At 34.9% G+C, this 144,179-nt stretch overlaps 1 protein-coding gene across 1 annotated transcript; it reads right to left on the reverse strand.

Annotated features, from left to right (window-relative positions):
- Positions 1-52,013: 52,013 nt before the first annotated feature.
- On the reverse strand, positions 52,014-113,208 carry LOC149537517 (Ribosomal protein L22p/L17e family protein). Its single transcript, XM_089798930.1, has 6 exons — positions 112,870-113,208; positions 112,468-112,553; positions 71,755-71,919; positions 52,909-53,019; positions 52,700-52,766; positions 52,014-52,557 (listed from the first exon to the last, which is right to left on the reverse strand). The coding sequence occupies exons 1-6, from the start codon at positions 112,955-112,957 to the stop codon at positions 52,283-52,285; spliced, it is 792 nt and encodes a 263-aa protein (XP_089655056.1). The 5' UTR covers positions 112,958-113,208; the 3' UTR covers positions 52,014-52,282.
- Between the last annotated feature and the right edge of the window lie 30,971 nt (positions 113,209-144,179).

Consider the following 144,179-nt stretch of genomic DNA (forward strand, 5'->3'; position numbering starts at 1 on the left):
TGCAATCTACACTATATTCTTCTTTAGAGTTACTCCCACTTATCGCTTCTTCTATTGTACTATCTAATCCACTTTGTTGTTTAATTTTAGATGTATCTTACTGCTTCAAGAATTATCCATTCCAATATTTTTGTCAATTTAAAATGCATAATGTTGCTCCAATTTTGGTTTGCAATGCATCTTCCCCCTCTCACTTAAAGTAACATCCATTGAGGAGAGAACTTTCAAGGTTTTCATAATCCAAAACTTGTAGCCTTTGACATTCTTACCATTACCAACAAAAGAACATCTTTTGGCTTTGAGATCCAACTTGGACTACCACCTTTAGGCACATGTACATTTCTACACTTTTATATTCAGACCCATACACAAGTAAATGATATTGACTTGTAACTATATCTGTCCTTTTTTGTTTATCCATTTTACTAATTATTTCTAATCGATGTCGGAGCATATTGTATGTAGTTTTCCTTCTTCCTCCTATTTTTTTCTAAAAGCCAATACGTCAATGTTGCAAAGTATGGTATGGGGAGTGTTGACATAGGAACCTGTAGTAAAGAATAAATGGCTAAAGGAGATAAACTATCTAGGTAGAGAAATTAATGACTAGAGGATCATAGTGATTTTTATTTAACAACTTGTCATTTATTTTGGCATTATTATCGATATCATTTGTTAAGTGCTCCTAGAAGAATATCAATTTCCCTATGTATACACACACAAAGCCCATAGAATTCTTTGGACTAGAGTATGTCAGATCTAGATTAGAAAATTATAATATAGCATCAATAGTAAATCTGTTAAGATTGTCATATCAATGTACCGTATTCTTTAAATAACTCATTAAATTAAAAGAAAATAAATATGCTAGTTCAAATACATAATTAAATTTGTAAATAAGCCCTACCAGCAAAGGAACCAAAATAACAAGAACTTGTAAGAAGTTGTGGATATTTCCTCTAACAAATACAAAGTAGATACCTGCTTAGTGTCCTTTAGAACTACTTGAACTTTTCTCTTGTGTGCAGCTTCACTCTATGCTTCAGCATTTCCACTTGTAAGGATTGGAATTTGTGACAATGGAGAAGGGATAGGTTGCACATTGTACTCTGTTGCTAATAGATATTATCTTAATGTTGAAATTCCTTGAATGAAAATTTGAAGTTTATCAAACCAATGAACTTGTTGCACTTACAAAAAGTACTTTCAACATTTTTAGTTTTCTTTCATTACATCATTGCATGGAATAGACAAATAGCTACACATAACTCTTCAAATAGCTTGACTATAATATGACAAAACCTAGGTCCCACCGCAAATGAGTAACAAGTGCTTGAAAGCTTTGATAGCATGAGCAGTGGAAGCAAACAAGGGCCGGTTAGATTGGAAATGGCAGAGATCTTGCGATAAAATTTTAAAACAAATGAGGAATAGGAGGAACTAACAAAAAATAGCAAAAACTTAAGAAAGTTTTAGAAATGATATTGGTAACTTTAGGGTGTCAATTAATGATATTGAAGACTATTGAGGACCTCCTATATGACATGGAAAACTAAACTCCATTTCAAAGGGAGAACTTGTAATTCACTGAAAACAAATAGAATTTGTTGGAAGTTTCTAGGATAACAAAATATTTCAAAGACCTAGAAATGCCTTCTAGCCAGCTAGAAAGGTATCCAATATTCAACGATAAAAGAATGAATGCACTTAAGAGTGTTATGGATGATACTACTACTACTTTCAATACAAAAATAGGACCATGCAAATTGTATTGCAGCTATGGAAAATAATACAAATATAACTTCAAGTAGAAAAGTCGGTGTGCTATTGGAAATTATAATGGAGCTATGGAAAACATAGAACTTAAAGTAGAAAAATTTGGTGTACAATTTAGTTAGCTGAAGAGTTGATGCAAGGTGAATTACAAGTTTTCTTTGCTTTCTTAACATTTTTCACATAGCATCCTTACATGATTTTTTATAATATGATTTTTCTATAACCTAATTGTTTGTAAAACTTGTGCAGTTAGCATGACTGAGTACCAAAAATGAGGGCTAACATAATGATTCCTTAGGTTCAATTCCCCCTGGGAACCATTGGGCTTACTTTGGTTATGTCAATGCATCTTTGAAATGTATTCTCATTGCTCTTGTAGGCATGCTTCCTCTTTGCCTAAGTTCTAAGCCCACTTGGGTGGTGCTCCCTCCAAGTCTTCTCCTCTCCATGCTACTTGGATTGTCGGCCCATCATTCATTCTCTAGCATATCTAGCTAGATAGGAATCATCAAATCTTCCAAGATGTTCAGATTAGTGTTTTGCATCTCACATTCTCTTCAGGAAACTATTCAAGTGAAGTGTGCACTAGATGGGGGTATGAATCCAGTTGATCTTGCTAATGCAATTGCCTCAATTTTCATCTTCGGGATGGGGTTGCAACTCAATGGTATCAAAGAGTGCCTAGGTAGCCTCAACAATAGAGGAAAGGACAAGTGAATCAGGATGGGCATTGGACTCATCCTCACCTTGGAGTTCTGGAAATTAACACTAATGGTTCTTCCTAGGAGAATCAAGGCCCTACTAATATTGGGGGAGTGGCTCATTGTAGTTTTGGTGACCTTAAATTCTTTTTCATAGTGCGTAAGGGTGATTACACTAACAATCTCATGGAGGCTTAGTTCATTTTATATGTTGTGTAACAATGTTGTTTGTGGAACAGTGTTGTTTGTGGGGATGGCATAAGATTATCTAAGAGTTAGACTCCCAAGTGGTGGTGAACTTGCTTTCCTCGCAAGAGCTTGAGGATGTTAGTTGGTAGCAGGCCATTGTTGCTAATCAAACTCTTCTCTTTTGTACCTCTCTTGAGTTCATTAGGTTTACTTGCATTCATCATCAATGGAATAGAGTTGCTGATTGTTTAGCCAAATAGGCTTTTGGTCATGCTTTAGGCTAGAATACTATGGATAGCAGGCAACTTCCCCTTGAGATGGTGCAAGAATTTGATGAACTTTTTGCTTAAGATAGAGCTCCTTATTGAGCTCTCCTTATTGTAATCCTTTCTATCTTAATAAATTTTTACCCCTCTTATTCCAAAAAAAATAAAATGTCTACAAAGCTTCCTATTTTGTGTCTACCAATTTCAAAAGTGCTTGTAAACATTTACAGCCAAAGATCCCTAAAAACTCTCAACAACATTGGCTATTGAAATTTAGGAAGTGCCCCTCCATGAAACCACAAAGTTTCCCTAGATAAGAAATTCCCTCAAACATTAGAATCAATAGGGATTTCAAACCACCACAATCTACAATTATTGAACAGGAAGAAGAGAGATGAAGTTGTATTAACATCCATAGATGACTAGAAGTAGATCAATGGGACTCCAAAGTACAATAGTTATAAATAGGTGGTTCTAGGAAGAGAAACCTAGAGAAGCCCCACAATAGGGCAAAACAAAACCAAGGAAATACAGAACAGTGGTCAACAAGGTGAATCAAAAAGTAGTGTAAGTGGCCAAGAAGGGCAACAGGAACTCCGAAGGCAAAAACATAAGCTCTAAAATACTAGAGAGATAGGAAAGTCTTCAATTATCACTGTCTAAACCAAAATTATTGAACTCACTGGCATCATTGTCAATCACAGGGACCAATACAAGATTTGATAATGCTCATCAAGGAGTACAAAACACCAATAGGATTAGGCATGTTGAAATTATGATTAGTTTGCATAAACAAATAACATAATTATTATACATGCAAGAAAAAGATGGAGTAATGGAGAATATCCTATGATTGATTCTTGATAAAAGCCTATTAATGCATGACAACTGTCTACACAACCTCCATATGGGAAAGTAACTCCCACTCGACTATTAATATTAATTTATTCTCTAACAATCTATCAAAATACTAACATCTTAATTAATACTTACCTAACACATATACTAAGATGTTATATTTCCAACTAAGTTACCAGTTTTATTAAAATATTTTTAGTATCCTAGGTTATTGCTATTTTTGGCTCGATATTTGAAAATGTTAGTTATGGTCATTTAGGCTTTATTTGTAGTTTTCTTAATTTGGTCTATTTTTAGATATCTTATTTAGATGATTTTCCTTGTTACTTAATGCTTTCTATAGTGTTTATTAACTCTATTTAAGAGTGTGTATTGTTAATACAAATCAATTCTGCTCTTTAAAGTTTCATAGTATTAGAACAGGAGCTGATTAGACTATGACTCCCTTATGCAAGGAGGATTTTTAATTTTCAAGAAAACAAATTATCTATTAGATTTTAATAATTTTCCCTCAAAAATTATCTATAGCAGGTTTTAATAATAATTTTCCTCAAAAATTATGTGGTGATTACTTGCGAGTTTTCTTAATTTTTTCCTTCAAAAAATTTTTATAGGGTTTAATATTTTTTCTTATTAAAAAAATATTTTGTGGGTTTTAATAATAAAAATTCATAAAAATGATTTCAGGTTTTGTAGTAATTTTTTTTGGTATAAAACCCGAAATCTGTAAATTGGATTTCAAGTTGTAGGTATTCTAGGATTTACAATTTATCCCTGTTAAAAATTACTTTTTAGGTATATTTTCTTTCCCTAAAAATTATAGGTTTGCTTCTATGTACCTTGGTTAGTATTCTTGTAGTTTGAGAAGACTCCAAATTTTGTTGGGTTTTATCATTTTTCCTTCAAAATAATGTTTTGCATGGTAATCATGTCTCAAATTTTGTTTCAACTATCTGTTTGGTTTTGATCAATTTTTCACCTCAAAAATCATGTCAAAATATTCTCATCAAACATCATTTCTACTTTGTGTAATATATTCTATCAAAGATTTCTGATTTAAGGTTTTAACCCTTTTTTTTCCCAAAAATGCTGCTTTGTAATCTTCAAATCATGGTATCCTACAATCGATTTTGGGGGCATCGTGCTCATCTGTAATAGTTTGGAAGGTTTGCCAATTTTTTCTCCAAATCGTGATAGCTGATCTCAATGTGCATGTTTTCACAGAAGGACAATTCAATTATCCAATATCAAGTTGGATATTTTGTGATGTTTTTTAGCTAGAATTTTTGAAAATTCTAGGAGGGTTAGTGACAAGCTCTTATCTCTTGTTGCAGACCATTATGAAGAAGGGAACAACTTCACTATTTTAATTTTTTTGGCTACAACAGATCCAGGGAGTGTCCCAATAGCAACGTAATATTCCAAAGGATTTATGACCACAAGAGTTGTAGACCTTTCGTAGGGTAGCTGATAGAATGACCATTAATGGAGGGTATTAGAAGATTTTTAGTATCGTAGGTTCTTGCTAAATTTGGCTCATTATTTTAGAACCTTCATTAATGATCATTCAAGCCTTATTTTTGGTTTTCTTAATTTGGTCTATTTTTAGGTGTCATCTTAATTTAGACAATTTTATTTTCTACTTAATGCATTTATTAAACTTATAAACTCTAATTTAAGAGAGTTTATTGTTAATACAATCAATTTCATTTTTTTAAGTTTAAGATCTAGGTTCGAATTCAGGTTGGTACTACAAAATTTTGAAATATGGTTTGAGTTGTTTGGAAAAAAACATGTTAAAACTATACATGCATACACATTTATGCAACCTACAACCATGAGCTAAGATTAGAATGTCACAGCATCATGAAAATAACAAATGCCATAAACTTGTAATCATAGCATCATATCAACATCAACTGTATATAGAAAAATTCATCACAAGAAATCTTGAAGGCTAGTTTAATTTGATGTAATAAATATTTGAATTTTAGTAAATTTTGTTTTGTAATGTTAAAGATCTTATTCAAATTTTCTAATAATTGTTTCTTGCACTAAACAATAGAATGTATCTTAGTGGAAAGGTATTTGGTTCACATGACCTACCCTAGTTTGACTTGGGTTTGAACTCTAAGAAGACCCACAAGTGAACCATACTCAACTCTTCACCCATTTCAAACCAAACCAATACCAAGGTCCAATGTAGTAGAACCAAACTTCCTAGATTTCCAACATCATAAATATCTAAACTTCAGAAAATTTTGTTTTGTAATGTTAAAGATCTTATTCAAATTCTATAATAATTGTTTCATGCACTAAACAATAGAATGTATCTCAATGGAAAGGTATCTAGTTTGCATGAACTGCCTTGGTTTGACTTGGTTTCAAACCCTAAGAAAACCCACAAGTGAACCATATTCGACCCTAGACCCAATTCAAACCAAACCAATACCAAGGTCCAAGATAGGAGAACCAAACTTCCTAGATTTCCAACATCACCCCCTCCCCTCCACCCCTCATTATATGAATCTGAACAAAAAATTGAACACTATATGGACTAAAGACAACAAATCATTTGGTAATATAATGAAACACCTCCACCAAATATTCTCACTCGCCCAAGACACATTGAACTAATTCCACCCACAAATGTCTTGATTATCAAACCTAAAAATTGTCTATAGCACATCTGACAACATATCTCAACCTTCATACACAATAAGAGAACTTCTTAGCTCTGAGGGTCCACCCTCCTCAAAGTGTATCATAAACTCCTCTCCAATGCCTACAAATTAGAGAACAACTCTCGTCTAAGAGTCCACTTTCCTCCAAAAGTGTCAATATCCCTCATCTAGTGTTATGGGAACCAAATTCCTCTACCTATGTACAACAAGAACCAAAAAAATACAAATATGATTGCCCTCGCCTATTTCAAAGGTTACATCATTCATGAAATTAATGTTTCAATACATTAACCCCGACATTTTTTTAAGGTTACACTTTCACCAAGTATTGTCATCTACCCCCCAGCTCAACTCTGTTACTATTAAACCATAGATAGAAATAACAATTACATGCAAATATAACCAATATCAAAAAATAATAGATAACACAAAAAAGAACACAAGACACCAAGATTTAACATAGTTCACCCAATCCTTGGGCTACGTCTACCAAACAGCAAGTCTGATATTATTACAATCTAGTGATTACAACCTGACTACAATCTATAATCCCTTACAGTACTTTCTTGATTTGTCACCAAAATGTAACAATCTCCCACTTGGGGACTAATCAGGCTCCACACTAAAGAACAATCTCCCACTTGGAGACTGATCTTGTAGCTAGGCCGCTACTCCATGAGATGCCCACTGGATCAAACCACCATGGACTCTATTGTTCTTTTATTCATGTTCATTTTAGAAGATCAACCAAAGCTGAAGAGGAGTTTAGCTTCTCCCTTGTTACTACCTTTGTTGATGTAGGATCATCCTAAGCGTCCTTGTAGCCTTGCACTTTTGTTTATTTTTCCAGTTGTTGTTGAGTTTCCAGTTACTGCTGAGTGCCAATTTCCAGTTGTTATCGAGTGTTAATTTCCAGTTGTTATCGAGTGTTAGTTTCCAGTTATTGCTGAGTTCCATTTCTCAATGTGTGCCAAGTTCCAGTGTGTGCTGAGTTGTCCAGTGTGTGCTGAGTTATCCAATATGTGCTAAGTTATCCAGTGTGTATCGAGTTACCTAGTGTGTGTCAAGTTACCCTTCATGTGCCAAGTTACCCAGTGTATACTGAGTGACCCTTCATATGCCGAGTTACCCAATGTATGCTGAGTGTCAGCATTTGGATGTGATTTCTATGAGCTAACTTTTGGGACTTATTTCAATCGCGATATTTATGTTAAGATCTTTTCTTGGGATGTGTCCTGACCATTGTTGGGTTGGCGTTCCTATTTTGTATGTTCTAGAATGTTCGGTCAGCCATTTTGGCAAGTATAAATAAGGGTCTTGTTGAGTCTTTTGGCAGTGAAGTTTTTGGGGAAGAAGTAGATGAAAATTTTGAAGAGCTAGAGCTACAACTTAGGAACTAGAGGATCTCTTAGTGGACCTATGGGTACAAGTGTAGATTCTTCTTGGTGTTCTTATCTAGTTGTATATCTGGACTAGCTGGAATTGGGTTTGTAAATTGAATCTTGTTAGATCTTGCAAAACTGATTGTTTGTAATTGCTATTTGTATTTGGCCCTAACCAAGAAGGCCTTACAGTTAGGCATATTGCATGTAATCAGTTATATCTATGAATAATGAGTTGTGATTTGGTATCAAATATTACATTATTCTTGCTTCTCGTTGTTGTGTTTTCATTATGTGGTTATATTGTCAGGGCTAGGAAATCTCCTTTGGGGATTCTCCTACCTTGCACTAATTCAAGTGGTATTAGAGTGAAGGTTGTTCCTGAGTGTGTAGATAGAGCACCGAAGCTGAGGCAGTTTGCACCAGTACTTGGGTTGACAAAGGTTGATCTTGTAGCTGATTGATCTTTTGGTTGGTGGATTTTTTGCTTAGGGTTTGCTAAAATTTTGGAAGATGCCTCCAAAAAGATTGGACCCTAGGTCAATTATTGATCTTACTGATACTATAGAAGAAATAATCTTAGAGAAGATGAGAGCATAATTCAGATTTGAGATTGCATTGATGAAGAGTGACATGATTGCTTAAATTGTAAGTGCTTTAGGTGGTGTACCTAGACATGTGGGTACTAAAGATGGTTATGAGGAAGTTTTTGAAGACTTTGAATTTTTTGAATCAAGTGGTGAGGCCAGAACTGATCGTATGGAGAGACCTATGAGAAATAGGGCTAGTCAGTTTTCTAGACTTGGATCTTAGTTGAAGCTTAAGCAAAAGATGGAGGTTTCTAATTTCTCAGATACTTTGAATCCTAAAGACTTGATTTATTGTATTGGTGAATTGGAAGACTACTTTGAGCTTGAGGATATTGAGGATCCACTAAGAGTAAGGTTGGCACAAATGAAGTTGAAGGGTCATGCTTCTCTTTGGTGAAAGGAACTACAAAGAGACAGAGAAGAGGAAGGTGAAATAAAGATCACTAGATGGAAATTGATGGTGACTAAGTTGAAGGCTAAGTTCATTCCTATTGATTATGAATGTGAGTTGTTTAAGAGGTTACAAAATCTGAAATAGAAGGATATGACTGTGAAATATTATACAGAGGAGTTCTAAAAATTGACTATTCAGTCTGGGCATAGAGAATTTTCAAAAGAGAAGGTAGCACGATATATTAATGGTTTTAGATTCAATATTTAGGATAAGATTAGTATGTTGAATATTTCTTCAATTGAGGATGCTTATTAGTATACTTTGAGAGTAGAGGAGAAGCTAAAGAGGAAGAATCAAGGTAGTTCCCGAGGGAAGGAGAAGTAGCATAGTTTAGCAAAAGCTCAAATGAAAGTAGAAGGTGAACCAAAACCTGTTGAATATAAAAGAAGGGCAGGTGGAGGTAGGTTCAGAGGTAATTGTTTCAAGTGTGGTCAACAAGGGCATAGATCTTTTGAATGTCCAATTGGTAGGACAGCTACTACTGTAAATGAGGTTGAAGTCCAAGACAGTCAGCCTGAGCAAGGAGAAATTTTGTTAGCTCAATGAGTACTGGTTGGTGAGAGGGCATTGGATCCTTGTCAGAGGATTAGTTTGTTCAGGACTCATTGTAAGTCAGGTGGTAAAGTCTGTAAGGTGATTTTGGATGGTGGTAGTACTGATAACCTTTTTGCTAAGGAGATGGTTCAGAAACTTGGTTTGAAGAGATTAAGACATCCTTATCCTTATAGGATTAGTTGGTTACAAGGTGAACATGCTTTGGTAGTGAGGGAGCAATGCCTTGTTGATTTCCAAATTGGGCAGTATAAGGATCAAGTGTTGTGTGATACTGTGGACATGAATAGTTGTCATGTGTTGCTTGGTAGACCTTGGCAGTATGATTGCAAGGTTGTACATGATTGTGTCAAGAATTTTTTTACTATTGAGAAAGGTGGCAGGAAGTTTTCCCTAATTCCTTTGCAGAATGAAGAGCTCGGTAGGAGGAACTTGAGTATTGGTAGCTGAGTTGAGTTGGTAGACCTTGAGAAGGTTGGAGATCAGTATGGAAAGTAGACCTGTAGCACACCTCAATTGGATGTGAAGAACTAGAAGAAGAATAAGGGAAAGAGTGTACAAGTTGTAGATTTGGAGGATATGTATGTGAAGAACTTGTTTCGGATTTATGTGTTGAATCCCAGAAGATGTTCTTCCAGCTATTAGAACATCTTTGTGAACCTAGGGTGTCTGATGCAAAAGCATCCTAGGCTTCCTTGTAGTCCTACACTTTTGTTCATTCTACTAGTTGTTGTCGAGTTTCTAGTTACTACCAAGTGCCAGTTTCCAGTTGTTGTTGAGTGCCAGTTTCTAGGTATTGTCGAGTGCCAGTTTCTAGTGTGTGTCAAGTTCTAGTGTGTGCCAAGTTTTCCAATGTGTGCTGAGTTACCTAGTGTGTGCTAAGTTACCCAGTGTGTGCCAAGTTACCCATTATATATTGAGTGACCCTTCATATGCCGAGTTACCCAATGTATGTTGAGTGTCAGCATTTGGATGTGATTTCTATGAGCTGACTTTTGGGACTTATTTTAATCGTGATATTTATGTTAAGATCTTTTCTTGGGATGTGTCCTGACCATTGTTGGGTTGGCCTTCCTATTTTGTATGTTTTAGAATGTTCGGTCAGCCATTTTGGCAAGTATAATAAGGGTCTTGTTGAGTCTTTTGGCAGTGAAGTTTTTGGGTAAGAAGTAGATGAAAATTTTGAAGAGCTAGAGCTATAGCTTAGGAACTAGAGGATCTCTTGGTGAACCTATGAGTGCAAGTGTGGATTCTTCTTGGTGTTCTTATCTAGTTGTGTATCTAGACTAGCTAGGATTAGGTTTGTAAATTGGATCTTGTTGGATCTTGTAGAACTGATTGCTTGTAATTGCTATTTGTATTTTTCCCCAACCTAGAAGGCCTTACAGCCGGGCATATTGCATGTAATTAGTTATATCTATGAATAACGAGTTGTGATTTGGTATGAGATCTTGCATTATTCTTGCTTCTCATTGTTGTGTTTCCGCTGCGAGGGCATTGGATCCTTGTTAGAGGATTAGTTTGTTCAGGACTCATTGTAAGTTAGGTGGTAAAGTCTGTAAGGTGATTGTGGATGGTGGTAGTACTGATAACCTTGTTGCTGAGGAGATGGTTCAGAAACTTGGTTTGAAGAGATTAAGACATCCTTATCCTTATAGGATTGGTTGGTTACAATGTGAACATGCTTTGGTAGTGAGGGAGCAATGCCTTGTTGATTTCCAAATTGGGCAGTATAAGGATCAAGTGTTGTGTGATGTTGTGGACATGAATAGTTGTCATGTGTTGCTTGGTAGACCTTGGTAGTATGATTGCAAGGTTATTCATGATTGTGTCAAGAATTTGTTTACTATTGAGAAAGGTGGCAAGAAGTTTTCCCTAATTCCTTTGTAGAATGAAGAGCTCGGTAGGAGGAACTTGAGTATTTGTAGCTGAGTTGAGTTGGCAAACCCTGAGAAGGTTGGAGATCAGTATGGAAAGTAGACCTATAGCACACCTCAAATGGATGTGAAGAACTAGAAGAAGAATAAGGGAAAGAGTGTACAAGTTGTAGATTTGGAGGATATGTATGTGAAGAACTTGTTTTGGATTTATATGTTGAATCCCAAAAGATGTTCTTCTAGCTATTAGAACATCTTTGTGAACCTGGGGTGTCTGATGCAAAAGCATCCTAGGCTTCCTTGTAGTCCTGCACTTTTTTTCATTTTGCTAGTTGTTGTCGAGTTTCTAGTTACTACCAAGTGCCAGTTTCTAGTTGTTTTTGAGTGCCAATTTCTAGTTATTATCGAGTGCCAGTTTCTAGAGTGTGTCAAGTTCTAGTGTGTGCCAAGTTGTCTAGTATGTGCTGAGTTACCCAGTGTGTGCTAAGTTACCTAGTGTGTGCCGAGTTACCCAATGTATACTGAGTGACCCTTCATATGTCGAGTTACCCAATGTATGTTGAGTGTCAACATTTGACGTGATTTCTATGAGCTGACTTTTGGGACTTGTTTCAATCATGATATTTATGTTAAGATCTTTTCTTGGGATGTGTCCTGACCATTGTTGGGTTGGCCTTCCTATTTTGTATGTTCTAGAATGTTCGGTCAGCCATTTTGGCAAGTATAACAAGGGTCTTGTTGAGTCTTTTGGCAGTGAAGTTTTTGGGGAAGAAGTAGATGCAAATTTTGAAGAGCTAGAGCTACAACTTAGGAAATAGAGGATCTCTTGGTGAACCTACGAGTGCAAGTGTGGATTCTTCTTGGTGTTCTTATCTAGTTGTGTATCTGGACTAGCAGGGATTAGGTTTGTAAATTGGATCTTGTTGGATCTTGTAGAACTGATTGCTTGTAATTGCTATTTGTATTTGGCCCTAACCTGGAAGGCCTTACAATCGGGCATATTGCATGTAATTAGTTATATCTATGAATAATGAGTTGTGATTTGGTATGAGATCTTGCATTATTCTTGCTTCTCGTTGTTGTGTTTTTGCTGCGTGGTCATATTGCTAGGGGGTAGGATATTTCCTTTGGGGTTTCTCCTACCTTGCACTGCATCATTTGTAAACATATCTGCTAGATTTTCATCTATATGTATCTTGTCTAGCTTTAATTGTCCATCGTCCAAAATTGACCGAATGAAATGGTACCGCAACTGTATGTGTTTGGTCTTTGACTACAAAGTTGAATTCTTCGCAAGATGAATGGAACTTTTACTATCTGTAAATAAATAATTATCCTTCTAAGGGTGTCCCAATTCTTCCAAAAGGAACTAGAGCCATATCATCTCCTTGGTTGCCTCTGTAGTAGCTACATACTCTGCCTCTGTAGTGGATAAAGTATTAACCTTTTATAACCTAGAAACCTAGCTCACAGCTGCCTGACCAACAGTAAAGACATAACCTATAGTACTCCACCTGGTATCAATATCCCCTACCGAATCTGAGTCAACATAGCCCTATAAATCAATAATAGAGCCCCCAAAGTGTAAACACTTATTAGATGTTCCTCTCAGATATTTGAGAATCTATTTAATTGCATTTCAATGCTCAATTCCTGGATGACTCATATGTCTGCTAACGACTCCCAATACATGTGTAATATTTGGCCTTGTACATACCATAGCATACATCAAGTTTCTTACAGCTGAAGCATAGGGTACCTTGGACATCTTATCCTCATCTTCTTGTGTCTTGGGACACATCTCTTTAGTCAACTTTAAATGACCAGGTAAAGGTGTGTTGACAGCTTTAGCATTCTCCATAGGGAAATGTTGCAACACCTTCTCAACATAATCAACCTGAGATAGAGTCAATTTCCTATTCTTCCTATCTCTACAAATCTTCATACCAAGGATTTGTTTTGCTGCCCCCAACTCCTTCATAGCAAAGGCATGTGTTAACTAGCATTTTAGCCCCTTAATATGATCCATGTTAGACCCAGCTACAAGCATATCATCAATATATAAACATAAAATAATGTAGCTATCATCATCCAACCTCTTAAAATAAACACAATGATCTAAATGACACCTATTGTATCCATGCTCATGCATAAAACTATCAAATTTTAGATACCATTGCCGAGGGGCTCGCTTTAAGCCATATAAACTTTTCTTTAATTTGCACACTAAGTTCTCCTTGCCTTTGACTTCAAATCCCCATGGTTGAGCCATATATCTCTTCATCCAAATCACCATGAAGAAAGGTTGTTTTAACATCAAGCTACTCTAAATGAAAATCTTCAATAGCCACAATACTTAAAACAATACGGATAGAAGTCATTTTAACAATAGAAGAAAATATCTCATCAAAATCAATACCCTTTTTCCATGCAAATCCTTTTGCAACTAACCTGGCTTTAAATCTTTTCTTACCTCCATCCTCTTCTTTTAACCTGTAAACCCACTTATTGTGTAAAGTTCTTTTACTGGCAGGAAACTTGCATAAATCTCATGTCTTATTCTTTAGCAAAGAGTCCATTTCATCTTTCATTGCAGACTCCCACTGAATCTTAGTATCTAGCTGCACTGTTTCATCATAACATTCAGGTTCACCAGCATTGGTAAGTAAAATTGAATACAAAGAGGGAGAAAATCTCTTTGGAGGTCCAATTTTCCTTGTGACCATCTAACATTCACTGGTGTGTGTGGTATTTGTTATTGCGGTTATTGTGCATCATGAGGAATTGTTGGAACATCATCTTTTGGAGTATCATCCAGCACTACATAATCATCTTCTTTCTTCTCATGTTGCTGCAACAAATCTTTATACAACACTTTCTCATTGAATATGACATCCTTGCTTCTTAGAATTTTATGATTGTCAAAATCCAAAAGCCTATAACCAAATTTATTAATGTCATATCCAACAAATACACATTTCTTTGACTTGGCTTCCATCTTGGTTCTATTTTCAGAATCTATGTGAGCAAATGCCTCACAGCCAAAGGTTTTGAGAAAAGAATAACTCACCTTCTTAACAATCCATGCTTCCTCTAGAATACCACAAACCAAAGGAGTAGAGGGACCTCTATTAATCAAATATATATTAGTATTGATAACCTATGCCCACATGTGTAAGGGCAACCTAGCATGCAACCTCATGCTCCTTGCATGCTCCATTATAGTTTTGTTCATGCGTTCAGCCACTCTATTTTCCTGTGGAGTTCTTGGAATAGTTTTATGTCTATGAATACCATTAGTGGAGCAATAATCTTCAAATTCATGACTGCAATACTTACTACCATTATCAAATCTGAGACATTTTAATTTCTTACCAGTCTCATTTTCAACCAAGCATTTCCATTTCTTAAAAGTTTGAAATACATCAAATTTTTATCTAAGGAAATAAACCCATACTTTTCTAGTTGTGTCATCAATAAATGTAACATAATAATGAAATCCACCAAGGGAAGATACCGGATCCGGTCCCCATACATCTATATGCACAAGCTCTAATTTCTCCTTTTTATTTTCCTTCCCAGTCTTCACAAAACTCGCTCTCTTTTGTTTTCCATACACATAACTTTCATAGAAATCCATATTAACACATTTCAAACCTGGTAGAACTTTCTTCGACTGAAGTACTTTCATACCTTTATCACTCATGTGCCCAAGTCTTTTGTGCCACAGCACTGTATCAAAATGTACAGCAGCTATTTGTTCTCCCTGCTCAACTGTAGCAATTGTTCCTGAACATTCATATTTCTCTGAAATAATTAAAGTAGGTGGAATAATATGACCTATACAAAGATATAAGGTTCCTACTTTCACACCTTTTGCTATTACAAGGGAACCTTTTGTAACCTTCCAATTTTTATCATTAAAAGTAACTACACAACCCTCATCACCGAATTGCCCTGCTGAAATTAAATTCCTACTCAGCCTAGCAACCTGTCTTACCTCATGTAGTAGTCAATGATTCCTATTTTGCAACTTAATCTTAACTTTTCCCTTTTGAACAATTTGACAGGGTTCATTATCCCCCAAATAAATAAGTCAAAAATCCCCTTGGACATAATCAATGAAATAACCTCTATGAAGTGTAGCATGAAATGAAGCAACAAAATCTAAAACCCATGAATCATCGACACTTTCTACAGATAGAAGCAAAGCATCCTCTTAAAATTTGTTACTTACCACATTTACCTCCTTGTCTCCATCTAGTTTATCTCCTTCATTTTTCTTTCAATTCCAACAATCTTTCTTTTTATGCTCCAGTTTCCCACAGTACCAGTAGTCATTTGATCCTCTCGATTGAGAACTCCTCCCCTTTGACTTTCCTCTTGATTTCCCATGATTTCTAGAATTACTTCCTCTCTCAATCATTTTTCCTCTGCTTTGTGCATTCAAAGCACTTCTTGATGTAGATCCACCTAAGCTTTTCCTATGATTTTCCTCATTCAAAACAACACCGGTCAAATCATCATATTTTAGGGTACTAGATCTAGGAACAGAATTACTCATAGCCATTACCAAGCCATTCCAAATTTCAAGTAAAGAACACAAAATCAAGAGAGACCTAATTTCTTAATCAAAATTGATACCCACTGAAGATGACCAACTAGTAAAAGTATTAAACTCATTTAAATGATCTACAATAGATCCACCTTTTTCCATTTTCATATTAAATAAATGCTTCATGAGAAATACCTTGTCTAAAGCGGAGGGCTTTTCATACAATTTCACTAGGGTTTGCATCAACTCTTTTGTTGTCTTCTCTTTTTTAATATTAAATGCCACCGATGGTGCCAAGCATAATAGAATGCTTCCAAGTGCCTTTCTATCCAAAAGATCTCATTCATCATTTGACATAGATCCTTGATTCTTGCTTTTGCCTTCCAAAGGCTTCCATAAATCCTTCTGATAAAGATAGTCTTCCATTTGCATATTCTATAACTTGAAGTTCTACCCATTAAACCTGTCAATCCTCAGCTTACCCTCATCTGCCATCGCTCCCACTCAATCGTGAGACTTTCCTACAGAGGATAACTAAAAAATAACCTCTCTCTTACACCACTTGTTAGGATTAAACCACGGACAGAAATAACAATTACATGCAAATATAACCAATATTAGATAATAATAGAACACATTACACCAATATTTAACGTGGTTCACCCAATCCCTAGGCTATGTTCACTAAATAGCAAGTTTGATATTATTACAATCCAGTGATTACAATCTGATTACAATTTGTAATCCCTTACAACTCAATATTGCCACAAGAAGAAATTTTTCATCACAACTATCAAACAATCCCTAACCCTAAGCACTTTTATACAAGTATTTTTACTGCTTTAGGGTTATAATTAATAAATACATGTCAGCCCAAAATCTTGATAAAATAGCGCCCAAAAAAAAAATTAGGGTGATGCCCCTGGCCCCAAAGAATTTATGAAGTATGTACAGTACTTTCCTGATTAGTCACCAAAATCTAACAATCTCCCACTTGGGGACTAATCAAGTTCCACTCTAAACAAAAAACTCCTACTCATATCAATGAAGGGAGAAAAATGTGGTGTTTTTCAAAAAAAAAAACCATCTCAATGTAGATACAAAACTACAAATCCATCCTCTTGTTTACAAAAAGAAAAAAACCAATGTAGGTACAACTACCCTTACTATTTCAAAGTTTATACTATTCACAAAAGTAAAGTATTCATACACTAACCCCACCCTATTAAACTATTTGAAAGTTTACACTATCAAAAAATACTACCATGTGCCCCCATCTCAACCCCTCCCTTAGATCCATGAAGCGAGGGAAAATACAGTGATATTTTACAAAAAGATATTCTCCTACTACCACTATCTATTTCACAAGTTACACTTCAGAAACTTAAAGTGTTGAAACAACCCCACCCTATATCAAAGGTTACACTATGAATAAAAAATTACCATGAGACCCCACTGTATGTAATGTTATGAAGTTGTGTTCTTCCACCAAAGACTTTGTAATCTTCTTGAGGCAACCCCTTATGATGAAACTGGGTAATTAATCTTACACACGGCAAGAAGTACAGTGATGTTGGTTAGTCTGCATGGTAGATGAGGGTCTTGTGGTGCAAACCATACAGTAAGCAACAATGCAACTTAAGTGTAATCCATATGGTGTAGGTCATACAGTAGGAGATTTTTGTACCATAAGAGTGGGATAGATAGCCATATGGAGAGGTGGGATGTGAATATGTAACGTGTGGAATGCTAGTGAGAGAAAGATCTGTACGGTACAACAGGACAGTGAGTAAGTTGTACGGTATGGTAGGTATGTTGTACACAAAATGTGGTTTGTGGCTAGACTATCCTTCTTTAGCAAAATTGAAATATATAATTTGTATAGCTAAGTGAGTTTTCCAATGATAGAGAATATGTGATGTAATTTGGTGACAACAACACGTAGTGATATATTGAACATAGACAACCTAGTACATAAGAGAGAGAGAGAGAGAGAGATCCTCAATATGTGCAATCAATATCTGAATAGTAATTATATTTGCAAAAAAAGATGGTGCACAAATTTTCTAGATTCGAGCTAGTAATGCAAAGACAAAAAAGGGTGAGGGTTGAATCCCACCAAAATTGAAATAACCAAGTAGAGAAGATCTTTCACTTCCAGAATGGAAAACAATAGAGAATCCCAACTAGAATCTATAGTATAAGAAAACATAATCCAAATCACATACCAACTACTACCTACATGTCATGCTTAAATACCCTTCAGAGGAATTCCCAAGGATTTACAAAGATAATCGTCGACAACATCTACAAAAATAATTAAAATAAAAATAGGTTTGAGATATACTAAATCAATTGGAACCACAAATATAAATATTATTAACATGGGCCCCATATTAATTAATTAAAGTAACTAATTAAAGGTCCTTTTGTTATATTATTTAAATTTTGGGACCAATTAATTATTTTATTTTATTTAATTATTACATTAAAATTTGGGGACACGACACTTTAGCCTACTACGAAGTAATTGGTAAAATACTTACTTGTTATTAATAGAGACCGAAAGGTCATTATATACAAAAGAATAATAGAAGTTCAATAGATGTTTATAGTTTATAGTATCTTATGGATCATGATCTATTATATTATGTGTTCTTCTACAGGATTTTGTGACACCTACGAGATCGCGTGATCAACATGGTGAGAGTTGTAGCACACAACCTTCATGTAAGTAACACTTTCTCTTTACAACATTACTAAAAATTACAATATTATTACACCGTTGAGTTTATTTAAGGCAGATTCAATTATGACTGAGTGTTATTCCATACTTGGGTCTCTGTTTGAACTAGTTTAGGTTGTGCTTGATGATGAAAGGTGAGAGTGTTATGACCACCGAGTCCAACTAAGAGCTTATTTACTATCAATAGATCCATTTGTAATTTGTAGATTGTATCAGGTATAAGATTTATAGTTTGAAATGTGGCTTCACATTCTATGATCAAAATTTAAAACTAAATGTGGCTTTTATGTGATATACGATTCCATATTAGAATTACCCCATAACCCACAAGTCCCAAGATCAAAACTTGGCTCTAATACTTGATTGTTATCAACAAAAGATTCTATAATTCTATTATGCTTTTTAAGGTTTTCTTTATCCTATTTTTCCAGTAGAACCATATTGATGCCTAAGCTATATTTTTCCATGTGGTCCTAGTTATTTGCTTACAATTATTTGCTGCACTTAAAGCAACTTCATTCACATCAACATTTTAGGCAATAGCTAACATAATTAAGTTTTTAAATATGTTTAATTACTTAGAAAACATATGTACCCTTTTATATTTTTAAAAGGTGTTTAATTACTTACCCCTTGCAACATTTTAAGGGGCATCTATTGTGTTCCATATGGTTGTACCTAATTCATCCATCAATAGTTTTGATCTTCATTATGGTGTGTAATGTCCCATGTTAGAATAATTATTATTTGGTGATAATTATCTTGAAAAATTTTACTTCAAGAGATTTCCTTCTATTCATTATTATATAATGATGAAGGGTAACTTCTAAACATTCAAGTTTGATAAGTTAAATAACAATATTATAAAAGGGGCAATGTATATGGACCTAATTTTGTAGTCAAATATATGCCAACTTGGTATATATATTTAATCTATATATTCAACATTATTGAAAAATACAATATTATTACACTCTCTTTAATAAATACTTTCTCATATTCCTATGAGAAGAAATAATGTAGCAGTCATACATATTGTGAAACAATATGAGCAATAACCGAAGATTGTGGCCCTACTAGTGCAACATTGTTTGTTTTCATCAACATTATAACACATAGCTTTTATTTTTGGATGCTTCTATCTAGTATCCCATTTGATCTTTATCCTTTGAAAATGTCTTTGCTAACAATGTATTCTTCAGATCATGATGAAGTGTGGATGCCTTCTTTGGTCGTCATGTTGATATTTTTGAGTGCATTTTTTGCAACAAGGAGCTTGCAAACATCTTCAATTATGCCAAGTACAACTGGTAAAACCTTGTTTTGCTATATTTTGTAATGTACTAATCATGCATTATTTTTTTTGTTGGGTGGATTTTATACTCATGGACCTATTTTTTACACTAATAGATAGACCTTCAGTTGATAGAACGACGACGACCAATACTACTAAAGCTAAACCATTTCCTAGAGTAGCCTATGTGACTAGTATTGGTTCATTTATGGGGACATTATTGCTAAATAAGAAAACTATGTTTCTGTTAAAATTCCAAAAGCTTCTAGGTGCTTTAAAATTATTATTATTATTTATAGTGTAATGGTAGTTTACTTATACATAACTCATTTTGGATTGATAATCCTATGATGTTTTTGTAGGAAATAATGTTTTCTTTGATAATCTTTATGATATGACATTGAAGCTATTTGGAGCCACCATATGTAAAAGGTGCATTGTTCCATATCATTGCTACAATATTTTTCTTTTCTTCCATTTATTATACTATATTAAATTTATTGATCTAACAATTTTAATCATTTTTAAAAGGTGGAATGAATAGGGTCTTGAATTAAAAAATTAGTTCATTATTGTGTTGGATACAATTGTTCAAATTATGTGTTGTCTTTGTAGTCACAAAAATGTCATATCAGTCATCAAATAGAATCTACCAAGCTTAGAAGGTTAGCAAGGCAAAGGACAGTGTCTACCAAGCTCAAAAGGTCAACAACGCAAAGGGCAGTGTCTACCGAGCTCAAAAGGTTACCAAGGCAAAGGACAGTGTCTACCGAGCTTAGAAGGTCAGCAGGGCAAAAGACAGTGTTTACCGAGCATAAAAGGTCAACAAGGAAAAAGACAGTGTTTACCGAGCTTAGATGGTTAGCGAGGCAAAAGAACAGAATCTACCAAGCTCACTCGGTCATCAAAGGGAATGTGGAAAAAGCAGTTCTTACCAAGCTCTCATGAAGGAATTCAATTCTTACCGAGTAAACTCGGCAGCCAAAGGATTTTACAGATATTGCGATATTAACCGAGTCAAGAAGGTTAACTCAAGAAATTTCTGGAAGCAATATTTACTAAGCAGGGTTAGCCAGTAAAGGATTTCATTGTTTTATGAAATAACGTTTATTTATTTAGAGTAATATCTGTAGTCGACTGATGTATGGTTTATTGGTAAATGTAACATGTAAATGGGCCGACTTGACAATCTGAATGGTATAAGTAAGAGGTCAAGTTGTGAATTCTAAGTGTGTGGAAGTGTGTGGAATTAATGTGATATGAAGACTGATTATTGTGGAAGCAAATTTGAAGGATGATCAGAGATCATTGAGGAGTAGCAGAGCCATATTTGATCAAGGAGGATCTAATGATGTTGAACAGAGACCTGTACCTAGCAAATTTAGTTGCATCTTGTTCCGGTCAATTCATTGTTGCTTTCTAACCATTGTAGCAGTGATTTCAAATCTCTTAACAAAGTTGGTTTAGCAGCCATTTTATAAATCCTCTAACAAGGTGACAGTTCAGTTGAATTGTTCTAAAGACCTCTAGCAAGGCCACTCCTAATAGGGTGATTAAATCCTCTAACAGGGTCACACCTAACAATATGTATTGTAACCTTTAACAGGGTTGGCTCCTAACAAGGCTCACTTCATAAGAGTGAAAAATTGGTGACTAGTTACTTGGTGGTTTTTTCTATATTGGGTTTCCATGTTAAAATTGGTGTCTCTTGTGTTCATTCTATTTTCAATTGCATGCATGAATGCTTGAAGATAAATAATAGTTTAATTTACTGAGTTACAGCATTTGTTTACCGAGTATCAGTAGTAACTAGATCTTTAAGACATCTAAGGGATCTATGGATTAATTTTTGTGAGTAATTGATTCACCCCCCCTCTCAGTTACTCTACCTTTAATTCCAACATTGGTATCACAGCTTTTGGTGCTTACTGGAAAATATTTCAAGGATCTAAGATAAAGATTAGGATGTCTTACAAAAGGAAAATTCCAAGACTTAATAGGGACAACTTCTCAGCATGGCAAAGATTAATGAGGCTTCATCTAGCTTCTATTGGTGATACAGGGCTTAAGTACCTTGATGAAAAATATGAAGAACCTTCTGGTACATTATCTGTCAATGATATTGCTGAAAAGAAGACTCACAATAACATGATGATAGATATAGCATATTCTCTGAGTTATGAAGAATTTGATGACATCAAGGATTGCAAAATTGCCTTTGAAATGTGGAACAAGCTGACAAAGATCTATGAAGGAGATGATAATGTAAAAAGAGCCAAAGCAGAAAGTTTGAGAGGACAATTTGATCAAATGAGGATGAGAGAGGATGAAAACATTGCAAAGTATGTTGAAAGAGTTAAAGCATGTGTTAGTGCAATCAAAGCATCTGGAGGAGACATCAATGAGGAGATAGTTATAAGTAAAGTTCTTAGAATTCTACTTCCCATTTATGCAATCAGAGTCTCTGCAATTCAAGAAAGAAGATGTGAGGCAAATCATAAAATAAATTAGAGGCCATAGTTGGAAGATTTACTACATTTGAGCTAGACAACTATGACAATTATGTTCCAGCTGCCAAGAATGTTGAATCAACATTTGAAGCCAAGCTTTCACTCAAAGAAAAAGGGAAAAAGATGAAGGATCCACAATCAAACAATAATGAAGAATCAGAACAAAGTTCAGACACTGATCTTGAAGTGGTTGAAGCTCTACTAGCAAGAAAATATTCAAGAGGCAAAGGGAAATACAAAGGTAAGGTTCCTCTAATCTTCTTTTCTTGTGAAGAAATTGGACACATTACAGCTAGGTGCCCAAATAAGAAAAACAAAGATGAGAAGAAAGGTCACAAGTACAATGGCAAGAAATACTTCAAATCATTCAAGGATAAAGGTAAGAAAACATGTTTTATGGCTAAAGATTCTAATGATTCTGATGATGAAGAAGAAGATGAAATTGTCTACATTACTATGAAAGATGAGTCTGATAATGATGAGGAAATGGCACTTATTTCTCATATGAGAAGAAATGATACATGGATCATAGACAATGGTTGTTGTCATCACATGACTAGTGATAAAACTAAGTTTGAATACTTTAAAGACTATGATGGTGGCAGTGTAAGATTTGGTAACAATGAACCTTGTTGTATAAGAGGAAAAGGAAGAATCTCACTAACCAAGGAACTTGTATGTGATAATGCATATTGGGTAGAAGGACTAAAGCATAATTTTTTGAGTGTGGCATAGCTACTCAATAATGGATTCAAAGTAGAATTTATGCATGGAAAAGTAAGATTTCTAGATGGCAAAGGAAAGCTGATTGGATCAGGCACTCTAACAAAAGGTAACTTATTTTATCTTGAACTTGGTGAATGTTCATGTTTCATTGCACAAATCGAAGAAAGTTGGTTGTGGCATAGGAGGTTATGTCATGTAAACTTTGACAACTTAATAAATATTAGTAAATTTAGGAAAGTAAGAGGTATTCCTAACATAAAGAAACCTAAGGTTGGTCTATGCAAGAATTGTCAAATTGGTAAAATGGGAAAGACTAGTTTTAAAAGCAAGAACTTTCAGACTGAAGAAGTTCTAGAAATTGTGCATACTGATTTGTGTGGACCTATTGGCATTGAAATTTATATGGGTAAAAAAATATTTATTTTGTTTGTTGATGATTATTCAAGAATGATTACTATCATGTACCTCGGAGAGAAATCGAAAGCATTTGAAAAGTTCAAATGGTATTTGGCCAGAGTAGAAAAGAAAATAGGCAAAAGACTGAAATGCTTAAGATCTGACAGAGGTGGTGAGTTCATTTTACATGAGTTCAATAACTTTTGCATTGAAAGGGGAATCAAAAGATAGGTTTCAGCACCTGGAACTCTAGAACAAAATGGAATAGTAGAAAGAAGGAATAGATCTATCATGGATTGTGCAAGAACTTTAATTATTGAGAAAGGCATTGCTATCAAATACTGGAAGGAAGCTATCAGCACTATAGTTCATACCTTGAACCGATTATAGCTGAAAAATGACTCATTCAAAACACCCTATGAGTTGTGGTATGGCTACAAACCCAATGTAAGTTATCTAAAAGTATTTGGAAGAAAATGTTACATTTTGAAAGAATCTAGAAAAGGTAAATTTGATGTAAAAAGTGATGAAGGAATATTTTTGGGATATTCTTGCAAAAGCAAAGCATATAGAAGAAAACTAAAAGGTACATGTTTACTTGTTGAATTTGAACCTAGAAGTGTTAAAGATGCATTGGAAAATGAAAGTTGGATTGAGGCTATGAATGAAGAAATAGAACAAATAGAAAAGAATAAAACTTGGACTCTTGTTCCTAGGCCCAAAGATAAGAATGTGATTGGTACAAAATGGGTATTCAGAAATAAGCTTAATGAAGATGGAAAAGTGTCAAGAAACAAAGAAAGATTAGTATGTAAAGACTATTATCAAGAAGAAGGTATTGATTACAGTGAAACTTTTTCCCCTGTTGCAAGATTAGAAGGTGTTAGGACTTTACTGGCTTATGCGGCTCACAAAGGATTCAAAGTATATCAGATGGATGCTAAATCTACATTCTTGAATGGAATTATTGATGAGGAAGTCTACATTGAATAGCCATAAGGTTTTTTTGATCCTAACAAAAGGGACATGGTCTACAAATTACACAAAGGCCTATATGGTCTAAAACAAGCTCTTAGAGCCTGGTATGAAAGATTACATAACTATTTAATATAGATTAGTTTTCAAAGAACAAATGATAATAGTAACCTGTATATCAAGGAAGGACCAGATAAGAAGATTGTGTTGGCAGAAATATTTGTGGATGATACTATATTCACAAGAAATGATGACTTATGAGAAGCATTTTCAGAACAAATGAATAAAGAATTTGAAATGTCCATGTTTGGTAAATAAAATTCTTTGTTGGATTGGAGATATAGCAGACCAGAAATGGTATCTATATCACTCAATCTAAGTATATCAAAGAGATACTCAAGAAATTTTAAATGGAAGATTCAAAATTAGTTGGAACCTCCATCTGCACTGGACTTAAGCTTACCAAAGATGATGACTCCAAAGAAGTAGATCAGACCTTATAAAGATCAATGATTGGGAAATTATAGTATGTAATACATACAAGGCCTGGTATTGCCTTAGCAGTTGGGATAGTGGTAAGATTCTCAACAAAACTCAGAGAAAACCACATGATGGAAATAAACAGAATCTTGAGATATCTTAAAGGTACTAAAGACTATGGCTTATGGTACAAACTTGGAAGCAAACTTGACCTAAAAGTATTTACTAATGTCAATTGGGTAGGAAATCTTGATGACATAAAAAGCACTAGCAGTGGAGCATTCTTTCTTGGTAAAAGGCTAGTATCTTGGACAAGCAAGAAGCAAAATTGCACATCTCAATCCATAAAGGAAGTAGAATATGTAGCAGCAATAATGAATTGCTCTAACATTATTTGGTTCAAATAGTTGTTGGAAGGAATAAGGTTGAAATTAAAGATCCAATAGTCATGTATTGTGATAACACCAGTGCAATCAACATATCAAAGTTGGGTAGGTTGAGGATGTTTTGGAAGAAACTAGGGATCTGATGGATGCTCAGAACCAGGACCAGGAGGAAGTGAACAACCAAAAGATCAATGAAGCTACAGAGACTTTGTAGGTTCTAAATAGGGAGAACTAATAGTTAGTGCTTCCTTTTTGTATCATCTTTTACTAGTTTTTCTAGTTTTTCTTTTTCTAGTGTAGCTAGTTTTTTGTATCCTGGCCACGGGCCTGTCGTTTGGGTTTGGCTTTTGATAAGCACATGCATTGTAGCTGGACTTTTCTTTATATTTCTATTTTAGATATGTTGTAAAAGCTTTTGGGTTTCAGGATCCCTGTAAAACTTATTTTACTTAATCAAAAACATATCAAAAATCCAGTGATGCATTCCAAAACAAAGCACGTTGCTATAAAATATCACTTTGTAAGAGAATTAGTATAGGACAAAGAAATTAGATTGGAATATGCGCATACAAAAGAACGAATTGAAAATATATTCACCAAGCCATTACCTAAGGATGCATTTTTGTATCTAAGAGGTAAGCTAGGGTTCATTCCCCTATCTAAATCTCACTAAATAAAGTTTAGTGATGCATCAATAGGAACTAGATTGAAGATCAATCAGTTGATGTAGTATTGACAAGGACATATTGTAGATGAATTTGTACTCAAGGTACATTGACACTAATCAAAATTGTCTTTGGCATGTGTTTTCAAAGAGAGATAAGCTTACTATCATATCATTCTGAAATTTTGTAATTCACAGAGGGAGAATACTATAGGATAAGTTTTCGATATAAAATCAAAGAGGGAGAAACTTTTTGATAGAGGGAGTCTTGTTCTCAAAACTTCATTGTGCTATGACATGTTGTGTTCCCATCAATGCCAAAGAGGGAGATTGTTGGATAGAATTGATTAATTATGTGTTGTCTTTGATGCTACAAAAATGTCATATTAGTTGACAGTCAATGCATGCCGAGCTCGCTTGGTCAATGAAGATAGTTTTCCTAGTCTACAAGTGTTCCTAAGTTTACTCTATACAGAAGGCAATATCTACCAATCTCACTTAGGCGTTGAAGGAAGTTATGCAAAAAAGAGTGTTAACCGAGCTCACTCAGTTAATGAAGGGAAAGTTGAACAAAGTTAGTATTAACTAACTTAACTTGGTTACCAAAGGGATTTTGTAAGTTCACAGTGTCAACCAAGCTTCCATTGGTTAACATAGGAAATCGCTTTAGAATCAATTTCTACTGAGCTTGGTTGGCTACCAAAGGATTTTCTTATTTTGGCATGTAAAGCTTAATTATTTTACCTATTGTTTCTTGCTGACTATGGTAATGAATATTGGTTAATCTAATTTGTATTTGAGCTAACTTGACAATTTGGAAGGTATAAGTAAAAGGTCAAGTTGTGATTTCAAAGTATGTGATATGAAAGTTGAAGGAATTAGAAGAGATAAGAAGAGAGGAAGCGAACTTCAAGGATAAGCAGGTATCCTTGTGGAACAAAAAAGTGTTAATCGATCAGGAAGGATCAAGTATGAATCAGAACAGGGATCTATAATCAGCAATTTAGTTGCATCACAATTAGGTCATTTCATTGCTACTCTCTAACCATTGTAGCAATGATCTAAAATCTCTTAAAAGAATTGGTTTAACAGCCATTTGTAAATCCTCTAACAAGGTGGCAATTCCATTGAATTGTTTCAAGACCTCTTGCAAGGCCACTCCTATCAGGGTGATTAAATCCTTTAACAGAGTCACACCTAATAGTGTCTTTTGTAACCCTTAACAGGGTTGGATCCTAATAGGGATCACTTCAGAAGAGTGAAAAATAGTAACTAGTTGTATTTGGTGATTTTTCCCAAATTGGGTTTCCACATTAAATCCTAGTGTCATATGTATTCATGTTATTTCTTTCATGCTTACAAGTAAATTACTGATAATATCTTAAGATCTGCTAAATAATATACACTCTACATTTATCGAGTTATAGCAATTTATGTATTCTTACTGAGTATCAGCAGCAATTAGTTTTATCAGTCTAAATTTTATTTGACATCCAAGGGATCTAGGATTTATTTTAGTAGTAACTGATTCACCTCTCCCCTCTTAGTTACTCCTCTTATATTTCCAACAATTACATCTGTTGAGGACCTTTTTGGAAAAACCATTTTTGACAATACCCTACTTCTCAAAAGAGCATCCAAACATATAAAGACTGTGATTGACCAATATAAAAGGGGTCTAAAGGATAACCCAAAGTACAACTATCCTCCTATGATTCCACTGATGGAGTGAACTGGAATAATAGAATATGCAAAAGAGATAAGGCTATGTGATAAATGAAATAAACCAGAAAAGGGGAAAAAAAAGTATGTCATAATAGTATTAAGTAGAATGTAATCATGCACTAATTAGTGATCTTTGTAAATATATAATCTAATATGTTTCAAACATTTCATAGACTACAAGACACATCAAAGGCTACAAAAGTAAGACAACAAAAAGTTGGCCAACACAAACTTGGCTCTAGTGGCTATATGAATTTTTAGTCTTGACTTATAAGTAGCAGCAATGGAATTTCATATTTTAAAAATTTATATGATGTTGCAAACAATTTTGTTGAATCAAATCATACATGCAAAACTAACGATATTAAGAAAAAAATATAGGGCACAGAATTCAATGAAGAGCCCACGGATGAAGATGAAAAAAATGCCTTGAAGGAAGTAAATAAAGTTGTGGTTGTATGCCTACTTCAAAAATCTGAAAGTCATATCCAAGAATCTAGTGCACCAAATGGGAGACAAGTAAATTGGTCAAATAAAAAGTAAATCAATTGAATAGTTGAGAGATTTATTTTTTGGTGTTAGTTTCCAACATGAATTGACTGCATAACAATGTGTATAACATTTCACTATAGCCTTCATATCCTATCACAAAACCTATGTTTGATGAAGGCCATAATGTGCACCATAGTGGTGGAGGTATTAATTTTCTATTGGAAATTAAATATGCAATTATGAATATAATTTAACATCTTCAATTGTAATTTGACATGTAACCTTTTTTTGAATATTTTAGAGCATGTTGAACATCATGGTGAAGGAGTGTAGCATGTTCCAAGTGTTCAGCATGTTGAGGTGGCAACAAAACAAAATGTTATTTTACATGATGTGGCATTGTCAGGTAAGAAAAATGCATTTTATGTTCTACTGGTTAACTAAATTTGTAACAATTTTTTTTTTTTTTAAGTATGCCAATTTAACTCATTTACTTGTTATTGCAACAGAGCCCCCTTTAGTGTAGTAGTCTTTTGCTCCTCAAAACAAGAGGAGGCATCATAATTTAGCATTACATGTGCCACAAGAGGAGAAGAATGAGGAAAATATTGATGCTTCTATCAGCTTTCACCTTAATAAATCTAAGAAAAATAAAAAGAAGAAATAATTGTTTAAAAATGCTCTTTAGCAAACCTTGTTTGATAAACTTTGTTGGATAATGAAAGAACATTGTTTTAATTAATTATCTATGAATATTGCGTATTAATATTGATTTTTATGTCATGTTAGTGAATATTGCTATGTGTTAATGAATTCTTGATTAGTATTGTGTATTAATGAATTTTATATCATATTAATGAATGTTATGTGATTGTATTGATTGAATGTTATGGTTCATAAATGGACGAATGAAAGAATGAAGTATGTAATTAGATGATAATGGGGAATTTAGATTGATGTTAGGGGGAGGGGGGGTGAGGCCAGATGAGCTTCCACCTTCATCTGGTTGGCTTTGTTAAGTAGAGAATGTTAAAGTATTCTCAAAACCAAGTGAAGCTCAAACTAACATACCAAGGATATCTTCCTAACCAGCTAATAGTTTCTTTTCTATGAGATAGAGTTCTATGTCTATTCCTTTATCAATCACTACTCTTTTAGGCTCCTTAATTTCCTACTCTATCCTTTCTTTTTCTTCAAAACTATTACCACAGTTTTTCTTGTTCCAAAGTAGCAATTATCATCTTTAGCTTAGTTACCAAGCAATATAATCTTGATCTCGATACCTCTGCTTCCTTCAACTAGTATTCTTTTGTATTCATTAGGTTTTCATCCCTCGACCACATTTTTTCAAATTTGAAAGGACAATTTTTTGGGAGTGGATCTTCCATGATATTTAGCTGAACTACAAAGTGGTTTGAAGTAGAATGAGAGAGGAAATGGTCCAAGACAATATATTGAAAGTTTTCCTAGCTCCCTCTAACGAAAAATCTATCTAATTTTTTAGCAATATTGTTGAATTGTTGCCTTCTATTGTTCAACATGTATGTTTCCTTCTCCTTATTGATTTCTTGCATATTATTTCTATTAACCCAATCATTAAAATCAATTGTTATTGAGATTCTTTGGTGATTCTTCACTATTTTTCTCTAGGATTCATTATAGCATTGAATTCACCACCTATAATACAAATTTGATCTTGTATACTTTGTAGATACTGCTCTATTTCTTTCCACATGGATCTCTTCCCCTTGTTTTGTATGGCCCATATAAACATCAATATAAATTGTAGATTACTCCTTGTACTTATGACCAATCCAAACATCCAAGCTCTACTACCAATTCTTTAGTGAAAATAATTGATTTGAAGTCCTAGATTATTGCTAGGCCACTAAAGGCTCCAATAATTGGAGCACCATCCATCTTTATAATCCCTGACTTCTTTCTCATAACTATGACATCCTCCTGGTTTGGTTTCTTGTATGATTGTGATATCGACTTTTGTGGTTGAGATGCAACATTTAGGGATCCACTACTTTTTAGGGACATTTAGGCCCCTACCATTCCATGTAGTGATTTTCATGGTTCAAGGGAAAGGACCTTTCCCTTCCCAACCCCAGAAAAAGTTGTAATCATAGTCTAATCTTTTGCAGACCTATCCTTTACCCTTAGTTCTGAAAGGGATTTATTTCCCCTTTTCTTGTTACTCTTTGCACAATCAAGAGTTTCCTTGCTTAATTTAGTTTGTTTTGTCTATACCCAAGATGCTCCAATTCAACAATTGTCTCTTCATCCCTTACTTGAGTCATTTCTTCCTCTTCAAGTTCTATAATTTGTGCAATGAGAAATTATTTCTCTAAATCCACCTATTCCTCACTCAGTAGCTATTCTACAAACCTTTCAAGTAGACCACTCAATACTTCATTGCGAAGGCATTCAACAGATGGATAAATATTGTTACTTATAGCTCCCTTAATATTGGTTTTTATCTTTTCCTCCTCATATATCCCCATGTCTTTACAACCAGCAACTTTTGGATTAGATTGTATGCTTATTTTTAACATCAATGTTTTAGATCACACCCAGTGATCCATCATTAGGATGCATATAAGCAAGGTTGATTACATTATGTGTGGACCCCCATGCCATTAGAGATTACTTCTTGCTTAGCAGAATTTGTCTTAACCCCATTTTCTACTATCTCTCCATCATCTACTTCCACAATTCTAGGTTCCTCTCTATTCTAATGAGCCTTAGAGGGATTAATATTACTATTCATTTTTCCAAGGTCATCCACTTGATCCTTAAGGAAAATATTTTTAGTTAGAGATTGCAGCACAGATTTTTTACTTTTGCTAATGCTTATTGGGCCATAGATGTCATTTCTTATTCTCAGATGAGTATGATCACTTACAGTTCTTGATCTGTTAGGAGATTAGCAGGTGATTTATCCGATCTCTTATTACTAATAATATCCTAAATGCATAGCTATATGCTATCATCACGTGGCCTACATTGTGATATTTTCTTGTTGTTTGTCAACATGGTATTAGATTAATATGTTCATTTTATCTTTTTTATCTTCTGAAGATCTCTTTACCACTACTTCTTTTAATTGATTAAATATTGCAGACATGGAAATTAAACCAAAAGGATCTGCAAATTGCTACTAGAATATCATGGTCATTTTTCAATCATCTTTCAAGAACCTTGGATATAATTAGAGATGCTCATAGTAAGGTGTGCATTATATCTCAGGTGTACATCAAAATTGTCTTAATGTTTTGAGCCTTGAAATTGTACAAAAAGTTATCACATGTAATTCCAAATCTATTTTGGTGTTGTTACTGACAATTATCTTGGTATCTACTTATAATTGGAAGTTTGTATATTAATAAACATATGCAAATGAATGTTTATTTCTTATTAGAATTAATTGGAATGAATGTCAAAACTTGTATCTTTTGGGCCAATGTAACATAGAAATTTTCCCAAAAATGTCCTTTGACTTTGATGGCTTCATGAATTGATGCATCATTAAGGGATTCCCTACCACCACCATTGTGAAGGAAGAGAAAGTAATGTCATCCCTATCTTTGAAGATGCTTAAAATACTTCATGGTCATTTAAATTCTTTAAAATAGCATCCTCACACTTAAGGATGAGTGAAGATGATGATTTTGACCCTAATGGCAATAGTCAACCAAGGTAGATGCAGGCTTTAACTGAAGTAAGCCATAGAATCTTTTTTACCTTTTGCATATCTCCTAATAATATGGCTAAATATCCTTCTCTTTCAAAACATTGAAGTTAGCAACAAATTTTCACTTTGCAACATGTAGGGTATCAAGGAAGGGTGGTATGATGGTGGAAGTATAGCTTTTGTTGTTATTCTTGTAATTTTTGTCACGGGTAAGATTTCATTCTCCATATTGTAGCTTTTTCTTTTGCCAAAAATATTTGGAATGCTCTTTGTTCATCTATGTGCTTGCTACTTTTCATATGTAGAAAATCTTTCTCAAAAAATCAAGATCTTGTGAATTGATTTAGAAGTCAAAATTGAGGTCTTGAATTTTATATAGGGTATAGAGAAAATTTTGTTACCTAATGCTATAGTTTTGCTTTAACAAAGTTTTATTTTCTAACATTATCTCCAATTACTTATGTTATGTGGAAAACCATTTTCAAGAACTAGTATTCACATGAGAATTTCTTTTTTTGAGCATTGTGTTGTATTTTACAAACTATTATGTGCCTTGTCTTTTTTTTTTGCAGCAATTAGCGACTATCGACAGTCTCTAAAATTACAAAATCTAAATGAAGAAAAAAGGAACATTCAACTGCAAGTATATATGTTGTTGTTATTTTCCTCAATCTTGTATTTCACCAATAGACAAGTTCTTTTTTCTCTCTTTTTCTTCTACTATCAGTTGCTTTGATTTGACAATATTTTTCATTACATGTTCAGGTTATACGAGCAAGGAGAAGATTTAAAGTTTCCATTTTTTATCTTCTTGTTGGTGATGTTCTACCTCTAAATATTGGTGATCAGGTATATACGTAAACTTCCTAACATTATTATCTTGTACATTCTTTTATTAGCCTATTTTGGAAATGAATTATTGCTTTCTTAGGCATTTATCATTTCTTTTTAGGTCCTTGTAGATGGCATTTAATTGAAGGACATTCCTTGTCAATTGATCAATCCAGCAAGACTGGGGAAAGCAAATTTGTATGAAAATCTCTCTTATGTTGTGTTAATGGCATGTTTTCGAGGTGATAGATATCTTATAAGGTCTGATGCCAACTGTTGGGATATTGTTATCAGCGTAACTCCCTATTTTGGCTATAGGTTCACAAAGATCAAAAAAGCCATTTTTGATGTCTGGATGTAACGTGGCATATGGCTATGGAAAAATACCGGTAAGTATTTATCTTAAAGCAATAGTGTTATCCTTTCTGATTATTTTTAATCAATTGACATATTTTGCTAGCTTATCATAAGTTACTAGAGTAGGATTTAATATTGAGTGGGGAGTTTTAATGGCAAGTATATTAGAGGATAATAGGGAAGAAACTCCACTACAGGTTTGGTCATGGACCCTTTCCGACTTATCAAATTATCCATTATGTCTATTCAATTTGTTAGTTTTGTGCTTAAATTTTGAACACACAAAAAGGTTCATGCTACAACACATTCACCTAAATGGTGTTGCCACATTTATTGGAAAGGTTGGACTCACAGTTGTAATGAACTCAGCGGGAGCATTCCTCCTTCTATACTTTGTGGAATAACTGTTGTGGATCTCTCACATAACAAGCTTTCAAGTATCATTCTTATATGCTTGGAAAATTCTTCTTCAACTAAGATATTAAACTTAGAGAACAATCATTTGGAGGGAAAGTTACTAGAGGAATTCACAAACATGCATTTTCTTCAAACACTAAAATTGGGTGCGAATGGACAAAATTCATCTATCCCATCCTCTTTTGTAAATTGTAAGTAGTTGGAGATACTAGATTTGAACAACAAAAAAATGAGAGTGTTCATTCCAAAGCGGATAGGGAGAATTGAAAGCCTTAAGATTTTGATCTTAAGATCAAATAATTTCCAAGCAAAAATAGTTTCGAAGGTTACAACATTGCCACTTCTTCAAATCTTGGATCTTTCATCCAACAGATTTTTAGGAGTCATTCTAGCCAACATTTCTTCTTTTTGGGCTCTAATAAATAAAATAGTCGGTGATGGAGACATGTTCCAATCTATGTAGATTGAGAAACGATCATCAACAAAGGTCGAGAGGTGGAGTTTATAAGATCATTGGCACTGGTAAAATGTCTTGATTTATCAAACAACAATCTAACAGGTGGCATTCCTCAAAACATTAGATCGTTGGAAGGTTTGTTTATCCTTAATATTGAATCAAAAAACAATATTAGGGGTGAAATCCCAAATAGTCTGGGAAAAATGGAAGATGTGGAGACTCTTGATCTATTACACAACAAACTATCTAGAAATATCCCTTTAGATCTACAATTCCTCATATTCTTGAGTTATCTGGCCTTGATTGCCATCATATCATCCTGTAATGAACTCATAACAATTTCTTTCCCATTCTTGTTAATAACATAAGTATTTTCTCTACCATCATACAAGTCCTTAACATCAACTTGTCATACTCTACCCAAGATTACATGACATTCACTCAAGGCCATAACATCACATAGAATAGTATCACAATATGAACCAATACTGAAAGAAATATATGTGTGTTCTTTGAGATTGATCCACTCATCATTATTCATTCCATACACTCTATAAGGTGTACTATGTGTTATCTTTTCTATATTCAACTTGCCAAGCAATTCATCTAAAATTATATGAGTAATGGAACCACTAGAAATAACAACCTTGCATACCTTACCTCTGCATTTGCATTGTGTCCTGAATATGGATGACCTTTGAGAGCACCTTGCATCCATATTTTCTTCCATGATGACCATTGTACCTGCAATCAAATTTCCTTGAAATCAGAAACCTCTAAACTCACCTTCAATTCAATCTATACATATACATATACATAAAATTATTTCATATAACTAGCTAAATTTTGTATCTAAATAATGCAGGGAGCCATGACAAGATTTGTTGGATTCACAAACAGTGATCTTGTAAGCCTTGTAAAGAAAGTTGCAATGCTTATTTATGTTTCTTATCTAGATCATGTTACTTCTCCCCTGTGAAGAACTGCAACAACAATCAACCTTGATCAAGTACTTTTTTGTAATTGTTTGTTAACTACATTTGTATACTTTAATTCATATGTATACCAACTTTCATTAATGCTCACCATTTTTATTGATAGGTATACTTGGCTCTAGGCATCTATGAATACAATACATCAACATAAGTTGCAGAATCATCTATTGAATATCAATAAAAATTATGAATATCAATATCACATTTTACATTCTCTCTTTTACGTTGATTTAATCATTATTTAAATCATATTTGGGATTTTCCATTTATTTTAGGGGAAGTAGTAGCTAGGGATTTGAGGCTATGGATCTGCAAATTCTTCTAGGAGTTCAAAAGATGTTGATCTTTAATTATTGGTGAGCATATAATAAGTTTTGATATATATTTCTAAATATTGAATATATGAATTAATAGTATCCATTTGAAGTACACATTCACTAGGAAGGTGTTGTCAAGATAGTATTGGATCTATACATCACATGGATGGACAATAGTGGTGTAGCGCAAGAAATATTCTTCCAAGATTTTGTGTTGTTAATTATATGTGTAGTTCTCATAGACATAATGCTTGTTAAATATATATCGTCTTCCTTGACCTTATAGCTTCATCTATTGCTTATTGCACTCTTAGTGCTTTTAACACCACTTAGAGGCTTTAATAGCCTGATTACATCATTTAAAACCATTATTGATCATTTCCCAATCCCCTAACCTATGAGCAAACCATAATCCTTTCCTAGTGACCCATAGGTACCTTAGCAATGCCATTAGGCTTACATTTAGGATTGTGATTACAATAAGATCAATTTATGATTAAAATAGTATTAATGACCATGAACATTTTCATTACAAGTTTGAATGACCTTAGAAGGGCATTTGTCTTCAATTGCACCTAAGGATCCATTAGTGATCCCGGTGCTCTTTATAACTCTTGCTTGTGACCTTTGTGCTCCTGCACCAATTCTGCATATTCTTAGGATTTAATACTTTGTTATACCCTGATAAACAAATAAAACTTTCTAAGATTTCCAGCAAAAAAATTTCTTACAATTCATTATGTTTCTACTATATCTAATACTCAATTGATTTAAGCATTATGCACTAATGACTGACTAAATTTTAGAAAAAAGTGTTAAATGTTTATAGTCAATTCCTTTACTTATAATATTTTAAATACTACTATTTATACCCATTTTAATTGTTTTAACACTTTCTTTTTATCAACTCTTCTCTATTAAAGTATAATACTTGTGCAATTTCCTTATTCTACTTTTTAACTTTTGTGAATACTAATGCCATTTCTTTCATTTTAATCAAAACTCAAGAATGTAGCCTAGATTTCAATTTTATAAATGTAATCAACATTTCATAACATTTGGAACTCTGAATATTTTTATTTTGGATGGGCAAGAGCTTGATTGATCCATTGCCACCTCGATGTCCATATAACTTGGGGATTGGTGATGATTTTTCATGTAGAGAATGGGCCAAGAAAATTGACAAGCATAGAACCTCCTCCTCCAAATTTTCCCAGATGCTAATATGATTCTAAAATAATCTCCACTCTAAATCATATATATTCTTCTCATTTTCATATGTTATTTGATGTGATTTGCAGTAAATTGGATTCTCATAGTTGATGCCTTGAGAAGAAAATACTATGAACAAATTGTGATCTATTAATTTGATTTAAATAACTAGTGCAGATCTTAAATCATATTAGGTTGATGAAGATTGATAAAATCTTACAAATATTGTATCATTGGTTTGACAATAGAATGTTTTGTAATCTCATTTTTTGGATGCCACGAGCTATGCAGAGAAATAGCTAAGTCTCTTCAAACAGCTCCAAAAAGAATCCAAATATATTTGGATGCTATAAGAATTAATTTATATTTATATTTCTCTTTTCTACTGAAAATCCTTGCAAGATTCTAATAACAAGAACCATTTTCCTCCAGGCCCAAGTGGTCTTCCCTTTATTGGGAACTTTTATATTCTTGTTGACAATAAAAGGCCAATTCACCAGATTTTAGCTTCTCTTGCTAAACCCTATGGGCCAGTTATGCATGTTAAATTTGGCAGCCACCCTATTTTGATAATAATCTCTAAAGAGTTAGCGAGACAGTGTTTCACAGTGAATGACAAGGCTTTGGGATCAAAGCCTCAACTTTCACAAGCGAAGCATTTGGAGTACAATTAGTCAATGGTTGCTTGGGCTACATATCACCCCTTCTAGAGAATTTCTTAAAGGATTTGTGTTCTTGAGCTTCTCTCTCACAAAAGAATCTAGTATTTTACTCCCAAGAGATCCCAACAACTTCACAAAGGATTCGCTTCTTTATTTTAGTAGTCTCAGCTGTCGTATGGTGTTAACATGAAAAGGTTCTTCTCCTTCTTGAACTTCAAGACACTCATGTCTATGATCACTAATGAGAAGTATTTAGAGTATTCAGGGGTCTCGAAGGAGATTATTTCCAAGGCGATTGAGGAGTCTTTTGTGTATCATGGGTGTGTTAATATGGGGGATTAAATTCCCTAGTTGAAATGGCTTGATTTGCAAGGGTATGACTTGTATATGCAGACAATATCATAGAACCCCATCCATTTGTAGCCACTTGTAGTGTTATCAATATAGGTCTATGAAATCTCATCTCAAGGTGGCGGTAGACCCACCAAAGACTTGAAGATTAATATCCAAGCTAATCACTAACCAAGATGTCATTGGTGATTACTTTGGATATTTATCTTCCGCTAAATTATTTTTTAAACAAATCATCTTGGTCAAAATTTTGGCCAATCTTGGTCAACATTTCCAGCAAAGTTTGGTCAAAATTTCCACCAATGCATTGGTCATGGGTTTGGCATGTCGGTCGATCAAGGACCAACATTGGTCAAACTTTCAACCAAACTTTGGTGGAAATTTTGACCAATTCATTAGTCATGGGTTTGCCATGTTGGTCGTCCAAGGGCCAGCATTGGTTGAACTTTCAACCAATATTTGGTGGATATTTTGACCAAGATTGGTCAAAATTCCGACCAATGGTCCTCACAACAATAGAAGTCATTTTTGACCAAATGCCTAGTCAAACTTCTAATACATACAAGCGTTGGTCAAAATTTCGACAATAAAAATAGTGACATAGCAATTGCTAAAAAATTTGACCAACATGGGTCAAAAATTTGACCAATTTTCATCAAAAAATGAGTCAAAATATGTTGGTGCCCTATTGTTCCTTGTTGTAGAAAAGGCCCTTGATCTTGTGCCATGAGCCTTACTACTACCATTTTCGTTCACCCATTGGGAGGTTTGAAATTGTGGCTAGTTCCTACGATTAAACGATCAACTTCAGTTAGAACTTTCATCATAGTCCAATCCTTGGTGCCTTTGAAATCCTAGTCTACCTAACAATTACAATCACTCCATTTTGAAAGAACAATTTTGGTACTATCTTTCAAATATACCACTTTTTAATTATAAATATTTTTCATGAAATTATAAATTTTTAAGCACAAATTTATAAAACTACCAACTTAAAAATATAGCTTAAATTTATCACCAATATCTAATAACATTTCCCCACTTCGGCCACCCCACCCCCTCCAAAAAAAAATCCATGACGTGGCAACCTCAAATAGACCATAACGAATCATACCAAAAACACTCTTATTAGTTCCTATTGTAGGCTTTTGGAACTATAGGCATCAAACATTTTTAACTAGTGATTAAAATACACAACTTAAACCAATCAAATTATGTTTCTTTTTCATAATAACATATCTCCATATTAGATAAAGTCAAAATACACATTTAATAACAAAACAAGTTTTAGAAATTAATTTTCTAAATTATAATTGGCTAAAACAAATTAGGCTATATGAGCCCTTTTTTCAAAGAAATTTTTGAAAATAGACGAAGTATATATGAAAGTATATTATATATATTTTAAAACTTTAAGAAATTAACTTAAATTTTGATATATTGAATAACATAATTTAATACAAACATATAAATTGAAAAAAAAAATTACTAGACCTAATTTTTTAAACAATATTTATAATAAAAAATTAATTACTCTATAAATATAAATATTCGTTTAATCGATTGAGATTTTAGATTGTAAGATTATTTATGCTAAAAATACTATATATAAGGCTTGTTATAAAAAAGTTATTTTAATTTTATTTATATACTACATTAGACATATCTACACTATATGATTTATTTTATGCAATATATACTATTTATGTAATTAAATTACATTACATTAAAAAAAATTGTGTAACCTATTATTTTGTTATTGTATTATAGCAAATTATCATATATCTTATTAAATATACTCACATTAAATTTTCTATTTTATAAATTTATATATTTATATAATATTATATAATGCAAATGATTAATAATTTTTAATATTTTAATAAATTGAAATTAATAGTTTTTTAATATCCTATCTATATTTCTCTACCTCTTTAAAATTATTTTATATATTTTATATTGTTTTATGTATACTGTGTATGCAACCTTGTTAATGTAGTCCTCTACATGACTAAAAGGATATTCAGATTAGAAAAATCAAATTCTATATAATTTCTAAACTAATTATATTACAAACCCTTGTTTTAAATATTATCAAACAATCTTAATGTGATGAGTTCTAGAATGGCCTCTCCTTGAATGAGAAGAACATTCGGTGGTCTCCCCTGTTTTCCATTAAGGGTACTCCCCTTGCCAAGACTCAAGGTGCTAGTGCTCTGCATTTTTGCAAACGAGGCATTAGAACTCCCAAGGACCTCTTCTCAAGGGTTTCCATGAGTTTCAGGTCCTGGGAAGATATGCAAGTCCAGTACCGCCTTATCCATTCAAATCAGCAGACTTTTGACCTATTGCTCTCTTCAATTCCAGTCAACTTAATTCATAAAGTGGGTATTCAATTTGTTCGACCTTGGTGGCATTATTGGAAGTGGTATCCTACCACTCCATTTTCTAATTACAAACCAAGTCTAGGTTATAGATGGCTTTTGCCCCATCTTTCAATGGTAGACACGCTCAACCAGAGATGGCATTTGCAATCTTCTCTTTCTCAATGGAGAAAACACTTTGATACCATTTGGAGTGTTATAACAGAACCCAAGATTGCCCATTTTGCTTGGTACCTTGCCTTCCAAGGTCTTCCCCTGGGGCCTCGGCTCAAGCATATTGGGGTTCCAAATCCTAGATGCCCTTTTTGTGGACAACCACAGTCTTTCTTGCATATCTTCTAGTTTTTTAGGTGTGCCCAAAATTATTGGCACTGGATTCATGATTTATTCAAGCCATTTCGGCCTGAACCCATTTCTTGGCACATGATTCTACTAGGTGATTCCCCCAAAATCCCTCAGAAATTCACCCAGATTTGGCATACTTTTAGGATGGAAATTTTTTTTACTCTGTGGAAAGATAGGAATGATGTTCTTGCAGATTCAGGTGCAAGCTAACAAAGTTTCCCTTGAGGTAGCTCACCTGCAGGAGCTGCTAAACCACTAGGGCAATGCCCCCTGCACTATTTCCAGAGTTCCTCCTGATACCTCGGCAGAAACCTCAATGCCTCATGGCTGCCATCTGTGATGCCATTCCTCAAGTCGCCACTCGCACACCCTACACTCCCAGGCTTCCCGCCATCGCTCTCCCAATGATGGTGATGGTGGATGGAGGCGTTGCTTAGCTTCTCAGCCCCCTGGTGGCTCTAGTTGGTCCCTGGCTCCTCCTCTTGGTGCTCGTCAGGTGCTTTCTAAGAAATGGCCTCGCCTGGATCTAGTGATTTCTCCTCTACGACCAGAGATCAAAGATGCAAAGGTTGCCACTGATCCTCTTGTTGCTGCTACTAATGATGGTTGGATTGTTCCCAGCTTGCCCCCCAATCCCAAAGATGATTGGGGCTTCCATGAAAGAGATGAACCACCACCCTCGGCTAACACTAGTTTGGCCGCCTGAGGTTGCCTTATATATGTTTTTTTGATGAATAATTTCTTATTCTAGCTGCGACCGTGTCTTCTTAGTCCAGCTACGGCCGTGTGAACTTATTCGCAAGGTGATCTTCTATCCCCCGAAACTTTTTTGTGAATTGTATTCTCAGTATATTTTTATTAATAGAAAAGGACTATTCATCAAAAAAAATTAAAATTAGATAAGTTCGTGTTTTAGGGAGAAAAAAAAATAATGAAGAACTAAAATAATTCTAAAAGCATCAATGTTAGAAATCATTTGAAGGAAAATCATTTTCTTGTAAGCGAAAACCTACAAGGTCTAGTCATAGTTTTGATTCTCGACAAATGTCAATCCACAGCCCTAATGACCAAGAAAATGATCCAAAGAGTAGTTCATAAGAAGGAGAATCCTTGAATTATCTAAGTTTGGATCCGCAGATCATAAGCTCATAAAAAACCTAGAGCACCTAGTCATAAAATCCAATCCCTTGGGACTAAAGGAAATTCTTCAAAAGAAGAAACTGGATCACAGACTATTGAAATGCACACAGACACCTGTCCACAAAATTCTTCAGAACAAAAGGGAAAATCATATGCTACTCATAAAAGCCCTAGAATGCCTAGGCATGAAATCCAATCCAGCGACAGTAAAGGAAATGCTTCAAAAGAACTAGATACATCTATATCTCATGGCACTACAAGTCTTCATATGACCAGCAAAAGACATAATTTGTGGAGTAATAAGAATCAATCCTATAACAGGCAACAAAATGATCATGAAACTACTTCAGGAGAGCCAATTATGTAGAAGACTACTAATAAAAGAAATCAAACACTTAAAATGCATGGTGATGAAATCCAATCCTAAAAGGAGCAACAAATTGATGAAGAAAGTGTTTCAGAACATGAAGAAAATGATGCAGAGGGCACTTCACAAGGAGGAGAATCCTCAAAACATGAAAGTATGGATTTGTAGACAAGGTATGGAAAATCATATGCTCGTCATAAAAAACCTACAAAGCCTAGTCATGGAATCCAATCCAGTGAGATTAAAGGAAATGTTTTAAAAGAATAGGATAAATCTGGCAATACGTGTTCATATAACCAACAAAAGATCCAAATTGCATAGCAATAAGAATAAATCCTATAACAGGCAACAAGATGATCAGGATAAGACTTCAAGACAACCAAAAAAATTGGAGATTCTTGATAAAAGAAATCAAACACTCAAAATGCATGGTGATGAAATCCAATCCTACAAGGAGCAACAAATTGATAAAGAAAGTGTTTCAAAAGACAAAGAAAATGATGTAGAGAGCAATTCACAAGGAGGAGAATCCTCGAAACATGAAAGTATGGATCTGTAGACAAGGTATGGAAAATCATAGGCTCGTCATAAAAAACCTACAATGCCTAGTCATGGAATCCAATCCAGTGGGAGTAAAGGAAATGCTTCAAAAGAACAAAATAAATCTAGCAATACAAGTGTTCATATAACTAGAAAAAGGACCAAATTGCATAGTAATAAGAACCAATCCTAGAACAGGCAACAAGATGATCGAGATGATACTTTAGTAGAGCCAAAGAAATTGGAGACTCTTGATAAAAGAAATCAAACACTCAATATGCATGGTGATGAAATCCAATCCTACAAGGAACAATAGATTGATGAAGAAAGTGTTTCAAAAGACAAAGAAAATGATCTAGACAACACTTCACAAGGAGGAGAATCCTTGGAACATGAAAGTGTGGATTTGCAGACAAGGTATGGTAAATCATACGCTCATCATAAAAAACCTACAACGCCTAGTCATAGAATCCAATCCAGTGAGAGTAAAGGAAATGCTTCAAAAGAATAGGATAAATCTGGCAATACAGGTATTCATATGGCCAACAAAAGATCCAAATTATGTAGTAATAAGAATCAATCCTGTAATAGGAAAAAAGATGATAAGGATAATACTTGAAGAGAGCCAAAGAAACTGGAGACTCTTGATAAAACAAATCGAAAACTCAAAATGCATGGTGATGAAATCAAATTACACAAGAATCAACAAATTGATGAAGAAACTTCTTCAAGAGACCGAGAAAATTTTAGTGCAAGTTGTCAAAACCCTCAATTGCATGGTGATAATTAAGGGCTTATACAGGAGAAAAAGTGTTGTAAATATGAGACTGGTATAAAGGATAAACAACATTTTATAGAATGCAGCAATGGGAAATGCACTTTTAAGTTCTTTCATGATGCAGGAGCATCCTGGGTTTCCTTGCAATCTTGCACTTTTGTTCTTTCTGCCTGTTGGTGCCAAGTGATCCTTTGGGTGTCGAGTTCCTTTTGGTGCCGAGTGATCCTTTGGGTGCCAAGTTCCTATTGGTGTCGAGTGATCCTTTGGGTGTTGAGCTCATGTTGATGTCAAGTGTTAGTTTTTGCAAAGCCTTCATTTGCCAAGTTATCTGTGTCTGGTTCCAGTTAGGGCTGACTTTGCTTGCATTTAATATTGACATAGGTAGTTAATACATTTTATGGGCCAACTTGCGGCTTTCCTTATTCTAGAATCCTCTGTAAGTCATTTTGGCAAGTATAAATAGAGTGATTAGGCTTAGATTAAAGGTAGAAGGGGGGAAGATGGAAAAGGGAATACATATGGGTCTAGAAATGTGAATTTAAAGCTAGATCGTGAATCTGGAAGTTGTATTTTGGTAGTTCGCCATAACCCATAAGGCCTTACAGTTGGGCATGTATGAAGATGTTTTGATGAATCAATAAAAGTTTTTCTCTTCTTCCTCCTTTGGGTTGTTGTTCCTTGTGTTTTCTTTCATTGTGTTAACTCTTACAAGGTGGTTTGGATAGCTGGGTGAGTCTTTGGCCCTAGTTATTCATCCTTTGCCTGCATCATTTCATTTAAGTTGTTTGAATCCTCCCTTAATGGCTACTCCTCCACCAGGATCTGTATGGTTTTTCCCTTCTTGTCTTTGTAGGGTTTGTTCAATTGATGTGAATGAGGAGAAGATCATAATGTGTCAAGATTGTAAAGAATGTTATCATATGTATTGCCTTAACCTACCTCTTCTAGAATTTCCAAAGAAAAGATGGTTTTGTTCTCCATGTCAGGAAAAGCAAAAGAATGTGGGAAACTATGCAGGTGGAAGCAGGGTAAATTCAAGAAAGAAACCTCAGTTATCACTGGTTGGAGAAAGCTCATCAAAGAAGAGTAAAAAGGAAAATGTATCACCATGAAATGCAAGAACAATGTTAAAAAGGAAAGAGAAAAATGAATAGAATAAATCTATCAAATTTTCACAATTCATGTTAAATGTTTAAATTTCTTCTGTAATCAATTGTGTGAGCATTTTTAGCACCCGCATTTTCGTTTCTAATCATACTAAATGATCCATCATCAAGATGTAGGAGAGCAAAGGAAAAAAGACATTTTATGTAGTTTCTCTTTTTTATATTATCTTTAGCATGTTCATCAATTTAATTATCTTTGGCTATGGAGAGACTTGGTTTGTCTTTGCTATTTGAAATCTTTTAGTTTACTTTTCTCAAAGGAGAAGTCTGTAATGGTTAGTTCTTGTGCATGAACTGATTTTTACCCACCTGATACAACATTTTACCCAGAAGCTAATCAACAACATCTTTGAGTCTAAGGTGGATGAGTTTAAATCTCTTTTCCACCCTAATCCTCCTGCTCTAGCCATGGAGCTAATTATATTGTTGCTTCCATCTTGAAGGCATTTTCCATGCAATGTTATAATGTCTCCACTAGCATCTTTCATCATGAATTGTGCCTCAAATGGTCTTGAATTCCCTTTCAAGGCACCATCAAAATTGCATTTCCACCTTCCTTCTCTTGTTTCTACCATTAGATTAGATCCAAAGAAGAAAGAGGAAGGGGATTAACCCCATATGACCCATTCATGGGCCGAAACATAATGTAAGACCTAGCTAGATGAATTAGATATCATCCCAAGTGTAAGGGGTAGAGGATTTAAAGAATCTAGAAGTTGTTTCTCCCATGGTTTCTTGGATAGCATTATTTATTGTGAGTTGTATTCTTTCCAAAGATTCTACCTTGTCTTGAAAAATCCTTCTATTGCACTCCTTCCAAATCTCCTAGATAAGTATTGATGGGCTTGAAGTTTGAATACTAGAGAAAGTAGATTTAAACTAGGGTTTAGGCCATTCCTCAAAAAGGTTTCTAAGATTTTTATGTTGGGAGCCTTGCCAACCCAACTTCCTTTGTAGCATTGACTAATAAATAATCTACATTTTCCTCTGCATTTTCTAATAACACACATTTGGCAGGGCCTTGAAATCCCAATTTCCTTTTTCTATCTTCAATATAAAAAAATTGTCTTTGTTTGCTATGCGTGCAAAAGTTCATGCCTTGGGAGACACTCTTTGCACCAAAAGAGATCAAATGGGCAATGATCCTCTACCAAAGCTCTTTCTAGGATGGTGTAGCCTATATTTATTGAGCAGGCTCCATTTTTTGCTAGACACCAAATAATATTATCTACCTTGTTGCTCAAGAAATATGTCTTGAATTGAAGATCAATTGTAATTAATTTTTGTGAATGTCTGGAATCTCATCATATCCAACATTTTTCCAATCTTTGATTAATCCTAATATGTCCTCCCTTAATTATTTATGACCTTCTTGCTTTTCTCCCTGGTTGGCTTTACACCATTTTTTAGGGCAACCCATCCTATAGTGTCAAGTATGTTTTCATAACCAACCCAAGAGTCACCCCAAAAAGATGTAGCCACTCCATTATCAACTTGTATGTTACCACCTGACTACAGGAAACTAGGAATTTCTAGATAGCTGAGCCTTTTTTTGTAGATTTTTTATGGTCAAAATTATGCTAACCCCCAAGCATTTACCTAACTATAGGAAACTAGGAAGTTCTAGATAGCTGAGCCTTTTTTTGTAGATTTTTTATGGTCAAAATTATGCTAACCCCCAAGCATTTATTTGGCAACAGGCACCCCCAAGTATTTATCTAGCAAAGATCTCAGTCTCATGCCCAAGATTATGCTAATCTCCCATTTCTTAGATCCTAAGCTATGTAAAAAGAAAATTGTTGATTCATTCCATTTGGTTTTTTCTCATGATGCCAGACTATAAGTACCCAAATTTTTGTACAGTATCTGTGCTTCTTTATGGGATGACACACAAAAGAGTAATGTATCATCAACAAATTGTAAATGTTTACATCCACCTTGATCCCTTTCCAACTTCAAACCATCCTTTAATTTGAAATCACTTACTATAGCTTCTACCATAATGATAAACAAAAAGGAGGAGAGGGTCCCCTTGTCTTATGCTCTTTGATCCTTCAAAGAAACCTTGTGGACTTCCATTGATTAACACTAAGAATCTTAGGACGTTAATACAAGATTTAATATAAGCAATTTATTCGTTGTCAAAACTCATTCTTTGTTGAGCATCCAAAAGGAACGAATGGTTGACCTCATCATACGCCTACTTAATGTCTAACTTGACCAACATTCTTTATGTCTAAGCTTTCTATATAGAATGAATTGCTTCATGTGCCAATATAACACCTCAAAAATTGATCTGTCTGGGTCAAACCCACTTTGTTCAAGAGAGATAACTGAGTGTAGCATTGATTTAAACATGTTTGTAATGACTTTGGAAATGATTTTATAAACTATATTACATAGTGCAATCGGTCTAAAATCTTCAAAAGTTTGAGACTCTTTTCTTTGAAATTAGAGTAATAAAGGTGTTATTTACATCTTTTACGATAGAACCACCTTTTCTAGATACCTCCACCACCATCCAAATATCTTGGGCAAGGATTTCCCACGATTTCTAGAAGAAATTTGTGGAAAATTTATCAGGCCCTAGAGCTTTATCCCCCCACCCCCCATCCTCAAAGAGGGAATATTTGATTTTAGATCAAGACGCTTTATCTGACAATATAGTATTTTGACCCTCACTAATGTAGGGTGAAACCAAGTTTAGGACTTCTTCAAGATCTTGATGATGGACATCCTCTGCTCTGAAAACTTTAGTCAAAAATCTTACACTTTCTTTATGTATTGCTTCTTTCTCAATTGATAAAATACTTATAGATTCCTTTATGGAATAAATGTTGTTAATAGAACATCTAGCTTTTACTAAATTATGAAAAAAATGTTATTTCTATTTCCTTCTTATAGCCAAGTCTCATGAGATTTTTGTCTCCAAAATGTTTCTTCTTTTTTTAAGGTTTCTGAGTATTCTTCCTTTAAGATTTTCTCTGATTGAGTATTCTTTATTTTGCTCTTTTAGTTCTACAATTCTCAATTTTTTTGTAAAGATTTTTTGAAAGGCACTCTATTCCATTTTTTCAATTGCTCCTTTAGGAACTGTAATGTTTTTATAAATTTGAAAGCCTTGTTACCTTTCCAATGTGGGGATTTCTTCCACCAATCTTGAATCAAATCTTTAAAATCCTTATAGCGAAGCCACATCTTCTCAAATTTGAAAGGGCATCAGTTTTGAATTGCACCCTCCATAGTGTGTAAACTACTAGGAAAGTGATCTGACCCTATAATAGGGAGAACATTCATAGAGGTCACCCAATTGCAACTGTGACGAAACTATTGAACTTTTCAGCTATGTTCAAAAAGCCTCTCCTTTTGTTAGCTCAAGTGAAGTTCCCAGATTAAAAGAGTATTTCAACATGATCGCAATAAAATTACTAAAATTCCTTTGTTTAGCATTCTCCCAGCCTAAACCTCCTTTCTTATATGTTGGTCTTAGAATAGTATTAAATTCTCCCCAAGATGAAAAAACTATCATGCTGTTGTTGAAGGATACCTGATAACTTTGCCCACAAATCCAATAGAGCAAGAGTAGTGGTTGGACCATATACATTTAAAAGATCGAGCCCTCCATTTAATTTTTTAGAAAATACATGAGCTAACTTCATGATTCCAAAGCAAGCCTAGTCCTCCTGAGGCTCACTAAGCTTCAACAAGAGAATACTTCCAATGACTAAAATTGCTTGCTAAACACATCCAAATCCAACCCATTCAATTTTTATTCTTTTAAGAGAATAATTTCTAGTCTAGTTTGATCAATACATCTTTTGATCAAATGGACTTTGTGAGGGGCATTGCAACCCTGACATTCCACAAGAGGATCTTCATTATTCTCAAGATACAGAGTGATACAAATTTCTTGATCTCAATTTGATTTGACCCAAGGCATAACTTACCAGTGATAGTTTTCCTACCTTTTTTCTTATCACCCCCTTTACATTTGGTTTTCTTGAGGATGTTTGACAGATGAGGCTTCTCCCTAGAATGCCTAAAAAAGCCTTAAGACCCACAATGTTCTCTCCCTCTTATTTTGCATCTGTGGAGTAAATTGTTTCTTCATTGACACATGTCCTCCTCCAAAATGTATGCAAAGGCCTAATCTAGGTTGTGTTCCAAAGAAATAGGTATGTGTTTGCAGAAATCTTCCATTGTTTCCTCACTAGCTAGTGGTACACCTAAGTCAAAACTTCCTAGAGTGTTTAACTTGAAACCTAGTGGAGATATAGATCTAATCTGACACTTATCATTTGCTAACACAATGTGGATATTATACTGAGCATCTAAAGGTGTCTCCAACAAACTAGAAAAATTATGAAGAGACCTTGTTGGTGAATCTTAGGTTTCTAAGAAGTGTAGAGAATCGACCAACAACCATTTGTTTTGAATGTCAAAGTTGGGAGGATCTACAAAGAAGATTTTCCACCAAATGTGCATCTTTCACCATTGGTAGGAAAGAAAGGGTAGCTTCAAGGTTTTTTGCACCAACCCTAAAATCAATAGTTCTATTTTCATTTTTTAAATTAAAATTTTGCTAGCAACCTAAACTTCATAAATCATCGAGACAGTCAATGGCAACCCCTCCAAGGCTTGTCTAAGAAAAGGGTAGTGAGATTCACATAAAAAATCTAGGGCCTTCTTTCCAAGCATGCCCTTTTGATACAGGTCCCTAGTTTATTGCCAACAATTTTGAGAGTATCTTCATTCAACTACTCATGAGGTAAGTTGTAGAGTCTTGCCCAGATTGGGATGACATGCATACATTTTGTCTAAGGATTAAATTTAGGAGACTCGTTCTTTATGTAAAAGCCTTTCCTGTTCAACATGTAAGTCCATTCTCCAAGATTCGTGACATTTCTAGGTTGTTCTCACAAATGACCAAATAAAAGTCAATTGCTAGGGTTTTAATGGTACAACATTCCCCCCACTGTGAAGCAACCAATTCCCCAATCTTTTTTAGAGCTACCTACCGGCCATTCCATTTTAGGAATTTTTTTCCTTCAAATCTGTGACGAAGCATTTCCATTCCATGTTCTCTATGAGAACCTTGATAATTATGGAGTGTATAATGTGCAGAGCTTGTTCACAGTTTTGTCCAATCACACAAGGAGTTTTCAACCTCTAGAACTTATGTTTAACCAATTTGAAGTTGAACACTTTGTGAATGTGCATGTTTGTGTAACCCTATTGATTTCTTTGGGGTTGAGCCTAAAAACCTTGATCCAAGTTTTGTGTGGTAGGAGACTAATGATGTAGCCTTGACTTATAACTGAACGACCAGGCTCTTTGAGAATCTAACTGTAAATGACTTGTGACCAATTTATAAACTAATGGGACCATCTATTGAAAGGTCACTAACATTGAGAAGATCTACTTTAATGTTTACGGTCGTGTTGGAGAAATTGTAGTTCATGGCATTGGTTGGGAGTCATTCAAGGGTTTGTCCAAAAAAATGTGGTATCTAGTTTTTTTTTTTTACTATATTATAAAATAATTAAATTTCTTTTAATTCATTTTTAATGTAAAATAAATGATTTAATATTAAATGTTAAACATACGTATTAAATGTAAAATGTATAGTTAATATTGTTTGTAACATATTACTTATATTTTTAACATTTCTATTTTATTAATATTCAATTGTAATATTTTTTTTTTTAACTATAATTTTATTTAAAATTTTATTATTGAATCTATTAAATTAAATTTCCAAAAATTTATGACAATAAGTTAAAATCTAAATATAATCTTTTATTATTATGACTCATGAATCTAAATAAATTGTACAAAATTGCCTCATTTTAATTAGAATATATTATATTTTTGAATTTATAAAATATAAAATATTTTAAGAAATTAATAAAATTGATAATTTATTTTCTACATTATTCAAATACTCCAACTACAAAAGTCTTTTGGCAAAAAAAATTATATTAATTAATTGTGCCTTACACAAATGAGCTCAAGATTATTCTTTTTTTAATCTTATTTCACATGCAATGAACATAATTGCAACCTAACTTATAATTTTAGAAATTACATAAAATATTTTATTTTTTTAAATAGTACATTTCTACAATCCATCCTAATGTTATTATGCTTTTGAGAATGAGTATGTATCATTGGGTTGAGAGAGTTCAAGTATAAGATTATTTCACAATATATAAGGTGGAGTTATGTGACACTATCTTAAGTGAGAGTTTGATCTGGTTTATAATTCATTTTGCATAGAAATTAGTTTAAAACATTGTAAAATCATTTTAAAATAATATTAGATTACCATCTTTTGGTCGTAGTTAAGACTAGGGTTAATGTTGACTTTAGATTTAGAGTAGGGTTAGTACTAAATCTCAATTAGAACTTAAGTAAAAGTTTTTTAAACTTGCCTTAATTATTACTACAAAATATTTAAAATAGTATTTTAAAGTTTACAAATTATTATAAAATATCTTAGTATTTTTCGTTTCAAATAAATAATGTACAATATGTAACTTTAAAAATAAATATGAATAATAAGTTGTAATTCTTTTATAGCAAATTATATTTTCACATATTATTTGTTGTCATTTTAAATATTTATATTTATATATTGTATTTAGTACTATTATAGAATTGTTAAAATTGTGAAGGATATTCAAAATTTAAATAATTGTAAGATTATTTTCTAATAAAAATATTCAATTTGACTATTACCTTTTGGGATTAAGTTGAAGTTAAGGTTTTAAAAAAAAATAGGGTTAGAGTTAGCATTTAGATAGACTAATGTTGGTGTTCCCAAATTTTGAATTAATATTAGAGATGGTGTTAAGGTTGTCATCCGATAACATTAGGGTAAGCGTTAGCATTAAAATTAGAGTTGTGTTATATTTGAGCATACCATGAATCAAGCTCATCTCTCTTCCTTTGAATGGCCTTTAACTACTATGACAACCTCTCAAATCTGGTAAGTAGTCTCATAGCCTTGTCCTATGGATCAAAGCCTACATACGTTCTTCAACTGTGTACTCTTCCGAGGTGTCCACCTACAAGTGTTTCCAACGATGAAATCTTCAATGTCACCAAATTTTGGCACCCTTCTTAAACTTCGCAATGTCATCACCCATGTTAGCAATGATTCCTACTAATTCACAACCTAGCACCATCTTCAAAACAAGGAAATCTTATGCAGTTTTAGTTAATAAAATACAAAGCATTGAATTTAAAACTGTAAATAAATGAGGTACACCTGCAATTGTAACATGTGATGATGTTCCCAGCCATCAGGCTTTAATGGTTGTTTATGTTACACATACATTTGTAAGAGACATTGTCAAACAATTTTCACCCTATTGTAGTTGTACTCCCTCATTCTGCAGGCATATGAAACAGTTTACATGTGATGTCTAAATCTCCACAACTTGCACATTCTAACACAGTGGTTGCAAGGATGATGTCTGAATTTATATCCACATTTGATTATACTTCAATCAAAGTCTATGTTTTTTTAGTAGCTAATTAGCACAGGCAAGTAAGATACTTGCAAAAGATTGTACATATCTAGTAGATATTCATTTGTTTGTTATTACCTAAGCATATTGAAGGGGGCATCATTTTAGCTAACTACTAAATGAAAGCAAGAGATAGCTTAGCGACACATTTAACAAAATCTCTCATTTTTACACAAGGGCAGGGACTCTAGCTGTATCACAGCTCTTGTTTATATTATTTATGTGTGGAGTGAATTGATACCATAGTGCAACACACGAGTCTATGAAGCATGTAAGTTGTGCAATCATTTCCTTCAACCAGATGAGCAAAATTTTCATGGTCTGCACGATTCTTTCAAACAAGCTGCACAACCTGTACAACCTGTAATATATCTCACTTCATTCCACTAATCTATATTTAAATAGAGATTGAATTCAATAATTTCACACTGGCAATTGAACTTTTTATGATCAAGTTGTGTCACGAGAAACTGTTCTCTCCTTTGGCTTGCGATGCCATTGCCACTGGGTCTCCACAAGTTTGTGTGGAACAAGTCGGGTTTCCCGTTTTGATTTCTTCTTAAATCTCTGTACACGAAGCTTAGCTATCTCAGTTTCTTCTTCAGGTGTCAACTCCCTGACAACTACAGTAAGCCTGCATCGTGGACGTACTCTAATACCGCTTCTACCTTTCGCATGAGGCCACAATCTCTTGAGAAACAAGCCCTTTCCAACAAATGCCTCCGCTGTATAGATGAAAGGAATTGTTAGACATTTTACTTGGCATCCAAAGGAACAGATAGATTAAATAAAAATAACAATTGACAAGTATACATTATAGAGGATTTTTCAATGGTCGCCATCTACAACTGAATACCGAGAACCTACCAATAATAAGGTTATCAGCATTCAAACCATGATTATGAACAGCATTGGCACGAGCTGAATGGATGACCTGTATCAACACAATTTTATCATTATTGCATCTGTATAATTTCATATGAAGTACGAGGAAACTCCATAAATTAATTGCTAGATTCTAGCAATATATCCCTCACAGCTTCGACATGACATGACATAAAAGGCCAATGCTAAACCTTAAATACAGTTTTTGCAGCCCGTTTTACAGTCACTTGCATCTGCAACAAAGCATCTTCCACACGCATTCCACGAACCAGGGCGGCGACCAAATTCACCTTCTTTGGGCTCTACATCAAGATCAGACAAAGAAGTCACGTCCTTTTGTCACATGGAAGGTTATAATCTACAAGAAATTCACAACTCTCCTTTCTGATTTTCAATAGCTAGATACCAAGTCTCAAGCAGGAAAATTATTTACTACTGCAGATTAATATATTTCATATAAATGGTGAAATGTCAACACACTAGCTCCATCACCAAATCCAGATTCAGAGTCAAAACTCCTTTGGCAAAACCTTATTCAAGATGACTCGGATAAATTCATTTATACATACCGAAGCAACTAATGTTCCTAAAGTAAGAATAAAAGACAACATCTTATAGTACTTCTGCTGTTATACTGTTATTTTGCTTTCTTAATAAGGTAACATGCTGTGTATTATAATAATCAAACTCATAATTATGTTCATTTATTTTGGTATTGACCACTATTCTATTCCAATTCATACTTAGTTGTACATTGCTTAATAATCCGTGATCTGCTTCTGCTGTTATACTGTCGTTTTCTCAATCTTTGAATAACTTATGGAAAATACTTGCATGGCATTGCTTTCCTTACCATATCTTTAATGCAGATTTGCAAGATACTTCTGCTACCTAGTTTGGAGGCAAGCATCCACGCATCAAATACTTGATACAAATATTATACAGCAAGATACAGCATGGATAACATATCTAGATGTATTCATTAGCAGGCCCATAATTGAGCCATATCAAATACATTTACATACAGCGCCAGCCTATCCAGGGCTGTAAAGAGTGCACGACTCATGCAAAGCATTGAAAATTTGAAATAAAATTTAAAATATAAAAGAGAAGTGCACAAGCACATATATAAATCCCTTAAGACAAACATGATATCACAAAATAAATAATGTAAATTAGAATATAATAAACAAAATATATATTAATATACATAAATATTTTTAACGTTATGTTCTGTACCCTTAGATATATAAATATTTGACTTTATGTAAATTTCTAAAATTGTCATATCTAGCCACATCTGTATTTGGTGATATTGAGTATTCCCTGTATCCATATCTAGTACCATATCTATATTTCATACTGGATCCATTTCAATGAAACTTTCTTTTAATGTCTATGAATATATTGTCTGTCATCAGCAAATTATTTTCAACCAGGTGAGAATAAAATTAAATCCACGGAAAACCAAGCTGCCATGCAAATTTAAATTGTCAAAAATACACAATGTTATATTTTCAGGAATACATAATTAGAAAATACAAAGTTCAAACTAGTCCCCCGCTTAATAATAAAGACCAGAATACAGTGTCTGTCATCAGCAAATTATTTTCAATCATTTGAGAATAAAATTAAAACAAAGGAAAACCAAGCCGCCATGCAAATTTACATCATCACAATGTTATATTTTCGGGAATACATAATCAGAAAATATAAAGTTCAAACTAGTCTCCCACCTAATTGCAAAGACCATAGAAATTTCTTCACACAGCGTAATTGAGAATGGAGCGAGAACAGATAAGAAACTCGTTGCATCACACATGATGAGGACCGTGTCTAATCTCAATGATTTTGCCTTAATGCATAACAATCTGAATCGTTTTCTGATAATAGATGGAACAATGCTTAGAGATACTGTTGCAAAAGGAACAAACGGATGAAGAAACCATCGTATGCAGAGATCATACCTCAAAGACAGGATAGGCCATTATTAGTAGCTGTACATAGGGATGATCAACCAAGCAAAGATCATTCATTATGATGAATGGTGATGTATGGCATATTTGCACTCCATCTGATTAATTGGCTTCAGTCATATCCTCTGCAAAATGAACGGAATCCCAGGTTCTTTCTTAATAGCAACAAGAACTTAGAAGCATAGGGAAATGTTTAGAACACTGCTTAAAGGTGGAGACTATGAACTTTAGAGAAGCACACAAAATAATAGTTTGTATTTATTGATTTCTTCATTAAGAAATTAGTCAGATTACAAGTATATAGGAGTTTCAACCTCTACTCTACAGGAGGAAATCCTATAGCACATTATCTATTTTGATGAGTTGTTTTAACTTTTAACAACACAACACACAAACAAACCTCAACAAATAATCACATTTACAAGCAAAATGAGTTGTGCTAACAACTCACATTATGTGAACAGTAACGACATATTTTCCAGCATTCCCTTCCTTCGTGTGAACATAATAAGAACTCACACCCTTCATCTGCAGCATGCCCAACTCATGTAGCTCATGATCTCGATTAAAAAATTAAAGGTACCTCCCATCAACCTCTAATGATTTCCACACAGATTCACCAGAAACCTGAAGATGAACAAGAACCCATCAACTACACCTTATGTAGTTATTGGATCCCCCCACAAACCCTTTCAAGATCCACCGTCTTACTCTAGGTGCTTCTGTTTGCCACTATGCTTGTATATCAGGGAAGTTATATAGAAATCAACATACACATCACAAATCTGGAAAACACATTCTATAAAAACACTGTTCTTTATTGTGGTCACTGTTATTGATTGTTGTCACTCAATCTTGAACAGCATAGACAACTACCACTGCTACTGGGGACTAACCTTGACTTTAGTCATTTTGGCGTCAAATGGGAATAGAAGATCGGTTATCCCCCCACCTGCGCAATGTGAAATTTCCACTTACACACACAACCAGGAACATTGAAAAGTTAATCATATCCTGATGCATACTATTGTCCAGATCTTGCTGTCTAGATCTTGCCACACATTATCGCCACTCCCAATTGAAGTATTCGTTGAACACTCATCTTCGAATGAAGTACGATAGTAAAAGGATCATCACAGTCAGAGACCTCCACAGTCATCTGATCTCCAATACATTCATTCTAGTATTCACACACCATGCTAAAAAGAATAGAAAATGAAATGCCACAAAAGCTGATAAGTGTCATCATAATTGGTGACTCACGATAAGATCTTGATTGTCCTCCTTCCACTGTTGCCTCTCCTACCTCCATTCTGAATTATTTAAAGCACATGTTCTTCATCACCGGGACATGACAACTCTTCATTACTGGAATATTCTTGCCAATTTGTTTCTTTAGCCAAAGAAGCATGATGATCTAGTTTATCATCTAGTAGATAGTGTCCCCTCTTCTTGCCATTCAAAATGACACGTCCCATTTCATTACAATAAAGACATTTGATTTTTCCTTAACAAGGAATGTTCTTAGATTTGTGCTTTCCTTTTTTTTTTCTAATGTTCAAATAAGACCTCCTCAAACAATGAGTCTTCATTATGTGTGTGCGTGTGTGATTATTTAAATCTGTATTATATCCAACTAATGCTACATCTTCAACACTCCCTCTTAGCGAGGGAGGATATAATCAACACAATTTTCTCACAAGATGATAATCAGAATCTCATATTCTAGGTACTAGCATCAAATCTATGATGCCTACCAAAAGGAATATAACATATCCTAGAGGATATAAGTTATCTGATTTCTGGCACATTTTAGGACAGCAACTGAATCAATTCTATCAGATAACACTAAAAAACTCAGGGACATCAACTTAATGTAGTCCCCATCAGAGATAAATGTAGTCTATCATGATATGTTTGTTACCATGGTCTCCGGCTCATTCTGGGACAACAATTTAATGTAGTCTACCATAGTAATAGATCAAGAACAACAAATATAGTATCATGGTCTCCAGCTCATTCTGGGACAAAAATTTAATGTAGTCTACCATAGTAATTGATCAAGAACAACAAATATAGTATAATGGTCTCCAGCAAATTCTGGGACAGCAACTTAATGTAGTCTACCATGATACATTCATTATCATTATCTCTAGGACAATGCCTTAACGTAGTTTGTCATGACAACTAGTCAAACTATTGCTAAGATCATCATCTTACAATAGTGACCTCACAAATATATCAAATGAAAGATTGTCACCTTTCATGACATAATCCACATGCAACATTGTAACTCTTTTATCATTTAAAATATAAATGAGTGTATATTAAATTTAAATATGATTGAGACCTAAAGTCAGGAATTACAATTACATTTCAGTCATACCAAGTTTACCTTTTAAGTATTCCACTTTCAACTTTGCAAGAGGTTTGCTAAATAAGTTTTCAATTTGCTCTTTAGTGATGATATATACCAACTTAATAACATTCATCTCTACCATATCTCTGATGTAGTGGTAGGTAATCTCTATGCGCTTGGATCTGTTATGGAAGATTGGATTCACTGATAGTTTAATGCAGCTTTGATTATCACAATGTATAACTGTGAGATTCGAGGACTTCCCAAATAGTCCAACTAATAACTTCCTTAACCATACTGCTTCTCGAGCTCCTATAGAAGTAGCTATGTATTCAGCTTCAGTGGAACTCTGAGCAACTGTTGATTGCAACCTGCTAAACGAAGATATCATAGCAAATCCAAGGCTGAAACAACAACTTGTAGTACTTTTACAGTCGATGGAACTGTCGCCCCAGTTAGAATCTAAGTACCCTTGTACTTGAATCTCAACATTCTCATATCTTAAACTAAGTCCAATGCTACCATGCAAGTATCTCAAAATGTGTTTGGCTGCCACAAGATGAATCTACTTAGGTTCACACATGAATTGACTTAAAGCATTTGCTGCATAACCAATACCAAGGCGAGTATTCACCAAGTACATTAGAGATACAATTATCTGTCTGTAGTATGTAGGATCTGTAGGTTTAGATTTAAATGCATCACTTTTAAGCTTATGAAGATTTGTTTCCATCAATGTGGATAATGGTTTACAGTCCATCAATACAAATTTGGTCAAGATGTCGATAGTGTATTTTCCTTGATTTAGGAAAATTTAGTTCTTTTGCCATACTTCTCGACCCAAAAAAGAGTGTAGAAGACCCAAATTTTTCAAATCAAATTCAGACGCAAGATCTTGTTTGCATTTTACAATAAAATGATCTTCTCCTGTTATGAGTAAGTCATCAACATATAGAACAAGAATTAGCATGCTACAATCTAATATTTTGAAGTATATATTAGGATCAGTTTCATTTTTGGAGTATCCTACTATGGTGAGATAATTGTCTATCCTTTCATACCACCCTTTGTCGGCTTGTTTAAGGTCATAAAGAGATTTCCTTAGTTCACACACATAGGAGTTTTTGTCATGGCTGACAAAACCTTTTGGTTGTTCTAGATATACTTCTCGTCAATTACAACATTCCAAAACAAGTCTTTCAATCCATTTGATGTATCTTCCATTCTTTGGACGCTGCAATGGCAATAATGATTCTCATAGAGATATATAGAGCAACAAGAGCAAATGTCTCTTCATAGTCAATTCCAACCTTTTGAGAGAACCCCCTAGCAACAAATCTAACTTTGTGATTTTCAATACTACCGTCTAGTGCATATTTGATCTTGAATAGCCATTTTGAGGAGACATCTGATTTTTCCTTAGGTCTTGGGACGATACCTCAGACATCATTCTTTAATATAGATTGGTATTCCTCAATCATTGCATCTTTCCAGGTCTGACATGTTAAGGCCTCTTCAACACTTAATGGTTCAGATTTGATTAGTTCAAATATAAGAGCAACATGCCATGAATGACTTCTTGTTTTCTTACTTTCTCTGAAAATTTCATAGGTGCTATATTGTTTTCTTCAATCATCTTCCTTGCCCATAGTGGCCTTTTCTTGTTGTTGGGGATTTCAACATTTTCGATATCAGATGGTAAGGGTTCATGATCTTCTGAACAATTCTCCCTCTAAGTCTCAATTGTAGGGTTTTCATCTACTTCTATAGTTGGTTCCTTTTGATTCTTCAATGATCTTAGAAAGTTTATAAGCAATATCTTCTTCAAATTTCACATCTTTGTTGATTTCAACAGATCTTTGTCCTTGACTTTAACTCTGCAACCTTTAGAGAATTCACTATACACAACAAATATGTCTTTCTTCCCAGAGGGTTCTAGTTTGGACCTCTTTTCTTTACGGACATTAATATACGCTAGACAGCTAAAATTTCTTAAGTGACTTAGATCTGGTTTGTTTCCTGTAAAGGCTTCTTCAAGAGTTATATTTTCTAGAATTGAATGAGGACATCTATTTTGGATGTGTATACTGTCCTATTTAAGGCCTCAGCCTAGAATGAGACATGAAGATTTTGATCATGCATCATGGCTTTAGTAGATTCAATGATAGTTATGTTTTTCCTTTCTACCACTCCATTTTTTTGTGGATTATAAGGTACAGTATACTCCCTCTTAATCCCAACAGAAGTACATAATTCTTTGAAGTTTTCATAAATGTATTCACCCCCATTGTCAGATCTTAGAGTCTTGACTTTCTTTCCAATTTGATTTTTCACTAAAGCCTTAAATTCTTTGAATTTAATCAATACTTAAATTTGATTCTTTAAATTTAGGAAATAAATCCAAGTTTTCCTAGAGTAGTCATCAACAAAAATCACATAATACAAAAATCCCCCTAAAGAGCATATTGACATTGGACCACACAAATCAATGTGGATAAGTTCTAATACAACTTTTGATTTAAGTTCACTATGAGAAAAAAATCCTATTGAGTTCTTTCCTAAGGCGCAACCTTTGCAAGTTCCAATATGTTCATATTTTAAATGAGGTAATCCAATCACAATTTTCTCTATAGAGGGTAGGGCATGAAAATGGAGGTGTCCTAACCTTCTAAGCCAAATTTCATTAGTTTGTGAAACTTCATGATTTATGGCTTGATTTTTAACATTACAGAGCTTATATAAACTTCTATCTCTAAATCCTATAGAGATTGCATTTTTTATGTTGGAATTTTTAGGCCAAGATAGTACTTTGTCTTCCTAAAAGGTGACACGATATCCTTGATCTTCTAGGCCTACAATGGAGACCAGATTTCTTTCAATGCCTAGTACAAATAGGCTATCTTTTAATTGCAGGGTAACTCTGGTTCTTAATTTAATTGAGCAGGTCCCAATTCCTTTCACTGGATAGGTGGAATTATCACCGATTGTGACCTCTTATGTCGAATGTCCTTCAAAAGTTTCAAACTAATCTCTAAATCCAATTATGTGTCTAGATGCTCTGCTATTAATTATCCACGTATACTTGATTTAGTTTAGTCTACTTGACAAGGCTAGGAAGAATAGTGGATTTTATGCTTCCTTGACTTCAACTATAGAGGCTTGAACTTTCTTTCTCTTTGGGCAGAACCTATGAATGTGACCAAACTTGTCACACTTGAAGCATTGAATTTTAGATAGGTATTTCTTTTTATAGTTTTGATTATTGTTCTTCCGTCTTTCCACTTAAAATTTCTTTTCTTTCCTTTATTGTTTGTGTTTGCATTAAGGGCTTGAATTTCTCCCTCTTTATTTGAACTAATCCCCCCTGTCAATAGTTTGGATTCTTCTTGAGTGCAGTCATTTTTTAGTTGATCAAATTTCAGTAGAGTAGGTCATGCATTGATGCCTTGTATAAAGGATTCCCACGTAGTTGGTAACCCTTTAAGGGCTATTAAAGACAATTCTAGATCATCTACCTTAATTCCAATGGTTGAAAGTTAATCTTTCAATTCTAAAATTCTCAAGAGATATGGTGAAATTGATTCTCCTTTATTCACCTTAATAAGCAAAAGTTGTTGTTTTAAGGTGAGCAGTTTGCTCATATTATTAATCTCATATGTATTTTGAATGGTCATGGACATATCATATGCAGTTGTTAACTTTCATATAGTTGGAAGAATATGATCCTTAACAACATCAATAATAATTTTCATGGCCTTATTATTATGTTTGTTCCATATTGTTTTATCTGGATCATTATTTGGCATCAATTTGTTTTCTTCTACATATGAATCTATTTCAAGTTCTCGAAGTATTGTACTAATTCAAATTTTCCATGATACAAAATTTGATGCTCCTTCAAATCTGTCCTTGAGTCTAACATGATTAATTGCACGTGCACATATGCGTGCGTGTGTGTGATTATTAAATAGGTATTATATCTGACTAATGCTCCATCTTCAACACCTTGCTTGGGGTAGGTCATACCAGAATTACATTACACCTAGCTACTTGTTGTACCTTATGCCATCTTCGAAAATATGTCATAATGCCACATAATCTCTAATTCTATCACAAGTGCCCATACACGTCATGCTCCAACAAACCCCGAACTCATTTGCAATTGTGAATTTTGCTTCCAATGGGTTTGTGGTTGCTATTATAACAACACTACGTGTAGACAAACCATATATGTTGTACCATGCATAAATGCTACAAGATCACCACATTTTAGCTTAGTTACCGATTCAAGATACAAATCCAATTCGGGCACGTGAATCGGATCCGTGGATTCGTGATTTAATTTTTTGTCAATTAGGATTCGTGGAGGATTCGTGAAAATATATATATATGTATGTGTGTGTGTGTGTGTGTGTGTGTGTGTGTGTGTGTGTGTGTGTGTGTGTGTGTGTGTGTATAGTTTTAGAACTATGTATATTTCTCTCCGTTTTTAGTATATATAATGCATAAAAGGGTCATTTTAGGATTAGAAAGCAACAAAAAAAAAAAAAAAAATCATATTAAATAACTTAGACCCACTTAAAACAGTCAATCATTGAGGATTCACGCTGGACCCTTGAGGATTCGTACGTGGATTCGTGCAAATCTATGCAAGATCCTTGTTTTATACAGTGGATTCGTCCAGATTTATGGATCCAAGGATCCTGCCCCGATCTGCACGAATTTAGATCTAGATCGGACTTGAATCCAGATCCAACCTCTAGGGCAAGAATCCGGTAAGTAAGCATTTTAGTCAACATGAATGCTCTAGAGCACTACTTGACACCTCAGTGCATATCACCACAGCTAATATATAGAAAAAATCTTCCATAAAAGTGAATATCACCCAAATCCCAACATTCTATCAATTCATATTTACCATAAAAGAGTGTTTAGGCATTCAAACCAAGAAATTAACATCTTTATTGGGAATGGGATAAGCCCATCCCATCCCTCACCACATGATCTTCTTTGTACTTATAGGCTTAGGAACAATAAAGTTGACATGTAGCTCTAGGGGGGAAAAGGCTCCCAAATGGAACAAGTAATGTGGTTGAAGCAAAGGCAACATTGTTGGCTATCAACACATCCAAAAAATTAGGAATAACTAAACTCCATGTAGAAGGGGACTTGTTAATTATTGTAAATACAATTATTAAAGGTACCCTAGAAGCTTGGCACCTACAAAATTAGATAAAAAACATTATCCAAGAATTAGCCACCTTTAACGATTTTAAAATTTCTCACATAAGATGGGATGGTAACATAGAGGCAAACCGAATGTCTAATTGGGAAATAAATCTCACCATGCTTGAAGTTGTGGTTGAAGATCTTCGAGATGTGCCTTAGCAAAAAGTAATCCAGCAACATCATTAAAACATTAATTGACAAAGGAATTAAATTATTTTACAATGGTTCTTGAGTTGGCAAGGTAAGTTGTAGTTCGAGCCCCATGCTTGAGGATTAAGTTGATGGGACATTCATTTATGGCTCTGTAACTAGCAGCTTCTTATTTTCTTCCTTCCTTTGCTCACTCAAGAGTTGCTTGCATTGAAGTTTGAAGGTGTAGTTGTTCAGAGCATTCAAAACAGCCAGGGTTTTCAGGCAGTTGTAATGGAGACTTCTTTCACCCTAGAATGCCTGAAATAGCAAAATCCATTCTGGGGGTTAGCAAGCAAAATCAACATGGACCACTTATTTGAAATTGAACATCCTCAACACACAAAGGGAGCTCCTGCTATGTTTTTTCTTGTCCAGAACTGTTACCGCACAAACACAAACGTCTACTCCATGATCATGGTCTTGGCTCTACAACTAGGAGAAGAGAAAGACATAATGAGATTCATCATGCACAAGTTGGTTCATCAGATCACATGCAGTGTTTTGAAGAAATGTTATCAGATTTGGTACCTAGCTAAGGCATTAATCTTGGTGAAAGGGAGATTGGAATTGACAAAATTCTAGGAACAGAACTCCTTCCCTTTCTTTGGAGGTTTGTAGAAAGCCAAAGACATTAGAGGTTAAAAGAGCCAAGAAGGGGTTGGAAAACCCTTACACTGCTAGTGATGATCACCCTCTACGACGACATTGTGAAAATGTAACAATATGTGGGATGGTCGAGGATGAGGAAAACATAAATGCAAGATTGAGGATTAGGGCAGATACTCCTCAAGGCACTCAAGATGCAAACCTGGACCTAAATGCAATCGTTTGAGAACGCATCGAGGGGATTGTGCCTCAAGCCCTACAATGAAACCTGTGGTTTTTGGTCAGCCCTTAAGTGGGTAATTACTCTGTGGATGTTGTTGGAAGTTCTATATTTCGTCTTTTTCTAAATTTTGTAGAACAATGTCACGTTTGAGAGGTTCTTTAAGTAGGTTAAAGTATAAACATTGTGTAGCAGAAATGGTAATCTTTCGACCTGGTTAGAGGTAATTTTTTTGTAATTACAACTGGGGTCATGAAAGTTTTTGTCATGGACAATTTGGGACCACTATTCTGGAAATGGTTACTTATGATGAACGTCTAGTTTGTTCCTGCTAGTTCCTCTTCTCTGGATTTGGTGGACGAAAAGTGAGAAGATTGACAAGCAGGTTTACAGTGTAATGGTGGACAAAATGCTTGTTGATGAACAATATTGCTATTAGGAATTTTTTCTTAAAGCAAAGGTGTAAACAGAGCATTAGTATGTACTTGTTGGTTGGAGCTCTTTTGTGGAGCGGTGCATTTTGGTGGATTTGTTTTGACAACACTTTTTGTTGCACTCACTGTGATCTGATCTTTGATGGATCAAGTGATGGTTGTAATGCTATTCTAGAGTTTGATCCTTGTGAAGATAATCCGATGAGGAAAAATTGTAACTATCTATGTACTTCTCTTTGTTTAAAGTATCAATAAAATCAAAAAACTATTGTAATATTGCTATCTGGATTTAACTGAAGAAGTTTTTAAGTCAAATTAATTGACCCATGTTTCGTGTGTAGTGATTCACACAAATCCATCTCTCATGAGAATAAATGGAACACTTAAGCACTCATTGGATCTAGGTGATGCTCAAAATGGTGAAGCATCGGGACTTCTTGGGACATCACCCATCCCAGTACTACTCTAGCTTGAGCACAATTCATTACGGAGTTTCCTCCATAATTAAACCCACTCTACTTGCAACCCCATTTGAAAAACCTTCACCAAGTGTTGTGCCTTATAAACCATTCATTAGAAAGCCCCTTAAGCTCATCAATTGATAAGTAGGAGATATTTTGAACAGCAAGTCAAGTTGTGATATTCCTATCAGGATTTAACTGTGTAGATTTTGAGTCAAACTCATTGACCCATGTTTCATGAGTAGTGATTCACACGAATCCATCTTTCATGAGAATAAATGAAACACTTAGCACTCATTGGATCTAGGTGATGCTCACAAAGGTGACGCATGGAGACTTCATGGGAGGTCACCCATCCCAATACTAATCCAGCTTGACTGAGAAAAAAAAATTATAATATTTATATTCTTCCTAAATTCTAATATCTTTTTTCTTAAATGATATGTCCTATGTGGCTAAATTTTATCCTATGTCTACTGCTGTAGCAAAGCATAATAGTTTAAGTGCAGCTAATGACTAATACAAATAAGTGATTAATCGCCGCTGAAGGTCAGAGTTGGCAATTAGTGAAATTAATCATTTGGCAGAGTCATTATGAGGAATACAAATAGAAAGTGGAGACACGTCACTTTGGACATGACTTGACAAGGTAGAAAAAAGAGTATTATGGATTCAATATACCCCATTCAAAATGGAAAAGATAAAGATTGAAAGTCACATTTGTGGTGTATATATGGGAAGCATGGTTACGGGGAGACCCGTCTCCCCCCTAAAAGACGCATTTCGGAGACTTTTTGCGTCTCCGAAGACCTCAAGAAAGGTTGGAGACTTCATAACAAAGTCTCCGAGTCTCCTAATCCAAAAAGTTAAGTCTCCCCGAAGTCTCCTTATAAAAAATAAATGTAAAATATAATATCATATTATTTTGTGTTTTAGCCCTCATTTTAATGTTTTTTAATGCAAAAATTAAGACCAATTTTTTTTATCCATTGTTTGTATGGCTTCCGTAATGGTTAATAACTGTTTGGATAGTTCTTAGCTTTAACCATATGGGAGTCGGTTGACAGTTTCAACCCTATTATTATAAACAAAAACAAACCTTTCATTGCTGAAGAATGAGATGGTAGAATTAAACAGTAATTGCAACTTATTGTAAAGACAGTTGTAACAGTGCTAATTGTATAGCCAGAATTTAAAACGGTCTAATACAACCAGTATATGCAGACTGATGGATTCATTTGGTGCCATTTTGGTAACCAAACTGATGCATTCATTCCTAGCCATTCTAAACACAAAACTTCACAAATAGGTCTATTGTCACAACAAAAACATATCAAACTGATTAAGAGCAGGTTTATGAATAAGATTTCAATCACGATAAAGTATTTTTAGATTCTACATAACAGAAGACCACTACTTGAAAACAAAAATCCAGCTATAGATTGACTTATGCCTGTCACCCTGAAACTTTATCAATCAAAGAAAATCTGCCACTATAAGCAAAACAGTTAAGTATCAAATGAATGTTTTTCTTCTCCATCGGCAATCCAATCTGCACTTTCAGATTAAGATTTCTGCAGACTTTTTGCACCATATCTGATATTCTAATATATTTTGATAGAAATGCAAGTTGTGCTAACAAATCCCTCAAGATATTGTGTAGATATATGAAGAAATTAGCATATTAGGCTTTCCAATCCATATCAAGAACATGCCAAAATTCATTATCGGTATTGAGAACTATCTACACTATCAATTAAAAAGAGACTAAGAACATCAAAAGGTAACATTTTGTCAAATCCTAATAACATAATCAAAATTAAGAGTGACCTGCCTTATATTGCTATAGGCCTTGCCTAACCTGAGCAACTCCTACTAAATTGGGCCACCAGCATTTGCCTATTTGCAGTCTTTAACATTCACAAGTATGACTATGAGATACAATAATGTGATTATGTAAGTTTTGAAATATTTGACTCTATATTAATGTAACATTACTATTATTATTTACTTTAGTCTTCTAGTTTTACTGTATTACTATTGTGTATTTTGTATGAGACTCTTTAAACTATTAAAAAAAAAATTGCCGTCTCCAAGTACCCCCGTCTCCTATTTTTGAAAATTGCCATACCAGTACCGGAGACCTCCAAGTCTCCCCGTCTCCTGGTGACCTTGGTGGGAAGTCAGAGAATGGTATTAACTATCAGCAATAGGGGAAATACAATAATAAGAAGTTTTGAATCATAAAAAAACAAATCATCAATCAAGCAAGCTGTTGGTTCAGCGATCAAGCAATAGACAAATAATTTCAGATTGACTCATTCATAGATTAAGCAAAAAGGTACTTAGCAGTGATCCATTATAGAATCTACAGGTTGCATCAGACGTATAGCCAGTCCATACCAATTGCACCACTGCGATCATTTGCGGAAGTATAAACGATATTGGAGAGATACTGCGATATCTGGAGGTGAAATCCTTTTGATACACTTTGTCACTGAGTTCATAGTCAGGGTGATGATACTATCATTGTGTAATTCCTTTGTGGAGAGTGAGTTATATGCTATATTAAACTGCTATTTCGTTGGTGAGTGATACCGAATAAAAGCATTAGCATATTCAGGAGAAGCAACATACTGACTGTCATCGATTTAAAAACTCAATTCTCAATATCAATTGATTAATATATCAGATCTGACAGCAACTCCTTAACAGAAATCAGTTTGCAGTGAAAGTATTACAACTATCAAAGATTTAGTATGGGTGAGATTGCAATGAGCAGCACCCATACTTACCTCAAAAGCAACAGAGCAACTCATGGCTCTAGGAACTCACCAATGACTCTTCAGATGAGCTATCAGACATTCAATTCAGTTTTTCATTGTGAAAGTAGCTTATGGGATCAGAACTTTCATTTGATCAGCAGGACCTTCCATCTTTTTTATTGTGTTCAATTACACCGTATATCATAGACTCTATTGTATTGATATTAATAGGAATTATAATACTAATGAGGACTAAAGATAATGCCTTTGATAGGAGGTCCCAAGGAGATATCTCTCAGAATGTAAAATGAAGCATATGCAGCAATCACAAAGAGGGAGGGGGCAATAGGGCACCCTTTTCTTATAGATCTCTGAAGAGCAATAGGGTCAGATGACTCCCCATTCACATCAACAATAATCCATTTACAAAACTATTGACGGAACCCAAAAGTTTTGAGCATGCCATTGATAAAGGGCCACTCAACTCTGTCATAGACTTTCTCAAAGTCTAGTAGAAGCATTGCCACATTCTATCCTTCAACCTTAGTCCAGTGCATGGCTTCCTAGCTAGTCATGAGATTCGCCAACATAGATCTTCCCTTTATGAAACCTATTTGTGTAACTGAAACAAACGTCTTAGTAATATCTACAATTCCTCTGGCCAAAATTTTAGCTATAATTTTATATGATAGGTTAAGCAGAGTGATAGGCCTCCAATTCTTAACAAGGGATTTATCGCCACTTTTGGGGAGCAATTTGATGACCCCTCTATTCACATTGCTGCCAAGAGAACCATATTCAAAAGCATCATTATAGAAGATCAGAAGTCCTTCTGCAATCCAATCCATATTTCCTTATAGAATTCAGCTGGGAGCCCATCAAGTCCTGGAGACTTGTCATTGGCCATAGCTTTGTTGGCTTCTTGAATCTCATCTATTGATATGCTTCTACTAAGTTTCTCACTCTCCACTTCTGATATCTTTTTAAGAATCATTTTCAAACTCTCATTCAAAGCTGCTTCTTGTTTTTAACCAAATTCTGAGGAAAACAGTTCTAAGTAGAAATCGAAAAAGGCTTCTCTAATTAGATTAGGATCAATAGTTCTTCCTCCCTCCACCTGAATAGCTTCTATGATTTTTGTCTTATGCTTCGCCCAAATGATATTGAAGAAATATCTAGATCCTATATCCCCTTCTTTTAAACAGTTCATCCTGGCTCGGATGTTTTGTCCTTGGATCTTATATCTTTTCAAATAATCTGAGTTGGTGCTTAGTAGATATCAAGTCATGCTCTAATGTGGGATCGCCCCCTTTATTTTGGAGTTCAAGGTATGTTTCATTCAGTCTAATTTGGAAATCATTTTCTTCTTTGTTTCTGTCCCTGACAAGCTTTTCACAAGCAATTTGATAAACTTCCCTCCAAGCACCCACTAACTGACTCCATTGATTATTACACATTTTGGACAAGGAAGTCACCATTCTAATAGAATCCTTAGTATCAAACTCTTTGAGCATAAAAGTATTAAATTTGAACACTTTATCTCTAGAGATAGAGATGTTATCAACCCCATTGTGATTCATAAGAATCTTACTGTCAATAGATGAGTGATCCAAAAGAGAGAAAGGGGAAAATTCCACAGGAGCAAACAATTTCATAAACTTTCCTCCAAGCACCCACTAACTGATTCCATTGATTGACCAGCCTCTGTGACTAATTACACAGTTTGGATAAGGCGGTCACCATTCTAATAGAATCCTTGGTATCAAAGTCTTTTAGCAAAGAAGTATTCAATTTGAACACTTTATCCCTTGAGATAGAGATGATATCAACCACTTTAATCTCTTGCAGACAAATAATGTCTTTGTTCTGAACTTTATTACACCAACTTCTGACAGTGTATTTTCTATCTGCCATTTCCAGTCCTCTAACATTCCAGTTGTGAAGGTTTATCATCATAGGGGGGATTATTTGGAGGGAGGGCTTTTGATTCTTATATAATCTATTAAAGCACTTAGAAATAGCATTCTTGTTACTGTCTCTATTAGAGAGAGACCTCCTTTCATAAGTCTTCCTCTTTTTCCTAACAACTTCAGTAAAATGACCCCACAAGACCGTGCTCAAAGCCTTTTGGGCCACAAGTGAAGAAGCATTGCTCTCCTTAGAATTAACAATAGTACTTCTAAGAGTACTAGCCCTCTCATTGATAGGTCTAATTTCAAGTTGCTAAGCATTCTATCGAATGGGGTTATCACTAATCTTAGCCTCACTAGGATCTGCAAGTTCCACCATAGCTAGGGTCATGGGATGATCCTAAAGAGAAATAGGGTTATATAGACCAGTCGGTATCACCTCAAACTCTCTATCATACAGAGGGTTGTCCAAAGAGATAAAATCACCTTTATCGACCGTTTTCACCTCTGATGATGCCTTCAATAGTTGGGTTGGCTTAAGGTTCTAAATTATATAAGCACTAGCCTTGTTCTTAATATTAGCGAGGGCAGTCTTCTTATTGACTACGTCAAAAGAGGAGTCCTTAGCACCATCAATATTAACTTTAGCTTTATCAAAATGGACTTTGAGTACCGAATAGTCCCTTTGAATGTCCATTGAGCTTGCAATGAAAGCAGGTATGGAGATTACCCAACAGAGAAACTTCCCATTAGAAGATTTCTCCTTCTAGGTCAGGAAAAATAATGTTTGGAAATTCAATATCGAGAGATAGATCAACTAGTATTCGAGCATTTAGATGTGGCAGGATAACCTTAGAATCTTCATTCTATAACACAAATCCAAGAGGACTTAAAATATGCGAGATAAAAGGCCAAAACTCTGCTTGAAGATTTTTTATTTCCACCCAATTTGGAGTGGTTCTTTCCAAAACTTCATCAAAGTTTCCATTTGGTGACCAACCATAAGCTCAGAATAAGGAATGACCAACATTCCAAAACCCTTTTTTGAGGATTCCTTTTTGCATATTGTGACTCTTCAAGAAAATAACAAAAAGCTTCTTTTGTATCATTCTGCAAACATGTATTCCAAATTTCTTCCCCAAACTAAATTCAACCATTCATCAAGAAATTTACAAGATGGCAGAGCTTTAATCTCTAAACAAATAAAAAAGATAGAAATATTTTTTAAACGACTTTGTTCTGCCCTAATTGCTTTAACCATATCTTCATTGGGAGACAGGGTTAGGGTTTTCAAACCAACAGAAGAAGTCCTACCATCTCTTTCTCCACGCTCGGCTCCATCTTCATCTCAAAGACCCCATCTATCTCCGTTGCGGATATCCTGGTGGGCGGCCTTCACTAGCACCATAGGGTTTTGGTGCAATGGTTCGTACCATGTGGTATCAGAGCCTCCACCCAAGTTCGGGTCTTAGAGCAAGTGGCAACGCAGACATTGCAGTGTTCGTCCGGGGCTCATACGGCCAACGGAGGGCCCACCATGTGGGCGCACATCCAGCCCAAAGTCTGGACTGTGGAGCGTGGTGGGATGTTATGATCCTAATGGGCGGCCTTCACTAGCACCTCAAGGTTTAGGTGCAATGGTTCATACCAACCTGCTTTGAACTACTTCTTGAACACCAGCTTGCATCAAAAGCTTCCTATCCTCAAGCAACTCAACCAAATTCCAAGTTTTAAACCGCTCCAATGCCATCATTTCCTCATTCATGGAATCCTTCCCAGGCTGTTTCTACCTAAGAGAGCCTCTTCCACATAACTTGGTTAATTAAAAATACAAGTGAAAACAAAAGCAAAATGGAAATCTAATGGATTATACCTTTCAGATGATCTCTGTTGTCTTGCAGACTTTCTCACAGACACTGGTGATGAATTCCCTGCTGCATCTACACTATATTCTTCTTTAGAGCTACTCCCACTTACCACTTATTCTACTGTACTGTCTGATCCACTTTGTTGTTCAATATTAGATGTATCTTGGTGCTTCAAGAATGATCCAATTCACTTTTTTGTCAATTTAAAATGAAAAATGCCACTCCAATTTTGGTTTGCAATGCATCTTCCCCCTCTCACTTAAAGTAACATCCATTGAGTAGAGAACTTTCAAGGTTTTCAGAATCCAAAGCTTGTAGCCTTTGCCATTCTTACCATTGCCAACAAAAAAACATCTTTTGGCTTAGAGATCCAACTTGGACTACCACCTTTAGGCACATGTACATTTCTACACTTTTATATTCAGACCCATACAGAAGTAAACGATATTGACTTGTAATTGTATCTGTCCTTTGTTGCTCATCCTTTTTACTGATTATTTTTTATCAGTGCCGGACCATATAGTATGTAGTTTTCCTTCTTCCTCCTGTTTTCTCTGTAAGTCAGTATAGTGCTGCAAAGTGTGGTATGGGGACTGTTGACATAGGAACCTGCAGTAAAGAATAAATGACTGAAGGAGATAAACTATCTGTTGGTAGAGCAATCAATGACCAGAGGATCATAGTGGTTTTTATTTAACAACTTGTCATCTATTTTGGCATTGTTATGGATATCATTTGTTAAGCGTTCCTAGAAGAATATCAATTTCCCTATGTATGCACACACAAAGCCCATAGAATTCTTTGGACTAGAGTATGTCAGATCTAGATTAGAAAATTATAATATAGCATATCAATGTACCGTATTCTTTAACTAACTTGTTAAATTCAAAAGAAAAGAATATGCCAGTTCCAAGACATAATTAAATTTGTAAATAAGCCCTACCAGCAAGGGAACCAAAATAACAAGAACTTGCAAGAAGTTGTGGATATTTCCTCTAACAAATACAAAGCAGATACCTGCTTAATGTCCTTTAGAACTGCTTGAACTTTTCTCTTGTGTGCAGCTTCACTCTGTGCTTCAGCATTTCCACTTGTAAGGGCTGGAATTTGTGACAGTGGAGAAGGGACAGGTTGCACATCGGACTCTGCTGCTGATAGATATTGTCTTAATGTTGAAATTCCCTGAATTAAAATTTGAAGTTTATCAAACCAATGAACTCCTTGCACTTACAAAAAGTACTTTCAACACTTTTGGTTTTCTTTCATTACATCATTGCATGGAATAGACAAATAGGTACACATAACTCTTCAAATAGCTTGACTGCTATATGACAAAACCTAGGTCCCACCTCAAATGAGTAACAAGTGCTTGAAAGCTTTGATAGCATGAGCAGTGGAAGCAAGGGAGGGCCAGTTAGATTGGAAAATGGCAGAGATCTTGTGATAAAATTCTAAAGCAAATGAGGAATAGGAGGAACTAACAAAAAATAGCAGAAACTTGAGAAAGTCTTAGAAATGATATTGATAACTTTAGGGTGTCAATTAATGATATAGAAGACTATTGAGGATCTCCTATATGAAATGGAAAACTGAACTCCATTTCAAAGGGAGAACTGGAAATTCACTGAAAACAAGTAGAATTTCTTGGAAGTTTCTAGGATAACAAAACATTTCGAAGACCTGGAAATGCCTTTCAGCTGGAAAGGTATCCAATATTCAATGATAAAAGAATGCATACACTTGGAAGTGTTATGGATGATGCTACTGCTCCTACTTTCATTACAAAAATAGGACCATGCAAATTGTACTGCAGCTATGGGAAATAATACAAATATAACTTCAAGTAGAAACGCCTGTGTGCTGTTGGAAATTGTAATGGAGCTATGAAAAACATAGAGCTTAAAGTAGAAAAAGTTGGTGCACAATTCAGTTAGCTGAAGAGTTGATGCAAGGTGAATTACAAGTTTTCTTTGCTTGCTTAACATTTTTCACATAGCAGTCTTACATGATTTTTTATAATATGATTTTTCTATAACCTAATTGTTTGTAAAAGCTGCGCAGTCATCATGACTGAGTTCCGAAGATGAGAGTTAACACAATGATGCCTCAGGTTCAATTCCCCTGGAAACCACTGGGCTTACTTCGGTTATGTCAATGCATCTTTGAAATGTTAAAAAACATTACACATAATGCAACATGAGGGTCACCTCCCAATTATGTCTGAGAGAATTTGGAATCATTAATCACTTATGACCAATGAGAATAACAAAATGTCTGCAAAGCTTCCTATTTTGTGTCTGCCAATTTCAAAAGTGCTTGTAAACATTTACAGCCAAATATCCCTAAAAACTCTCAGCAGCATTGACTATTGAAATTCAGGAAGTGCCCCTCCATGAAACCAGAAAGTTTCCCGAGATAAGAAATTGCCCCAAACATTAGAATCAATAGGGATTTCAAACCACCACAATCTACAGTTATTGAAGAGGAAGAAGAGAGATGAAATTTTATTGATGTCCACAGATGACCAGAAGTAGATCAATGGGACTCCAGAATATAGCAGATATAAATAGGCGGTTCTAGCAAGAGAAACCTAAAGAAGCCCGACAACAGGGAAGAACAAAAACAAGGAAATACAGAACAGTGGTCAACAAGGTGTGTCAGAAAGCAGTGTAATTAGCCAAGAAGGGCAACAGGAACTCCAAAGGCAAAAACATAAGCTCGGAAATACTAGAGAGATAGAAAAGTCTCAAGTATCACTGTCTAAACCAAAAATATTGAAGTCACTGGCATTGTTGTCAATCACAGGGACCGATAGAAGATTTGATAATGCTCATCAAGGAGAACAAAAGGCCAATAGGATTAAAGCATGTTGAAATGATGAGTAGATTGCACATACAAATGACATCATTATTATACACGCAGGAAAAAGATGCAGTAATGGAGAATATCCTATAATTGATTCTTGATAAAAGCCTATTAATGCATGACAACTGTCTATGCAACCTCCATATGGGAAAGTAACTCCCACTTGACTATTAATATTAATTTATTCTCTAACAATCTATTAAAATACTAACATCTTAATTAATACTTACCTAACACATATACTAAGATGTTATATTTCCAACTAAGTTGCCAGTTTTATTAGAATATTTTTCCTATCCTAGGTTCTTGCTATTTTTGGCTCGATATTTGAAAACCTTAGTTAATGGTCATTTAGACTTTATCTGTAGTTTTCTTAACTTGGTCTATTTTTAGCTATCTTTATTTAGACAATTTTCCTTGTTAATGCTTTTTATAGTGTCTATTAACTCTATTTAAAAGTGTGTATTGTTAATACAATCAATTCCGCTCTTTAAAGTTTCATAGTATTAGAACAGAAGCCAGTTAGACTATGACTCCCTTATGCAAGGAGGATTTCAATTTTTAAAAAAAACAATTATCTGTTGGATTTTAATAATTTTTCCTCAAAAATTATCTATAGCGGGTTTTAATAATTATTTTCCACAAAAATTATGTGGTGGGTTCTTGTGGGTTTTCTTAATTTTTTCCTTCAAAAAAATTCTGTAGGGTTTAATATTTTTTCCCACAAAAAAATATTTTGTGAGTTTTAATAAAAAAAATTCATAAAAATGATTTCAGGTTTTGCCATAGTTTTTTTGGGTATAAAACCTGAAATCTGTAAATTGGATTTCAAGTTGTGGGTATTCTAAGATTTACAATTTTTCTCCGTTAAAATTTACTTTTTAGGTTTTCTTATATTTCTTTTCCCTAAAAATTATGGGTTTGCTTCTGTGTACCCTGGTCAGTCTTCCTGCAGTTTGAGAAGACTCCAAATTTTGCTAGGTTTTACCGTTCTTCCTTTAAAACAATGTTTTGCATGCTAATCATGTGTCAGATTTTGTGTCAGTTATCTGTTTGGTTTTGATCAATTTTTCACCTCAAAAATCATGTCAATTATTCTCCTCAAACATCATTTCTAATTTGTGTTATATGTTCTATCAAAGATTTCTGATTTAGGGTTTTTAACCCTTTTTTTCCCAAAAAAGATGCTTTGTAATCTTCAAATCATGGTATTCTACAGCCGATTTTGGGGGCATCGTGCTCATCTGTAATAGTTTGGAAGGTTTGCCAATTTTCCCTCCAAATAGTGATAGCTGATCTCAATGTGCATGTTTCCATGGAAGGACGATTCAATTATCCAATATCAGGTTGGATATTTTGTGATGCTTTTTGGCCAGAAGTTTTGCAAATTCTAGGAGGGTTAGTCACAAATTCATCTCAGTGATAGGCTCTTATCTCTGGTTGCAGATCATTCTGAAGAAGGGAACAACTTCACTATTTTCATTTTTTTGGCTACTACAAATCCAGGGAATGTCTCAGTAGCAGCAGAATATTTCAAAGGATTTATGACCACAAGACTTGTAGACCTTTTGTAGGGTAGTTGATAGAATGACCATTAATGGAGGGTATTAGAACATTTTTAGTATCCTAGGTTCTTGCTAAATTTGGCTCATTATTTTAGAACCTTCATTAATGGTCATTTAGGCTTTATTTTTAGTTTTATTAATTTGGTCTACTTTTAGGCGTCGTCTTAATTTAGCCAATTTTGTTTTCTACTTAATGCATTTATTAAACTTATAAACTCTAATTTAAGAGAGTGTATTGTTAATACAATCAATTTTGCCTTTTTTAGTTTAAGTTTGGGTTCAGATTCAGGTTAGTACTACAAAATTTTGACACATGGTTTGCGTTCGCATTCAGGTCAGTACTACAAAATTTTGAAGTATGGTTTAAGTTGTTAGGACAAAAACATGTTAAAACTATACGTGCATACACATTTATGCAACCTACAAGCATGAGCTAAGATTAGAATGTCACATAGCATCATGAAAATAACAAATGCCATAAACTTGTAATCATAGCATCATATCAACATCAATTGTATATAGAAAAAATCACTGAAAGAAATCTTGAAGGCTAGTTTAATTTGATGTAATAAATATCTGAACTTCAGCAAATTTTGTTTTGTAATGTTGAAGATCTTATTCAAATTCTGTAATAATTGTTTCCTGCACTAAACAATAGAATGTATCTCAGTGGAAAGGTATCTAGTTCGCATGACCTGCCCTAGTTTGACTTGGGTTTGAACACTAAGCAAACCCACAAGTGAACCATACTCAACCCTACACCCAATTCAAACCAAACCAATACCAAGGTCCAAGGTAGTAGAACCAAACTTCCTAGATTTCCAACATCACAAATATCTGAATTTCAGCAAATTTTGTTCTGTGATGTTAAAGATCTTATTCATATTCTGTAAAAATTGCTTCCTGCACTAAACAATAGTATGTATCTCAGTGGAAAGGTATCTGGTTCACATGACCTGCCTTGGTTTGAGTTGGTTTCGAACCCCAAAAAAACCCACAAGTGAACCATATTCGACCCTAGACCCAATTCAAAACAAACCAATTCCAAGGTCCAAGATAGGAGAACCAAACTTCCTAGATTGCCAACATCACCTGCCTCCCCTCCACCCCTCATTATATGAATCTGAACAAAAAATTGAACACTAAATGGACTAAAGACAACAAATCGTTTGGTAATATAATGAAACGCCTCCACCAAATATCCTCACTCGCCCAAGACACTTTGAACTAATTCCATCCACAAATGTCTTGATTATCAAACCTACAAATCGTCTATAGCACATGTGACAACATATCTCAACCTTCATTCACAATAAGAGAACTTCTAAGCTCCAAGGGTCCACCCACCTCAAAGTCTGTCATAATCTCCTCTCCAATGCCTACAAAATTAGAGAACAACTCTCATCTAAGAGTCCACTTTCCTCCAAAAGTGTCAATATCCCTCATCTAGTGTCATGGGAACCAAATTCCTCTACCTATGTACAACAAGAACTAAACAAATACAGATACGATTGCCCTCGCCTATTTCAAAGGTTACATCATTCACGAAATTAATGTATCAATACATTAACCCCACCCAATTTTTTTAAGGTTACAATTTCAACAAGTACTGCCATCTACCCCCACCTCAACCCCTACTCATATCAATGAAGGGAGACAAATGTGGTGTTTTTCGAAAAAAAAATACCATCTCAATCTAGATAGAAAACTACAAATCCCTCCCCTTGTGCACTGTAGGTACAACTACCCTTACTATTTCAAAGTTTATACTATTCACAAAAGTAAAGTATTCATACACTAACCCCACCCTATTAAACTATTTGAAAGTTTACACTATCAACAAATACTGCCATGTGCCCCCACCTCAATAGCTCCCTAAATCCATGAAGGGAGGGCAAATACAGTGATGTTTTACAAAAAAATATTCTCCTACTACCACAATCCATTTCACAGGTTACAATTCACAAAATTTAAGTGTCAATACAACCTCACCCGTTACAAAGGTTACACTATGAATAAATACTACCATGAGACCCCACTATATGTAATGTTTCGAAGTTGTGTTCTTCCGCCGAAGACTCTGTAATCTCCTTGAGGCAACCCCTTATGACGAAACTGGGTAACTAATCCTACATGCGGTAGGAAGTAAGGTGATGTTGGTCAGTCCGTACGGCAGATGAGGGTATGGTGGTGCAAACGATACGGTAAGCAACCATGCAAACTATTACGGAAGTAATTGGTAAATACTTGCTTGTTATTAACAGAGACCAAGAGGTCTATATATACAAAAGAATAAAGCAATGTTTCCTTAGAAAACTATCAAAAAGAATAGAAATATTCTATTCTAACAGATAAAGCTAAATAAGCGAAAGCTAACTAAAGCTAACTAGATATTTACAATAGATTACCATTAACTAATAATAGACAATTTATCTATTATTGTAATACCCTCCCTTAAATGTTAATCTATCTAGAACACCAAGCTGTCCTCTAAATTTGACACAATTATCAATACCAAGAGGCTTGGTAATAATGTTTGCAGTCCGATCTGTGGTAGGAACATACTGCAAATCTATAGTCTCATCTTCAACCAGCTGTCGTAAGTAATGACAACGAACATCCACATGCTCGGTTCATTCATGGAAGACTGGATTTCGTGTTAACTTGATAATGCCTTCTTTATCAACAAACAAAGTGGTCGCTCCTGCTGGTGACATCTACATATCCCCAAGCATCTGACGAAGCCAAACAACTTCACATATTGCCTTAACAGTCCCTTTGTATTCGGCCTCTGTAGAGGAGAGAGAAACTGCCTGTTGCTTCTTACTGGTCCATGTGACTGCACCAGATCCCAAACTAAACACATATCCAGAAGTTGACTTTTTATCATCAATAGAGCCTGCCCAATTTGAATCTGTGAACCCACTAAGTTTAGGATTAGAACTTTGAGAGTACAAAACTCCATAATCTGTAGTGCCCTTTACATAACGAAGCACATGCTTTTCTATCATCCAATGATCATCCTTAGGGGCTGTCATAAAGCGTGAAATATAGCTTACTACGAAGCTGATCAGGCCTAGTAGCAGAGAGGTAGATGAGGCTACCTACTAGTTGCCTGTATGTAGTATCATCAACGGAAGGAGAATCAGACTTTGTTGATAACTTGAGACCTTTTTCCATAGGTGTAGATGTAGGCTTGCAATCCTGGATATGGAATTTGTCTAACAGGGCCCTAGAATATTTGGACTGAGAAATGAATATACCAAAAGACTGTTGCCAAACTTCAACACCTAGGCAATAATGCATGAGCCCAAGGTAAGTCATATCAAAAGACTAGCATAAATTCTATTTGATTCCCTAAATCAAAGATGTCGAACTGCCAGTGTTGATCAAATCATCCACATAAATAACCACAAGGATGATGTCACTGTCAGTAATCTTGATGTACAGATTTAACTCTAAAGAACTCCTCTTGATGCCTTGATCACTAAGGTACTTATCAATTTTTATGTACCATGCTCAAGAGGCCTGCTTCAAGGCATAGATGGCTTTTACCAATCTGAGAACCTAATGGTCTTTACCAGCAACCTTGAAACCACGAGGCTGCGTCATGTAGACCTCTTCATGGAGATCATCATTCAAGAAAGCACTCTTGACATCCATCTGATGAACCTTCCAACCAAACTATGTTGCCATGGCTAGGACTAATCTGATGGTGCTCATATTTGTAGTAGGAGCAAAGGTCTCCTCATTATCAATGCCCTAATGCTGAGAAAAGCCCTTTGCCACTAAACGATTTTTGTACTTGTCCAAAGTGCCATCCAATTTGTATTTGATTTCGTAAACTCATTTGCAGCCAATGGGTTTCTTCCCTAGTGGAAGATTAGAAAGCATCCAGGTGTTGTTCTTCGACAGGCTCTAGTGTTCAGATTGCACGGCCTGCTCCTACTCTGGAATTCCTTTAGCCTCGAAATATGTTTGAGGTTCAAACACACTATGAATGTTGGCCATGAGAGAAAAGTTAACAGAATTTGTAGTTTTGCTCTTTTTCCAAGCAGTTCTCCCATCAATGAGCTCATCATCACGAAGATCAGCAAGTGTCTTAGCCCACCAGTTAGGCCAGATAGGAGAATGACCAACATGAGTATCAAGAGATGCATGATGATCAGGTTCCTCATCAGAAGAATGTGCATCAAACTCAAGTGAAGCATCTACAAAGTGAGGTGATCTTGCAGGAGAAAGCTGGAGGTGTCTGTACAGGTATCACTGGTATAACCGGAGCTGCAAGAGCTCCAGGAGCTCTCCCATTAGGTGGACCTAATGGAAGCCAAACTCCCAAATCATGAGTTTGCATAGGCTGGTTTGCAGGATCAAGAACAGGAGAAACAGGCTTGAAAGGTCCTCGTTGCTCATCAAAGACTACATCACGACTAATGATGAGACGAGATGTCTCAACATCAATCAAGCAGTAGGCTTTGTGAAGACTGCTATATCCAGCAAGTATGAGTTTCTGACTCTTGGCATCCAACTTGGTGCGTGATGCATCAAGGATCCAAACAAAAGCAAGAGAGCCAAAAACCTTCAGGTGATTGATTATGGGCTTGCAACCCGACCAAGTCTCTTCTGGAGTTTTACCTTTGACCGCCACTGTGGGTGACCAGTTCAACAGATAAACTACAATGTTAACTGCTTCGGAAAATGTCTGTGTTCGAGCATGGATTGAGCCATCTCGGTGATTGTCTTGTTCCGACATTCAACTACACTGTTATGTTGTAGTGTGTGGGGTGTGGTTAATTGGAATTTGATGTCATGTGTATCCAAGAAGCTAGAAAAAACATTAGAACAAAATTCCCCACCATTGTCTGATCTAAGAGGAATAATAGATTTCCTAGACTCTTGTTCAACTAAAGGTTTTAACTTCTGAAATACAGGAAATGCATTTGATTTCTTTTTAAGGAAATACACCCACATTTTTCTAATAAAAACATCAACAAACAACAGAAAATACTTGGACCCAAGAACAAAAGGAGTGGCCATAGGGCCGCAGATATCGGCATGTACTGTTACATCCCAAATTTTGCCCCAATTTTAATTTTGATTATGATCATTGGTTTAACAAATTATTTTTTTCCTGCTCATGTGAAACAAGTTAGTTAATTATATACATTGTATCAATTGATTATTTCTTTCCTGATCATGTGAAACAAGTTAGTTAATTATGTACACTACATCATTTGATTATTTCTTTTCCTTGTCATGTGAAGCAAGTTAATTAAATTATATATGTTGTACCAACTGATAACGAATTATTCCTTCGTGATCATGTGAAATGAGTTAGTTAATATAGACGTTGAAGAAAATGATACACAACTTATAATTGTCATTCGATGATTGAACGACATTTGATTGGAACTGACGATCAATATATATATTTATATTTTTTAATTAATGTATTGGCGAGAATGTTTTTCTTGAGTGGTTGCAAGAAGAAGGCTGAGGAGAGGGGAAGCATTGCTAAACAAGATCATCAGAAGGGGATGGTCGAAATGGCCTAGTCATCGGGATCAATAGGTATGACCTAAACTACCTTGGAAAGGATATGAAGACTTGACCTCAGTGCTCATTAAGGGACCGCATGAGCTATTAGGAAAACAATTTAATAACAACTTAAAATAATTAAAACTAAATATAATTCATACCTTTTAAGAATTATCGAATCTCTTTTATTTAATCATTATTATAAACTCGTAAATACAAACTTATATATGTAAAAATAAAGTGGCACCAATAAATTATAAATAAATAATCTAATGATGCCACCTCATCAATATACATACGAGAATGTACATAAGAGCTTATAATAATAATAATATAAAAGATTTGATCTTTTCATTTTCCCCTCATTTAACTTTGCACTTTTATTCTTTTCTTTTCAAATTGAAATTCTTGGAGCAACGGAACAAACTTCTTGGAAACGTATGGAAGCCAAGAAGGCTCAGTTTTTTAACTTTTAAGAGCCGTGGTCGGGATTGAATAAAAACTTGTCTCTCACATTTCCATCTTACCCATGATAATTCAATGCACTAAATTCAATGCACTGAATACTCCTTCCTTACCGCCGAACATCATTTTGTTTATGCAATCGAATCCCTGCAAATACATCATTAGTCATCTGTTGTGAACCCGATACATCTTCTGCTATGAAAGTGAAGCCGGGACCCAACCTCCAAATTGCGGGAGAACGGGTTACAACCAAACTCGCAGGTCATTCTCTTGTTTGGTAACCCTTAGTAACCAATTGCGTAGTGTTGCAATGGCAAAGTTTAATACTTAGAAACAATGGAATATGGAACCAGTCTTATCTAAATTTGGCCGAAGGTAAATATTGTGCATACGTACTTCCATTTTATATTTTTTAATTTTGCTCTTCCTTTCTGTATCTGCAAACCTCCTCAGCCGGTGAAGAACAATTGTAGAGATAACCCAATATGTTTTTTGTAGATGATTGAGATGTTTATTGTACCAATTTTCCAAACGGTCTTGAGCTTACATCAAGTATGCAGTCCATTGAAGACTGGGATAATAATGAATACTGAACGAATCCACATGAATGCCATACACATAACATATGTAATACCAGGCTTGAAATCAGATTACTTTGACACCAAGGAGTTACCTGGCAATGAAGCCATAGTATGGGTGAAGAGGTGTAAAATCAAGTCAGAACCATGAGGACACCAAGGAATTCACCCGGCAAAGAGGCCAATAAATGGTGAAGAGGTGTAAACTTACCTGCAAATAAAAACAAGAAATCAAAATGGAATGAATATTAAAATCGCTCATGCATGTACTAATGATGAAAAATTGTTGTCAAGTCGAGTGGTGGAGATCGGGTTTACGAAGCCAACTTTGAAATCCTTGGCCAAGGTAGATATAGGCAGATGTGCCGATTACGAGATCTTTTTGTTTGTCCAAAAGCTTCAGTTATTTAGAAATAACTTATGGGACACTCAAACCATCGGATAACTCGGATGGCTGGACTTAAGAACATCCCAAGCCCGATCTCGAGGTAGGGACGGTCGTTCTATTAAGTTAGGGTGTGTGGGGATAAGTATGGTCTGCGGTTGGGAGGTTAAGCCTATGTCAATGCTTCTCCTCTCACCAATGCCGAGGCTTGAACAACAAGACAAAAAGAAATTCTCCATCATTTTTGTATGTTCTTTTGCACTTTTACCTTTGGAATCATGGAAGCATAAATAGATACTTTAGAAATGTATGCATGAATATATTAGATGTTTAAAAGGGTAGTTGTTACTTTACTTTCAGTTGAACATGTTAAATTGATTTAAATGATAGCAATGTAATCTTTTATTTATTTCCTTCACATTTGTTGAATTTAAAATGCAAATAGATTAGTTAGCAGTTACTTCTTTCTAGTTATAATTAGTTAATGGAAATCACTGTCATGTGAATGGGATTAGTTGTTAGTTAAATGTTGTTTTAAATTGGTTAGGAAAAATTCATATGTTACATGTACAAGCTGAAGTACCTGAGAAGCTCGCCATGAGTCACCACTGGTGAAAGGTATGCGATGTTGCTTCCCCGCCTGGCATGCATCACAAACTCCAAGTTGTTGAGTTTGAATCTCTAGCAATCCAAGAATAAGCTCATCTCGAGCAAGCTGTGAGAGATAATGCACATTTAAGTGCCCATATCACTAATGCCAAAGTGTGTTAACTAAAGACCGCCGAACAGCCATAGCTAAGTCCTGAGAATTGCCAAAATCAGTAAGTCTGAAAAGACCATGATCTTCAAGACCCACTGCAATAGTAGACTGAGTTGCCTAATTAGTGTTGGTGCACTGATGTGAACTGAAGGTGACATTGAAGTGTGGAGAATGGCACAGCAACTGACTAACTGAGAGTAGATTTAGTTCCATCCTTGGAACGTAGTACACATCAAGGAATATGAGATTCCTCCCAGTAGACTAAATCTGAATGTTGCCTTCGCAAACAACCGTGTACTCTTCTCCACCACCAAAAATAGCAGTCTCTGCAGTAAGTGAAATGACGAGAGACACCTGAATCAATGTACCAGGTAGACGACTTAACATAATCTGCAAGTCTTTTAGCCATGAAGGCGTAAAAGGTAGAATCTGCCTTCTCAGTGTGCTCTACACTTTGCTTTGGGCTGGGAACCTTATTGCTTAGACAGTGCAGCTAAGCATTTCCAACATTCAACCTTCATGTGTCCAAACTTGTGGTAGTAGTTTCATTGAATGTTCTTTCGAGAACCATCTGATGCTGAAGCAAAAGACTTCTGCTAAGATGGCTATTGAAACTTGGCTTTATCCTTCTAAAAGGATTTTGCAACAAAGGCTTGCTTTGTGGAGGTGGAATTGGAGTTGCTACCGAACTGTTGTTTAAACCGATCTTGTTGAAGCAGCAGGGTGTAGAGATCAGTGAACTTCAAATCAACACCAGAAGATGTGATGTTGAGAGTCTCGATAAAATGCTCATAGGATTTTGGTAAACTCCAAAGAGTGATAACCAGAATATCCTCTTCATCTTGCGACCGATGGCAAGTAACTGATCATGGATTTCCTGAATCCAATTCAGGTGTGCCTAGAGCAAGGTGCGTTCATCCATGACAATAGAAAACAGAATGTTTTTCAGAAAGAAAGCTCTGCTTTTGTTAGAAGTCTTATGAAGACCTTTGAGATGTGTCCAAATCTCGGCAATTGTCTTGTCGGATGGAATCTAAAAAATCATCAGCCACGGATAATTTGAGAAGCATCACTACCTCTCAATTATTCAGATCCCATGTATCTTGATCAGGACCAGGAGAAGTCGGACGCTTCGTAACACCCAAAACAAGTTGATCGGTGTTCCGATATTCAAAAATTGCAATAATTCGCCACTTCCAAGTCCCATAATTTCAACCATTGAATTTGGAGATGTGCTCGAGAAGAATGTTTGTCAAAGATGTCATGGCACGTTTTCCAATGAAAATTTGTGAAGGCACGTTCTTTGAGACAAATATAGAAGTCCTAGAAAATTGGGAGTGACCCAAAAGGAATATGTTGTCGTTTTTTGGATCCACTGGCTCAAAAATTGAGGCACAAAAAACGAAGCACCCTGATAATTGGACAACAACCAAGTTGAGCTCTCGAAAAACCCACCAAGAATCTGTGATCAAAAAAAAAAATTGAGCCCAAAAATTAGGGTTTTGAAGAAAACCCTAGCTAGCGGCCATTAATGGTCGAAATTGCAAAAAAAGGTGTTTTGTAGGTAGAAAAATGCCTGATTTTATTTTAGAACAAAGGCGTTTTAGCTAAAGCAGCAGAGAGGATGAGGAAACAACACCAAAAATGCCCCAAAAATCACTGATTTGCAGATTTTCAATTTTTAGAAAAAACGACCAAGAAAAATTGCCTCTTTTTCAAACAAATTCGCATATCTTTGTCTCTGAAACCCTTGTCATGACTAGGTATTACGAAGCATGTAAAAGACTTCAAAAAGAATTTTAAAATTTTTTCAAGCAGATAATTTCGAAAGAAATTATAAAAAATTCGAAAAAAAATTGAAGTCTACGCTCTGACACCATATTACGGAAGTAATTGGTCAATACTTGCTTGTTATTAACAGAGACCGAGAGGTCTACATATGCAAAAGAATAAAGCGATGTTTCCTTAGGAAACTATCAAAAAGAATAGAAATATTCTATTCTAACAGATAAGGCTAAACAAGTGAAAGCTAACTAGATATTTACAATAGATTACCATTAACTAATAATAGACAATTATCTAGTATTGTAATACAACCTGTGTAAAAGCCGTACGATGCAGGTCGTACGGTAGGAGGTGATTGTACAATAAGAGTGGGACAGACTGTCATACGATGAGGGGGGATGTGAATTCATACGTGTGGAATGCTAGTGAGAGCAAGATTCGTACGGTACAACAAGACAATGGGTAGGTCGTACAGTATGGCAGTCATGTTGTACACGAAATGTGGTTTGTGGCCGGACTATCCTTCTTTAGCGGAATTGAAATGTATGATTTGTATGCCTAAGTTAGCTTGCCAATGACGGAGAATATGTGATGTAATTTGGTGACACCAACACGTAGTGATATATTGAATACAGACAACTTCGTACATAAGAGAGAGAGATCCTCAATATGTGCAATTAATCTTCAAATAGTAATTATATTTGCAAACAAAGATGGTGCACAAATTTGCCAGATTCGAGCTAGTAATGCAAAGACGAAATAAAGTGAGGATTGAATCCCACCGAAATCGAAATAACTAAGTAGGGAAGATCTTTCACTTCCGAAATGGCGAACAACAGAGAATCCCAACTGAAATCCGCAGTATAAGAAAACATAATCCAAATCACATACCAACTACTACCTACATGCCGTGCTTAAATACCCTTCGGAGGAACTCCCAAAGGTTTACAAAGATAGTTGTCGGCAACACGTACGAAAACAATTAAAATAAATATGGGTCTAAGATATACTAAATCAATCAAAACCACAAATACAAATATTATTAACTTGGGCCCCATATTAATCAATTAAAATAACTAATTAAAGGTCATTTTGTTATATTATTTAAATTCTGGGACCAATTAATCAATTACTTTAAATTAATTATTACAATGAAAATTGGGGACATGACACTCTAGCCTATTACGAAGTAAATGGTAAAATACTTGCTTGTTACTAATAGAGACCAAAAGGTCATTATATACAAAAAAAAAACGATGTTTCATTAGGAAATGAATGTAAAGAATAGAAACATTCTATTCTAGCTGAGAAACCTAAAAAAGCTACAGGTAACTAAACCTAACTAAATATTTACAATAGATTACCATTAACTAATAATAGATGATTATCTATTATTGTAATACGCTTGCTTGATGGTTAATCTATCTAGAACACCAAGTTGTCCTCTGAATTTGACAAACTTATCAGGACCAAGGGGCTTGGTGAGAATGTCTGCAATCTGATCTATGGAAGGAACATACTGCAAATCTATTGTCCCCTCTTATCCCAGTTGTCATATGTAGTGACAGTGAAGATTCACATACTTAGTTTGTTCATGGAAAACTGGATTTCGTGCTAACTTGATAACATCTTCGTTATCAACAAACACGGTAGTCAATCCTGTTGCTTACATCTACATATCCCCAAGCATCCGACAAAGCCAAACAACTTCACATCCTACCTTAACAATCCCTTTGTATTTGGCCTATGTAGAGGAGAGAGAAACTGCCTGTTGCTTCTTACTGGTTCATGTGATTGCACCGAATCCCAAACTGAACACATATCCAAAAGTTGACTTTTTATCATCAACAGAGCTTGCCCAATCTGAATCTGTAAACCCATTGATTTTAGGATTAGAACTTCAAGAGTACAGAAACTCATAATCGGAACTGCCCTTCACATAAAAAAGCACATGCTTTGTTGCCATCCAATAATCAGCTTTAGGAGTTGTCATAAAGCATGAGATATAGCTAACTGTGAAGCTGCTATCAGGCCTAGTAGTAGAGAGGTAGATGAGGCTGCCTACTAGTTGCTGGTTTACAGTATCATTAATGAAAGGAGAATCAGACTTTGCAGATAACTTAGGACCTGTCTCCGTAGGTGTCAATGCATGCTTGCAATCCTACATACGGAATTTGTCTAACAGGGCCATAGTATATTTGGACTGAGAGATGAATATACCAAAAGTCTATTTCCAAACCTCAACATCTAGGCAATAATGCATGAGCCCAAGGTCAGTCTTAGCAAAAGACTGGCATAAATTTTGTTTGATTCCCTGAATCAAAGATGTCGAACTGCCAATGATGATCAAATCATCCACACAAATAACCAGACGGATGATGTCACTGTCAATAGTCTTGATGTACAGATTTGAGTCTAAAGAACTCCTCTTCAAGCCTTGATCACTGAGGTACTTATCAATTTTTATGTACCATGCCCGAGAGGCCTACTTCAAGCCATAGAGAGCTTTTACCAATCTGAAAACCTAATGGTCTTTACCAGCAACCTTGAAACCAGGAGGCTGCATCATATAGACCTCTTCATGGAAGTCACCATTCAGGGAAGCACTCTTGACGTCCATCTGATGGACCTTCCAGCCAAATTGTGCTACCATGGCTAGGACTAATCTGATGGTGCTCATCTTTGCACTCAGAGCAAAGGTCTTTTCATAATCAATGCCCTAACGCTGAGAAAAGCTCTTCACAACTAAACGAGCTTTGTACTTATCCAAAGTATCATCCAATTTGTATTTAATTTTGTAAACCCATTTGCAGCCAATGGGTTTCTTCCCTGGGGAAAGATCGAAAAGGACCCAAGTGTTGTTCTTCAGCAAGCTCTAGTATTCAGATGTCATGGCCTAGTCCCACTCTAGAATTCCTTTAGCCTCGGAATACATTTGAGGTTCAAACACACTATATATGTTGGCCATGAGAGCAAAGTTAACAGAATTTGTAGGTTTGCTCTTTTTCTGAGCACTTCTCCCATCAATGAGCTCATCATCACAAAGATCAGCAAGTGTTTTAGCCCACCACTTAGGCCAGAGAGAATGACCAAAATTAGTATCAGGAGATGCTTGGTGATCAAGTTCCTCATCAGAAGAATCTGGATCAAACTCAGGTGAAGCATCTACAAATCGAGGTGATCCTGCAAGAGAAGATGGAAGTGTCTATATAGGGATCACGAGTATAAAGAGAGCTGCAGGAGCTACTAGAGCCCTCCCATCAGGTGGACCTAATGAAAGCCGAGCTCCCAGACCAGGAGCCTTCATAGGCTGGTTTGCTGGATCAAGAACAAGAGAAACAGGCATGAATGGTCCTTGTTGCTCATCAAAGACTACATCACGACTGTAGATGAGACGAGATGTCTCAACATCAATCAGGCAGTAGGCTTTGTGAAGACTAATGTATCCAGCATGAGTTTTCGACTCTTGGCATCCAACTTGGTTCGTTACGCATCAAGGATCAAAACAAAAACAAGGGAGCCAAAAACCTTCAGGTGACTGATTCTGGGTTTGCAACCTGACCAGGCCTTTTCTAGAGTTTTACCTTTGACCACCATTGTGGGTGACCAGTTCAATAGATAAACTGCAATGTTAACTGCTTCTGCCCAAAACTTCTTCAGAACATGTCTGTGTTTAAGCATGGATCAAGCCATCTTGGTGATTTTTTTGTTCTGATGTTCAACTACATTGCTCTGTTGTGGTGTGTGGAGTGTGGTTAACTGACGTTTGATGCCATAAGTATCCAAGAAGCTAGAGAAAGCATTAGAACAAAATTCCCCACCCCGCCATTGTCTCATCTAAAAGTAATAATAGATTTCCCCAACTCTTTTTCAACTGAAGGTTTAAACTTCTGAAATAAAAGAAATGCATTTGATTTCTTTTTAAGGAAATGCACCCACATTTTTCTACTGAAATCATCAACAAACAACAGAAAATACCTCGACCCGAGAACTGAAGAAGTGGCCATAGGGCCGTAGATATCGACATGAACAAGCTAAAGTACCTAAGAAGAGCGCCACGAATCACCAATGGTGAAAGGTGTGCAATGTTGCTTCCCAGCCTAACATGCGTCACAAACTCCAAGCTGTTGAGTCTAAATCTTTGGCAATCCAAGACCAAGCTCATCACGAACAAGCTGTGAGAGATAATGCACTTTTAAGTGCCTATATTGTTGATGCCAAAGTGTGTTGACAGAAGACCACCGAGCAGCCATAGCTAAGTCCTGAGAATCACCAGAATCGGTGACTCTGAGAAAACCATGATCCTCAAGACCCACTGCAACAGTAGACTGAGTTGCCCGAACGGTGATGGTACATTGATGTGAATTGAAAGTGACATCCAAGTGTGGAGAATGTCGCAACAACTAACTGACTGAGAGTAAATTTAGTTCCATCCCTGGAACGCAGTACACATCAAGGAATATGAGATTCCTCCCAGCAAACTAAATTTGAATGTTGCCTTTGCAAACAACCGTGTACTCTTCTCCACCACCAAAAATAACCAAATTGGAATAAGACTAGTAGTCAGTAAACAAATCTCTATGGTGAGTGAAATGACAAGAGGCACCTAAATCAATGTACCAAGCAGACGACTTGACGTGATTTGCAAGTCTTTTAGCCAGGAAAGCATAAAAAGCAGATTCCGCTTGCTCAATGTCCTCTGCACTATTCGCTTTGGGCTGCGAACCTGATTGCTTAGATTGTGCAACTAAACGTTTCCGACATTCAACCTTCATGTGTCAAAACTTGTGGCAGTAGTTGCATTGAATGTGCTTCTTTCGGGAACCATCTGATGCAGAAGCAGAAGACTTCTACTGAAATGGTTGCTAAAGCTTGCCTTTATTGTTCTAAAAGGGATTTAGCAGCAAAGGCTTGCTCTATGGAGGTGGAGCTGGAGTTGCTACCGAATTGTTGTTTCCATTGATCTTGCTAAAGCAGAAGTGTGCAGAGATCAGTGAACTTCAAATCAACAACAGAAGACGTGATGTTGAGAGTCTCGATAAAATGCTCATAAGACTTTAGTAAACTCCGAAGAGTGATAGCCACAATGTCCTCTTCCTCCATCTTGCGACTAATAGCAACTGATCACGGATTTCTTGAATCCGATTCAGGTGTGCCTAGAGCAAGGTTCACTCATCCATTACAATAAAAAACAGAGTGTTCTTCAAAAAGAAAGCTCTGCTTTTGTCAGAAGTCTCATGAAGACCTTTGAGATCTGTCCAGATCTCGACAGTTCTCTTGTCGAATGGAATCTAAAAAAGTTGATCATCAACCACATAATTTGAGAACCATCACCGCCTCTCGATTATTCAGATCCCATGCATCTTGATCAAGGCCAGGAGTAGTCAGACGCTTCATAACACCTAGACCAAGTTGAACAGTGTTTCGATATTCAAAAATTGCGATGATCTGTTGCTTCAAGTGCCATAATTTTGACCGTTGAATTTGGAGTTCTGCTCAAGCAGAATGAAAGTGACCCAAAAGAGAGCTTGAAAAACCAAAAGGAATGTGTTGTCGTTTTCTAGATCCGCTGGCTCAAAAAACGAGGCATGAAAATAGAGGCATGCAGAAAAATATGATGACAATCCAATTGAGCTCTCGAAAAACCCCCCAAGAATCTAAAATTAAAATAATTTTTCAAGCCCAAAATTAGGGTTCCAAAGAAAACCCTAGTAGGCAACAATGGAAGAAAATTGCAGAAAAATGGTGATTTCTTGAAAAAAGTTGCCGATTTTTGTCACAGATTGTGGCTACAAGCAAAGGTAGCATGGAAGATCATTGTATTAACTCCAAACAATGGCGGAATGAGCAATCACAGGTGTTTTTGTAATGTCCCCACTTTAGTAATTGTCCAGTTGTGTGACCAATAGCCTATTTCTGCGTGGTCCTAGAGGCTAACGAAGAGGTGAGTGGGATCTTGAGATGTTCTGGCCTAGTCATTTCCAGTTCGGGCCAAACGGAGTTGATTTACATGGTGTTGGGCAAACTTACTATTTTTAGTAAGATAGCAAGGCATGGGCGATGTCAAAATTAGTGATTGGGTTTGATGCTCCTCGATGAGAGCTTTCTAACGAGCTATCACTCATATTATTCCAAACCCAATTTCTATTTTATTTTAATGCCTGAAGTTTATTAAAGTAACATTTAAATTAAATGTGAAAATAATAAAGTGTTACTTTAATATTATTCATGTTGGGTTGTGTGTTGGAAAAGGGAAGCCCAAGGGAGACATAAGGTGTTATTTTATTTTATTTTATTTTAGAACACTTTATCCCACATTGCTTGTGAAAAGTGGGTCGACCCTATGAAGTAGAAATAAAAAGGAGAGCTTGTGGACCTTGTTCGACATGTTGAATATGAGAAGAAATTGGTGTGTGAGTTGCAGATCCATTCTTGGCATTAAAGGACATCTATTCTCTCTTGTGACATTGTAGACATCATTCCCTTGGGGTTTGACCTTTGGAATCCATTGCTATCAGCCAGTTTGGTTGCATTTCCAACTACAGGCGGATTTGATATTTTGCTCATATCTTCTTCACCACTTATCCGATGCTTATACCGCTTTGAGGGAATGATTTTATGAAGGTAGTGGACTATTTGAAGGACAAAGTATTGTAGCGGCGTTGTTTATGCGGCACTATTCACAAGACACTATTCATGAGGCACTATTCACGCAGCACTATTCACACAATACTATTCACGTCACTATAGCAACAAGTTCAAAAGCATGGGCTGGAGTATTATACCAATGATATTGGAGTAATTAGTGAGTTGATAATTTGCCATGTATTTGATTTAATTAAATTCTAAAAACATTTCATCAATAGCAGTTCATTGTCCACTTTGCATATTATTGTAGTTTATCTCTTGTTTATGTTGTATGATTCTTATTCCATGCACAAAACACAACAAACAAATAAACGTTTGATTTCTTAAGTTATAAGGGGTTTAAACATTAAATGGAGAAATAAGAAGTTGAATGCAAACTGTTTGACGTAATTCCTTTCAGCAGTTGGTTTACTTTTTTAGGAAATTCAGGGGTGTCCATTATAGTGGTATTAGAGCTATTAGTCTTGCCAATCTGTGGAGGTCTTATAGGGATTTTGAAACAACCGGATGGAAGGAAAAGTGTTTGACAAAATGTCAAAACACGAAAATCAGAAATTAAAAAATAGGCTAAGCATTTATGTTTGAGCATGTGACCGGAGCATTATTATTTCCGCAATACAAGAGCTAGACAAAATAGGATTTCAGACTTGCAGAGCGAACAATCTAGTTCATCCATGCAGGTGGACATACAATCCAGTCATACAAACACAGAGGAGATATTCTTTGATTAGGACAGCAATATGGATGACCGAGATGACAAGAATACAAGATTAGGCGGAGGCGGGAATACTAGTCCAAATCAAGGCGAGGTAAGGTTCAGACAGTTACTGGATACATTAGAACAGGGGCAGCATATGCAAGAGGAGCAAAATAGGCGAATGGACATGATGTTCCAGCTTATGGCTAGACAAATGGGCGTCAATATTAATCCAGGTAATGCCAACAATGGAAACAATAACAATGGGGGAAACGATAACAATAGAGGCAATGATAATAATGGAGGCCAAGGCAACAACAACAGTCCTGAGAATAACATTAATGGTAATAATGGACATGGCAACAATGGGAATGAGGTTGATAACTTTAGACACGTTGCGTGCCCAGCTCGAACAGCAAGCTCGAGACCTCTTCTACCCACCTTCCCACCTAGAGATCCGATTCAACCAGTAAACGAACCGCAGATTACCGAGTTATAGGATCAGTTCAGGAGGGACTGGGAGGCTAGTGGACCGGAGTTTTAGACGGACATTTCCCTTAGAGATTATATGGACTTGAGGATGAGACACATGCTTAGAGCAGGAGGGAGGAATCAAAACTTTGAGTTGAGAAAGAAAGTTGGAAAACTTTCTTTACCTTATCATGATGTTTCAGGGAAGATGACTACACAAGCTTGGGTGCAAAAGGTAGATACATACTTGCAGCTGAATCGTATGCCTGAGGAAGAGGCCATAAAGTATGTAGCTATTCATTTGGATGGCCCAATGCATGAGTGGTGGCACCATGGCATGATAACCTTGGGGCATAATCAGATCACATCTTATGAGTTCACTAAGAGGCCCATAGAGAGATTTGATACCAGGGATCCTGAGTTACAATTTAAGGAGTTGGCACAACTCAAGCAGTGAGGCTCAGTTGAGACGTATATCAGTGAATTTCAAAGGTTAGCTATGTTGATCACAAATATTGCAGAAAGGAGGTTAGTAGTGTTGTTTATGAACGAACTCTCGGATCCCTTGAGGGGTTGGGTTAGGGGGCATGACCCAACTACATTACAGGAGGCTACTAAGAAGGCTCGTGACTTAGCACTTTCTTCTTTTAGGAGCTGATTTCAGCCTAGGGATTCACATACGAAGAAGGATAAGGAGAAGCACAAAAAACATTTTCACCAAGATGCTCAACCAAAAAGGGATAAGTTGGATAATGACACCCTGAATGAGTTGCGAAGGAGGAAGCTATGTTTTCATTACAGAGAGCCTTGTGACTTATCTCATAAGTGTCCACTCAAGGCTAAGGCAAATCAAATGGAGTATTTCTCGGCAGAGAAGTCACAGTTAGAGAGGGGGGATCAGCACTCTAATTCAAACAAGGGTAGCACTACAGAGGAGAGCAACATTCCTGAGGATGAGAAGTCATTGGCACGATTAACGGGAGCTCAGAAAGCAATCACATTTAAGGTTAGGGGTACTATCCAAGGGCAAAAAGTGATCTCACTCATTGACACTAGGGCTACACATAATTTCATAGATGCTCAATTGGTAGCCAAGAGAGGTTTACAGACCAAGGAGCATGTTGGGTTTAGAGTCATGTTGGCGAACGGTGACAAATTATTATGCACTTGGAAGATATCTAACCTTCATATAAGGTTTGGAGATGGCTACGAGTTGGAGGATGAGTTCTATGTAGTAGACATAGGAAATTATGATGTCATCCTCGGCATGACATGGATGGCCTTGTTGGTTGACTTCACCCTCAACCTAGCAAAATTAGAGATGAGGATCCAACATTAGGGCAGAACTGTTGTATTTAGAGGACTTTCAGATGGGAGTTGCAGAGTAATCTCTTTGAGGAGAATGCAGAGACCGTTTCAACATGATGATGTAGAGTGGGCGACAGAATGTTTCTGCTATGCCAACCTCATAAGAGCCACAGGTGAAGAGTCATCCACTAGATATCTAAGAGATACTTGATAGGCATGCTACTGTTTTTGGCGAGATTTCGCATGGGGTTCCTCTTGACAGAGGGATAGAGCATGTTATTGAGCTCGAGGAGAGAGCCAAACCAGTTATGATTACTCCCTGTCGTCATCCTAAGAAACACAAGGATGAGATAGAGAAGGCGATTAAGGATTTCTTGGAGATGGGGCATATCAGGCCTAGTAAGAGCCTCTTTGCTTTAGCAGTAGTATTCGTAAAAAAGGATGGGATGATGCACATGTACAACGATTACAGGGCATTAAATAAGAAGAGCATTAAAAACGGATATCCCATCCCGCGGATAGATGAGTTGATTGATGAGCTGCATGGTGCATGCTTCTTTACGAAGATTGATTTACGATCAGGGTATCATCAGATCAGGATGAGAGTGGAGGGCATTGAGTAGACAGCCTTCCGTTGTCACTATGGCCACTTCGAGTTTTTCGTTATGCCATTTGGGCTAACCAATGTCCTTGCTACGTTCTAGAGTTGCATGAATCAAGTATTCAGGGGGTAGCTTAAGAGATGTGTCCTGATTTTCTTTGATGACATTTTGATCTTTGGTAAGACTTGGGAGGAGCATTTACGACATCTTGAGATGGTGTTGTCCATTTTGGAGAAAGAGTCACTATATGCCAAGGAATCTAAGTATGAGTTTGGGTTGAGTAAGTTACGTACCTTGGGCATATCATCAGTGTAGATGGAGTTCGGGTAGATCCCCAAAAGATTAGAGCTATTGTTGATTGGCCTACTCCTACGAACCTCACACAACTTAAGGGGTTCTTTGGTCTCTGCGGGTTTTATAGGAGATTTGTTAAGGGATTTTCACAAACCGCTGCACCCTTGACAGAACTTACCAGGAAAGGGGCCTTCGTATGGGCAAGGGCAGCTCAAAGATGCTTCGATCATTTGAAGAAGGTGATGTCATCATGTCCAGTATTAGCTCTACCGAACTTCACGAAGCCATGAGCTTCATTGTGATGCATCAGGTGATGGGATTGGGGCAATCTTGATGCAAGAGAAGCATCCCATTGCTTTTGAGAGTAAGAAGCTCCGTGGAGTGGAGAGGAGCTATTCCATCTATGGCCGGGGGATGTTGGCCCTTATGCATGTATTGGCCAAGTTTCGGTCCTACCTAGTTGGGGGGAAGTTTGTTATCAAGACTAATCACAACAACATCAAATACTTCATGAGCCAGCATGACTTGAATGATAGACAACAGAAGTGGATTACAAAGTTGCAAGCTTATGACTTTGACATTGATTTTGTCAAAGGTAAGAAGAATGTGGTGGCAGATGCTTTATCCAGGAGACCTCATATTTGTGCTCTAGATGAGATTACAAGAGATTGGAGAAATAAGATTACAGCAGAGTATGCGTGGGACACTGGGGCTTCTAGAGTGATTGCAGGCACCATACAAGATGATCGTTATGTGGTGATGGACAAATTGATCAAGTTCCAAGGTATGATATATTTGATTCCTTCATCACAGTTTAGGGAGGTAATACTGAAGGCATTTCATAATGCACCTACAGCTGGACATCCAAGGGTCTTTAAGACCTACAGACAAATCCATGAGCGATTCACATGGAAAGGGCTCAAGGATGATGTTCAAAAGCATGTCAAGGAGTGTGTAGTTTTCCAATAGAATAAGGGAGAGCACACATATCCTGCAGGGTTGTTACAGCCTTTGCCCATTTCGGATAGAAAATGGGAAAGTATTTCTATAGACTTCATCACCAGGTCACCACGAGTACAAGGGAGAGATTGCATCTATATGGTAGTTGACCGGCTGACGAAGTTTGCTCACTTCTTTGCTATTCCATCCACCTACACAGCAACACAGGTGGCCGATCTTTTCTTCAAAGAGATATTCAAGTTACATGGGCTACCTAGTTTCATTGTCAGTGATCAGGATAGTAACTTTATGAGTGCTTTTTGGCAAGAATTGTTTGGGGTTGTGTGGCACAAATCTTACATGTAGCACTAGTTATCATCCGCAAACAGATGGGTAGACGGAGATTGTGAATAAATGTGTGGAAGGATATCTGAGGAACTATGTAGCTGAACAATAGCACTACATATGGGAGAGTATTGTTATAACACCACTTATCATATATCCATCAAAATGACTTCATTCATGGCACTGTATGGTTATGAAGCACCTAGCTTCATGGATCTGGCTTTGGGGGATAGTAGAGTGCTCAAAGCCAAAGACTTCTAGCAAGATAGTCAGGATATTTTGAGGGTGCTCAAGGAGAATATACAGCAGAAATTGTATGCTAATCAGCACCGGATAGAATGCAGCTTTAAGGTTGGGGATATGGTTTACCTGAGGCTAACACCATATATCAGTCATCACTCAAGAAGAGCGGCGCAGAGAAGTTGAAGCCTAGATTTTATGGTCCCTACAGAGTGATTCGCAGAGGGCGAGGTTGCCTACAAGATTGAGCTTCCAAAGGGCAGTCAGGTGCATAATGTGTTTCATGTGTAGAGGCTTAAGAAAGCCATTGGTCAGAGAGTTGTGCCTTCTATAGATTTGCCACCATTAGATGAGGAGGGTAAGCTCGTATTAATTCCTGAGGCTATTCTCGATACTGAGGAGAGGGCTCTGCAGAACATGGTGGCTAAAGAATATTTAGTTAGATGGAGAGACCTGCCAGAGGAGGATGCTACTTGGGAGAGTGAGTAGGTGTTACGGCAAACAGGACTGAGATTGCTTGAGTACAAGCAATTTCAAGGGGGACGGACTGTAACGTCCCCACTTTAGCAGTTGTCCAGTTGTGTGATCGTTAGCCAATTTCTACGTGGTCCCGGAGGCTAACGAAGAGGTCTGTGGGATCTTGAGATGTTTTTGCCTAGTCATTTCCAATTCGGGCAAGAACAGAGTTGATTTACATGGTGTTGGGCAAACTTAATGTCCCCACTTTAGCAGTTGTCCAGTCGTGTGATCGTTAGCCAATTTCTATGTGGTCCCAGAGGCTAACGAAGAGGTCAATGGGATCCTCAGATGTTTTTGCCTAGTCATTTCCAGTTCAAGCCAAAACGGAGTTGATTTACATGGTGTTGGGCAAACTTACGATTTTTAGTAAGTCAGCAGGGCATGGGTGATGTCAGAATTAGTGATTGTGTTTGATTGTAACAACCATTTTTTTCGGGTCTTAATTAACAACTAACATACTCAAAGAAATACAGTTATTACTTCATTTTCATAGGAAGACCGTTAAATCAGTTTCGTTCATATGAAAGAGATTGACGGTTAAAATTAGTTAAACAAAATTTCTTAACTAAGAACTTAAAACACCATCAATGAATTTACTATAGAAATTAAAATCCACATACCATGGAATTTGAACCAAGAAATCATTGTAGAGATGCTTCTGTAATCACCCAGGTTAGTCCACAGATACTAGTATAACAATATCAAATAACAACTACCATCCAATACCCCTATATCAGAATCAAATAACAATTACCATTAAACACCACTATGTGAGTTAGGGCATCACATACCACTGTATCAATTAGGACATCGATTACCAATGGATCATTTAGGGCATCAGATACCACTGTATCAATTAGGGCTTCAAATACCACTGTATCAATTAGGGCTTCAAATATCACTAAATCAATTAGGGCTTCAGATACCACTGTATCATTTAGGGCTCCAGATACCACTGAATCAATTAGGGCTTCAGATACCATTGTATCATTTAGGGCTCCAGTTACAATTGAATCAATTAGGGCTTCAGATACCACTGTATCATTCCTTTCCTTCCAATTTCTTAACTGTGGCAATAACTTAAGATTAAAAGATATGCTCATATTCAATATTCATATAAATGAAAGACTGAAATAACAATCCATCAGATAAATCTATCTCTCGCAACTAAGTGTAAAATAACTGCAACGATAATATAACTCAATTAATCTTACCTTCTTCTTGCACATACTTCATAAAAGTAAAAATACCTCTTTCCGACAAACAATTGAATGCATAGCTTATCTTTGTCTGACGCACGTCCAACATCTTGTAGCGAGGGGAAACATTGTCAGGCGCTTAACCACCCAAGCTCGGACCAAACTTATCCCCACACAATCTCTAACGAGAAAGGTCCTCCCTACCCGGAATAGACATGGAACACCTTGTCATCCACTAAGCATCCTGGTATTTAAACACACCACTCGACTTGACAATAGGAGGATACAATAAACAGGATCATGCATGAGCTATTAAATGTTTCCTTTTAAAAATGATAAACACTGTTGTGTCATAACTAATACTGTTCCATGTTATTGCAGATTCCTCTCTCATCTCTTCACCCTTTTCCTTGGCTATATAGTTGGGTGAGTCCCAAGTGTTTGGAATTCTCAGAAAAAATCGGTTCTTTCTATTGATTATCAACTATTTCATAATTAACATATATTCCAGCTTATCACAATCTGCGAGTTGAGAGATTATATTCTTTAAAGGTCGCATAATTGATTGTTTAATACTAATATCCATTGGCATAATGATTTATGGATCCATACTATGGTTACTTGGCTATCACTTGCCATGAACAAGGTTAAATTTAAAGAAGTTCAATCTATAAATTCAAACAAGATATCATCATGAAAAATGTTGAGAATTATTGCTATGAAATTCGATGTTATTGTACCTTTTATTTTAGGTTTTATTGCATTTGGAAAACTCTCCCATAAGAGACACTATTTGACTCTTTTATGCTGAAACAAGAAACTATGAAGTAAGAAGAAAATTCATTATTCATTAAGCAAGTTATAATAATGTGATCATAGATATAAAGAAAAAGGTTCCTGTGCCTAGCCGTCGTCTATAGAAATTTAACATATTGGAATGGTAACTCATGACCTAATAAGAATTCGGTTTTGTTCGTAGAACTTGCAAATAGGATTAGTTTCCACCAATTGCCTAAGATGTCTCTTTCAATGCATAAATCTCTACTTCTCGGTCGGTACTTGCACGGCAAGGAAATGGAATCTTAGATAAGCTTATAAATCAATTGCAAGGGTAATTCCGCAAAAGCAAACAATGGTAAAATGTGCTGGTCGGGTGTTATGGAGTCAAGGGAAATTCCGAAAAACAAACCGCAGAAGGGAATCAGGATTATTGCAAAGGTTATTATTGAATGTTCATATCGTAGCAAGGTAGTCAGGTTAATATAAAGGACGTCCAACTTCCAAACTCAGCTTCAGTTTAAATGAAAGAGTCGTGTCTTCTTGGCTTCCACCGGTTTAAAGATTATAAGACAATTCGAATTGCAAAATATTAAATTGATTTTTAAAGAAAAGGAAAAAGTAAAAAGTTGGAAGAAAGAGTTGGAAAGATTTATAATTTCAACTATTATTATAATATATACTTACATACGTTCATGTAAGTATATCAATGGGGTGACATCATTATATTAAGTTATTATTATATAATGGTGCCATTTCATTTTTATATTTATATGCACGTATATAAATATTTATTATAATAATATGATGAAAGATCAATTAAAATCCTTTGAGGTATGTTTTTATGTTTTAACTCAATTATTTTATGTTTCTCAAATTATTTATTTAAATAGCTCATGCAGGTCCCATAGATATATCATGTTTTCAAATCGCTAGGTCCTCAACCCATTTGCCCAGCGATGGTGATGCTTCTGCTTAATTCTTTTCTGACAATGCTTTTTCCCCTTCGACGTACTTCCTACAAGGAAATTCTCCGCAGTTAAATCATATTACCATAACAAGTTATTTAATCATAAATAATCATAACGGCTGACCACCTATTCAATTCCATGAATTCGTGATAAATAATTATAACAACTAACTACCTATTCAATTCCATGAATTCGTGATAAATAATTATAACAACTAACTATCTTACCATTTCGCAGGATTATAACAAATTTAACTGTCAACTGACTTCATGTGAACCTCAACGGCTATATTTTAAATTAGGTTAAAAATTGGGATGTAATATTGATGCTCCTCGATAAGAGCTTTCCAATGAGCTATCACTTGTATTATTCCGAACCCAATTACTATTTTATTTAAATGCATGAAGTTTATTAAAGTAACATTTAAATTAAATGTGAAAATAATAAAGTGTTATTTTAATATTATTCATGTTGGGTTGTGTGTTGGAAAAGGGAAGCCCAAGGGAGACATAAGATGTTATTTTATTTTATAATATTTTAGAACACTTTATCCCACATTGCTTGTGAAACATGGGTCAACCCTACGAAGTAGAAATAAAAAAGGGAGCTTGTGGCCCTTGTTCGACATGTTAAATATGAGAAGAAATTGGTGTGTGAGTTGCAGATCCGTTCTTGGCATTAGAGGACATCTATTCTCTCTTGTGACATTCTAGACATCATTCCCTTGGGGTTTGGCCTTTGGAATCTATTGCTATCAACTTCGCTATCAGCCAGTTTGGTTGCATTTCCAGCTACAGGCAGATTTGATATTTTGCTCATATCTTCTTCACTACTTGTCCGATGCTTATTCCGCTTTGAAGGAATGATTTTATGAAGGTAGTGAACTATTTGAAAGACAAAATACTGTAGCAGCACTGTTCACGAGGCACTATTCACACGACACTATTCATGTGACACTATTCACACGATACTATTCATGTCACAGTAGCAGCAAGTTCGAAAGCATGGGTTGGAGTATTATGCCAATGATATTGGAGTAATTAGTGAGTTGATAATCTGTCATGTATTTGATTTAATTAAATTCTAAAAATAACATTTTATCCACAGCAGTTCATTGTCCACTTTGCATATTATTGTAGTTTTTCTCTTGTTTATGTTATGTAAGTCTTATTCCATGCACAAAACACAACAAACAAATAAACGTTTAATTTCCGAAGTTATAAGGGGTTTAAACATTAAACGGAGAAATAAGAAGTTGAACGCAAACTATTTGACATAATTTCTTTCAGTAGTTGGTTTAGTTTTTTGGGAAATTTAGGGGTGTCCATTACAGTTTTAAAAATGGCGGAGCTATCTGAAGAAAAAATGCGAGTATACACAAAAAACCACGATTTTGAGGTCGCAATTTGGTTGGAAAAGATCACCAATGGTAGACGTTTCCAGTTCCAAGCTTTTACAGAAGAAAGAAACCCTATTTTTCGAACAAGAAGCGACCAAAATGGACGCAATTTGTGCAAACGCAATTTGAAGCCACAATTTGCAATCATGCCCAGCTCGTGATTATTCTCTTGCTTGGAGAAAGTTGCGATTTGCAGATCCTCAAACCCTAGATGGTATGTAATAAACTCATAAATAATTTTGAAAATTTTGTAGCAGATAATTTCAAAAAAAATTGAAGTATTGGCTCTAATACCATATTACGATGTAACTGGTAAAATACTTGCTTGTTATTGACAAAGACTGAAAGGTCATTATATACAAAAGAATAAAACGATGTTTCCTTAGAAAACGATCGTAAAGAATAGAAACATTCTATTCTAACTGAAAAAGCTAAAATAGCTACAGCTAACTAAAGCTAACTAAATATTTACAATAGATTACAATTAACTAATAATAGACGAATATCTATTATCGTAATATAGCCCCTCCCAATCTATAAAGAGAGACAATTGTGGTCATGTTTTTCAAATAAATTACCATCTCAAAGCAACAAGCTAGCTTGAGATATGTAAATCCTCCAACCTCCTTTGTCCTCCAACCTCCTCTTTATGATCTTCTTAGTCCTTTAGTCCTAACCAATTTCTTATCTTATAGGTTCTCCATTATATTCTATCTATGATTCTATCTTAACCATCTTCAATTTTTTGCTCTTCATGGTGTGTTTTTGCACTTCATGGTGTGTGACACTATACACCAAACAATAAGTATTCAAACATACTATGTACAAGGGAACCAAAATTCAAAGGTCATTTTCTTTGAGAGCCTTGTTTAGAACAAGATAAAGGTATAGACATCAAGTGGCAATTTCCACCAACAATAGACCTTTCAATGTTTTTCAAAATATATGACCAGCTTGAAAATGCCTATCAAGTATACCTCTATATATTGTTCATAGCATTATATATGTACTTCTTTTGAACTATATGTATGGAAATATATGTGTGTGTGTGTGCAAATGTATGTATGTATGTTTGTATCCCATAATCAATCAAATGAAAAGTTGGAGAAGTTAGGGAGTGTGGTTTACTGTCATGTCCCCTTTTCAAATAATTAAAAAATAATAATCTTTGCTAAGACAGGCAGGCCCAAGAAAGTGAAGTTTCGGAAAAAGGGAGTTAATCTTTGGAAACCGTTGGACTAATAAATGATAATTATTATTAAAATATGTTTCATTAACCTCTCTTGGACGTGAGTTACAGTTATGCCCTTTTTAAAGAGGTTTGGAGGCATTTTGGGCTCATTCCAGAACTTAATTTTTGGCTCATTCTTTGTTATTCTTCAGAGGCTGCCAAACCTGTGGAGAAGGAGACCCAAGAACGGGAGTTTGCAGGTTTCCAGGGAGACCCAAGAACGGGAGTTTGCAGGTTTCCAGGAAGGCTAAGGACGGGAGTTTGAAGCCATTCCATGTGCATGCTCATACAGAGTTTGCCTTTGTGCTGAACAGTGCAGATTTGTGAGTTTCCGGGTGTATTTTTGTAAGAGTTTGGTGTTTCCGGTTGAGTATTTCATATCAGTTTTGGTTGCTGCTGTATTTTATACTTTAAGCTGTTAAAATAGAGCTGAATATATATATTGGGACGTGATTAAACTTCTGAGATAGATTATTAGTGTTCTTGTGGTGTTTTCGGGCATATTTTGTGCTAATTCGGGAGCCCGATGAGCATAGTTTTGGCTCTACATTTGTGATCTGTTGTGTAAAGGCTATACAGATCTGGAAATGTCAATTTGTAGGCTGTTATGCTGCTGAAAGTTCTGTAAAAATTTTCATTTTCAGATTCATTAATAATTTGTGAAGTTGTGAAGCTTTTAGCACTATTTTCAACATACCCGATTTGGGGTTTCTTGAGGAATTTGGTGGATCTTTGGGATATTAGCTGTTTGATTTTAAAGATCTAATTAGAGGTTGGAAATATCATACAAAATCAGAAAAGGGACATTTCAGTGGTATCAGAGCCATGATCTTGCCAGCCTGAGGGTTTGTAGAAGTTTGCAGAAGTTTGCATTTCAGTTTTGACAAGTACCCAGATCTTGCATATCAGTTTTGACAACTACCCAGATCTTGCATGTCATAATTTGGTGGTTGCATGCTTCTAATCAGTTGCATGTCCAAATCTATGGTTTCATGCTACTTATAATCATTTGCATGTTAGTTCTTGGTGAATTTGGTGGTTGTAGAAATTTGCATTTCAGTTTTGACAACTACCCAGATCTTGCATGTCATAATTTGGTGGTTGCATGTTGCTTCTAATCAGTTGCATGTCTAAATCTATGGTTGCATGCTACTTCTAATCATTTGCATGTTAGTTCTTGGTGTTTGAAGAAGTTATATCCTATTGGGGTTACACTCTACTTTATCCAGAATGGATAGGTATAGTACAGAGTCTCAGAGGGAACAATCTTGGACAATTGATAGCCAGAGTCAAAATAATAGAAAGGATGGTTATTTAGACATTCGAGATAAACTTATGAAAATAAGCCATGACATGTCTAAACAGTTGGTTGAGCACCACCGTATAAATGACATGTTATCTGACCCAGCTAAGGTGGATAAGTTGACTGGATTTCAATTTGGCAGATTTTCTCACAGGACAGATGACACAATTCCCAAGAACTTGCATGAGGAGTTTGAGAAACTAGCTGATAGCCAGGTAGAGGTCTCAGATTCTACTCTGCCACAGGAAGTGGTGGGAAAGGATATTACACAGATTGATAGTAACGGTCAACTTGATACTCAAATTGAGACAATTGTTTACAGGTTGTCAAAGGGTGATGCCACAGGTATTCAGGATGGTATAGTTACAACAGGCAGTGACTACAGTGTAGTGGGTTCAGATGATGATTATGAAGATGTTGTTGTGCAGGATGGTGAGATACCTGGTAGAGATGAGCAGACATTGAGCATTCATGACTTTGCTGAGAAAGAGTACCAGACACAGTTAGATGCTTCATCACATGAGGTTGAGGCTGGTAGTACTTCACATGATTTGTCCAGCCAGCTGAAGGTGAACAAAGATAGTAGTGTGACTTCATTATCTCATCATGATAGGTATGTGGAGTTAGTTGGTATTGGTCATATTACTCAGGTGAGGAGTTTGCTTGAGTTACCAGTTGATTCTAGTTTACGGATATGGACTCGAGATTGTTATATTGGCATTTGGGATTCAGTTGACTGGAGATCTTTAACACTTTTTGGTAGCAGTGTTTGTTTGGGTGCTATCATGGATTTGATTAGCAGATTACACGGTGTTGTCTTTTCTTGTGCCAGTATCTTGTCTGATGTTGGTATTAGTTTTTATACACCAATGTTGGGCTTTGTTCATATATCCAGTCGGCCATACTTGCTGGAATGTGTTGATGATATTTCATATTTGGCAGTGTGTATAGATGAGTCCCAGGATCATATTGGCATTGATGACATCCAGAAGGATGCAGTGGGCAGTTTTGAAGACTTAGTTCCCTTGGGTATAGAGGAGTTGGACAGCAATGCTAATGTTTTTGATACTCTGTATGCTGATATGAGCTTTAGATTTGATTCACAGGATATGGATGGTAATACTCTAGAGACTAGTAACTTTGAGGACACTCCTTCAGACAGTGCATCAGAGGAGGTTTGTAGGAGACAGTCAAACCAGTGCCATCATGTGTCTAATCAGTTGAGAGTTAGTGACCAAGACATTGCTATCACTTGCCAACATTTCGATGCTGCTCGTCAGTTGTTAGCAGTTTATGGATGGGGTTCTCCTACTAGTGATGAGCAGGGAGGAAGTTATCTTTCCTTGACAGAGATCCACTCTTTATGGGAGGCTATTCGGATTTTGAGACAAAATTATATGCAGTTGGTAGCCGACAGAGATTATCTTATGGAGTGGGGCAGTACAGCATATGATGCATTGTTGGCCAAGGAAGATGAGGTGAGTGAGCTTACTGAGCAGCTTAGGTGACTTCTGAGACTCTTGAGAGTACATAGTTGGCTCTCAAGGAGTCACAGTTTCATTTGGCTAAGGTGACCATGGAGTTAGAGTGACTACAGTCTTTACCTAATTCTATACAGTCACAAGCTATGGTGTTTGGTGATCCGAGGATGTCCATGGCCGAGATTGTTAGAGACAGTGGAGATGGGGATGCATCCATCCTTGATACTAACATTGGCATATCAGGTTCATTCCCACTAGAGTCAGGTTCAATTGAGTTGGGTGCTGTAGCAAATTTTTGTGGTGTGCCTGACATGGTGGTGACCTCTAGTACTAATGGCACGAAGACTAGAGATGTTGTATCAAAGACCATGTGTGACGTTGGTGAGCTGATAGTTGGCATGGTTCCTACTAGTAATACTACTCCCTTCGCAATGTCTTTAGAGGTAGTAGTCAGTTCCAACTTGGTTAATGATCGATTGCAGTTAGTTACATCTGGATTGCAGTCTGAGCCACTGACTGAGATTGGTGCATTCTATCAGCATTACACTGTGAGGTATGCTCATCTATCTACCTTTGATGACCATGTTGATGAGATGATGATACAGAGATGTACTTTGGTTCCTAGTGCTTATCATCAGTTATGGGATAGTTTGATGCCTCGGGATGAGAGTTGTGATGGGCATGACATGGTGATAAGTCCTGCAATTGACAAGTTGATAATACATGACTTAGAGCAGGAGTTTTGGAGTGATGCTTCAGCAAGTGTTGTTATTGATTCTACTCCTTTGGCTATGACATCTCCTGACTTAGCTAGTGATCAGTCGCAGTGGGTTGTATCACTTGTTCATGGTGAGCTGTTGACTGAGGTTGGGTTTTTTAATCAACATTATATTGCAGGGTATGTACATCAGTTAACAATTGATCCTTATGCTGAGGAGTTGATGGCAGGAAAATTTGGTTTGGGTTCCATTTCTTGTTGTTTATCTTGTGATGGCTTTTCACCATCAGGGGTGCATGGGAGTTATGGTTATGAGACAGTGGCCAATGCTCTACAGAGTTGTGTTGACTATAGGAGTTGTACAGTGTGTGGATTCTCCATACTTGGCATAGTTTCATTTGAGAGCATTCACCATTGTTGCAGAGTTGGATTGTACATTCCATATAGGCCAATGGAATGCATTGATGGTATTTACTATGTTGGTAGTCCACTTTACTTGGGTTTTGATATTCTAAGAGTTTGTGTCTCATGGCTTTTTGACTGTGGTAATGGTGATTTTGGAGTTTGGTTGAGCTATAATTTCCAGTTTGATTATGGATTCCTCTTGGTCATATTGCAGAGGATCTTGCAGGAGTCTGTGTTAATTGGTAGTAGTATAGTTCATGACTACATTTGGGATCCAGGAGGATTGATTGGTTTATTGTTCAGTCATTGCTTGAGGACAAGCAATGTTTGGGAGGGGAGGACTTGTCATGTCCCCTTTTCAAATAATTAAAAAATAATAATCTTTGCTAAGACAGGCAGGCCCAAGAAAGTGAAGTTTCGGAAAAAGGGAGTTAATCTTTGGAAACCGTTGGACTAATAAATGATAATTATTATTAAAATATGTTTCATTAACCTCTCTTGGACGTGAGTTACAGTTATGCCCTTTTTAAAGAGGTTTGGAGGCATTTTGGGCTCATTCCAGAACTTAATTTTTGGCTCATTCTTTGTTATTCTTCAGAGGCTGCCAAACCTGTGGAGAAGGAGACCCAAGAACGGGAGTTTGCAGGTTTCCAGGGAGACCCAAGAACGGGAGTTTGCAGGTTTCCAGGAAGGCTAAGGACGGGAGTTTGAAGCCATTCCATGTGCATGCTCATACAGAGTTTGCCTTTGTGCTAAACAGTGCAGATTTGTGAGTTTCCGGGTGTATTTTTGTAAGAGTTTGGTGTTTCCGGTTGAGTATTTCATATCAGTTTTGGTTGCTGCTGTATTTTATACTTTAAGCTGTTAAAATAGAGCTGAATATATATATTGGGACGTAATTAAACTTCTGAGATAGATTATTAGTGTTCTTGTGGTGTTTTCGGGCATATTTTGTGCTAATTCGGGAGCCCGATGAGCATAGTTTTGGCTCTACATTTGTGATCTGTTGTGTAAAGGCTATACGGATCTGGAAATGTCAATTTGTAGGCTGTTATGCTGCTGAAAGTTCTGTAAAAATTTCCATTTTCAGATTCATTAATAATTTGTGAAGTTGTGAAGCTTTTAGCACTATTTTCAACATACCCGATTTGGGGTTTCTTGAGGAATTTGGTGGATCTTTGGGATATTAGCTGTTTGATTTTAAAGATCTAATTAGAGGTTGGAAATATCATACAAAATCAGAAAAGGGACATTTCATTTACTGACACCCTTGAACTAAGTAGACCACTTCAAGGGATCAAACAGATCAAAATCGGGCATTCTTGCCTCTTGTGGGCAAAGAAGCGAGTTGATTACCCCAAGGGATGGACTTGGTCATAGTTGTATGCTCTTGCCACTTCTGGGATAAGAGGTGGCTTACCATGATTTGGATATTGTGTGCTCTCGAGTGTAGTTGGGTTAGGTAGTTTACTAGCACCCTTTTGAGTTTCCTACCGAACTAATCTATGATTGATTATAAGATGGTTGTAATGCTTATCGTAATTTGCTTCCTAACTGATATATTTGTTCATTAGTTATAGCAACAATTTTTGGAAGAGACGCAAAAACTCCAACACAATCTCTTCCAGAAATTGTTGCTATACATGATGGATTGTGGAAAATTGATGTCTTTAATGTCCATTAGTTCTTAAATTATTAATGATTAGTTAAGTTCGCTTTAGCATGCTTTTGTCAGAATTGTGTTTTGTGCAAAAGAAAGTTGATTCCAACTATGCATCAAGAATTTGATAATTTTGCACACAATCGTGGTGTTGTTTTATAGCAACTTCTTTTGGTGATTTCTAGCAAAATTGTGGTTACAAATTAATCTCAATCTTTGGATAGCAAGAGGGGTGCTTTGTTACCCAACATCATATTGGAAGGCAAACATCTTGTTCTTGTTCTTGGTCATATGAGGAAGTTCTATAGAAAGTGGTTGTTTGATCAAAAATCCAACCAGGAAAGGTCTCAACAATAAACTCATATTGTAGAGTGTCTTGAAGGGGAGTCAACATTACATGCATTTGTGGCCAAATGACCTACAAGTTATGTCAAATCTTACATAGGAAAAGTTGCATGGACACAAATACGGATATAACATCAGTATGAATACGGCCATTTTCTTAAGACACCTGTTATGGATACAGCTAGATACCACACTAATAAAAAACAAATGCACATATATTTAACACAATTTTCTAAGTTACTAGTGGAGATTTTCGTTACTTCAAAAGTAGTATAGACACTAAGTACTATATTAACAATATATATTAATTTGGCCCATTCATGGGCTTGTTGGGGTTAATCCAACTTCTAAGAGGGCAAAGGCATTATGGACACCTCCAGAGGATGGTTGGATTAAAATTAACTTTGACAGGGCGGCTAGGGGAAACCCAGGTGTTTTAGGGTGTGCGTAGCAAGAGACCATAAGATACTCGCGTTTGCAGCCAAACACTTGCAGGATGGAACAAATAATACAACAGAATGTTCGGCAGCCAGGGAGGCTCTGGGCTTAGGAGCAAAAATTGGTTGTAAACGAATACATCTGAAAGGTGACTCGGAGATCATCATAAATGGCATTAAGAGAGGAAAGATGGAGGCATGGTACCTGGATCAAAGTATACAGCAAATCAAGGAATTGCTTCTGGATTTCGATGATTTTAAGGTTTCACATTCATTTCGGGAAGCGAACAGAGTGGCAGATTTGCTAGCCAATTTAGGTGCCAATTCAGCATTGGTTCCACAATATGAAATCTTTGAGGACTTTCTTCACCTTGGATTTGAATAAAGAGAGCACTATTGTTCAGCCTTTAGACACATAACTCACTCATGATAATTAAAATTGGAGATTTTAAGGGAAAGGCATTTTGAGTCTAACTTCCTATGATATTAATCATTCCACGGTAAGCAGAGATTTCCATATTACCAATGTATCCCTCACGTATGTCAAATGAAGTGTTGGTTCGCTTTGGTACTTTGTTCCAGAGAGTTCCAAGGCAGATATATTCAGGTTGAAGGCAAGGCAAGTCCATTTGTTTTTTCACTGAGACAGAAATGGAGGTGAACTTCGCTCTCGGCTCAAACTCTCAGATTTAGACCTACGAAGGCCAAATTTCCACGGGGCGTCTTAAACATATTTTTGTTTTTGACAATCCGGTCTTTCTAAAGGGCATTTAGCAGATGCTAGGGCCAAAATATTTGGAGTCATTCTGGAAGAAGAGATCAAATTTGGATGTAGCATCGCTATTTGTTGCACTCGCATTGATGGTGGGGGAATCGAAAGAAGAGGTCCATCGGGTGGTGGCTGCATATGTGGAAAGGCAATGACTTCTGGGGCTAGAGAACATAATTGAGAGAGTTGTTCTGGGTGTTGGAACTGAGATGGGTACTAAGCCTTGGAGGCTAATTGGTGGAGGGGACTCTTCTATTCAACCATTGGTGGTGTGTCTTTCCTCAAATCTGCAAGGCGTTCATATCCCCAAAGTAGAAGAGGGGTGGAAATTGATAGTGGAATTCTTGACTAGGCACGTTTGGGCACCAAAGGAGCAGGAACGACGATTTATGAAGGCCACACCAAGGAAGAGCATGCTCTCTTTTGGACAACAAATTCACCACCAGATTGCGAAGAAATGGCATCTTAAGAAGGGTGTGACCACATCACAAGGAGTTTGGGTTGATGCCTCTTTGATAGTCGAAGAGGGGAGGGCAGTGGAAAGTGCCGTCAACGGAGATAGGGAATTTCAGTGATGGATGACCACTCAACTCCAAGTTTCACTCGTGAGGAAGCGACACGATGGTTCAAGGAATAGCAAACAGTGGAGATGGCGGTAGCTCCTTTTTTGTTTGTTTGACTAGTTTAGTGGTTGGGCTGGGTGGTTTTGTCTTTGTCAAAGTGTTCATACTCAAAAAATTTGTTTGTCTAATGGCATATGTATGGGTAGGGAAAGGGTAGTATAGGCTGAAAGGCTTTTAGCCATACCATCAATGTATCTCTCTTTATCAATATAATACAAATATTACCTATCAAAAAAACAATATATATTAATTTAACACTTTACAGTATGTAAAAATAGTAGCGTTAAAATGGAAGACAGCCCAAAAAATTGGGTTTCCAAAACAGGAAACATTTTGTTTGTCTTTATCATTTGGTGCAGGTTTTGTTTATGCAAAACAATTCAAAAAAATTGCAGGAATGAAGATTTTTAAATAAAATTTGGGAAGATCTACATCAAATTTTTTTTAAATCAAATCACATAGTATTCTACACTATTGGAAAATCAAGGTTTTTTGGGCACATATGGGTACAGTATTCAACATGTGTCCAAGTGGTATCAGATACATATCCAAATTGGATATGGGGATACATTTGCCCAACAAGGGACAGAAGAATGTCCGGTGACACTATCTATAGGGTAGTTAAAGTAATATTGAAATATTTAGTATAATGGTCGTGTAACTTTTTCTAAAGAAGGTTAGTTTTTAGTCATTGTATGTTCTTTTAGTTGGTTCAGTACCTTTTTATTTTGTCTTTAGTTCTCAATCATTTTCATTATGCAAAGATCTTGTGATTTCCTATTTTAGCAGTATTTCTCCCCTTTGTTTAATACTCAATATCAATCAGTTAATTTCATCCTCTTAAACTCACATTGGTCCTCTCATCCCCCATAGGTTGACATTTGTCAACCTCTCATGAAAGATGAGAACCAAATCTCTCTCCACCCTTGATCGCCATCATTGCATCCTAGTCTTTCATTCCATCTCCCCCTCTCAACACTCAAAAACTTAGCCAATTCCCATACTATCCCTCATTATGCAACTTCTATTAACTTAAGCAATCTTCAGCACTTGGAGCACCCTGATGCTGCCCAAATCATGAGCACACATGAAATTCTTCATCGTGGGTAAATTGTTGCATTGAGGAGATCGGCATAGTTCATTTTTTAAGGGTTTTACGTTGGTTTGATCTCTTCTTAACCTGTATTCATTGTTGCTTTAATTTTGTGTTTTTTAGTTGTTTTTATTGTTGAATCAGTTCTTTTTGAAACACATAATACTTGCACACATTGAGATATTGCCAAGTCCAAAGATTTCAATTAGGGTTAGGACTAAGTTAATTAATGGAATAAGGTGGTTGAACTCGAGTGAGCCTTCCTTGCTAGTACTGTGAATTATCAGCGTATCAGGATCAGATTTACTTATCTCAGAATTATCAGCTAATTTAGTGGTATTGCATATTATTGAGGAATTGAAAAAAATGCATGAAATATAAGAAGCCTTGATGGGTGTGTGTGTGTGTGTGTGTGGGAGGGGGGGGGGGTGCGCCAACAAACCACTTCCAAGATAAAAAGATGAAGAAAAAAAACAAATTTGTTCTCAGAAGCGTCACTTCTGTATACAGCAGCTTGTGGTGTTTGGAGACAGAAACCTTCAAGCCTAGCAAACAGACTCTCTTGGTGAATGAAACCCTCAAGAAGCAGTTTGGGTTTCTGAGTGTAATCAGATCACTAAAAGTGTTATCATATTTGCAAACCGGGTGTGGCTAGGAATTTGTATTGGACGGGCAAACTTTGCATATTTGTTGTTTGATGAAAACTTGAAAAAGTTCATAAACTTTATTTCTTCCTGGACTTAGTTGAGGTTCTTACACATAATCTAACTTTTACTCCAAGTATGGATAAACTGAAAAAGATGTTACATACTTTCGGAATTTCAGCAGACAACTATTAAGGGTAAAATACTAAAAGCTAAAAAGAGTCTCAATATATCTCGCCATTTATTTTTAGGACATCTTCTATCATCTTTTTCTACTTATGGACCCAAAGTATCTATAAATTTTATTTCCCATCTAATGTTAACGCGCCGGTACATGTCAGAGTTGAATTTCTGTGTGATTGAATTTTTCCATGTGCTATCTCACTCACCATTAAGGAATCAACATTTGGTGAGAAATTGTCGCTCGTCATATTGAAACAATCTTTGGAAAGCAATTGTCTAGTTCGCCATTAAATTATCAAACAACAAGTAACATACTCACTCAATACATTGCGAAAAACACTGTATGCAGATATCCAGAAATTCATCTCAGACAATAGTTTTCTAGCACCGTTTCCAACTGAAATTTACATGGAGAGGGCTTGAACTAAAGCCTCGTCTATAAAGTTCTGAAGCAAAAAGCAAAAACACGGTACAAGTTAGGTGATAACCTGTTCTTGCCGATAAGAATAATAAAATGGATTGAGGATGGCTTCAACTGCACTGCCTTCTTTTGTAAAATTCCAAGCAAAATGACCTGAGATCCAAAATAAACAAAGTTCAGATTTCACCTAAATGTCTTACTTTTTTGTGGTTGATCAATAACTATTTTTCCCAGATGACATGCCAACGAAAAATTCCATTCTTACTATGAGCATTGTGAAGTAATCAATGCTAGAAAGTCTGTATCTAAAATTAACTACACTGAAAAAAGACCTAGGAAATTTTGTATTGAAAAATATCCACCGTAGAAAATGGCGCAGAATTGAAGTGAGAAGAGTCTTGCAATTTTAAAATCGATAGCGACTCACTCAGTCAAAATTATAATCATAAGTTGCAGAAATTTGGGTTACCTGTGGAATAAATGTATTTGGACTCGGCAATGTTGCATTTCTGCTCTGCTTGACGAACTAGGAGAGGGAGAATTCGACGCCAAGCCATCTATTGAGAACAATAACGGTTGAGCATTTGAGTGAGCAGCCCAGAAATGGGAGTCGTTGGTGCGTGTTCCCTCTAGGGCTTAAACCAGAGGTTTGGGATTTGATTACTTCTCATACAAAAATACCGTCGTCATTTTGGGCAAGTGAGTATCAATTTAAAATGCACACGACATGAAAAGAGATTGATAGATAATGCATTAAAATGAAATTGTTATTATTAAGATTCGTCTACTAAATTTGTGGTTCTAAATTAGCACTTGCATTTTGAAGGATGGAGGGTTAAGTCTATATTGAGTGATGCTATGGAAACACAGTTCCAATATATATCTTTAAGGTCTATTTGTTTTGCGGAATTGGATAGGAATTGGGATAGTGATAACCCAATTTTGTCAAATTTGTCGTTTGGGTCGAAAAGAATAAAGTGGAATTAGATTTGTGGAATTATAATATTGCCCTAAAATGAGGTTGCCCCACTTCCATCCAGATAGGTGGAATTGGGAATTAAATTCTAGGTTCAACTTTTTGAGGATTCAAAAAAAAATTAAAACAATCAATTTTTGAAATCCGGTGATTGAGTACGTGGCCTTTCTTCAGTTATCTCTTAAACAAACTTTTCTGTTGTTCAGTCATGGAACCAAGAAATGTGAAGAGAATGGTTTTGACAACGGGGTTTGTGAAAGCTTAGATCTGCCACATAGTGATGCGCAAGGGTTAGACTTCCTTCTCGTGGCTCGACATGGTTTTTGGGGGTTCATGTTGCAGGCGACGGTGTTTTTTTTATACTATGCATTCGTATGGGATTTGTTTCCCCTCTATTACAGCCAGCCTAAAGATTGAGGGTGGGATGTTGTGTAGGTCGACAATGGACGAGGGAAGAGTGTGTGGTGCTTACTCTACAACGACCCAACACATAATGTCGATGCCCTAATCCACCATAAGAGAGTCTGGCCCTCTTCAACCCTCCAACTCCAAAGCAAGCTCATCCTCATGATTGTTATTGCCCATGCCCCTCCCTATTGATTTTTTTTTTAATTAATTAAAAATATAATCCCATTTCCAATTTTACAAACCAAATACAAAAGATGTATCTTCCCACTCATCTTCTAGATGAACCAAAGGGGGAAAACAATTTTTCCAAAACCAGATTTCGAAATACAAAACCCAATTTTGTTAATTTCGCTAAACAAATGGGCCCTAAAAGACTTGCAAATCCAACCCTAATACATAGAAATGATAAACTTTTATAATTGAGTTTTAGGTATGTTACCTCTAATCAGATTACATATTATTTTATTTGAACTTATTAATCATATAGAATTCATCAACGTAAACAAATGCTTTGAATTAAAAGTATGCCTCAACTATTCCTGATTATAGACATTTGGGATACTTCGATATTTGATTTCATAATGATCTTCATATGAGGTCGGTAATTTCCAATGTCTAGATATGAATTTGAAAGAATTTGCCTTAGGGCAAAATTCACCCAAGATCAAAGAACTCAAGCACAAGCACAACAGTAGACCAGAAAGAGACCAGAAATAGTATGATCAGAATATTGATATGTATTCGATTCAATGTGAAAGTGCACTAGGAGTGCCAGTATATAAAGGCCTTTGGAATGCTTCTAGAATGCATAGTAATTAGCAACATGATAAGTCATACAACCAGGCACATATCCACCAGATATGGGTTATCCTCCATTAAGCACAGGAGCAAGTGTGGTGATGAGAGGATAAGCTTACAAAGGTGTAGCACGCAAATTTATGTTGTAGACACCATGTGCTAAATTAAAAGTGTGAATAATTGTGTTGTCTACATGACAACTCAGTTAATGATGCAAACTCTACTGTTGTAGACACCATGTGTTGAATTAGAGTTGCTTACTTCTATGTTGTCAACATGAAAACTCATGAAAGTACACAAACTCCTAAGTGCCTCACAAAACAAATAATAAAATACTACAATATAATAAAATAATGCATTAACCTAAGTAAACTTAAGTAAAGTGAATAAGTGAATACTTATTTACACCAACAGAATTAATATTGAACTCATTAATCATAGAATTCATCAATGTAAACAAATACTTTGAAATTTAAAGCATGCCTCAACTAATCCTGATTATAAACATTTGGGATACTTGATATTTAATTTCATAATGATATTCATATAAGGGCCATAATGTCTAATGTCTACATATGAATTGATATTGTTGGAATATTCAAATAGGAAGAATGCTTCTAAGGGGGGGGGGGTGTGAATCAGAAGTATTGCACTTTAACCATTAAAACTTTTAACTGAAAGTAAATTGCATGCATGTAAACATATCAAACAACCATGAAAAACAAACATGTACCACCACATAACACTTGAGATTTTGGTAACCCAAAAACCCTCCAGGAATAAGAAGGTAAAACTAGGGTGGGGATGATACCCACAAAATTATTGTAGTAATAATGTTTGACCACTTCTGATGGTCTGCCATGTTAAAGGCTTTACACTTTGTCAATAGTGACCTGGTTAAAGGATTTAAAAACACTTTACATGAAGTGTTACCCTGTTAAAGAATTTAATCACCTGTTTAAAGGATCTACAAAATAGTTGTTAAGCTAACCTATCAACATAGGATTTCTTTTCTAATACAATTGCTAGAGAGTATTAGGTATAATAAACCTGATAGCTTACAATCCTTGATTGCTGAATTCAGGCACTTGATCTACTTTCTCTGATCTTGATTCTATGAAATATGATATCTATTTGTATTCCTTGCTTAGTTTTGATCAACTGAATATCTGTTTGCTGCTATTTTCCTCTAAGTCTTTTTACTCTTCACTCTGAACTCCACTATAGTTTTTCATTCACTTCTTTATCCACCTCTCATACAATGAGATTTCGTCTTCCTTATAGAGACATTCAAAGACTTAGGGTTAGATATGGATCTACGATCCATATTGAATCTCTGTTTCACTCTCATTCTTTGCACTTTTATTATTGGTTGCATGCCTCTCCATTTTTCTTATTGGTTGCATGTAGATTGCATAGGAAATACAAAAGATTCGATCTTATCTGTTTGATCCTTCGAGATTCATCATATGTCGGCCATAAAAATGATCTACATATGAGTTTGTGCCTTTTCAAACTCATATACGCATTTTGTGTTACTCGGCACTTTACTGATTCCTGATGCTCGGCATCATCTATGACTCGACACCTAAATATTACTCGACACCTGTCACTCAACACTTGATCTTCAATCGCCAACTAAGGGCTGCTCGGTATCTGAAGATCACTCGACACCTGTTGGATTTTCTAACTCGGCATACATAGTGTGCTCGGCTTCAATGTAGAAAGTGGTTAAGTGTGTTGGCACTCAAATGTCAAAACCATTCTGAGACTAACAGATATATGCCTAATATTTCTTTTGTTTGAAGATTTTTTAAATTTTTTAATTGATAAAAGGCCAAGGCCATATTTTTTGTATTAAAATAGAATAATTTTACAACATTGTTCATACAAACGAACACTGGTAGGAAAGAATGGACAATAAAACCTCTAGTCTTGCTTGGGTTAGTAGTCCTATACAATTTACATCATTAAAAGGGGTATACCCAGTGATATACATTTTGGTATCATGTTGTTTATCAACTTTTTTGGATCAGGGGATGTTTTCCAACTGACCTTTTTTGTATTTTGGTCAAGGAAAATATTTTTGATGATTGGATGTTCTTTAAATTTCTCTTGCATTATGAAGCTGAGTAGTATTTTTAGACATTGTTGACGAACTTGAGATTTTCTTTAACCAAAGCCTTTCTTGTTGTGCTCGAATCACTTCCTTAGCTTTCTACAAAACTAAATAAACTTCACACTTGTCCAAATGGTTAGTATCAATCTGCAATATCCTTAATTAGAAAGAGTAGCTCTTCTTTTTCAAGACAACCCTATGTGTGGAAAATTTATTAAGACTTGAAACCCCTTGAGTTTGTTCTTAAATCATATTCAAGCTATACTCAACTTTTAAATTAACTAATTATATAATTGAGAAGTGTATTGAACTGTAAAATTTAGAAACTAGAATATGAAAAGTAATAAATGTCAAGAAAAGGAGAGATTCTGAATAAAAAAATCTTTTGAGAATCCAGTTGAAGAGCTAAATTTAGATGTCTCAAAATTTGTTCATATACTAAATTAAACTAAATATCCCATTGGAGATTAATAAGGTATCCACCCAACCCCTATATTAATGATAGAAGATATTCTATATGTTTAAAGTTTTCAAGGCATATTATCAGTGTCCGGGGAAATTTTATTCCTAGACTTAGTCATTTCAAATTAAGTTTAAAATACAATAATTTTAGATAAAAATGCACACGAAATTTCCTATAGTTATCCACTTAAGATTTAAACCAAAGAACAGATATATGATTTTAAACCTTGCATCAAATTATGATTACAATTGAATTATGCATGACCTAGAAGAGGGGATATACGAACCATATTGTTTCATCATCATTCCACCCTTTCAAATCATTCTTATACATATTTTATGTAGAGTTCAATTAACATAATAAAATGATTTTGGGAGTTGGGATTAAAAGTTTAGAGTGATTGATACCATTATTGATTGTGATATTGCTATCAAGATTTAACATTGTGATTTTGGGTCAAACTCATTGACATGTTTCACGAGTAGTGATTCAACATGAATCCATCTCTCATGAGAATAAATAAAACACTTAACACTCATTGGATCTAGGCAATGCTCACAAAGGTGAAGCACAGGGACTTCCCGAGAGGTCACCCATCCTAGTACTACTCCAGCCTGACCACACTTAACTACAGAGTTTCCTCCATGGTTAAACCCAAAGCTTACAACCCCATTTGAAAAACCTTCACCAAGTGTTATACCTTACGAACCATTCATAGAAAGCCCCTAAAGCTCATCAATTGATAAGTAGGAGATAATTTCCACAACAAGTCAAATTGTGATATTGCTATCAAGATTTAGCTATGTAATTTTGGGTCAAACTCATTGACCCATGTCATTTTGGGTCAAAATAAATTGATCAACTTAAGGGTTTTCTAATGAATGGTTCATAAGTCACAACACTTGGTGAAGGTTTTGTAAATGGGGTTGCAAGCTTTGGGTTTAACCATGGAGGAAACTTCGTAGTTAAGCGCACTCAAGTTGGAGTAGTACTAGGATGGGTGACCTCCCGGGAAGTCCTGATGCTTCACCCTTGTGAGCGTCACCTAGATCCAATGAGTACTAAGTGTTCCATTTATTATCATGAGATATGGATTCATGTTGAATCACTACTCATGAAACATGGGTCAAGACACAGTTAAATCCTATTAACAATATCACAATATTGACTTGTTGTGGAAATTATCTCCTACTTATCAATTGATGAGCTTAAGGGGAATTCTACTAAATGGTTCATAAGGCACACCACTTGGTGAAGGTTTTGAAAATGGGGTTGCAAGCTTTGGGTTTAACCATGGAGGAAACTTCGTAGTTAAGTGCGCTTAGGTTGGAGTAGTACTAGGATGGGTGACCTCCCAGGAAGTCCTTATGCTTCACCCTTGTGAGGATCACCTAGATCCAACAAGTACTAAGTGTTTCATTTATTCCCATGAGAGATGCATTCATGTTGAATCACTACTCATGAAACATAGGTCAATGAGTTTGACCCAAAATCACACAGTTAAATTCTGATAGCAATATCACAATTTAACTTGTTGTGGAAATTATCTCCTACTCATCAACCATTATTGATTTTAGTCTTGAGCTTGGTTTAAAGAAGGAGAATTTGTACTCTTACTAAAAGAACTGCACATTGAGTTTGAAGATATCAAAAATTACTATCATATATTTGCTCCATTTTACTAGATATCAATCCTCTTAATCGAAATATCATTTCATTAATATTTAATTTACATACTTTATGGTTTTATCTTTACATTTGCACTAGAAAGACTAAAATAGGATTTAATAGATAAGCAAACAAAATAGCCTACTTAGACAAGAATAGGTGCAAATTGGGAAGACTGATGAGGACAATTTAAAAAAAGATAGAACTAGAATGCCAGACGGGGACCAAGATCCACAACAAAAAGCAAAAATAAGAGGGAAAATACGTTGAGGAGAGGATATACAGGCCAAAATTGACAACACCTTAACCTAACAAATATGAGAGTAAATATAGACAAATACCGATTCGAATGTTGGATCCCCACAAAGTCACATCAAAGAGCCAAAATAAGAACCCTAAACAAAAAACAAAAAGAAGGAGAAAGGGCTAGTGAACTTAATTTTTCTCATCTTTCTTCCAATACACCATGATCAGGTCTTCCACTTCCTCCAAGTCTATGATCATAGATCCCGGGGCTAAGATATATTTCATTTTCTCCGTACTAGATTTAAACAAATTTGGGACAAAAAAAAAGTTTGTTTAGGTTGTCAAATTCCACCCCTGGTTCAATATAAGAATAAAAAATATGTAGATAACAAATAAGCCAATTATTATCTTAGTCCATGACAATACCCCTCCATCGAAGCAAAAAAGTTGATAATGGCCTTCATCTTATGCCATTTTTTGTTAAACTGATTGATGTCTCTGATGTTTAAAATTAGACATCTTATGGCATTTGCTTGCCCCAAGCTGCCCGAAGGATTAGACATATAAAATTCAGCTAATGGAATTTCCAAGTGCCTATTGATACTAAGGATCGCATGTTGAAGACCCTCTAGCTAGGTAGAATCAAAGATATTGTGACACAAGCAAATAATCTCCCAATGACCTACATGAGCCCTAACCAAACAAGCTATAAATGACCCTAAGAAAAAATTGTTAGTATGCAAAGTAAAATCATAGTTAAAAGAATTCTCCCCTAGAGCCACGCTCACCGCTACCCTAGACATGTCGTCAATCAAGTTTAGAAGCCTATTCCATTGCTCTGGTTTGACGATACCCCTAAAAGCCATAGTTTTGACTTCAAATGGATGAAAAAGGGATATAGCTTACTCCATACTAAGCCATGGATCACAAGACACATATGATACTTAGCAACGATTTCCAGCGAGAGTGACAATTGTAATAGAAAGCTTAATATATATAAACTTGATTCAAAAACTTAGCCTTCATGAAAGTCCTAGAAGGTTCTAAATGATAGATAGAAAGCTAAACTGAAAGAGGCTAAACACATGACTAAGTCATGATGTCTACCCATAAAGTCCTACTCATTTTAAGTTAAAGCATAAGATTCTCTAATAGTCCTATTAAATGAATTGATTAATTTAGGAAAAAGAGTAAAAGGCTACTCTACTAACAATGAGTTGGGAATTAAATGAGAAGTAAAATGAAAAAGGAAATACTAAAAATGTTTAGAGGATAATTCAAATATAGGGAACAAAATTAATTAAAATTATTCAATTAAAAGGATATACTAAGGTATCGGCTAAGGATAATGAAGGACTCGACTCAAATTTTGATCTTAGGTGCTTGAATTGTAATATCCTCTCCATCCACTCCTATGTTTGCTAAAAGGTTTGCTTCTTTATTTCCTTCTCAGTAGATATGAAGAAGCCTTGTTTCTTCAAACTTATCTAAAAGATTAAGTACAGTATCAAGTTTTGAGTTGATAACCCAGTTTAGAGTCTTCCTTTTTCTTATAATATTCAAATTAATTTGGGAATCCCCTTCAATAATTAATCTCTTTATACCCAACTTTAAACTAGGGCTAAGCCCTTTCCGAAAAGCTTCTAATTTAGCTATATTGTTCATTAAGATGCCTATGGCTTAGCTCTCTTTATGATCCAATCTCTGGATTATGAGCAAATGATACAACCTATTCTCGCCTTCCTTGGATTTCCTCTAGATGCTCCATCAAAATTTAATTGTATTCATCTAGATGGGGGCAGCTCCCATCTAAAATCTTTCCTTGCTTGGAGGTTTTTCTTTTGATAAAGAAAAATCTTGTGTTTGAAGATTTTATTTACATTGAAGAATATTTTTTTATAAGATTTAATTTTCAAATTGAACTTTTTAAATAGTCTTATATATAAATCACTAAAGATGTAATATAAAACTATGATGCTTATTTAAAAACTTATATCTTTATAATGCAAAACATACCATTATATATTTCAATACGATGATAATAATAAAAATAATTTTGATATTATTATTATTGTTATGATACATAATATTATTTGAAAAAAAATTCCAAGATGTTAAAAATCAATTGTTAAAAAATATTAAAACTATCATAAAACTTTATTTTTTATATAATAACTATTTACATTTACTATTATAGTTGAGCTTACAAAGGTAAAAGAAGTTGCATCAATAAGATCTCTACTTGATCTTTACAAAAGGTATTACATCAATAAAATCTGCACTTGCTTAAATGTGTTACATCAATAACATTTGTACTTGCTTTCTAGAGATATATTTTAACTGATTATTTGTGGAAGTAAGGTGTGAGCCTGTTAGACTACGATAGAAGTTGGAAGTTGGAGTTGCTTCAATGGATTTAACTATTCAAGTTAAACAACTATTGATAAGTAGGAGATAATTTCCACAGCTAGTCAAATTATGATATTGCTATCAGGATTTAACTGTGTGATTTTGAGTCAAACTCATTGACCCATGTTTCATGAGTTGTGATTCAACATGAATCCATATCTCATGAGAATAAATGGAACACTTAGCACTCATTGGATCTAGGTGATGCTCACAGGGGTGAAGTTTACTCATGAAACATGTGTCAATGAGTTTGACTCAAAATCACACAGTTAAATCCTGATAGCAATATCATAAACAACTATTTTTGCTGTGTGCTCTGTAAAGAATGATTTTGAATTTCTGCCAGTACATAATCAACTCCCTCACTTTTCTTAGAGTTGCTAACCTTAAAAATCATATATTGAATTTAATTAGAAAGAAATTAATTGAGGAAAACCAAAACATTGAAGGCATTTATCTAAAAACAAAGCATTGAAGATATTTATCTAAAACCAAAGCATTGAAGGCATTTATCTAAAATCATACTTATTTGTAAATTATATTTTTTATTGGGAACTTGCATACTGAATTCAATTAAAAAGAACTGAATTGAGGAAAATCAAAGCTTTGAAGGCATTTATCTAAAATCAGACTTATTTCTAAATTCTATGTTTTTTAAGAAACTTAGAATGACAATATTAAGGCCTAATGCTTTTTCTCCCACTATTATTCTATGGTTGTCATCGAAGAATTCTCAAATAAAATAGAATCTTCATAATAATTCTCCAAGCATAATTTCTTCAAGAGTTTGGTTGCATGACATCTATCTAAATTTATGAATGTTTGTACAAGAAGTTGCATTAATGCTAATCATTAACTTCCTACTTCATTTTTCTTTCAAGTTATTAGCAGTCACATTAAAAGAAAACTGTGAGAAGTAGGTCTTGCTAAGAATCCTACAGGAAACATAGCTTTTTTTGTCTATCCATTCCATCCTCTTGTTTAAGAAGATTTTAGAAACTTAAAAGTTCAATATATGCATCTCAATTGAAAATAGTAATACCTAGTGGTGTAGTGCTAAGGCAGAACTATTGAGGTGATTTGAGCTTTTGATGGGTATTCATATTTAGCAATCACAAATTTCATATAAAGATTAGAATGAAGAACCTCAATATATACCATTTTTCTTCAAGGCATTCTTAGAAAAATGTTTCTTGGAGCTAGATCTGTCATGCCCTAAATTAACAAGGCAAAACCCAACCAATTTTTTTTGTTTTATCAATTATTCATTTTATTATTATTAGTAGTAGTATGATTATTCTTTATTATATCTAACCAATTCGATGTCTTTTGACTAGGCTTTTCAATCTTCCGAAAATTACTTATGCCTCAAGTTTTTGTTTTTTTAATTAGGTGTTACTCTCGGATAACCCTAATATCTTATTTTTCACATACTTAATCTTTCATCGAATGATATACATATTAAGACAATCTTCCACATGTCCCATCTTAACATAATATTTATTATTAATAATATTATTATTATTACTTAAAAATTACCTATGCCTACCATTCTTAATATACATCTTTTATTTTAATCATTTAACATTATTATTATTTAATATTATATTAAAATTACTATATTTGCTAATAATGTTTAATTACATATAAACATTAATATCACAAAAAAAAATCTTATAATTAGGATGCTAATTTGACACTTACCTTATACATACAGTTTCCAAAAAAAAAAAACATTTCTAAAAGTAAACCCTATCTAAACTACCCTTATTCTAATGAATAAACTTTTAAATTTTTAATTTTAATTCTATCCATTAACATTTCCTAAACCTCTAATCCCATATTGCCCCTTTTACTTAGCAATGCACCAAATACAAACAAAAAATAAAGTAAAATTTAAAACTCAAATAACCTACTTTACCATTTCCCTAGACTACACCCTTCCCCATGCTAGCTGCTAGCCCTCCTTGCTTCATGTGAGTAGAGACAAGGAGGCGTGCAAGTTGTGGGCGGACTTTCTAGGCATACTCCCCCCCCCCAAATGCGCTTCCTAGGAGTTTTAAGGCAAGCCAATGGGGAGGATAGAAGGTGGGAAGGTGGAGCGGGTGGGGTCACCCTCCACTCTCCTTGAAATTTTAAATTTATTTTATTTTTTTTAAGATGAAGTAACCTTTAGTCAGCATCGTGGCCCTAGCCAAGAATGGGGTCCATTTCCTCAATCATTTCCTAGCTGACTATTTAAAAAAAAAAAAAAAAAAAACTTGACATGTTAGTTTATTATTTTGCTTAGTAAAAGGTCCTTTCATGATTTAAGGACATCATATCTCAAGGTTGACACATTATTAATGGGGAGTGGTTGCAAAATTTATTTATTTCTAACTCATAATTTCCAAGATATTAATATCTTATATAGGATATATTATTTTATTGAATTGTATTGGCAAGAGACATTATTTGATTTTGCTCATACATTTTCCAGAGAATAAATATGCATCTACAGGCACTTGTTTCTAAGTTGAGCTTATTGCCTAGTTTTCTTCACAATTTCCTCTACGGATACTTATATCAGAGCTAATATAATTGAACATTGCATTATGCAATTCAATGCTTATTCCATATAGTGAATCTATAGTTGATACATGACAACTACCCTATTACTATCAAACTTAAATTGCAAATACTTTTATATATGAGTCATAATACAATCTTTTGCATGTTATTCAAGAACTTCAATTACTTCAATTTTATTGTTGATGTCTCCATCATGACTACAACTTCATTATCAATTAGAAACGTAATCTACACTTAATGTAATTCAAGATTAAACATGAATGCATCTAAATTATTCATATGAGACTTGAGGGAATAAGAATAACAATATGATAATCTCTTATTAATATTTCTAATGTCTACCATGACACTTAATCCTTTTCTTCAATGCATTCATATTCAATAAAATGAAACTACAATTATAATAAAAAAGAAATCTATTTCATGTCCCTCTCAAGATCACATACAACACATTCATCAAACATGCACATAGGGTGGTGAAATCAATATATCAAAATTTGCACAATGGAAATACTTTCTCACAATGCTTAGATGTCTCCCAAAACCTTTATTGACAAATGAATAGAACAGGGCAACACTTTTGCAAAACAACACGATCAATAACAAGATGGAATTGCCCTTTATTCAATGCAAATACAATAGTGTCTTCTTCTTCCATGCCAAGGAAAGGATTATAAGAGCTCCAAGTTTCCAAAAATTATCAAGTAAATCTTGCAAAATAAAGAGACAAAAATGGGGAACCATGGAGGCTCACCTCCCATCCTAAGCCTTAAGGAGGCCACCCACCGAGCTTGGGGAAACAAGGCACAAATGGTTGCACGCCTTCAAGCTCACATATCATGCATAACCATAATAACACATCTCAACACAACACAATACAACCCATCCCAAGGCTTGCACATAGATTCAACAATAGAACCAAGATATAGGGTGAAGGTGGGATCTCTCCATGAGGAGAATTTCAAATCCATGAATCCCATATATGCACATATTCCCATAAGTAACATGCCCTTTCAAGGCTTAATGATATCTTCCCTCTTCATTCACCTCCTTATACCTCCCAAGAATGCAAGTAAACATGAAGTCCATACTCCATTTAAACGCATCAAGAATCATCTCCATGCATGGGAGAGTTTCTCAACTACATGGGTGAGCCCAACTAACCCCTTCACCCAAGCATCTCTTCCCTCCCAAGGGTGAGTGATGCTTCACATCCATTTTAAACTAGGAACAACATGAACAAAACAAGATTCAAGAAAGAAATCACATAAAACTTCTCACATTCAACCCACACACAACAAAATTCTTCACAAAACCACATCTACACCATATCAAATCTACAATGTGATGAAAAAATACTATATCAAATCTACAATGCAAAGAAGAGCATCATGGATCGTGAGTACCAACCTTACTCCAAGTAATGGAAAATGAAAGTTGTTGTAGAGCTCCTTATCCTCTTCCTCCAAACCCTATATGTCTCTAAAGTTAGAGAGTCGGTAAGTGGGTTTCTAGTTTGGCCATTCCTCTATATAAGACTTCCATTTTCGGATTCACTATAAAATGCATTCTTTTTGGGGTCTCCTAGGTCTTCTAGGTACCTAGTGGTCACTATTAGCCTCCTAACTTAAAGTATTATCATGGGTAGGGTTTATTTTCATCACAAATTCACCTTAGAGCTACTTTTTGACTCTCACAATGCTAGGTAAAGTCCAATTTCAAATTTCCTATGGTGGTAACCTTTGTTTCCCTTACTAAGTCAAGGCAATAAGTCTAATTTTTAATTAAGGAATTTAACTTGAGATAAGGTGGCCACATGATCCATCTTCAGAGAACATGTCATTTTCACACAATGAGTACAAGTGTCAAGTGTCAAGTGACACATACAAATTTCACTATACATCACATATGACATGTTTTTAAATATATTCATGGAATACATACTACACACATACATCTCATATTTACAAAATAAACACATCACAACGAGGTTTATGAATCTTCTAAAGATTCACCTTGGCAATGTCATATGAACATGTATTTATACTTTGTTTCCCTATTATGTTTCCATGGTTCCTTTCCTGCACACTAAACTTGAACATCAGTAGTCCAATGAAAAGTCACATATAAAATACATATGAAGTAAAGATACATAATAATTTTGTTATTCAACAATTCACATATAACACATTTCATAATTAACTTCCTATTCCCCATCATTTTCTTATAAAACATTTCATCATTAAACCTCCAAAAATTTGCATATTACATTAAATCACAAATCATCGTAATCATCATATCATAATCTAATTTTATCATGTCATAAAGTTGCATCCATGTGTGTTTGATCATTCCATTCACAATATCAGGTGCATAGTACATATCATAGATGCAGAATACTACTTAGACGTCAAAATCAATAGATAAAATAAGCCATGGTCCTTCTAAGTCTTGAATAATGTCAAAATATCCAAATCCCGAATATCAACAGCAAGTAACATACCCCCACTTAACATTTCATTACAAGCATTTTTTCAATTCAACTTCTATCAAAGTAATTGAAAAGGGTTAGTACATGAATGAAATCATTACTTATATTATTTAGGTCTTAATGTGCAGACATAAGCGTGGATCATCAAAATGCAGATATTAATATAACATAACCCTATAGTCTAAAAAATATATCAAAACATCAAATTAGAAGTATCATAATACAATTATGTCATCTATACTATGATGGATTAAGTGAGGCCTCACAAGATCTAGATGTGGCTTAATTACTTCATTTGGCAATCTCTCATGAACAAAATAGTATAGTCTGAAAGTATATGTATAAGATTTTTAGGAGAAAATATTCAAAGTATAAAATACATGTATAAGAGTTATATGAGATTTTTTTTTTGCTCTGTTACAAATTTATATGTGAGCCTCAATGAAGTTTTAACCCCTAAGCAATGAAAGACAACACTGATATTGAATTTTAACCCCTAAGCAATGAAAGATGACACTGATATTCATAAGTTTTAATTCATAATTAGAATTCAATGTGGTCAAAGATAGAAAGTTCCCTATCCGTAAATTGTTGTCAAAGAATTTTGCATAAAAAATCTTTTGAACTAGTTATAAAAATTCACTATTTTGAAAATTTTATATAAAGAAAAAGGCTCTTATGTGCAATTCAATTGAAATAATTAATCCTAGGAAATGCGATCAAAAATTATATCTATTCAAACATTTTTGAAGTTTATATTTATTTATTTTAAATGTGTATTAGTAAAATACTAAATTCTTCTACCTTTCCAAAAAAACCTATGTTTATTTGGTATGTTTCTTCCTTACCTTAAATATCAAATCTATTCGTTTATTTGAAATCAAACTAAGGAGAAAAAATTTATATGAAGGCCTACAAGTGAGCTTCCATGAGTCTTGTAAAACCAAGATTGAAGCTTTGTGAAAACGTCATTGAGCAAATGAACAAGATTAATCCTTATCCAATAGAATCATTAGAAGATTAAAAAATTCATACAAAACAACATAAGACCAAAATGTGGGAGGGAAAGAAAATAGCTATGAAAAAAATAGTTGCAAAGACCAGACAATGGAAAGAAGAATTCATGAATGAAGTAAAGCTTGTGACCACTATTCAACACCAAAATCTTGTGAATCTATTTGGGTGTTGTGTTGAGGGAGATGACGCCTTTCTTATTGGTAATTTACATTTGGACCTTTATTTTCTTGTTAGTATTGTTTCTTGTTTGAAAGAGATGACAAAGTTTAAGATTTGGGGTTACTTATCCAGAAAAGCGTAGGATGCTAGATTGGGAAAAGGGGTATAATATTATCTTTGGAATTGCTCGTGGCCTTCTACATCTGCATGAAGTTTCATAGATGAAAATCAATCATAGATAAATTACAACAAATAATATATTTCTTTATGAGAAACTTCATCCAAAATAGTGTATAGAAAAGGGAAACTTGCTCTACCAAAATGAAATAGATGTCCACAATACTACCCCTATGACAACTGGAATATGGAACAAAATGTGGTAAGCAACCTATTACCATATGTTTTGTCTTAGCATGCAACTGCCCTCATATATGTTGCTTCCACTATTTTTGATGAATTTTTATGGGCACCAATTTCCTTCTTTCTCGGCATAAGACTATCGAGAAATCCAAATAACCCAATCAAAGTTCCTTAAGGAGAAGAAGTCGGTCAGCTTATTAAAATATTTCTAATGTTTATGTTATATATTTATAATATTCAATACAATAAAGTATAATTTATATATAAATTATAATAATATTTTATTGTATTTGTCGTAGGCTACACTATTGCAATTACTTGTGCTTGATTAGTGATTAAAGCTTTTGATTTCAACCAATTATATGTATGTACTTTTATATTTTATTGTCACTTTAAATTTTTCTAAAGTGTATATGTAAATTTTTTAATTTTTGAAATCGTTAAAATTGTTTTAATGTAATTTGATTGGCTACTAATATTTGAGTGTTATAGGAGCGGATTTCTAGGAAACACTACCCATATTATTAGGCAACATTCTAGAATGCTCCTAAATGTTAAAATATATGTAAAATTTATTTATTTAGGTTACTTATCCAAACATTAATCACAATAGTTATTCTAACAATCAATGTCAACTATTTAACAATGTTGAAATCAAGTGATTAAAACATTATAAAATTCTAACTCATGAACCTTTGTTTTCCATTACTTAAATAATGTTTAGAACGTCTAAATTGTTGTTCTCAAATATTAGTTATAATTTTTTTTTACATAAATATTTGTATATTTAATTAAATTTTTAAAAAATGATAATTGTTTTATTTTTTATATTTGAAATATTAAATAAATTTTGTTTTAAAAAAAAAGTTAACAAAATTAAAAATTTGATTTAAAAAATAAATAAATTAGATATTTTAGAATAATTTTAAAAAAAATTTAATAAAGAAAGTGGTCCCAAAATCGTTTAAATAGGAAGTAAAAGTCTTACTGTCCTAAATATTAATAATAATTAACCATCCAAAAATTCATCTCCAAAAAATGTTGTCTCATTTTATTTATTGATGGGTTAAATATTTTTACTTAGATTTATTATCTAAGTTATACTAATGTCTAATTTTAAATGTCTAATGTCTAATTTAAATTTAATTCATGTAATTAATAAGTATAAAAAAAAACTTAACAATTTCATTTAAAAATTCTTAGTTTATATTCTTTTATTCAACTATTTCATTTTTTTAAACTCTAAAATTAATTTTTCTACAAATAATATTCCAAACACTAATTCATCATTTTTTAACAATTAAATTTTATATTTAAAAATGCTATTATAGCATACTTCTATATTAATTTAATTATTTTAAACTTTATTTTAATACTACATAATCATTTCATTTAAATAATTATTTATCAAACTTTTATTATCCATATTCTATGACAAATACAAGCCATTATGTGGCACTTCTTTTATTTTAAGATTGGCAATACTTTTTTATTTTATTGATATAAAAGGTCTATTATATGTCTAGTAAACTTGTTTAAAATATAATAATTTGCTTCTAAAGATTTTACACACTCTTAATCATTATCTGTGTTATTTTTTAGTGTAACTTTTCAAAATTGTCCAGTCAATCAAATCAAAATTGGATAGTACTAGGGACCCTTAGCTTATAGTCATAACAACTCTATTAAATAATACAAAGCTAACCTACAAACAAAGTTTTTAAAACTACTAGACCAAAGAAAGGAAACTAGAATTATCATACGGTACCTCCTCCACAGCCTTCAAAGGCTTAATTATTCTTGCATTTGTGGATCTCAGCTACTAACAAAGAGCCCTCTGGAATCATAATGCAACCTTGAGTCAGTAAACATCTTCACTTGTCACCAAACATTAACATGTCCTTCCTCTTCACTTCTTTCTTCCTGATAAAATCTTGCAACTCATATCCATCCCTAGCTTCATCTATTATGTGTTCATTGCTCACTAATGTGCACCATGCTAAAAAGGGAGCAATCCTTTGGCTTGTTCCATGGACAAGTTGTCAAACATTCAATATGGGAATCACTCCCCCTATCCATTTGAGTTTAACAAAGGAATGCATTACCCACAATGCTTCCTCTTTAGAACCTAATTGAAGTGCCCAAGTGATAACATAGAGGAGACATTGACATTGAGTTTATACCTATGATTGAAGTCTATAAACTCCTCAACTCAAAGAAGATCCAAAATTTAGCCAAACTTCAATTCATGAAACAATAAAATGCTCTCCAATCTCCTTTGAAAGACCACACCAAAAAAAGGTTCTTGTTACTTTGGTATGTTAAGGGGAAAGATTGATTCCATACTACCTTTCTCCTCTACACAATCACCCTTCCTGGGCATTGCAATTGCTTGATTAAACTCTGCTATCAAAGGACCTCAATTCCTTTTAATGTGACTACAAATGAGTCTAGATACTTCTACTTAGCATCCATGCCTAGTACTCAATGCATGTCATCAAGAGTACTATTTGTGTGCATCATTTGTGACTTCTATCACCAGTTACATTCCAACAAACTCCTCTACCATTATTCCAAGGGACGACATCTATTAATGTTGTCTTGTAATTTATGAGATATAATGGTTACTCTCTACAGGTGGTGATACCATACTTTAATTCAAATTTCAAATGGAAACTTAAAACAAGAATGGCAATACCTTATTCCTCCCATCAACATTTGGGTAGGTCACCTTTATTTGTTCTTCCCTCCTCCAAATCAAATAGTTCTCATTTGATACCTCAAAAATTCTCCAAAACTTCATCAATCCCCTACTCCAACAATCTTATACCCATTTTGGACATTGCATTTGCTTCTTCATTACCTTCCCTCTTTATATGAGTTATATTGAACCCCTCAAAAGATTCCAATAGACATTTGGTTTTCTTAATATACTTATTGAGATACCAAGTATATGACTCCCTTAAATAGAGATAGCCATGATTATAATTAGAGAATCACCTTCCACACGGATTTTCTTCACACTAAATTTCTTTACTTTTTGTACCACACTTTGAGTCATTAGAACCTTTGCCTCATTGTTCATCCCTTCAACTAAATGCTTGGCTCCTAAATCAAGGGTATTGCCTATCTAGTCTAGAATGATGTAGCCAACTTTGCTTTGGTCCTCAGTTGCCCTTTGAGGCCCCACCAAAGTTTAATTTGATCCTATCTTTCTTGTGTTGGGTCTAATTTTGCACTATTCTATTAGTAGATGAAGGATTATCCTTTTCCAACCCCTAAACATGCAACATATGTTTAATTGTTATTTCTTTTATTTTATTATCTAATCCAAATCTTATTTATAAATATATCTATGTTATTAGATGATATAAATAACTGAAATTTATATTTATATTTTTTCATGTTATCTAATTGTATAATATATATTATTATATAAAAGTATTAAATTTTCAACTATAATTATAATTTTTGTGTATGTAGTATTATTTCAATTAATTTATAAGAAAAGAGTGAAAGATGAGTGAGACCAAAGATGGGTTTTTTTATTAAATAAAAGATAAAGGAAAATAAAAATTAGGAGATGGAGCTGATGGAGAAAGACGTGAGAAAAGGTGGAGTCTAGAGAAGAGACTCAATAGAAAACAAAAGTAGAGAAGGGAAGGGTTTTAATTGGTTGAATAGAAATGGTGAAAATATTATGTTTCTTAATTACAACATCCATTAAGGTTCAATTTGAGTTTGAAAGTAGATTTATCTTTTATTATTTATTATGTACGACATCTTAGTTTAAGATAATATAAATTATTAAATATGTTTTGAAAATACTATTACATAATAAACTTTATAGTGTGTGAGTGTGTAGTTCAAAAAAGAGAAAGTATGCAAATAAAATATATCTAGAGAGAGAGCATCCCCCCAACCCACTTCTTGATACACCTTTTTAGTGCACCTATTGTACACCAAGTTTTACTTGTTATTGTGAATGAATAAAGAGAATTGTTTGATTTTATTTTTTCAAAAATTATAATGAAATCATAATGAGTAGGGAAGAGTACCTAGCAGTCCTCCTAAAATCTAATATAACAAGGCCAAAATGGCCAAAAAGGTAAAATATTTTACAAAGATACTAGTGTAGGCCATAAAATTTTTGCTACAAAGAACAAATTATTTACTACAAATAGATTTATTATTCACAAAATGTTGATTAAAAAAGTCAAAACTATTAGAGAAATACAAATTTTCTACCAAAATAGGAAAATGGGCATAAGGCAATTGAACCCTTTATTACAAATTTAAAAACATTAAATTTCTTCTACAACTTATGTATGAAATAAAAATTGAAAACTATCAAAAAAAAATCTTTGTTGAAAAGGTTGGATAATCTAAAAACACCAAATAACAAAAGTGGGGTGTATGAAATAAAAATTGAAAACTATCAAAAAAAAATCTTTGTTGAAAAGATTGGATAATCTAAAAACACCAAATAACAGAAGTGGGGAATGCTTCTAAGGTTCTCATATATTGCTCAATAATTCAAGATCATAAAGTCATGTCAAAATAATCAATCATAAGGTATAAACTATAAATGAGCCAAATAATAATAATTTAATCAATTAATAGAAACTAGAGAAGCACATAATGCAAACCCTTTATATATACAAGATAGGTGTGAGATGATGGTACACACAAACTATTACTAACTCTCAAATGTAAATGACACATGTGTGCACATGTACAGGGTTATGAACAAATATGGTGAGAAGAGAATATCTCCATCCTCTAGTGAGGTGATATGTCTAAGTGACTAACCTCTTGTGTGTGTGGTGAGAGAGAAAAGTGCCTAACCAATTGAGTAAATTTTACCTATAATGTCAATGGTAAGCTATTCCTAGCTAACCTTTAAGTGTGACTTGAGCTTAGGTATGGGATAGGTAAACCTTATAATCAAACATGACAAAGAAAATTGTACTCAATTTTTACAAAAATTATGATGTCAAGTGATGTAAGAGAACTTATTACATGGCACATAATGGTTGACTTTGCAATTGATTAGTAGACAAACAAGATGTATTATTGATGTTGTGTAGTACAAATCTATATTAATTGTACTTATTCCATGTTTCTATATGAAATTTAATGTCTACAAAGTTTTTAAAACCCTCAATTTATATGATAAAAAGCTAAAGTTCACACCAAGGTATATAAGTTTTCTAACCTTTCAAACTTAATAACAAACTTTATTTTTCTTATGGATACACCCAACAAAAACTCCCAATTGAATTACTTTTAACTTTGAAAAGGACTTACAAATTAAATTTCTAATACTATGTAAGAATCAACAATGGTCTCAAGCTTTGAGAACCTATTACAAAAGTAGAAATGGCTTTTGAAATGTTGGTTTTAATATGATTATGGGAGCTTGAGTCCATTATTGACTCTTACATAGTATTAGAGTTTTATATTCGTAAGACTTTTTTCAAAATTAGGAGTGATTTAGATAGGAATGTAAATTGCTTGATTATGGATACAAAACTAATACAATGATACCATAAATATACAATGGATATATATTGTACATGAGAATCCTTTTGAATATAAGCAAGATGAAAAAATAAGACAACATGGGATCACAACAAATATTTAAAATCATATACCATGAGACACAAAATAAATAACTTAAAAGATAATCTAATTAAACTAATATGAATGTGATCTAGGAGATAAATTGATAGATAATATCTCACATTTACCAATAAAGAAAGGAAGTTGAAAAATACAAATAAACATATATGTATGTTTCACTCTAAAGTAAAGACATGACATAATCTTTAACTGATAATATAGTTGTATTTTAATACTACCATGTGTTCAACACAATCCAAATGCTTAGATTAATATGTGTTTGGATACACAAGCATTACATAAATAGCATAGACATTCTTCAAGATTGAAGGCAATAAGGGTAGTTGGACTTGGGCCAAATATTGTTTGGCATTTAAAAACAAAAGAGCTCAAACTTCCTTCCTTTTTATAAATTAATTTCACAAGAGTTGAGAATATATAGTTCTTGTTTTAAGAATCAAATTTATTGAGGAGGATTTACAATGTAGCCATTCAATCCTTTCTCATTCTATGTAAGTGCAACAAACTGTCATTGTTTTAAGGGACTAATAAAGAACACACACTTATATTAGTAAGTGGGTTGAATCAATATAAGATGAAATTTTACTTTTCAATAGTTAACATAAATATATTAATCATGTAAGATGAAATAAATGTCCAACACAAGAGGACGGCAAGATTTACATAAAAACCTTTACAAAAGAAAATTGCATTGAATTATTTCTTATATAAAGCCTTTTTATAATTTTTCTTAAGTGTCAACCACTAGAGACACCAATACCCACAATCAAGGACTCACTCAACAAGACATTGATCTTCTTCAATAAGAGGCACCCACTCTAAAAATCTTGTTCCAAAATTTATTTTTAAAAAATCTCATATATCTGCAATAATGTTGCTCAAAAATATGCTATAGCAAAGTTCATATATTTCTAATAGTGTTGTGCATTAATATGTTGTAATGCTCCTCTGAAATTTTCTCATAAAGCCCTCATGAGATATTTCATCTACATTTTATCTTTACTCTCAAATTTATCGGTGCATACATGATTCTATCTTCTTTGTCTTTTCAATTATCCACAACCTTCTTATTTGACAAAGGGAGGCAATATTTTTCTTTGTGTGTAGATTTTTGAATTTAGCACCCAAATTTAAAGGTTTAGGCCCTGTATTTGAATTATTTTATTTGGAAATTGAACTTTCAAATAATAGGGCTAACATAGGCTAGCCCACAACAAGAAAATTTAAACATCTGTTTGATTTTAACTATCTTCAAATTTGGATACTAAAAACTAAGGCTTGGGTATTTAATTTAGACACTAACAATCAAGGATACTATATGGGTAGGTTCATTGAATTTTAAATTTATTTGTTCAATGCATTTCAAAACATTATTGAACCTCAAAATGGTTCAACCAATGGAAAGATATTTAATTTAATTTGAACTCCCCAACTTATTGATGGCCGCAACAAGAGCTATTGGCAAAATGTTCAATACTCCCCTCAAGATTCATGACAAGAGCTTAACTGCCTCTTGTGTACTATAAGTTGAGTGTTTATATCAAGCATTGAAAGATCAATCTTTTGGTGCAATGAAAACCCCACTCTAACAAGTGTATGAGAGCTTGGTCACAAGTTTGAATCCTCAGACCCTCAGGTTATGCTAAGAGGGAGATTGCTGGAAAAATACTCTACGCTTCCCTCAAGATTTGTGACAAGAGTTTAACCACCTTGTATGTACTATAAGTTGAGTGGTTGTATCAGGCATTGAAAGTTTAATCTTTTGGTGCAATGAAAATCCCACTCTAGCAAGAGTTTGCTAGCATAAAATTGATTAGTTGCTTATGGCAATTGACTATTTACTTCAAACTACCTTTAACATAAATGATAACAATTTTCCCACAACTAGTTTTTCAATTTGTAAAGTAAAGTATGGTTGGTTTTCAATAGTATTTGTTGACTCTTTTTTTAGTAGAAGATTGATTTTTTGGGTGCCTAAATTGGTTGTCCATTTAGTTGGGTAAACTTTCAAGTTCTACTTTAAGAAATTGTTGTTACTAACATTGAGGAGGGTATGAAAAACATTGGTTTGCTTTTCACAAAAGATTTTTTTAAAGAACAACTAGGTACGAATAGCATATTGAGAATATTGCATAGCATCAAAGATAATTTCTTTGGAATTATCCCACTGCAACATTGTAATCAAACTCAAGTTGTATTTTTTGCGTACATGTATTTATCTCAAAAGTGATTCAAAATAAAATATTATTCATTCTAGTCAACAATAGTCTTGAAGAATACAATATTCCAATACTTGAAATATTTTGTTCAACTTCTTAATAGTTGTTTATTGACATAGTTAGGTCTTTTCTACAAGAAAAATTAAGGTCTACATTTTTAATAATCACTTTAATTCTTAGAATTATATTTCATAAAGAATTAGTTCACATTTGCATTCTTAAAGGTTAGTTGGTTCATAGGAAAAAAAAGCTTTATAATCCATTCAATTGTAATGTGAAATTCATCTCAAAAAATAAATAGAATATCTTCATTTTTTGCAGTAATAATTTTACTTTTATAGTTAGTTCTCTACATATGCTCTACCAATTTTCAAGATGTTACCAAGGCAACATTATTAATTGTGCGTATGTTTGAACAAGCACGGATTTGCTACTAAAATAATATGAAAATGACATGATGGATGTGTTTCCAAAGAAGGAATAGGGACAAAATTGAAAGTTTGTTGTAGCTAATAGTCTTTAGTGAAGCCACATGAAAAATTTAATTTGTTTTTTTTTTACATTAAAAATTATTTATTGCCTTTTGATATTGAGAGGAAAAAGATAAAGGAGAAATAAATGGGATATTTTGCATATTGATGTTGATCTCTAAGCCTATGTTGTCAATTAATGTCCAAACACTTAGTCGTTTGCAAGTCATTTACTAGGCAAGATTACAAGGCCATCACTATGACCAAGTTATCTCGTAAAGGTCAAGCATACAATATTTATATAGAGCGAGATAGTGATTGTTGAGCATTCAGTAGAGATAGAGTAGATATGTGAGCAGAGTAGAAGTATGAGCCAAGAAATTTAATGAACACTGAGCATATTGAAAATTTATCAAGAGTTGAGCAAACAGTTATATAGAAGCTGAGTAACAAAATGAAGGTTTATGCATGACCGAGTGTCAAAGCAATCAAGAGCCAAGTAATTCAGTTTTGTTATGATAGTTTGTAATAGCACAAACTCATATGTAAATAGTTTTGGCTGATATTTCTATGACATGTAATATTTTTAGAGCCAGATTAGATGTTGATTACACATCATTATAGGAGGGAATGATCCCAAGGTATACAATTCAACCAATACAAAAAATGATGTAAATGAAAAAAGATGATGAAATTTAAGTCATTGATCAAGATCTCAAAACTTCACATAACATCTATTTAAGGAGGATTCTAACCCTAGAATTAGTGTTAAGGATTGCAAGCATTTTGAAATGCGTAAGGTTGTATACACATGTGAAGGATTTAAGGAAAAGTTCAAGAGTAGATCGAGCTGAGAGAAATCAAAAAATTGAAGGACTGAACAAAGTTATTAGATTAGGAGAATCATATCAGAGATATAGGAAAGAGGAGACCCAAGATCAACTTGCAAATCATACTAAGGGTCAGGTACTGAATCAATTATTTTGTAATTGAGACACAGTAAATCTCTTAATAGAGTAGTTCTAATAGACCTATGTAAGTCTCCTAACAAAGTCCTTACTTTATTGTGAGTGTAACATCCTTTAACAAGGTGAGACCTAATAGTCTCTTAAGCTTTTAATAGGGAAGACCTTTCACAAGGTAGATCATATTTTATGGTCAAACATTGTAACCCTAACAAGTTAACTTTATTGTTGCAACAGTGAAGATTTGTGGGTTTCATCCCCACCCTAGTTTTACCTTCATCTTTAAGTGTTTCTGGGTAACCAAATCATTGTGTTCTATGTTGAACTTTTATGGATGTAATGTATTTCATTTATATTTTAGCATTATAGTTTTATTGATGAATCTGTCAGATGAATTAGGTATGAATGAATGGAATTGGTTTTGAAGTCAAAATTTTAAGATCATGATTCACCCCCCCACCTCTCAGTATCTTGTTTCTCATATAGTTATTCCAACAATTGGTATTAGAGTACAGTTCTCTTGTCAAGAAGCCTAGCAGCTTGAGAGGATCAGATCATGGAGATGGAAGTGTATAAGATAGGAAACATCACTAAGAATCAGATGATTGAAATCCAGATTGTGTTGCAAAAGTTGGAAACAACAAAAGAGGAGTTAAGGAAATCCCTAAAGAGAAGAAGGGAGATGGTTATTCAGCTAAATGGCACTCAATACATAGAAGTTGGTACAAAAGGATTGATGGACAATGGAAAGACTAGTAACAAAGATGAAGCAATGAAAAAATTGCTAAAGAAGAATAGTGCCCTAGTAAGGGAAGTAAAAGATCTCAAGATAGAACAAGAAATTCAATTAGTTAACACCTTGTGAAGCTATTGAACAAAAGAAGAAAGCAATGGAAGATAAGCTCATAGTTGAAGAAGACAAAAGAAAGATAGCTATCAAACTTGAAGAAACATCATTTGAAGTTCAGAAGCTTACAAATAATTAGGTTTACAAGATAAATCAAATAATAATTGCAAATCAGGAAGCAAATAGAAAAGATGTTGAGATCGCAAATCTAAGATTATAGAATGAGCAATTGAAAAATGAGTTAAGGCATGAAAAGGAACTCATAGAGAGAATGAACAAATCAAATGAAGCAATTAAGCATTTTGAAGACATGATGAAGTCACCTAGAGAAAAAGACACTTCTGGACTTGGATACAACAAACAATCTTCATCCACTGAAGAAGGAGAATCATCTAAAAGTGAAGAACAAAGGAATGCAAAATAAAAAGGCAAACCTACATGTCATTATTGTGGGAAAATTGGACACACAACCAATATTTGTAGAAGCAAAAGTGGTAAGAAAATCCCTAAACATAAGTCAAGTTTTAATTGTTTTAATTGCAAGAAAACAAGACATCAAACACATGAATGTAGATCAAAGAACAACAACTCAACTGTGTTAGTGAACAGTTTTTCTTTTCCTACTAAAAAAATAATTCAATCTATGCCCAAGGGTCATAAAATCCAATGAGGTTCATAATAGTTGGGAAAACGTTGTGTTATTTGTTTACCTCTAAATTTTACAAGTACAACTCCCTTTTACAAAAGATTTATCAATAATTTTGAAAGATCAAAATCAACTAAATGCACACTTTTGCCAGAAAGTGCATAAGGAACACTCATGTACTCTTAGGTACTGAGGTAAGAATTTACATATTCAAAAATTCAATGAATGAAAAACCCATAGTCTTTCCACGAACAAAAAAAGATTTAACTAAGGAATTTAAACTTTACAATAATTCAGACTAATTTTGGAAAAAGATAAATGAAAATGAACAACAAATAAATAATAGGAGATGTCACACATAACTAATCATCAAAGCTCACAAAGTAACCATGATTGAACCTCTTTAAACACCAAGTTTTATAGCACGACAAAATGTGATAGATATATATACAAAAAGTCTTCTTTAGCACCAAGTCATTTAAGAAAACATTTTGTAATATATGACTATTTGTCTATCGCTACTTCTAGATAATTAACTTAAAACATTACTAGCTTTATCAGAGTATATTCTTGGCTACTTAAAATCTAACCCCTAACTAGCTAAATGCTCCAACATTTATAGTTCATTACAAACCCAAAAAGGCCTCCATTAAAGCCCAACCTTTTGGTTAGAATTAGTTGTGAGAACAAGAAACAATTTTTAAAATAGCTTGGAAAACAAAACAAAAAATAACTGCTCCTAACTAAACAACATCGCTAGTATTCCCTCCATCTGCCATAGTCTGCTTCACTAGTTTCTAGCTCTTGAAGGCATTTGTGAACTCGTGCATTGCATGGGAGTGAGGATTCTTTAGACTGAGTTACTTTGATCTGCAAGCATACTCTTGCCATTTTAGCTCTTTAATCCTTCAACTTTGCCTTGGCATGAGATTCTTGTTTAGATATAACGTTGATTCAATGTTTTCCAGGGTAGTAAAGTCTCTAGGGGTAGGCATGTCATTTTCTTTTATTTTTGTCACAACATTATTGAAGTTCTTGATCAAGACCTTGGAGTCCATGTTACCATCTTTGAATTGCAGGATTCTGGTAGGGTTAACAACCTACATGTCCTTTAGGACTTCTTTGTGCATTCCCGTGATTTCAGTTTCCACTGATCGCATTTCTTCAATGGCTCATTTGTAAATTGACTCATTCCATCCCATATTGCTCTTAAGAATGAAAAGCATGCATGAATCCAAAATTTTCATCGAATTTTCATTTAGAAACTCCAATAACCCATATCTCTCAACTTCATGAACCTGGAATACAATGGCTTGGCAGTGATTTTGGTCAACTTCCCAAACTGGCACTAGGGTTTGAATTTCACCCAACATCACTTTTCCTTCGATGAATGTGCTAATAAAATCTAAAATGAATTTACTGCCTTCCTTTATAATTGAATGCCACCCATTCTTGTACTGTGTTTGAGAGTAGTTTACCCCTTTGCATTTGTTTAACTAATTGTTGGTTGTTTGAGGAATTGGGATCAAAAGATTGTGGGGTCTGGATCAATGGAAGGGCACCTAAATTCATTAGTGAATCTATATAAGCTGCCATGGTGATTACCAATTCCTTTAACTCTTTCTTCTCCTTGTTGTCCCTTTCTGATTGAGTTAGCATATGGTCTGCAGAGAATTTGAAGAAATGATTACCAGTGTCTTTGGTAATAGCCCCCAATTCTACAGTAGTGACCTTAAAGCCTTCGGTATCAATTTCTTTGGATCCCTCTTTTTGTTTGTATGTGGCCACTTCTATTGTTACCCTTTCAATCATTGGATCTTTGATTAATCATGCATCACTCTTCATCTTTTTACTCTTAGAACCATGAGCCGCATACTTGGTGACAATATCTTTAACAGGTGTAGACGCAGGCTGCAGGGTTCACTTCTTGCTGACAAAATTAGACAGCCATGATGGAATAGTAGGAATAGCAATCATCCCCTGACTTCCCTTGGGAAGAGTCATGAACTTAGGCTAATCAAACCTAGGAGCTTCTACTAACTGTACATCACCATCCTGGGTATCTGAGAAGCTGAGTTCTTCTCCTAGGCCTTGTCCTTGAGACATCATTTTCTCTTTTTGAATCTTTTGCTACATGAGGGCCTTAGACTTAGTCTTTAATCTAGTTCTAGGGGTTGTGCTTTGTTTAAGGGATGGTGTCCTTTTTTTCTTAGTAGGAGCCAAAGTACTACCTACAACATGAGACAAAATTGATATGTTAGAGATCAATGTTTTGAAAGAAAGAAACTTTCTTTGGAGATTTTCTAGTCTATTTTTCATTGACAACCTTCATATTTCTCCTACTCAACAAATTATTTGTGTGAGTAAGGATAGATTTGGTTCTCAAATTTATATCATCTTCTTCCCCTTGGTTCCAGCCTACCTCCAATTTTTTAGCTCGCTTGCTTCTTCTCATCCCAGTTCAACAATATATGAACCATCCTCAACTACTCCTTCCAACTAAAACTTCAATTTGAAAGAATTTATTTGTGGGAGTGTTAGTCTTGAATGGTATTTCTTTATCACTTCTTCTTCATCATTACAATCTTCCATAAATCTTCTAAATGTGGAACCGTGGGTGGTTGACCCTTCAAATCAAGTACTTTAGCCGCAAAACCTTTTCTATCAAAATTTCTCCTTCCATGGTAGGATCCAAGATTAAAACTAAGAAAGTTTCTCCCAATGACTTCGGCATTAATCATATTGTTGCAAGTCAAGTGACCAAGCTTAATAGGGAAAACAGACTCCCAATTTTCTTGAAGTAGATTATCTTTAATTATTGAAAACAACTGTCTACAAATTTCAGCTATGACGAAACAGTCTAAAGCATAACGAGGCAATTTTACTAATTCTTCTTCAAATCCTCCTATTCTTAAGTATGTGAATTTAGGAAATTGGATAAAATAGCTCCCATAAATTTGAACTAGTTTTTGGGCCCCCGGGGATAGTCTGGGCATGGGTTCCTTTTTGACGTTCAAGTGCACACTTTCTATCAACACATCATATGTTTTCCTAAAATCCTCCAACACTCTATCCCTTTGGAGCAAAGGACAATACTGGTAGAAAGTTATGTCTTCACTCCAAGTTTCATGAGGGAGGGAAGTAATATTGTTGACACAAGCAATGCAATAGGTCAAATAGGAAGACATGTAGAAATCTTCTCTAGACACCTTAGCATGTTATAGCTGATTTCTCATTGAGTTGGCTATCAAGTTTTCCCAATCAAACAACTATTCTCCCTTTAGAATGATTTCTACGTAATGGTACATCCACTCTTCAAAGAGAAAAACATCTGAAGAACCCTTAACCCAGTGCAATAAAACCATGAGGTCATGAATATGACGTTTCATATGATCCTTGGTGATTATCTTGGGGAGTCTTGAACCGTCTTTATAATTTGTTTCTATCCACTTCCTAGCCAACATGTTACAGTATTTGTCTGTGCTTTCCTAATACTCAACTAAAGACTAGGTAGGGCTAAAAGCAACAAAAGTACACTCAGACAAACACAAGACTGATGAAATAGTCTCCCTAGAGATGGATAACACTAGTTCTCCATATTTATTCAAAATGCTCTTAGTTCTCACATCATTAATTGGAGTAACTTAGGGCTCAAACGGGCAGGGGGGAAAGTCGTAACTTCAATCAAACCACTTGTTAAATTCTCTAGATAACCATTAACTTTGTCAACTTGTTCAAGAAAATTTCCTTGCAATTTCTCAACCTTGACACCCTCCAAATAAGTATCAGAAATGATAGGCCTCCTACACTCCAAGTTGGAAATATTCCCAAAGAAATGTAGAACAAACTTCATTTTAAGCAAAGGAAATAAAAACCCAACATTGCCTTGTTCTTTGAAACACGCACACAGAGGAAAGAACAAGGGGTTGCTTGTGTTCTCACCTATGATTTGCCGAGAGAAAACCAAACCTTTTTCTTTAGCTTATGGCTGCTCCTCCTTCGATTCACACTTTTGCATGATAAAACAATGAAATGGTAAACTCATACTTTAAAAACAAAGGAGACATACTGGTGAAAGTACTGCCACATTATGAGGTATTCATGGCAATTTCATTGCAGCTTGATTTGCACGCTCAAAAATGTGATAAGACACCTTCATTTAATGATCATCCTTTGCAAGTGTCTTTGCAATAATTACAAATTTTTGACAAATAATCCAACCCTCAGATGAAAGATTTTCCTTTTTGAATCATGATAAAAATTGATCTCATGTCTCAAACAAAACAAAAAAATTCGACACGATCCCCAATCATTACTCTTAACATCTCAATTAGTTTCTTGGGAACTGGTTGTCCTTGGAGAATCATTAATGCTTTGCTCAAAAAAATCTTCAACAATTCAACTACCTTGAACCACTTCGAACCAAGGTTCAAAGAGGTTCAAACAAACATCTTCATTATGCTTAGTGGGTCCCACTTGCAAAAAATAGTTACTGTCAAAACCTTTGGTTGAACTACTTTGAGCCAAAGTTCAAAGAGGTTCAAAGAGGTTCGAATGTGTGAGTTGTGATGGACATCATAGGATTAATCTCTATATGCAAGGATTGATGAGATTCATAAGATATGAGACCGAGATAGGCTTGTTCAATGTATGACCTTGGGTTTCAAACGAAATAAGAGAAAATTTAAAATATGGCAACTCCAATTAGGACTAACAAACTAGAAAGGTATTTAGATTCTAAGGTCATTGCTACAATTTTCAAAAGTATGGGCATAGATCTTATGAGTGCAGACTTAAGAAGAAGTCACACTGGTCACCTGGAAAACAAACTCATATAGCAAAGAAAGACAAGTCCTATAATTGGGATTACAACACATGGTATAGTTGTCACTATTGTGGAGAGTATGGACACATTCCAAATAATTGCATCAAGACACATTTCAGAGGAAATTACAAGAAATGGCTAAATGCAAAGATAGTATTTTTTAGTTGTCTCAAAGTTGGGCACATCAGTAAGAAAAAAAAAATAGAACACCAACACCAACACCAACACCAAGCAATGGAAATGACAAACCAGAAGGAAAGAAGACATGGATAGAGATAGTAAGAGTTGGAAGCAACAGAGTAGAAGACACTATGATCACCCAATTTGATGGAGTAGGTGATCACACCAAATCTCACTAAAGAAAGAAGGTATGTAGGAATTGTATACTCAAAGTTATACTTTACATCAGTTCCTAGCATAAAAGTGATGAAAAGTTATATCTCCATAAATAAATATGCATTAAGAATTGTTAAAAT

The sequence above is a fragment of the Cupressus sempervirens genome, chromosome 9 (genome assembly GCF_028749045.1).
Source record: "Cupressus sempervirens isolate cs-2001-9-10 chromosome 9, ASM2874904v1, whole genome shotgun sequence".
NCBI classification, from domain to species: domain Eukaryota; kingdom Viridiplantae; phylum Streptophyta; class Pinopsida; order Cupressales; family Cupressaceae; genus Cupressus; species Cupressus sempervirens.

What these genes read in the sequence shown, in the direction of transcription:
- LOC149537517 (XM_089798930.1), bottom strand. Translation starts at nt 112,957, where the DNA reads ATGGCTTGGCGTCGAATTCTCCCTCTCCTAGTTCGTCAAGCAGAGCAG. An exon ending in CAAATACATTTATTCCACAG is followed by an intron (nt 112,554 to 112,869) that starts GTAACCCAAATT and finishes TTTGGATCTCAG; the next exon opens with GTCATTTTGCTTGGAATTTT. An exon ending in CTGCAAAAACTGTATTTAAG is followed by an intron (nt 52,767 to 52,908) that starts GTTTAGCATTGG and finishes GTGTTGATACAG; the next exon opens with GTCATCCATTCAGCTCGTGC.